We start from the raw sequence: 144,179 nt of genomic DNA, 5'->3' as shown, positions 1-144,179 counted from the left end.
ATGTCAAAGAAGGAGCTGGGGCACAAACAGTGTGCCAAAAAATGGGTCAAGCTTTTCCCACGACATTGTAAACGCAAAATCTTATAATAATGTTTTCTTTGTAATGAGTCTGTATTTTTCACTCTTCATCTCCTACCTGCAATCATTTGTTCTCTGGAAGTAGATGAAGCCCACAGTGACTAGGATAACCAAGAAAAGAGAGAATTTCACATAGAGAATGATCAGTAAGCCTGATGCCGGAAATCCCAGGGTTCTGATGCCTTTAAGCATAGGCAACACAGACAGGGGTGAAGAGCCATTTCAAAAATTCTCCTAATGAAAAAATTAGAGTCTATAGTTTAAAAGAGCCTTTTACAATATTCCTAAAAGTTCACAGACTATCATAGTCAAAACCCCTTCTAAATTACAATTTGAATTCTGCTAGTGTATAATTCTTTCAAGACAGAATTTAGGCATGGTGTCTTTGTTTTTGTACATGGTATTTTTTTTTTATAGTTTAGACTGTTATATTATTTATTACTTCTTGATATCATTCTTTATCAGATAATCTTTCCCAACTCCAGACATTTGAAGAATAGCATTTGTTTATAGCTTGATTGATTACAATGTCTTATAGGACAAAGAAGATGTTTTAAAATCACATTTCCATTTGCAATTTGAAACTCTTCTGCCAACTGGGTTTTTCCAAAGGACCTGCCTCTCTGAAATTCTGTTCCCTTTTCTATTAACTTCTGTAATAATCACATTGCAAAGAATTAATGAGATTAATTGAGGTATGTTTAAATAATCTTGTATAGTACCTCATTTGTTAATTTCCCTTCCTCTTGCTTTTCTTCAAAACCAAATTTAAGGCAATTTTAATTTAATAGCAAATCTAAGAGTTACCCTGAATCCATTTAAAATGCTAATTAGATGGGCTTCCCTGGTGGCGCAGTGGTTGGGAGTCCGCCTGCCGATGCAGGGGACGCGGGTTTGTGCCCCTGTCCGGGAGGATCCCACATGCCGCGGAGCGGCTGGGCCCGTGAGCCGTGGCCGCTGGGCCTGCGCGTCCAGAGCCTGTGCTCCGCAACGGGAGAGGCCACAGCAGTGGGAGGCCCGCGTACCGCAAAAAAAAAAATTTTTTTTTAAATGCTAATTAGATAACATTTTGTACACACAATTAGCATTATATTGATATTTTATTTTTATGGTATTAGAGTCATCATGAGTCATTAACATAGTATGTTTTTAGTAAATATTTTCTGAATTAATAAATGCGCAGTAAGCATTGTAAAAACTTCCCAGTTTTATATGAAAAAAGGAAATGTACTTTCTAACTTCCCATGTAAATGTTAGTCTTTTGGGGCATTATTCTTAAATATTTTGAGCACTATTTTATGGTACTTTCTACACAGTGAAGTGGTTTTGTTACTGAGTTGCTGTCACCCCTTTAGTAGGGTATTTTATGTCTTCCTACTTTCATTTATCCATCTGTGAAATGGCCCCAAGAACTGCTGAAAAGATAAAATGGGACTAATTAGGACCACCATTCTGAAGTCTTTACTCCTATGAAAATGGCGGCCAAAGAGTGTGTGAACTCTAAGTACTAGTCTGACTCTTCACTCACAAGGTCATGTCATCCTGTTAAATAATCTGCTCAAGGCCTAAACTAGAAGAGTATCTCCTAGGCACTGTCAGGGAAGAAGAAGAAGACACGTCACATCCCTCAAAAACCTCACAATCCAGTTGGAGAGTCAGACCCAGACAAATGAAAAGATAACTTACAAGACACTAAACAGCGCTAAGTGAGCATTAAGGATTGTAAATCATCTAAGGAATAAGAAAGCTTAATCAACTCTAACTGGGAGGTCAGGGTGAAGTGGAATTTGAACTGAGCCTTGCCGATAACAGGATTAAATAGCTTAAGAGATGAAAAAAGACTTTTCAGGGGAAAGAAACAATATGAGCAAAGTTTTGAAGATGAGTTAACTTTAACCATATTTGGAGCATAGAGTGGGATATATAGAGATGAACTCTGTGATGATCTGAACTTAAGTCTGCAGTTATTTGTGTCAGGCACTGTGCCAAACTCTGGGGATATAGAAATGAATGATATGGTTCCCATTCTCAAGGAGCTTACCCAATACTGGGAGTCAGAGAAGTGGGCAGTCAATTAAAGGGCTATAGAAGTACTCAGACAGAGGCATGCATGAGCCTTTATGTGAGCACAGAGAAAGAACAGCTAACCAAACTTCAGGGCAAGAGAAAATTATCCCAGAGGAATTATATCAAACTAAGTCTTAAAACTTCAATAGCAATTGATCAAATGGAATGGAAGAAGAGAGTTGGGGAAAGAAGTATACTATGAAGAAGTAGAAATTGCTTGTAAAAGAGAAAGAAGACTTAAAGAGGATAACACTTTTGAGGAGCCCAAAGAGGCCCATATACATGGGGTACAGGCTGGAGAATAGCAAGACACAAGGCAAGGAGAGCAGCAGGCCAAAGTGATTTACTTTTCCATGAGGTAAGGAGAAGTCACTGGGGGCACTTAAATAGGGGAGCAGCATGTATTTCAATTTGGAAGTCACTGGCCACAGTATAAGGGAATGGAGGGAGGTAAGCTGGGAGACAGAAGACCTGTTAAAAGGACACTGAAATAACCCTGGTGAGAGATGATCATGTGCTCAATTAGTGTAGTCAGGACAAAGAAAAATGTCTAGATTTAAGAAAGAATTTAAGGTAAAATCAGCAAAACATAGTAACTGATTTTCATTATGGGAAATAAGAAAAGGTGCTATTGTGGGATATTTTTAATTTTCTGGCTTGGGTCATTTATCAAGACATAAAATATAGATATGGAGTTACAGAATGGGTAGAGGAGAGGAATTATGTTTCAGGAATATGCACATTGGGGTGTCTCTGATGCATTCCAGTGAACCTTTTCAATTGGAAATTGATTTTGATCATGGGGTAGCCAAGGAGAGAAATCTGGGCTAAAAATATAGATTTAAGAGTCAAGAATTAGACAATGGTGGAAGTCATGGGTAAGGATGAGACCTCTCAAGGAACAGGGGTAAAGGTGAAAAGAGAGTCAGTGATGGAACTCATAGAAATGCCTTCCTTCATGGAATGAGTAGTTGAAAAGGTATCTATTAAAGAAGACTAAGAAGTTGGCTGAAAGTTAATAAGAGAACCAAGTGAATATGGGAGGAAAACAGATAAGGGAAGAGAAATTGCATCAAATATCACAAAGAAGCTAATTAATAACAAGGAATTTAAAATTTATATTTTATTTGGCATCTGGGAGAACTTCAATGCTTTTTATTAGAACATTTTATGTGCAGAGAGATGCATGTGAGTTAAGGAATAGATGTGAGGTGGCATAGAAAAGACAGTGAATATAGAATCCTTTTTTTTTTTAGATTTTTAAAATTGAAGTATGGTTGATTTACAATGTTGTGTTAGTTTCAGGTGTACAGCAAAGTGACTCAGTTTTAAATATATACTTTTTGAGATTCTTTTCCATTATAGGTTATTACAAAGTATTGAATATAGTTCCCTGTTGTATACAGTAGGTCCTTCTTGTTTATCTATTTTATATATAGTAGTCTGTATCTGTTAATCCTAAACTCCTAATTTATCCCTCCTCCTTGCTTTCCCCTTTGGTAACCATAAATTTGTTTTCTGTGTCTGTGAGTCTATTCCTGTTTCGTAAATAAGTTCATCTGTATCATTTTTTAAGATTCTACATACACGTGATATCATATGATATTTGTTTTTCTCTGTCTGACTTACTTCACTTAGTATGACAATCTCTAAGTCCATCCATGTTGCTACAAATAGCATTATTTCATTCTTTTTTGTGGCTGAATGATATTCCATTGTATAATGGACTAATATATGTATTAGGTTGCTTCCATGTCTTGACTATTGTAAATAGTGCTATGAACATTGGGATGCATGTAACTTTTCAAAGATAGAGTTTTCATCTTTTCCGGATATGTGTCCAGGAGTGGGTTTGTGTTTTTTTTAAGGAACCTCCATAATGTTCTCCATAGTGGCTGCACCAGTTTACATTCCCACCAACGGTGTAGGAGGGTTCCCTTTTCTTCACACACTCTCCAACATTTATTATTTGCAGATTTTTTGATAATGGCCATTCTGACTGGTGTGAGGTAATACCTCATTGTAGTTTTGATTTTCATTTCAATTTGCGATGCTAATTATTAGAGCTAAGAGCTTGAGGAAGTCATAGCATCTAGTTTTAAATATGGGAGGAAAACAGTCATGTTTATATAATCAGTCTTAGGGAAAGGATTTGTGAAACAGAAAAAACTGAACAAAACAGAGCAAGGATAATTAATGGAGCACAGCTTCTGAGGACATGAAAGAGGAAAATAGAGTATAAGTTGAATGTTTGGTCTACAGAAGAGAAGGTCAGGTGGAACTGGAGATAAATGCATGGGTCAGAGACAGGAAGTATAAAATAAGAGCCTGAAGTTAGTGGGAGATGGATACTAGAAAATAAAGATTAGAAGTGAATATACTGATACATGCTACAACATGGGTGATTCTTGAAAATATTATGCTAAATAAAAGAAGCCAGTCACAAAGGCCACATATTATATGGTTCCATTTATATGAAATGTCCAAAATAGGAAAATCTATTGTGAAAGAAAGTAGATTATTGATTGCCTAAAACTAGAGGAATGTTGGAGTTAGGGAGTGATAACTAAAGGGTAGAGGGTTTTGTTTTGGAGTGATGAATATGTTCTAAAACTGATTGTGGTGATAGTTGTACAACTATGTTCAAAGACCACTGAATAATGCACTTTAAATGGGCAAACTGTATGGTATATAAATAAGATCTCAATAAAACTGTTGCAAAAACACAAATAAATATGACAGATGTTATGATGAATAATTAATAGATATGATTATTTTAATAATGTTATAATAATGAGTATAATAGCTAATGTGTACAATATAATTAATATAATAATAGTTAATATTTAATATAATACATAAAATAGCTAATATTTATTAAGTACTGACTTTGTGCTAGGCACCATGTTAAGTATATTATTTTATTTAATAAACACAGTATCTCTGTGAGGTGGGTACTTTCATCCTATTTAACAGATAAACCACGAGACATTAACTAGATCTATTTTGGTGATCATTTCACAATGTATATAAGCATGAAATATTATGTTGTATACCTGAAACTAATATAATGTTATATATCAATTAAAAAAACAAAATCATGAGACAGAGAAATTAAATACTGTTCAAAGTCACATAGTTGGTAAATGAGAAGCCATGTATCACCAAAGGCATTGCCATTACCAAAGGCATTGCTCCTAATCAACAGATAATATTCCCTGGAACATTACGAAGGCATGGACTTTGTCTTTTCATCTTTGTATTGTCTTTTCATCTTTGTATCACCAGGCTTAAACACATAATAACATTCAAACAATGTCTGGCCAATGAATTGGTTTCAGATGACAAGGGAGAAAGAGAAGGAAAACTTGACTTTTACTCAGAGTAGCAAATAAAGTGGTGACTACTATAAGAAGCAAAAACATCAGGAGGGAAATAATTATTGTTCTTGACTATCTACTGAATAAGTATTGTTAAGTTATATAAAAGTACTGATATTTTATACCAATAATTAATCTCAAAGTAAAAGCCTGGATCACTAAATTAGCAAATAATATTTTTATGGCTGCCAGAATAAAAGGTATTTATAGAATATATTAGTAAGGAGTTATTGAGTTAATTCCTTCTCTTTGATAAAGGAATACAAACAATTTCTCTAGCATACTAATGCATTACCCAGTTAAATTTTAGAGAATATCTTCAAATTAGGAGCATAAGCTTTCTTATCTTCTGCTTGGTTGTTCACAGTCTTCTGGAAAAGGCTGAGCATCAAGTTCACTACTCTAAAGAAACAGGTGCTTACCTTGATCCAGCTCTATGGACAAACTCTTGTTGCCAGTCAAGTGGGAGACAGAGCAGGACACATTAGGTACATGGCAGCCCTCCCAGTGGCATGTACTCTGGACAGTCACTGTGCCATTGCCCCAATGACATTTTTGCTCAGTGACACAATCTCCCTCTGGGGTCCAGGAGATTTGTGCAGCTGGCTTCCCTGCAGCTGCCTTGCACACTGCAGTTCCATTCTCAGTTTGAACCAGGGTCACCTCAGGGGGCACTGCAGAAATGTAGGGGAAATGCTTCAGTCTTAACACACGGGCTCAATAGTCGTGGCCCACGAGCTCTAGAGCGCAGGCTCAGTAGTTGTGGCGCACGGGCTTAGTTGCTCTGCGGCATGTGGGATCTTCCCAGACCAGGGATCAAACCTGTATCCCCTGCCTTGGCAGGCAGATTCTTAACCACCAGGGAAGCCCTCTTTTTATATATTGTTGAATTCAGTTTGCTAATATTTTGTTGAAGATTTTTCAATCTATGTTCATTAAAGATATTGACCTGTAATTTTCCTTTTTTTGTAGTGTCTTTGGCTGGTTTTAATATCAGGGTAATGGTGACCTCTTAGAATGAATTTGGCAGTGTTCCCTCCTCTTCATGGTTTGAGAAGGATAAGTATTAACTCTTACTTATATGTTTGGTAGAATTTCCCTGTGAAGCCAACCAGTTGTGAACTTTTGTTTGCTGGGAGTTTTTTGATTACTGATTCAATTTCACTACTAGTGATCTGTCTGTTCAGATTATCTATTTCTTCCTGATTCAGTCTTGGCAGACTGTCTCTAGGAATTTAGTCATTTCTTCTAGTTTGTCCAATTTGCTAGCCTATAAATATTTATAGTATTCTCTTATGATTTTTTTGTATTTCTCTGTGATATCAGTTGTAAATTGTCCTCTTTTATTTCTTATTTTGTTTATTTGCATCCTTTCTCTTTTTTTTCTTAATGAGCCTGGTTAAAGTTTTGTCAATTTTGTTTATCTTTTTCAAAAAACAGCCTTGGTTTCATTGATCATTTCTATTGTTTTGTTTCTTTCTTTCTTTCTTGTCTCTATTTTATTTCCTCTCTGATCTTTATTATTATTCCTTCCTTCTGCTTTGCTTACTCTTCTCATTCTAATTCCTTTAAAGAAATTAGGTAGGTTAAGTTGTTCATTTGAGATTTTTCTGTTTCTTGAGGTAGACCTGGTCACTATAAACATCCCTCTTAGAAATGCTTTTGCTGCATCCCATAGATTTTTGAAAATTGTGCTTTTATTTTCATTTGTCTTGAGGTATTTTCTGATTTCTTCTTTGATTTCTTTATTGACCCATTGGTTTTTTAGTAGCATGTTGTTTAGCCTCCACATGTTTGTGGGGTTTTTTCCCATTTTCTTCCTGTAATTGATTTCTACTTTCATACTGTTGTGGTTGGAAAAAAAATGCTTGATATAACTTCTATCCTCTTAAAGTTATTGAGACTTGGTTTGTGGCCTAGTATATGATCTATCTGGAGAACGTTCCATGTGCATGTGAAAAGAATGTGTATTTTGCTGGTTTGGATGAAATGTCCTATAGATATCTATTAAGTCCAACTGGTCTAATGTGTCATCAAAGACCATTGTTTCCTTATTGATTTTCTGTCTAGAAGACCTGTCCATTGATGTAATTGTGGTATTAACATTCCTAATATTACTGTATTATTGTCAGTTTCTCCCTTTATGTCTGTTAATATTTGCTTTACTTTTTCAGGTGTTCCTATATTAGGTGCATGTATGTTAAAAAATGTTATATCCTATTCTTGTATTGAACCCTTTATTATATAATGCCTTTTTTTGTCTTTTGTTACAGACTCTGTTTTAAAGTCTACTTTGTCTGAGATGAGTGTTGCTACCCTTGCTTTCTAGTCATTTCCAGTGCATGAAAAAGCTTTTCCACCCCCTAATTTTCAGTCTGTGTCTTTTTTTTTAATTGAAATATAGTTGATGTACAATATTACATAAGTTACAGGTGTACAATATAGTGATTCACAACTTCCAAAAGTTATACCCCATTGATAGTTATTACAAAACACTGGCTATATTCCCTGTGTTATACAATATATCTCCATAGCTTATTTCATACATAATAGTTGTATCTCTTAATCCCCTACCCTTATTTTGTCTCTCCCCCTTCCTTCACCCCACTGGTAACCACTAGTTTGTTCTGTAAATCTGTGAGTCTGCTTCTTTTTTATTATATTCACTAGTTTGTTGTATTTTTAAGGTTCCACTTAAAAGTGATATCATACAGTATTTATCTTTCTCTATCTGACTTATTTCACTTAGCATAATACCCTCCAAGTCCATCCCTCTTGTTTCAAATGACAAAATTTCATTCTCCCCCATGTTTTCTGTTTTTGATGTCGTATTTTACGTCTTTTTTATCTATCCCCTATTTATTGTAATTATATTTGATTTTATAATTTTTGTCTTTTAACGTTCATACTCATTTAATTAAATGGTTGATACATAGCCTTTTTATATATTTGCCTTTACTAGTGAGAATTTTCTTTTTCTATCAATTCTTGGTTCTTGTAGCCTTTTCTTTTCTGCTTAAACAAGATCCTTTAACACTTCTTGTATGATCATTTTAGATGAACTCTTTTAGGTTTTTCTTCTGAAGCTCTTTATTTCTGCTTCAATTCTGAATGATAACTCTGTTGGGTAGAGTATCCAAAGTTGTAGATTTTTGCCTTTCAGCACTGTAAATATATCATGTCACTCCCTCTGGCTTGAAAAGTTTCTGCAGCAAAATCAGCTGATAGCCTTATGGGGACCCCCTTGTAAGTGACCCTTTGTTTGTCCCTTGCTTCCTTTAAAATTCTGTCTTTATCTTTAACTTTGTCATTTTAATATGATATGTTTTAAATCATACCAATGTTTTCTTAGGTCAGTTTCCAAGGCAATAGAAATAAAAACAAAAATAAACATATGGGATCTAATCAAACTTATAAGCTTTTGCACAGCAAAGGAAACCATAAACAAAATGAAATGACAACCTCTGGACTGGGAGAAAATATTTGCAAATGATGTGACTCATACGGGATTAATTTCCAAAATAAACAAACAGCTCATACAACTCAATAACCAAAAAAACCCCAAATAACCCAATCGAAAAATGGGCAGAAGACCTACACAGTAATTTCTCCAAAGATACACAGATGGCCAATAGGCACATGAAAAGATGTTTATCATCACTAATTATTAGAGAAAGGCAAATCAAAACTACAATGAGGTGCCACCTCACACTAGTCAGAATGGCCATCATTTAAAAGCCTACAAATAACAAATGCTGTAGAGGGTGTGGAGAAAAGGGGACCCTCCTACTCTGTTGGTGGGAATGTAAATTGCTCCTGCCACTATGGAAAACAGTATGGAGGTTCCTCAAAAAACTAAAAATTGAGTTGCCATATGATCCAGCAATCCCACTCCTAAGCATATATCTGGACAAAATTATAATATAATTTATCCAGATAAAATTATATGGCACTATTTACAATAGCCAAGGCATGGAAGCAACCTAAATGTCCATCAACAGATGAGTGGATAAAGAAGATGTGGTATACATATACAATGGAATACTACTCAGCCATAAAAAGAATGAAATAATGCCATTTGCAGCAACATGGATGGACCTAGAGATTATCATACTAAGTGAAGTAATCAGAAAGAAGAAAGAAAAATACCATATGATATCACTTATATGTGGAATCTAAAATATGACACAAATGAACATATCTATGAAACAGAAACAGATTCACAGATATAGAGAACAGACTTGTGGTTGCCAAGGAGGTTGGGAGTGAGAGAGGGATGGATTGGGAGTTTGGGATTAGCAGATGAAAACTATTACATGTAGAATCAATAAACAATAAAGTCCTATTGTAAAGCACAGGGAACTATATTCAATATCCTGTAATAAACCATAATGGAAAAAGATTTTTAAAATGCGATATGTCTTCATGTGGGTCTTCTTGGGTTCATTTTGTTTGGGAATTTCTTCAGGTTCAGGAAATTTTCAGCCATAATTTCACCAAATACATTTTCAACACTTGCCTCTCTCTTCTCCTTCTGGGACCCCTATAATGCAAATGTTAGTATGCTTGATGTTGTCTCAGAGGTCTCTTAAACTATCTTTATTTTTTTAATTTGTTTTTCCATTTGGTGCTCTGATTGGGTGATATTCATTTTTCTATCTTCCAGATTACTTATTCATTCTTCTCTATCACCTAGTCTGCTGTTAATTCCTTTTAGTGTATTTTTTATTTCAGTTATTGCATTCTTCAGCTCTGACTGGTTCTTTTTTTATATTTTCTAGTTCTTTGTTAAAAGTCTCACTGTGTTCATCTATTCTTTTCCCATGTTCTTTTAGCATTTTTATTACTATTGCTTCAACATTTTTATCTGGTAAATTATTTATCTCCATTTCATTGAGTTTTTTTCAGGATTTTTTTCTCGTTCTTTAGTTTGAAGCACAGTCCTCTGTCTTTTTATTTTGTTTAACTTTATCTGTCTCTATGAAGTTAGGTGAAACAGTTACCTATCCTGGTCTTAAAGGGATGTCCTTGGGTGGGAGCATTACTATACAGTCTGCTTGTGCCCAGTGGCTTTTGTGAGATAGTTGGATCTGAAGTGCGCATGGGTCACATCTACCCCCAGGGTATGCTGGCAACCACCACCTTGGTGGGAGGTAGGGCTGGAGGTGGAGGGGTAGAGCCAGAGCCAGATGTGAGCTGGGGTTTCTCCTGTGCCCAATGGCAGTCACCACCCTATCAGGGGCAGGGGCAGGGCCCAAGGGTTTGGAGCAGAAGCCCTGAGGGAGCTGGGTTTCTTCCCTTGTGTGATGGCAGTCTCTGCCTTGGTTGGGGTACTGGAAAGGGCCTGAGGGCTTGAGACTGCATATCAATGCCGGGTCACTTTTTCCCCATTGTGCACACTTTGGTTAGAGACTGGGTCAGGCCAGAGGGTTTGGTGCCTCACTACTGAGCTAATTTTGCTCCTGCTGGCAATGTCAGTCTCTACCCTGGAGCTAGTTTAGCTCCTCCTAAAGGTGGACCGGAACATGTTTGCTGGCAAAGGCTGCCTCCACCTTGGTCCGAGGCAGGGTTGGGTCCGAGCTGGTTCTGTTTCCTCTAAGTGTACATACTCTCCTTGGTAAAGGCAACCTTCACCCTAATGGAGAGCAGGACCAGAGCAGGAGGGGCTACAGCAGGCACCCAATGTGGCTAGGGTGCACACTGGGGCTGCCCTGGCAAGCTGGCCAGAGCCCCGGCAGTTTTCAATCTGCTTCTTCCATGCTGTGCCTGGGAGTAAGAAAGCATGTGCAGTGCTTTTCAAGAGTGTTATCTTGGTTTCTTTCAGCTCTCTAGTAAGTCCCATTGGTTTTCAAAGAGGATTCATCTTCTTGGTGTTGGACCCTTGTGCTGGGGTACCTCAAAATCCTTGCTCCTCAGGGAGGATCCCTCAGCCCATGATGTCCCCCTCCTCTTCTGTTTCCATGTTAAGGGTTGGGTCCTGACCTGATAGCTTCTCCTCCCTTCCTAACCAACTTCATGGGGATCTTTCTTTACAGTGTTGGTTGTAGAAGAGCCTTTCTACCGGTCTCCAAGTTGTTTGCAGTAAGAGTTGTTCCACGTGTAATTGTATTTCTGATGTGTTCATAGGGGAGGTGAATGCAGCATCCTCCTATTCCACCATCTTGATCTCCCTCTCTATGTTTAACTTATTGAAGACTCACCAAACTGCTGTTAACAATGACTGCACCATTATACATTTCTACCAGCAATATATAAGTGTTCCAATTCCTGGGACCTCCCTGGTGGTCGAGTGGGTAAGACTACATGCTCCCAATGCAAGGGGCCCAGGTTTGATCCCTGGTCAGGGAACTAGATCCCGCATGCATGTGACTACTAAGAAGCCCACATGCCGGAACTAAAGATCCAGCATGACGCAACAAAGATCCTGCATATCACAACTAAGACCCGGCGCAGCCAAAATAAATAAATAAATAATTTTTAAAAAGAGTTCCAGTTCCTCTACAACCTTGCCTACACCTGTTTTCCATTTCAGTAGTAGTAATAGTAGTAGCATCCTAGTGGGTGTTAAGTGGTATCTCATTGTGGTTTTGATTTGCATTTCCCTAGTGACTAGTGATATTGACCATCCTATCATGTGCTTGTGCCTACTTGTATATCTACCTTGGGAAAATGCCTATTCAAATCTTTTACCCATTTTTAAATTGGGTTGTTTGGTTTTGAGTAGTACAAATCTTCTGTATATTCTGAATACTTAAACCTTATCAGATATATGATTTGCAATTTTTTTCACATTCTGTGCATTGTTTTTCACTCTTTTGGTAGTGTATTTTGACATAAAACTTTGTGTACAAAGTTTTTAATTTTCGTAAACTCTGATTTCTCTATATTTTCTTTGGATGCTTGTGCTCCTGATGTCATATCTAAAAATTATTGCCAAATCTAAGGGGATTGAAGATGTTTTCTTCTAAGAGTTTTATAGCTTTAGTGCTCATACTTAGGTTTTTTAAATCTGCTTGGGGTTAATTTTTTAATATGATGTGAAATAGGGATCCAAGTGTATTCTTTTTCATGTGGGGATCCATTTGTCCCAGCACAACTTGTTGAAGAGACTTTTCTTACGTACAGTGAATGGTCTTTGCACTTTTGTTGAAAATCAATGGGCCGTGGGAAAATGGTTTTATTTCTGGACTCTCAATTCTTTTCCATTGGTCTACATGTGTATTCTTTGGCCAGTTCCAAACTGTTTCAATTACTGTAAACCTGTAGAAGTTTTAAAATTGGGAATGTCAGTTCTCCAACTTTATTCCTTTCTCTCAATATTGTTTCGATTATTTGAGGTCCCTTGCAATTCCATATGAATTTGAGGTTTTTACATTTCTGGGGAAAAAAAAGAGGCTACTGGAATATTGATAGAGATTACATTAAATATGCAGATGTCTTTGAAGAGTATTGTCATTTTAACAATTATTACGTCTCTTATACATGAATACAGAATGTCTTTCCATTTATTTAGATCTTCTTTAATTTCTTTGAACAGTTTTACAGTTTTCAGTGTACAAGTCTTGCAACTCCTTGATTAAGTTTATTCCTCAATATTCTTTTTGATGTTATTGTAAATAAAATTGTTTTCTTAGTTTTCCTTTAAGATTGTTCATTGCTAGTGCATAGAGATACAGTTCATTTTTCATGTTGATTTTGTATTGTGCAACTTTGCTGAATTTGTTTATTAGTCCTAATTGTACTGGTGGGGGAGTACTACGTTTAGGATTTTCTACGTATAAGAAGATCATGTCATATGTGAACAGAGATAGTTTTATATCTTCCTCTCCAATGTGGACATCTTTCATTTCTTTTACTTGTTTAATTGCCCTGGCTAGAACTTCTGGTATAATGTTGAAATTCCAAAAAATAGAAGTAGCAAAAGTGGACATTCTTGTCTTGTTCCTGATCTTAGGGATAAGGCTTCCAGTTTTCATCACTAAATATGATATTAGCTGTGGGGAGGGGTTATAAATTCCCTTTATTATGTTAAGGACTTTTCTTCCATTCCTAGGTTGTTGAGTGTTCTTATCATGAAAGAGTGTTGGATTTTGTCACATGCTTTTTCTATATCAATTCAGATGATCATGTAGGCTTTTTTTCCTTCAATCTACTCAAATGATGAATTACATTGATTGATTTTCATGTATTGAACTAACCTTGCATTCCTAGGATAAATCCCACTTGAACATGGTGTATCATTCTTTTAACATGCTACTGGATTCAATTTGATAGTATTTTGATGGGGATTTTTACATCTATATCCATAAAGAATATTGGTCTGTAGTTTTCTTTATTTGTGATGTCTATGTCTGGTTTTGATATCAGGGTAATGCTGTCCTCATAGAATGAGTTGGTAAGTGTTTCCTTCTTTTCTGTTTATTGAAAACAAAATTGAGAAACATTGGCATTAATTCTCCCTTAAATGTTTAGTAGAATTCACCAATGAAGGCATTTGGCCCTGGACTCTTACTTGTTGAAAGGTTTTATATTACTGATTCAGTCTTTTTACTTATTACAGATGCTCAGATCTTCTATTTCTTCTTGAGTCAGTTTTGGTAATGTGTGTGTTTCTAAGGGTTTATCAATTTCATGTATGTTATCCAATTTTTTGGTATACCATTGTTCATAGTATTCTATAAATAATAATACTTTTTATTTCTGTAAGTTTGGTAATACTGTCCCTTTCATTCCTGACTTTAGTAACTTGAGTTTTCTCTCTCTTATTTTTTAGTCAACTGGCTAATTTTATTGATCTTTTTAAAAAACTACCTTTTGGTTTTACTGGCTCTATTGTTTTCCTATTCTTTATTTTATCTCCACTCTAATCTTTATAATTTCCTTCTTCGGTTAGCTTTGGGTATAGTTTGCTCTTCTTGTCTTGTTCCTTAAGGTGTACATTTAGGTTATTGATCTGAGATTTTCTTCATTTTAAACATAGGGTTTCACAGCTATAAATTTGCCTCTGAGCACTGTTTTCATTTTCCGTAAGTTTTGGTATCTTACGTTTTTATTTTTATTCATCTCAATGTATTTTATAATTTCCCTTTTCTTTTCTGTCCCATTATTAGTTTTAAAAAATGATGTTTAATTTCCACATATCTTTGAATTCTCTAGTTTCATTCAGTGATGGTGGTCAGAGAAGATACTTCATGTGATTTCAATCTTTTTAAATATTGAGACTTGTTTTGTGGCCTAACACATAGTCTATCCTGGAGAATGTCCCATGTACACTCAACAAAAAATGTGTATTCTGCTTTTTGGGGGTGGAGTGTTCTGTATTTCTGCTAGGTCTGGTTGGTGTATAGTATTGTTCAAGTCTTCTATTTCCTTATTGGTTATCTGTCTAGTTGTTGTATTCATTATTGAAAGTGGGTTATTGAAGTGTCCAGCTATTATTGTAGAACTGCCTATTTCTCCTTTCAATTCTGTCAAATTGTGTATATGTTTATAATAATTATATCCTGCATATGTTATATCCTACATACTGACTTTGTTCTCAAAACTTAGACATTTTTATTTGCATTGGAGATAACCTATTTCCTATGTACCAAAATCTGTTTACTTTCAAGGTCACTTTTGGAGACTTTACAGTCTTTCATCAACATGGCTTAAGCTGCTTCTGCTTGGACCTATCTGGGGCTCCAGGTAGTCTGTCACCCTCCACAATCAGCTTGCCTCCCTGCACTTCTTCCCCAATTCTCTGGACAGCCTTTCTCATCTTTCTCTTCTACCTGCCTTTCTAAAGTGCATATTTAACACTGAAATAGTTACTTACATGAATTTCCTGTTCAGGTTGATTCTTATCACAGATATTTCCACCACTAATACAAACATTTTATCTAATATCTTTAAACACATGAATGGAAATATACCACATACACACAAACTAAATATTAGGTTTTCACAGTGTGGTCAATTGTGGTCATCATTAAACATCATGGCTCAGAAGAAATTGTTCTTTGCTTATTTCTCTTCTGAACCACAGGCAAGGTGGTTGGTTATGTTAATGCTATAATTGCTATAACTGTTGTAACATTTTAGCAATATATTATTTAATCAGTAGTCTCTAAATTGTTGTGACTATGAATAAGACTTTGTTAGTATGTTTTATTTTATTTTGATCCTGAGAGGGTTTTTTTTATCTCTTTTTCTCAGAATGAAAACTAGCTCTGCTAATAACTCTATGATTACACTGTCAGATATAATAGATCCTACCACACATTCAGTGAGTGGCATGACAGAGAGGTAGACATATTCTGGACTAGGGTGAGCTACAATGGGTTATTGTAGGTGGTGATATCCCACCAAAAAATAAATAAATAAAAATTTTAAATCATGATTGGTGATGAACAATAAATCCATTTAAATATATAGTTAAAACTAAATACTTGAGAGAATTACATATAAAGAACACAAGTGTTTTAAACCTTCAAAATGTAAAAATAATATATAACCAACAAATCAGAAAGTGGGAGGAAAGGCTGTTCGAAGAAGTGTAAAGTTGGTCTTTATCTTATCTCCCTGTTGGCAGGGAGTCAACAGAAACAGTGACAGTGAAAATACAGGTTTAACATGTACAGTTACATCATCCTCTTAATATTGTTCACAATCTTTTTTTAACTTACATAACTCCTTTAGAAATGAGTGTCTCATCTGGTAAGGATATTTTTTTTCAATATGTAGGGGGCAATAGTCCAAACTCATTGGAATAGACACTTTCTCTACTTGGCATGCTGTGCTTTTGTTTTGGTTTTTAGTTTATTGGCTGCCTTATACATCATTATGATACACCAGAAAATACTGCTTCTGAAAAGGAGCTTACTTTTTTATATTTAAGCTAAATTTTTTTAGAGCAGTTTGAGATTCACAGAAAAATTAAGCAGAAAGTACAAGGAGTTCCTGTTTGCCCTCTACCCCCACACGTGCATAGCCTCCCTGATTGCAAATATCCCCAGCAGAGTGGTACATTTGTTACAATCAGTGAACAAGTAATGATGCAGCATTATCACTCAAAGATCATAATTCACATTAATGTTCACTTTTGTATGTGGTAGAGACATTTTTATCTCACATTCAGTAATGACTTCTGCTTCTTTCGCTAGCTTAAAATAAAGTAACAATAAACATAATAATTTTTATTTAAAGTAATTTTTATTTAAACATGCTTATATGAAATAATTTTTATAAAATAATTTCTGTCTTTCCTTCTTTTTACATATAGTCATAGAAAAGTGTTCAGCTAATGTTAACACTGGTTGTTTTGAGTGGTGGAATTTGAAGAAATTACATTATTCTGTATTGCCTGAATGTCCTATAATAAATGTTTCATCTCACAAAAATAAAATGTCATTATTTTAAAAAAAAAAAACTAAAGAGAAAATTATACACCTTAGGGGCCACTGATAAATATTTCCACAGTAAGTGTTAATGCTGATTTATAACATATTTGGCAGAATTGACTTAGAAAGCTCTCCTGGAAAACAGCAGGAGACTTGGGAAAAAAAGAGAAAGATATAGTAAACAATTAGATTTGGTAAGATAAGAATAAGTGGGATAAATGGAATACTTCAAATGTTTATTTAGGCTAAAAATGGAAAGTATTTACATCAAACATAACCCATACTTAAGGCAGGTTAGACCAAGTCCCATGGTGTACTCTTCTGCTATGGCAGCAGTAACAAAATACCACAGACTGACTGTTTGGCTTAACCACATGGTGTTTGTCCAAACGGCAGGTTATTAAGGTTGGAAGGTGTGTTTGTTGGTAGTCAACAAAAACTGAGGTTATGCTTGTGTTAATTTTAAAGAAAGTGGCTAATAAAAATCTAAATGTTTATTTATAAAACATGACAAAAACAAAGAAAGAGAGGAAGCTCTGAAGCTAAGGAATGAGTTTTAGTCTTAACTATCAGAACCTGTTATAACTCTAAAAAAAAAAAAAGAGAGAGAGAGACTCACAGCCAGGAACTCAGTAATTTACAATCAATTCAGGTAAACCAAATGATACAGCTTATGCATTTTCATTATTTTTTCACACTTGATAACATTTTATAATTTTATATAATTTTCTAAAGTTATGTTTTCCAAACTTAAAACTAATTCAGTCATAAGTGATCCTAATATGTATTTCATATTGGCTAAAACAGCAATTCTCAGGCTTTTTGGTCTCAGGATTTCTTTATACCCTTAAAAATTGTTGAGAATCCCAAAGAATTTGCCTTAGAAAAATTTGGAGACACACCCACACAAATACACAAATACTCCATAAGCCATTAAGGCAATATTATCAACATATGCCATGTAGCATCTAGAAAACTAATGTGCACTAATGCAAGAGAATGTAAGTGCCAAAAGCAAATAACTTATTAGTATTATTATGAAAATATAAACAACCTTGAAAACCTCCTGCAAGTGTTCCTTGGACCACATTTCAACTAGAGCTAAGCTAAAACAAGCTTGAAAGCTCAAAGATTATTCTTCTTTTATCCATTTGTGCGCCAAAAAATGTTAGGGAGGAGGAAAATGTAGAAAAAAGAAAAATGTAATTTCATTTATTTAGTCCCATTATTTTTCATTTAACAATTCTAGTTGGCAAAGCAACTGTGAATAAAAAGCTATTTACACTTTGAAAGAGAAACCTGCTTTTTTTTATTATATGTTCTTTTCCCCCCACAAAGATCACTGCTGTACCTTGACATATCGAAAAATGCATGCATATAAGACATAAAAGCTTTTCACATAAATGGTCAGTTACCCCCAATATTTAGTTCCATCCCTGTCAATAAGAAAAAAATAGTTTAAGTGACATGTGAGGCATATGGTATAGTGCCTGGAAGAGTAGTAAACATTCAAATAATGACAGCTATTGCTGTTTGTTGTAAGTATTGAATACTAAGACTACAGGGGTAGCATAGCAGGATCACAAATTTTGTTGCCTATGAATTTCCCATTTCAATAAACGTACTTTGAATTCACAGTCCATTTTAATTAACTAATAGATAACTTGCATCCAGTAAACTTCCAGAAAGCAGTGGATCCCACAACAGGCAGAATGCCCAGAAGGAAAGAGGGACTTATGCAGAGTCCAGGGGGTGGAATAACCTGGAGGCTCAAGACCTTTAAATACAAGCACAAGTAATGCCTTAAAGGTACATTCCGTACTGACAAGTCAGGTTGATCTATAGTGTATCATTGATACTAATAATGCTTTTTGCTCAAAGTAGCAAAGGAATCTGGAAAAAGGTGTTTTGCTTTTCTCTTAAAAATTTAAGAATTTCTAGTGAAATTTTGCCTAATGTTCCACAAAAGTTCCTTGGAAAGGAGTCTGTAAATAAGACATCAAATGTTAGCATTCTGATCAAAATATTTTTGACCAATGTGCTATTTAAAATTATTTAAAGAGTTTTATTCCTAGAAAATGAATATTATGATATCATAAAAAAGAACATCAGTAAGGTATTTTGGGATATTTCCTGATATGATTCACAATATTTTTTTAAAAAATAATCAAAAGCTGACTGAAAAGCTAGCCCTTCCCATTCCTACACAGTTCCTCTGCTCTTTCCACCACCCCCCAAAACTGCTTTTATGACAGTCATCAGTGATCCACTGATTGATTCAAAGAACATTTAAAATTCCTATTCCACCTGACATCTTGAAGGAACGTGACATTTTTGCTTCTTCCTCCCTCAAACTCTTCTGTTGGTTTCCATAGATTTTCTTTCCCCATGGACTGCATTCTGCCTCTTTTATTAGATTCTCTTCTTTGGCCCACTCCTAAAAATGTGGTGTTCCCTAGATTCCATCTTGTGCTTGCTTCTCTATCCAACTCAACATCATTCCCTAGAAAAGTTTGATTCATTCCCATTGGCTTATCCATTGCTTGAAAGAAGATGACTCCCAAATCTGAATCCCACTTTAACTTCTTACGTTTCAAACCTGTGTTTCCAACTCATCTGTAAAACAGATTGAATCCAAACAAATCATCTTCACTTCCTTCTTTGCATTCCATATGTAAGCAATGGCATCATCATCTATATTTACTGACATAAAATACCCAGTCATGTAACTCCTACTTAAGTCCCATATTTAATTGATATAAAAATCCTATTGATCCTGCAACCAAAATACCTTCCAAATATTTTATATTACCATTATTTATGTCCAAGTCTAGCCCTTATTATCTATGTCCTAGACTATTAAAATAGACTGCAAACTGATCTCCTTGCCACTAACTTCTTTTAATCCTAGTCCATGAAAACCATATCATGTCATTCCCTTGAGACCCCCTATTGCCTTTCTATTGCTTATTGAATAACATATTAATTCCTTAGAATGGCATAGAAGGCTCTTCACAACTGGGCCTTAGTTTATTTTTCAAGACTTACATCTTAGTCGAGAGATTAGAAACACTGGTCAAATCTAAACTGCAGATACTTGAATTTGTTTTGAGCTGATACAACAACATTTTTCAAATAAGAAAATTTTACATAAAAATCTAGATGTCAAGCTCTTTTGAGAAATTTTAAGATGTGGCCATATTGAGCCCTCATTTTCTAATGGAAATCATCTGCTGGACCTGAAGTGTTAAATTATTCTTATACATTCTCACATGCTTTACGTGGAATATTGCTCTCCATTTTGCCACAGTTTACCATCTAGCTCACTTAGACTCCTCTATGTTAGCTGTCTGTCTCCTAAAACTCCTTAACACCACTGACCTAGTCACCATCCACTCTCCCCACACTGCATTTCTTTCAAGTGATTTCAAGTAAGTTGATGATTCTAAGTCTTTGTATATTCAGTCATATTTATTTAAAATGCCCTCAAACAGATGGAGAGATACACCATGTTCTTGGATTGGTAGAATCAGTATTGTAAAAATGCAATCTACAGATTCAATTCAATCTCTATCAAATTACCAATAGCATTTTTCACAAAAATAGAACAAAAAATTTTATAATTTGTATGGAAACACAAAAGATCCCAAATAGCCAAAGAAAACTTGAGAAAGAAAAAATGAGCTGAAAGAATCAGACTCTGTGACTTCAGACTATACTACAAAGCTACAGTAATCAAAACAGTATGGTACTGGCACAATAACAGATCAATGCAGCAGTATAGGAAGTCCAGAGATAAACCGACACACCTATGGTCACCTAATCTATGACAAAGGAGGGAAGAATATATAATGGAGAAAAGGCACTCTCTTCTATAAGTGGTGCTGGGAAAACTGGACAGCTACATGTAAAAGAGTGAAATTAAAACATTCTCTAACACCAAACACAAAAATAAACTCAGAATGGATTAAAGACCTAAATGTAAGATGGGATACTATAAAACTCTTAGAGGAAACATAGGCAGAACATTCTCTGACATAAATTGCAAGCAGGATCTTTTTTGATACATCTCCTAGAGTAATAAAAATAAAACCAAAAATAAACAAATGGGACCTAATTAAACTTAAAAACTTTTGCACAGCAAAGGAAACCGTAAACAAAATGAAAAGACAACCCTCAGAATGGGAGAAAATATTTGCAAACAAAATGACCGACAAGAGATTAATCTCCAAAATATACAAACAGCTCATGCAGCTCAAAAAACCAAACAACCCAATCAGAAAAATGGGTGGAAGACCTACATAGACATTTCTCCAAAGAAGACATACAGATGGCCAAGTGGCACATGAAAAGATGCTCAACATCACTAATTATCAGATAAATGAAAATCAAACCTACAATGAGGTATCACCTCACACTGGACAGAATGTCCATCATCAAAAAATCTACAAACGATAAATACTGGAGTGGGTGTGGAGAAAAGGGAACCCTCCTACACTGTTGGTAGGAACGTAAATTGGTAGAATCACTATGGAGAACAGTATGGAGGTTCCTTTAAAAACTAAAAATAGAGCTACCACATGATCCAGCAATCCCATTTCTGGGTATATATCTGAAGAAAAACATAATTCGAAAAGATATATATACCCCAATGTTCATTGCAGTACTGTTTACAATAACCAGGGCATGGAAGCAACCTAAGTGGCCATCGACAGAGGAATGGATAAACAAGATGTATATATATAATGGAATATTACTCAGCCATAAAAAAGAACAAAATAATGCCATTTTCAGTGACATGGTTGGACCTAGAGATTTTCATCCTGAGTGAAGTAAGTCAGACAAAGACAAATATCGTATGATATTGCTTATGTGTGGAATCTAAAAAAATGGTACAAATGAACTTATTTACAAAACAGAAATAGAGTCACAGGTGTAGAAAACAAACTTATGGTTACCAAGGGAAAAAGGGGTAAGGGAAGGGATAAGTTGGGAGATTGGGATTGACATATACACACTACTATATATAAAATACATAACTAATAATAACCTATATAGCCCAGGGAACTCTATTCAGTACTCTGTAATGACCTATATGGGAACAAAATCTAAAAAAGAGTGGATATGTGTATATGTATAACTGATTCGCTTTTCTGTACACCTGAAACTAATACAACATTGTAAATCAACTATACTCCAATAAAAATTAATTGAAAGTAAAATAAAATGCCCTCTTTTTACTTTGTCAGTCTAATTAACTTTTTAAACTCTTATCTATCCTCCAGGCCTCATTCAAATTTTATCCCTTGTATAAAGTACTCTCTAAATTCTCCCCACTCCCATTTACCATTTAAGGGTCACTGTTTCTTCTGTAATTCTGTAATTCTGTTACAGCAACCAACAGGAGAATTGGCAACACAATAACTAGAAATAATAGGATAGTACCAAAATCACCATAAAATAACATAAGGTTAACAAGGTTAAAAAGGGAAAAGAGGAAACAGAAAATAAAATGAAAGAACTGAACTTTTAAAATGAAAAATACAATTATTGGAATTAAATCTCAGGGGGTGGATTAAAAAGCAGATTAGACACAATTGAAAAGAAAAATTGTAAAGTGGTAACATAACCTGATAATTAAAATGCATTGTCAGAATGCACTAAGAATTGATAAACAGATAAAAAATTAAAGTGGAAATTTGTTCTGAGAAAATCAACCTCAGTCCAATAATAAGACATAAAGCAAAGTAAAACATGAAAGAGGGAATAAAGTAAATGGAAGATAGAATGAAAAAATTCAATGTAAGTCAATTAGAATTTCCTGAGGAGATAACCGAGTACATAAATAGGTGATGACTTGTTTGGTAAGAAGTTTTCATAATCAGATCAGTTGCTGCAAGCCTACTCACCTATGGTTAGACTCTTATTCCCATACAAATGTAAAACAAAGCAAGTCACATAAGATACATTGTTGCCTACCCAGTGGCATGTGCTCTGGACAGTCACTTTCCTGTGAATCTGAGATTCATACTCAGTGGTGCAATCTCCTTCTGGGGCTCAGAAGATCTGTGCTGCTGGCTTCCCTGCAAGTGCTTTGCACACTGAAGATTTATTCTTCCCCAGAAGAAGGGTCACCTCTGGAGCTGCTGTAGATGAGGACAGAAAAAAATTGTTCAAGTTTAATATTAAAAAAGCAACAAAATTTTATCCATGAATATTTATTAAGAATCTACTTATAGTGCCTGTTGGTTAAGGGCATGGGCTCTGGAGTTAGATTATCTGGGTCCAAATTCTGCCACAACTGTTTCCTAACTGTGTAATCTTGAACAAGTTTCTGTGCTTATCAAATAAAAGAATAATACTAATTTGTAATGTATTAATTATGTGACAGTAGGAAACAAAAATTCTGCCAATTACTCATGACATGTTCTCTACTGTAAGGTGCATCTTGTGCTGGAATATCCTCCATTTTCTTCTCCAGATCCATTCTCCAATCTCTTCTGCCATTCTCTGGGTCCTAAGAGGCTGACTTAGTGGAGGAATTGGCAGTAAATGTAGGTCAGAGGTGGGAAGAGAGTGAGGTCAGGGTATTATATCTTTCCTGTGGTGGTGTCAGGGTTTGTTTATATACCACTACAATAGCCATAGTCCTCTAGGCAGCCCTCTCAAAACCACTGCTTTCTTCAGCTTCCTTCATCGTGTAACTTCAGGCCAAGGAGTGGAATGTCTTCCAGAGGATGCAAGCCCCCAGGTCCTTCATTATCTCTTATTGGTTAGGGAAACCGCTTCTTTTTAAAGCATGCGTACTTTTATAAAACTCTCCTCAAGTTACTCAAAGTGTGCTGTTTGTTTATTGCTGCTGCTCTGACTGATACACATCCTACTTTGGAGATGTTAAAATGTGAAAAAAATATTGCAGCTAAGATATAGTGAAATATATCACTTAGCTTCTCTGTGCCTCAGTTTCATTTCTCTTAAATAGGAATAATATTCCTCTTAGAATTATTATGACTAAATGCACTAATGCATGTAGAGTACTTAGAAGAGCATGTAGCATGTAATAAGTTCTCAATAAATATCATCATTAGTATATTTAAAACATTGTGATAGGTGCCATGAATTATACAAAGATGGGTAAAAGACAAAGCATCCTGGTCATCTTAGTAAGTGACAGCTTTAAGTCAGTTATTTTGACCTAAAGCCCAGTATTCGTCTATCAAAACTTCCTTGATAATCCAAAATAACTGGAAAGAAGATCACTCTACCTTAGTGCAAAAGCACTTTTAACACTTTTTAGAATAAATGGTGTTATTAGTTTTAATTATGTACAGTAACACAATGTAATAATTAAAATGCATTGTCAGAATGCACTAAGAATTGATAAAAAGATAAGAAATTAAAATTATCTTGAATGTAAAAATGGTAGTTATTTATAAATAAATAGATTCTTCAAAAGATTAGATATAAAAGAGATTAGAACACTGATCTTCATTGAGCATCCAGTATGTGAGAGGCACTTCAAGACTGAGTACTCACAAACTGTCTAACAGGGAGAAACGGCTATCCCGGTTGTACACATGAGGAATCTACCTCTGAAGGGCAGAGCAGAGACTCAAACCCAAACCTTCCACAGACAGCAGGGGGGGGCACAGGGAACAACCATGACTTTTCTGTATCACACTGCCTCTGGAATGCTTTAAAAAAAAATCCCCTAACATGGCTTAAATAACACATACCCACTTATAAGGAGATTTATGTTTATGTGTGAGCTTGTTCTTAGACTCCTTTTGGGGGTTTCTGTTTGTTTCTTTGTTTTTGCAAATGGCACAAAGATGCAGTCCGAGAATTATCACAAGTGTCTTTTTTCAAAAAATAAGACTTCTTTAAAGCCTTGCTGCTGAGTATGATCTACAGACCAACAGCAGCAGTCTCACCTGGAAGCTTGTTAGAAATGCAGAGCATTAGGCACCTAGACAAGGACTGTTCTAAAATTGCTAGCCAAGGAAACTAGAAAGAGAAGAATAAAACTGAGCATTTTCAAAGACAGAAAAATTCTGGTGGAAAACAATCTAAAGTATCTTTCTCATGATGGTTTCCTCTGTTTCACTCCAATACCTTTCACCCTTCCCTCCACCACTCCGAACAGACTTACCAGCTGTGAAAGGGAGAAAAATTGTGAAAAGTATCCCAAAAGCTGAAGACATATTCTGAAGGGAGTTCCCGCCTTCTTCTTTTTTTTTTTTTTCCTCCTATCCCTACCTCTCTGTTTTCTTTCCACCATACCATATACCTAGCTGTGGTCTTTTTCTTCTCCTGATCTCTCCCATAAGCACTGATGAGAAATCCCCTACTGTCTTACTCCACTGTATTTCTGGCTAGTGAGCAATTTAAGAAGAAGCATTTCCTGTTTGGAGAGTTGAGGTGATAATGACTGAACTTCCTGGTTTGTGCTTTTATACATTTATTTCTCTCCAATGAAGCATATATATTTGACCCACTATTCAGATCCAATGGTAATCACTTGAGTTATAGCCCAGACAATGTTAAAATGATTCTTGGAGCTTCCCCGGTGTCACATTGGTTAAGAATCCGCCTGCCAATGCAGGAGACAGGGTTTGAGCCCTGGTCCAGGAAGTTCCCACATGCCGTGGAGCAACTAAGCCTGTGCACCACAAATACTGAGCCCGTGAGCCACAACTACTGAGCCCGTGTGCCACAACTACAGAAGCCCGCGTGCCTAGAGCCCGTGCTCCCAACAAGAGAAGCCACCACAACGAGAAGCCTGCGCACCACAACAAAGAGTAGCTGCAACCAGAGAAAAGCCCGCATGCAGCAACAAAGACCCAACACAGCCAAAAATAAAATAAATAAAATAGATAAATTTATTTTAAAAAATGATTCTTATGAGGCATGTATCAGTATATTCATTTTTATAAATAAAGAAGTAGAAAAGTTAAGTAACTTATCCTAACTTGATTAATGACAGAGCTATAGAACAGGATAGAAACCGTGATCTTTTCCTGGATAGTTCTTCTTCCCTTGCATTGTATTGTGTGTGTGTGAGTGTGTGCATGTGTCTGTGTGTGTCTATGTATATTTGGTAATTTGTTGTGTGGTTTATGAGAGATGACAAACATGATCTCTTCCTCTAGAAGTATGCACTTTAATACAAAAAACACTGAGGCAGAGAGTATTTAAAAGTAAAACACTCCAAAACGCCATAATACAAATAGTTCTCCACTCATATGACCCCCTTCCAAGTAGAAAGCTTAGGCTGGGGCTAGAGGTCAGTCTGCATTCAGGAATTAAAGCCCACCTGGGGGAATTTTACTTTGATCCATCCAAGAAATCCTATGCGCAAACCCTGGACTTCTGTCTTCCACAGGTGAGGAGGGGACCAGGTCCATGATAATGCTGCATGTGGCATTTCTGAGGCACCTGCAACCTGGCTCCAGCGCAGCTGCCCCCTTGCTGTTTCTGAACATGGCCCTAGTGGAATGTCATCCCTGCCACAAACTAACAGAGGACACCACTGCCCACTGCACAAGCTCAGACCTGTTGTGGGAGAGGCCAGGTCCTCCTTGCCTCCACCCGACCTGCCTAAACATTCACCCTTACACTTTCACACCCTGCTGATGATGTTACCCACTTCTACTTCATAATTTCCACTTTATTTCTTTTTTCTTCTTTATTCTGTTTATTTCTGGCTAAGGCATTTTAGGATATGCTGTCTTCTACCACAAAATAGAGGGTGGCGGGGTAGGGTAATCAATCTACAGATTCAATGCAATGTTAACCTGGGTTTTCTGTGTGGAAGGAGACAGTGAAGACTGAGGGGCTGGACTGGTGGGCAGAAGTTTCTGCTTATAAATTCTCCTTACATCTTCTTGAACAGATGATAATCCTTCCCTTTGGGTTTGTTCTATTAACAAATGTTTAACATAGGTTTCAGTTTGATTATCCAAAGGAATGATTAATGAAAGCTTCTTGTGAAAAACATCAGGATCAGCTTCTTGTCACCAGATAGATAATTCCTCTACACATTTGAAGATGAAAGTTGGGATTCTTTTAATTGGTGAATTTTATTACTGTCAATATCTTGGTTACTGTCAATATAGTATAATTTAGCAGAATGTTATCATTGAGGTAAACTGAGAATGGTGCACAGGGATCTCTTGTGTTATTTCTTACACTTAATGTGAATCTATAATTATTTAATTATTTCAATGAAAAAAATTGAAAGTCAGGTGTGGCTGAGGGAGGAGAATCTCCCTGAAGGTTATAGTCAAAGCGTTTATTAGGACTGACCTGTGAGACATGGACTGAAGAAAGATGGAGTGCTTCTCTTCCAGTGTGATTTTGATCATGGCTTTTTCCAGAGCATTTGAACTAGTTGCTCGATTGGGCCACCATGAACTTGCCCATCCATCACAGGGAGACCTGGCCTTTGGAGATGATGGCCTTCAGTCCTGGGAGGAGCCTGCAATTCATCATCAACCTTCCCAGTTTGTACCATCCATGGGAATCCAGGACAGTAAGGAGCTAAATAGCTCCTGTCTGTATGGGGAAACCTGCATCCTGGGGTCCCTTTTGCCTGCCCTCCCTCTTTCTATGGACGGAACTGTGAGCATGACTTGCACAAAGAGAACTGTGGACCTGTGCCCCATCACACCTGGTGGCCCAGGAAGTGTTCCATGTGTAAGTGCTGGCATGGCCAGCTTTGCTGCCTTCCTCAGTCATTCCTACCTGGTTGTGATGGATAACCACCTCACAGCTTCTGGGACTCCAGAATTAACACTGTCTGCATGTGCTCTTATGCTACCTGTCATCTGCCTTGCTATACAAAGTTATAATTAACCCATGTTTGCATGCAACATTTGTCATACAAATTTCATGACCTGTAAAGGCTGTCCTCCAATGTCCCACCTGAGAGATGATGATTTGTTAGTTGCCTTGAAATAGTGAATAGATTTCCCTAACACAGTGAAATAGTGAATAGATGGTCCCTAACATTCCTTAAAGTACCAACTACTTTCCTCTGCCCTGCCCTCTCCAAAAAACTACTTAAAAAAAAAAAAGTAACCCATATCTTGTGCCCAAGTCCTATGTTTCTTGATACATGTAACTCTAGCAAGGGCTTATTAATAGTTTCCTTTAAACAATTGAATTCTATCTTCAGATTATTAAAGGTTACACCCAGTGTGGAACTGAGTATAAAGCACTGAATAGAGTTGATCACAATCAATTAAGGTAATATGTTGAAAAGGAAAGGAAAGGAAGTATCTGTAAAGGGAGCAAAGGAGAAGAGAGGGGCAGATATTGGAGGTGAGAGACAGGGTGCTGGAGAAACGGAAGTGTGCGTGTGTCCCTAGGAGACTAGATATTAAAGTGGGAACAAATGAGAAAGAGTTGAGAAAATAAAATGGATTACTTGGTTGATCGGATGGGTATAGAGAAGCAAGTTAAAAAGCTAAGTTGAAGGACAAGTTTCTATCATCTGTAGGAAGCTGTATAAGACAAGGGCACCGGTTTTCTCAAGGATTTGAAAAGAGAATAAAGTCTCCTTGAAAAAAAAATTTCTATATAAAGTCCCCCAATGTATTAAGAGTGCTTAATACATTATGATTTCTCCATACTATGCAATTATTTTAACGGTGGTAGAAGATAAAATGTTCACAATATATTTAATTGTAAACGAGGTGATAAAACTATACATTGTAAAGCCTATTTTAAAAATATGTATCTGGTGTGTATCTGGTGTGTCTAGTAAAAGTGGGAAGTACGCTGAAAAAAAAAATTGAAACTGGGGTCTATATCTCGAATCTTGATGTTAGTAAATTTAGGATAATAGAAAGGAAGTTGGTTGCAAACTTACAGACCTTACTGGCCTAATTTCAGAAGCTGCAACACATGGATGGAATAAAATAATTTGAGGTGTTATTATATACATGATCCATCCATAAGGGATACCTCTAATGAATTAGGATATTCTGTAGTTCATCACTACACCTAAGTTTTAGAGGAATTCACACCCTTTCAAAATTGTTCTTTAGTATCTCTGACAGAGATTTAATATAGTATTTGGGAGTTGGTGGTTGTCATTTCTAACATCAGTCATAGGAAGTTTTTTAAAAGCAAACCCATCACCTCACATAGTACCTTTCTTTGTATACTTGAAATTAGCAAGTTTCGAGTATACAATACAGTATCATTAACTATAGTCACCACGCTGTACGTTAGATTCCCAGAACTTATTCATCTTATAATTGAAGGTGTGTACCCTTTGACCAGCATCTCCCCATTTCCCCAACATCCCAACCCCTGATAATCACCATTCTACTCTGTTTCTATGATTTTGACTTTTTTCCCCTTAGATTCCACATATAAGTGATACCATGCAACATTCGTCTTTCTCTCTCTGACCTATTTCACTTAGCATAATGCCTTGCAGCTTCATCCATATTGTCACAGATGATAGGATTTCCTTTCTTTTTAAAGGCTGAATAATAATCCATTACATGTATATACCACATTTTCTTGATTCATTCATCCGCCAACACACTCTTAGGTTATTTCCATACCTTGGCTATTATGAATAATGCTTCAGTGAAAATGAAAGTACAGATATCTCTTCAAAATAATAGTTTCATTTCCTTTGGATATATACTTAGAAGTAGGATTAGTGAATCATGTGGTAGTTCTAGTTTTAATTTCTTGAGGAATCTCCATACTGTTTTACATAGTGGTTTACCAGTTTACATTCCCACCAACAGTGCACAAGGGTTCCCTTTTCTTCACATCCTTGCCAGCATTTGTTACCTCTTTTCTTGTTGATGATAGCCATCCTAAAAGGTACAAGGTTATAGCTCATCATGACTTTGATTGTCATCTCCTTGATGACTAGTGGTGTTGAGCACATTTTGGTGTACTTGTTGGCCATTTATATGTCTTCTTTGGAAAAATGTCTACTCATGTCCTTTGTCCAGTTTTAAATTAGAGTATTTGGTTTTGTTTTGTTTTGTTTTGTTTTTGCTATTGGGTTTTATGAGTTCCTTACATATTTTGAATATTGACCTCCTATAGATATATGGTTTGCAAATATTTTGTTCCATTTTGTAGGTTGCCTTTTCATTTTTTATTGAGGCATAATTAACTCATATAACATTATATTAGTTTCAGGTGTACAACATAATGATTTGTTACTTGAATATATTATAAAATGATTATCACAATAAGTCCAGGTAACACATGTCACCACACATAGTTACAATTTTTTTCCTTATGATGAGAACTTTTAAGATTTACTCTATTGGCATCTTTCAAATGTGAAGCACAGGGTATCATTAACTGTAGTCACCATGCTGTACGTTATATCCCCATGACTTATTTATTTTATAACTGGAAGTTTATACCTTTTGACTCCCTTCACCCATTTCACCCACCCCCTGCCCCCCACCTCTGGCAACAACCAATCTATCCTCTGTATCTGTGAACTTGGTTTGGGTTTTTTTTGTTTTGTTTTGTTTTAGATTCTACATAAGTGAGTTCATATGGTATTTATCTTTCTTTGTCTGACTTATTCCACTCAGCATAATGCCCTCAAAGTCCACCCATGTTGTCACAAATAGCAAGATTTCATTCTTTTTCATGGCTGAATTATAGTACATTGTGGGTATTTACCACATTTTCTTTATCCATGCATCCACCAATGGACACTTAGATTGTTTCTATGTCTTAGCTATTGTAAATAATCGATCCAGCAAAGCAGAGTAAAAGAAAAAATAAAACAGAGCTGGGAGAGGAAACATAGTAAATGAGACATGTAAAATAAGATTATAGAAATATGGCCAAATATGTAAGTAATCACAACAAATATGAATGGTTTAAATTCTCTTATTAAAAGTTTAAATTCACCCTCACACTGGTCAGAATGTCCATCATCAAAAAATATACAAACAATAAATGCTGGAGAGGATGTGGAGAAAAGGGCACCCTCCTACACTGTTGGTAGGAATGTAAATTGGTACAGCCTCTATGGAGAACAGTACGGAGGTTCCTTAAAAAACTAAAAATAGAATTACCATATGACCCAGCAATCCCACTCCTAGGCACATACCCACAGAAAACCATAATTCCAAAAGATACATGCACCACAATGTTCATTGCAGCACCATTTACAATAGCCAGGACATGGAAGCAGCCTAAATGTCCATCAACAGAGGAACAGATAAAGAAGATGTGGTACGTATATACACAAAATATCATGTCAGGTGTTATCATTAGTTTTACATCCAAAATAGACTAAAAATTCTTTTAAGGATAAAGCCTAGAGGAACCAAAATGTCTTCAGGGAGACAAACATATTAACAAAACAAAATAGCTGTCTTAAACATTTCAAATGGCACAATTAAAGAATGAAATGGATTTTGTTTTAATTTCTACCATGTTGAAAATTTTTAATTTTCAGTATCATTTTTTCCTGCTATGGAGTAAATAGACATATTTTTCATAATTAAAACATATATTTAATAATATTAAAAATGATTAATATACACATTCCCAATATTTTATTCCATAGAAAAATGTAGAAAAGGGTCATGTCATCCCATGGCTATTCCCTTAGCACATAGATCATATTTTATAAATATCCCAAGTCCTCCATAATGCATATTTAGCTGGTTATAAAAATTTGTTATTTGATAAATGCATCACAGTAAAGTGCACACCATAAAAATACACATTTCCAATTTATCACATCTGCAAAACTATTAGGCATTAGATAGCAATACCTCTATAGAGATATAAGTTCAGAAGAAGCTAATGTCCTCACATGTCTGTCCTCCCTCTCTCCCTCCCTCCATCCCTCTCTCCCTCTCCCTCTCTCTCTCTCTCTCTCTCTCTCTTTCACACACACACACACACACAAGCATTAAAGGAAAATATAAATTCAGTTTTATTAAATAGTGAAATTCTTATTATAATCTTATATCATATTAGCTAACAGTAGGTTGGCATTTTACAGATATTAAAATAACAGAAAAGGCACATTCAAACAGCGTTAGAGGGAATGTAAATTGACACAGTTTGACATATTAGTCAATAAAAGAAATGCACAAACCCTTTGACCTGGCAGTTTCACTCAAGGAAATTATCTTACAAATATATTCAAATACATACAAAGAGATATAGTCACAAGAAACATTCTATGTAGTATTGTTTATAATAGCAAAACAAACAAAGCTTAATCTAAATGTCCACCACTAGAGTTGTGGTTAATTAAATTAAATTCCATTACATACAATGGAATTTTTTGTAACCATTAGGAAGAATGAGGTAGCTCTGCTTGTGTTGATATAAAAGATCTTCAGGATATATTACATTATTAGCTTTCTGTAAGTACAGAACAAAACTATGGTATGTCCCCATTTGTGTCTTGACAAGGATATGTGTATGTATATATAAATGGACATATAAGTGCACACATATACCATGCACATATAGATATGACATATGCACATAGAAATTTTCTAGAAGATTACATAAAAACTGTTGGTTAATTGTTCGTTCTGTGGAGTTACTTGAGGTAACTCAGTTTTCATCATCTACTGTATTGAACAATTTGAATATTTTATCATGAGCATGAGCTTTCTTTGTAATAATATCAGTTCTTCAAAGAACTACATAGTAACAGCTAAAATTCTAAAATTTCAAATGTATAAGGATATGAATGCAAATCCTCTAGAATGTCTCTGTCTTCTAAGAATCTTTGAAAAGCTAATTTCAAAATAAGCCTTCCATTCCAGAACTCCAAGAAAATCAAAACAGTATCTGTACTGTATCTTGATTCATTTGTCCTGGTGCTACACTTCAGGAACATATACAGTATGGAGACTCATCCCATCAACTTCACTTTGTAACACCTTAGACATCTTCACCCTGTTTGTAGTATCATAAAGTGGATTGTTCTTCTCTGTGTAGCTGGCATAGGGCTGCATTTCATCCTAAGAAATAACCCAAAGTTAAAATCAATTCAAAAAAGCCAGAAATCAGTAACCACCTATGTTTTTCTAACAAGGGCCCACAGCTTTAGTGTCTACCAATAGTAGTCTCTGGGCTTACATGAACATAAGAGCAAGACTTTTCTAATATTTTATCAAAAAATTATTGATTATTTAAGTCTCAGTGTGACATGATAACAGTTGTCTGAAAGTAGGAGTGGAGAAGAATGGAGTGATATGAGAAGTATTTCAGAGGAGAGTGTCAAAGACTTAGTAAGCTATTGGCTATAAGAGATTATAGAGCTGGATAGGTTTTAAGCTTGGGTAAGAGAGAAATGATGATGGTATTGAAAAAAGGAAGTCAAGAATTAGAGCTGGTTTAGTGGGAGAGGAAGTACCAATTCAACTTCTCCAAAGATTACAGCCCAAATGAGGCAAACATTATGTCTTTTGTAGGATGCAGTTCTTGAAATAAAAATATGGATTTGGAGTGTATATAAATAGTACTTGGTGGATAATTAACAGAATAAGTACACCTGACAGCACTGTAAAGTTAGAATTTTCGCTTTTCAACTAAAATACTAATAATGATGCAAATTACAAATTATGTGACTAGATTTTCAGACTACATAGCTTAAAAGTTTATAAATATTCTTTTTAATCTTATCTTACCTCCTCAAAAACTGAAGTATGTTCTGTTTTTTTCAATTTTCTGCAAAAATAAAAATTAGCTTGAGTGAATGTCAAAACATTATTATTCAGATTGAAAATGGAAAAACAAAACAGTATGCTATTGACAATTGTGGTTCATTTTGATAGAAGCCTTAATAAATCAGAAATGAACTACCAGAAATGAGTGAAGAATGCTGCTTGTAAGTTAATTCGTCCAAATAAGATAATTCTGGATTTTGGAAAAGGAAGTGAAATTATGCAAAGAAGTTTGATGTAATAGAATATATGTGACACCTCATATTTGGTGTATGAAATGAATCACTGTAATTCTTTTCTCAAATAGAAAATAGCATGCACTGTCTCTCCCAAGATCCTGCCCTAAGTGGGCTATGCTTGCATGTCTAATTCACTATGCTTGCATGTCTAAGTAACCTAGAAAAATCCCCCTCGTCATTAGTGTAGTCCAAGTCTGTTATTTTCAGGACACACTTATTGATTATGAGAGAACTGAGGTTAACATCTTTTTTAAAATTTTTATTTTATATTGGACTATAGTTGATTTACAATGTTGTGTTAGTTTAAGGTGTACAGCAAAGTGATTCAGTTATACATATACATATATCGATTCTTTTTTACATTCTTTTCCCATTTAGGTTATTACAGAATATTGAGCAGAGTTCCCTTTTTACCCAGTCAATTCCATTTTTTGACTCTTTTCTAATCCAATAAAGCAGGAGAAGAGAAAGCATCAGTCAGTACCTGCAGCCACTGATTTTCAAAAGCCAAATGGATCCAACGATGACCAAGATAATAAAAATAGGGGGAACGATACGTAAAACTCTTAAGGGTGCTGATGTTTTGGCATCTGTAAATGTAGACACAAAAATGTATGATTTACTATTATTCAGCAGTAGAAAGAAATGAGCTATCAAGCCATGAAATCATGGAGGAAAATTAAAAGCATATTACTAAGTGAAAGGAACCAATCTGAAAAGGCTAAATGCTGTATGATTCCAACCATATGACATTCTGGAAAATACAAAACTATGGAGTAAAAAGATCAGGGGTTGTTAGAAGTTAAGGTGGAAGGAGGGATAAATAGGTGGAACATAGAGGACTTTTATGGCAGTGAAACTACAGTATATGATAGTATAACGGTGAATACATGGCATTTATACATTTGTCAAAACTCATAGAATGTGCACCTAGAATGAACCCTAATGTAAACTATGGACTTTGAGTGATAATGATGTGTTAACGTAGGGTCATTCATTATAACAAAGGTACAACCGCGGAGCGGGGGATTTAGATAGACAGGGAGACCATGCATGTGTAGGGTCAAGGGTTATATGGGAGCTCTGTACTTTCCACTCAATACTCCGTTGTCATAAAACTGCTCTAAAAAATAAAGTCTGTTTAAAAACTATATATATAGCATGGTTCAAGAATGTCTCACAATACATGAAATTCATTTCTGTGATTTTATTTGAAAACTTTTGATCCATTTATAGTTCAAATAATTGTTATAATTAAATTGTTTTATCATTTCAGACTCTTAAGTTTTCAAGACATCATCTTGTATCAGTATTTTATTGCTTTAAGGATTCATGTGGTGAATTCCTGTAAGAGAGATGTGAAATTTAGACCTCTCTGTTATAGTAATAGAGTGTTTCTCATCTCCAATATTCAGAAATAAATAGAGTTGTAAGGAAACTATTTGGATAAATAACCCTAATTCTGAAGTCACCTTTCTTCCAGGGTATTGAAACTGAAATGAATGCATGGCAGCAACTTTAAACTATTCACTGACTGCTGGCAGCAATACAAAGTTCAATCTGATCGGAGGACAAGTCAACCAAGGAATTGCCAGCTCTGAGAGGTTTTGAGACTGTGCTCCTGGTGTTTCGTGAACGCGGCTGGGGCAGCAGAGGGAGGTAAGTGGAGGCCGCATCCAGTCCCTCCACCTTCCTTCAATACTTTGTTTTTAAACATTGGATTTTTATTTGAAAAAGAAGTTTGGTTTTGCATTTTAAAATGACCACATTGTTTTGAAACCCTCTCTTTCAAACTAATGGGCTCTTTTTTATTGGAAGTGCACTAGCACAGGTGAAGGTCCACCCTGCGAGGAAGACATATCTGCACTGGGTGGGAGTGGACTAGAGAGTCCCTCCAGTTCTGAGATTCTATAAATATGACATCATATTGTAATACTGGGTGGTCGGACTTTATACATAACCAGTGGCAATTACTCTTCTCAGTAAATACTGCTAAACTATTAATATGTATATAAAACCTTAAGAATAGATATTAGAAAATTGTGGTTTAAACCCATGTGTTTTCCTCTTCTCCTTTCTTAACACTTACTAAAACATCAGCAGAGAATTTTTTAAACTATAGACTTGCAAAGACAAAGAGAACATGGATGAAGACAAGAGCAGATGAAAGATTTCAGCTTGTTTTTAGGGTGAAAAATGAACAGAAGAATGGCCAATAATTCAGAGTGAAATAAGTATAAACCTTAGTGAACTCCAGGAAGACTCTAGAGTAGGAAAGACCAAATATAGAGAAGGGGGAATGTAGGGAGTGAAGCGTGGAGCTAAAGTTGGAAGCTTCCTTGAAAGTCTGTATTAAGAACAGATGGGCTGCCAAGTCTCCTCCCAGCCCGTGCAACCACGTTATCATACCTTCCCCGACCAGCAGAAAACAGGAAGTGTGACCCAAAGAAGATGAACTGGAGAAACTCCAGAGTGTCAAGGATCCAGACATAATGGAGGGTGAAGATGAAGTGTCATTAAAAGAAAGTTGAGTTCTCAACAGTCATACACACACACACACACACACACACACACTCCCCTCTCCTCCCTGCTCCCAGAACACTGATAGTCAGGATTATCCCTCCCAGGCAAGAGACTGGAGAGTTATTTTCTGCAGAGTCTGAATAGCCTCAGAGAAAAGACCTTCAGGTACCTAAGGAAATAAGGAATCCCCAATTTTAAAACAGTCACCTGTTTTCACCCTATAGAAACCTACTAGCTAACAAACCCACTCACAGATAATATAACTTCCAATCAGCTCCTTAGTGTTCACTTTTAAGTGAACGGATAGCCAAGGAGTTATGGAAAGCCTTGTATGTGGAAGATAGATTAAAACAAACAAATGTCAGGAAGGCAGAAGGAACTCAGATTACACAGACGTGGCATCAACCAGAGGACTGAGGGAAAGAGAACATCCAGGACAATAGCTGTGCAGCATGTCTCGTGACCAACCAGGCCAGATTAGAACAAGAGCATGTAAAAACTCAAGAAAGAATGTCTTCAAGGAAAAAAAAATGGAACTGAACTGACATTACCTAACAAATCTGACCATGTGGAAAGCAGTATTAAGAGGCGTTTTCTAGGGTTTTGTTTTGTTTTGTTTTTAGTGTTAGTGATAATTAATAATAGGTACATGCATTATTAAGGAAATGAAAAAGGAAAGCAATTAAGGCCAGGAAAAACAAAAAGTTATTCAAAAATGAAAGTATGAGTTTATTTCTTGATTCAGAGCTTAACAAAACATACATGTTCAAAATAATGTAAACACTGGCTATTTAATTTAACCAAAAATTGCTATTTTACTACATATGAATGGTGAGGGAAGAGAAGGTAAAGTTAAATCCTCATCTACCATAAGAGGAAGTGGGTACACTAGGTTTAAATTTGTTATATTAAGAAATAGCAGCACAACCATGTTGTTTATAAAAACTGAGTCAATTACTAGAAGAAACACTTGAAGATCTGAAAGTACTTGTCTCTAGAGAGTTGTGTAAGAATGGAGAGGTGGGGTTGGAGAGGCAGAGAGATGGCTAACGTTTTTCATGGTAGCCCTATAGAACAACATAGACTTTAAACTATATGAGTTATGTTGATTAGAATAATATTTTTTATAACAAGAAATAAGAGTAGATGGCAGCAGAGAGTAGAGAAACTAAACTGTAATGAACCGAATCATAGATACTATTATAAGACATTAAAGAAGTTTCACTGGAAGACCCTGGAGGAGAAAATTCTACCAGACTGAAAATTCATGAAGATAATTTATGAGCAACGTTATTCTTCTAATAAAATAATATTTATTTGTTTAAAATTACCCATTATCCTTCTATTAAAACCATAAATATTTACGTAAAAGTACACTACACAAGCCAATTTAGTAGTACAGAAGAGAACATTAAAAGAAGAATAAATTGGGAAGTTCACTAGTGGCCTAGTGGTTAGGATTCGGGCTTTCACTACCATGGCCCAGTTCGAATCCCTGGTCCCAGAACTGAGATCCTGGAAGCTGTGCAGCATGGCCGAAAAAAAAAAAAAAAGAAGTAGAATAAACTGCATTTGATAATATGGCTTTTTACAATAAATTTTTGTATTATTCTTCCAGGCAATCTTTTTACTTTGAGGAGGAAAGGGAGATAAAGTGGAGGGTGGAAAGGACATCCTTGAATGAAATTTCTCTGCACACTCCTTTTTTCTTCTTAAGGTAACTCTTCTGAAAGAATGGAAAAATCAAAAACAAAACTAGAAAAATTACTAACCTTGATCCAGCTCTATGGACAGACTCTTGTTGCCAGTCAAGTGGGAGACAGAGCAGGACACATTAGGTACATGGCGGCCCTCCCAGTAGCATGTACTCTGGACGGTCACTGTGTCGTTGCCCCAGTGACGTTTTTGCTCAGTGACACAATCTCCCTCTGGGGTCCAGGAGATCTGTGCAGCTGGCTTCCCTGCAACTGCCTTGCACACTGCAGTTCCATTCTCAGTTTGAACCAGGGTCACCTCAGGGGGCACTGCAGAAATGTAGGGGAAATGCTTCAGTCTTAACACATGGGACATGGAATTCGGAGATTTGTTTCAGCCCAAAATCTGGTTACCTGAAACACCACAATATATGACGTTCCTTACCTAACACTTGGAGGTGATATCCACGATGGAAATTCCCATTAGGTGTTACCATTTGACACCTGTAATACCCATCATGAGTGATGGCCACTGGATCAATCTGAAGGGCAGGATTCTCGTCAAGTCTGGAGGCCCAGGTTATTCTCTTGTCGGTGCAGTTTCCTCCCTTGGTCTCATTTGTATCAACCCTGAAGGCTCTGAAGCAGGGCAACTTGTCTCTGAGGACTATTTCCCATGTTGTTAGCAGTATACTTGTACACAGCTCAAGAGGGCAAAAGAGCACAGCCTTTGTACCCACTAGTACTGATAGTGAAGTGTTAACTGTACACACACACACACAGACACACATGCACAAATACAGAGAATAATAAGAGAAAAGCTTGATAAAGAATTTCAGTGTTAAAATTTATTCACAGCATATTACATGAAATTGTACTTGAACATTACTTAGCGAGGTCTTATTCCAGAAATATTAGACTTATGTAAGAAATTAACATTCATGAAGTATACATAAAGTATTAAACCCATCCAAAGATTAACCAACTTCCTCCAGTATTATGCATCATTAGGAAAACAACATGAATTATATATGTGACAAAATTGTTTAAAGTGTTATGAAATTAATTCAGGAGATTTGATCTATAAGACAAACAGATGAGAATGCAGAATCTAAGTTAAAAGACAAAGGCAGTTTTCTAAACCTAATCTTTTGGCTTCAGAGACTATTAGATTGATCATACAACTCATGCTCCTCAGGGGGAAAAAAATGGAATAATTAGTGATGTGGTTTTCTCCTCCTAAGTTTTGATGAAAGTGAAAAATCAGTAACATCAGAACTAAACACCTATCCTTAAGGGTGGCAATTCAGACAAACATAAATGTGGAAAGATATGGTACTTTCATTAAAAATAGCGAAGATGGCAATCAGGCTGAACAAGGTGGAAATTATTTTGTTTAATTTTTATTCAGTGAATCACAAAATCAGTTAAATCAACAGATTTTATTTATTTATTTATGTAAAGAATAAAAATTTCCTTTATTCTTCCTAACACCTCAGATGTACTTCCTAACTCTACAAAACAATGAGAAGCACTTGCTCTGTCTTTCAGATGTAAATATGCACATTTAAGTATGTATTTACATACAAACATGCATATTTTAATTTATATATATATATAAATTGAGATGTATATTGCATATCATACTGTGTATATTGTCCTAAGTCTTTTTCTTTTTTGTTGATATATAATAGACCTATCACCATATCAGTATATCTACATCGATCTCACTCTTTTTTTATTAATTAATTTGTATTGGAGTGTAGTTGCTTTACAATGCTGTGTTAGGAAAACTGGACAGCTACATGTACAAGAATGAAATTAGAACACTCCCTAACACCATACACAAAAATAAACTCAAAGTGGATTAAAGACCTAAATGTAAGGCCAGACACTATCAAACTCTTAGAGGAAAACATACGAAGAACACTCTTTGCATAAATCGCAGCAAGATCTTTTTTGATCCACCTTCTAGGGTAGTGGAAATAAAAACAAAAATAAACCAGTGAGACCTAATTAAACTTAAAAGCTTTTGCACCACAAAGGAAACCATAAACAAGACAAATAAACGACCCTCAGAATGGGAGAAAATATTTGCAAATGAAGCAACTGACAAAGGATTAATCTCCAAACATACAAGAAGCTCATGCAGCTCAACATCAAAAAAACAAACAACCCAATCCAAAAATGGGCGGAAGACCTGAACAGATATTTCTTCAAAGAAGACATACAGATGGCCGACAAACACATGAAAAGGTACTCAACATCACTAATTATTAGAGAAATGCAAATCAAAACTACAATGAGGTATCACTTCACACCGGTCAGAATGTCCATCATCAAAAAATCTACAAACAGTAAATGGTGGAGAGGGTGTGGAGACAAGAGAACCCTCTTACACTGTTGGTGGGAATGAAAACTGATACAGCCACTATGGAGAATAATATGGAGCTTCCTTAAAAAACTAAAAATAGGGCTCCCCTGGTGGCGCAGTGGTTGAGAGTCCGCCTGCCGATGCAGGGGACACGGGTTCGTGCCCCAGTCTGGGAGGATCCCATGTGCTGCAGAGCGGCTGGGCCCGTGAGCCATGGCCGCTGAGCCTGCGCGTCCGGAGCCTTTGCTCCGCAACGGGAGAGGCCACAGCAGTGAGATGCCCGCGTACCGCAAAAAAAAAAAAAAAAAAAAAACTAAAAATAGAGCTACCATATGACCCAGCAATCCCACTACTGAGCATATAGCCAGAGAAAACCATAATTCAAAAAGACACATGCACCCCAATGTTCATAGCAGCACTATTTACAATAGCCAGGACATGGAAGCAGCCTAAATGTCCATAAACAGAGGAATGGATAAAGAAGATGTGGTACATATATACAATTGATATTACTCAGCCATAAAAAGGAACAAAATTGGGTCATTTGTGGAGATGTGGGTGGACCTAGAGAGTGTCATACAGAGTGAAGTAAGTCAGAAAGAGAAAAATAAATATCATATATTAATGCATATATGTGGAATCTAGAAAAATGGTATAGATGACCTTATTTGCAAAGCAGAAATAGAGATACAGACATAGAGAACAAATGTATGGATACCAAGGGGGAAAGGGGTGGGGTGGGAGGAATTGGGAGATTGGGATTGACACATATATACTATCGATACCATGTATAAAATAGACAGCTGATGGGAACATATTGTAAAGCACAAGGAACTCTACTTAATGCACTGTGGTGTCCTAAATGGGAGGGAAATCCAAAAGGGAGGGGATATATGTATATGTATGGCTGATTCATTTTGATGTACAGTAGAAGCTAACACAACATTGTAAAGCAACTATACTCCAATAAAAATTAACCAATAAATAAACAAACAGATTTTTAAATAATCTGTAATTTCTTTAGTTCAACCACCTCACAAAAATGAAAAATGATGATGCCAAGTGGTAAGAGATGCTTAGAAGTATTCTTCTAGAAAAAAAGTACTATAGTATATAAATACAAATCAATGCAAAAACAAGGATTAGTTTCCTCTGTAAATTTTCTATAAAAAGGATTTTATTGCAAGCATGTAATAGTATCAAATATGGCCTTTCAATGAGTTCCCCTTCCTTCCTATTCATTCACACATATACTCCCTGACAGTTTGCTGTGAACCTTGCTCACAGATTTTGTTTCCATACATTCAATAACATTATCAGGATTAAATATAGCATTGACCTATTTTTCCATATTTTAAAGTACAAATTAAGACCGGCAAGCATCTCCTAATGTAGAAGCTCACGCTTTCCCATAAGCTGACATGTGTACCTGACAGAAAGGGGTTTGCTGACAGGTGATTAGGTGTATCTGTCACAAGTCACCTGTAACGAAGGAGAGCGTCATTGATTTCATCAGTTTAACATAAACAGAACCAGCTGTGGTATGGCAAAATTTTTACGTGGATGAAGCTTATTTTTTCTAAACTTTGCATTTAACATTTCTTCTATCCTCTTTTGGTGTCATCTGCCCCCTCTGTGATGTACTCAAGCCTTTGCATTTCATGGCCAAATAAAGATCATATTACTAGATGAAGAGGGAGGATTTTTTTTTTTTTTTTTTTTTTTTTTTTGCGGTACGTGGGCCTCTCACTGTTGTGGCCTCTCCCATTGCGGGGCACAGGCTCCGGACGCACAGGCTCAGCGGCCATGGCTCACGGGCCTAGCCGCTCCGCAGCATGTGGGATCTTCCCAGACCGGGGCACGAACCCGTGTCCCCTGCATCGGCAGGTGGACTCTCAACCACTGCGCCACCAGGGAAGCCCCAAGAGGGAGGATTTTAATGCAGATCTAAGAGGGCAGGTAAATCCATGCTCTTTCCATCACTCCAAGTGGCATCCCCTCATAGCAAGAAACTCCAATTTGGCAAAGGCTTGGAGAGAAGCAAGAACATGGCTTGTTAGAGAACTGCTAGAGGTTGGGTGTGGGAAGCATATATGTGCATAAGGGAATCGGGATTAAGATAAAACCAGAAAAATAAGAGACTGGCGAGATAGCAAGTTGTGAATGTCCTGTTGTTCTTGGGATTTGGAAGTTTAGCTTATAAGCAATATAAGGCTTTAATATTTAACCTCAATATCTGACTCATTTTTGTAAAAGAAAGTTCTTGCTAATCAAATAAACATGTATTTGAACAGGGGCACAGTATCCGAAGAAGTAACTCTAATGGTGAGGATTCCAAGCACTGCAGATATTCTCTGTTCTTTCACCTTCCTCCATTCTATAAACTTCAGTCAATCACCCTACACCTATAATGATAGTACTTATGTTAGTGTTATTTTTTCACCCTTTCTTCATCCTCTTCTTTCCTTTTTCATACCTGTTGTGATAAGTTACACAATGGCCGATACCTCTACAACACTCAGTGGGTTTGGCACCTGTCTGACAGATATATTCTCCATATGCTCCTGTGATCAGCTAGGGTGATTTCACTTCTTGCTTCACTGAGAAGATAGTAGATTCTCATCTCTGCTCCCAAACCAGCAGTCACATCCCATCTTTTCTGCATCCTTTGCCTACAAATATCTTCCAGTCTCATCTAGCCTTATGCACACTGACAAATCCTCATTGGCTTTGGGGCATTTCCTTTCTCTTCTCACAACCATAACCTAGATTAAGTCCTCGTTGCCATGTACCTGGATTGCTGCAAAGGCCTCCTAACTTCTGTCTCTGTCTCAAAACCCTTCTCCTTTCAGTTCATACCTTACACTGCAGCCAGTACATCATTCTGTAACACAGATGTGGTTCCCTCAACTCTAAAACCCTCCAGAGATCTCTCACTGCCTGAAGAATAAGTTCAAATGTCTTCGTATTGGCTTTGAAAGCCCTCTTTTTCACATTGACTCACTTTGCAATCTTATCACCCACTACATTCCCCCAAACTGCAGAAAAAAACACCAAGCACAATTCCATTTCTATGTCATTTCTCACATCGTTTTCACTCTCTAAGGTGCCCTACACGATGCTCTTTTTCTATTAAAGTACTCTACCTTTAAGACCTGATTCACATGCTACCTCATCTGTGAGGCCTTCTCTAAGCCTTGGTGCTTAATCACCCCCTCTGTACACTCCTGGTACACTCGATGTGAGTGCTTCCCTCCTCTGCCTGTGTGATAACTGTGCTCCTGTCAGGGTTCCCCCACAAAACTGAGCTCCCTGGGGGCTCTCTGATAGTCTTGCTCATCTTTATGTTCCCCACAAAGCCCAGCACAGTGCCTGATAGAGAAAGCTCCACAGTCTTCCAGTGGAATTGAGCTGTTTTAGGGGAAGATGGGTGAGGTCGTTCAGGTCCCTCATCCCACAGCATTCAGACCACCATATTCTTCAACTGGGCACAAGGCTGGACTTGGTCCAGACCATCGACTATGTTTCTAAGGAAGCTCAACATTCCACGCTTCAGTGCTGGCCTCAAAAACAAACAAACAAACAAACAAAAACCAAAAACAGCATACTACCTTCTGCAGGAGGTGTTACAGTGCTCTGCTTTCTGTCCATAGATGAAGTAATTGTTGAAGCTAGAAAATATTCAGAGGAAAGTAGGTGAAATCAATTTTAGATATTTAAATGGAGTGGAAACCATTATTTCTCCACAAGAGCTTGTATACAACATGATAGAAAATCAACGAACCATAACTAAAATTACACAAAAATCCTTGAAAAAGAGAATTAGAAGCTGTTCCATCACTATATGGAAACATTATATGTGAAACATTATATGTGAAACATTATATATGTGAACATTTGAAAATTACATTTATAAGCTGTTAATCAATGATTCCCCATTTATGTGACACCTCATTTTATACGTAAAACTATTCTGTACAAGGTAACGCAGCCTCCACCCATTCCGTAGTCATAATGGATTCGTCCATCATGGGCACCTCACATGAGTTGGGCTGATGATAGTCCTTCTTCCAGATGCCACACCCTGATTAAAATGGTCTGGTCCAGTGGTAGGCACCTCACCCAGCAGGACAAATCAGAGTACTTTCTCAAGAATTTTGAAACCAGAATTGAGAAGAATAGTTCATCCGTCTTTCTCCCCCATTTTTCTACTGTGACGGTTAATTTTATGTGACAACTTGGCTAGGACACAGTACCCAGGTACCTGGTCAAACATTATTTGAGATTTTTCTGTGAAGGTACTTTCTATCAGTAGACTTTGAGTAAAGTAAATTACCCTCCATAATGTAGATGGGCCTTATCCAATCAGTTGAAGGTTTTAATAGAAAAAGACTAACCTTCTGGGAAAGGGAATTCTGCCAGCAGTCTGCCTTCAGACTCAGACTGCAACTCTTCCCTGGGTCTCTAGCCTGCTGGCCTACCCTGCATATTTTGGACTTGCCAAACCTCTGCAATCGTGTGAGCCGATTCCTTAAAGTAACACAACCTCTCTCTCTCTCTCTCTCTCTCTCTCTCTCTCTATCTATCTATCTCTATGTCTATCTCTATTTATCTCTCTCTGAATCTCTCTCTACAGGATGTATGCCCAACACACATGTACATCCTGTTCTGTTTCTCTCAGGAACCCTGACTAATACACCTACCTTGGGGTTAAAAAGTAAAACTATACATAAAAACTATACAAGCATCAAGTATTCTTCTATTAGAATTATCATTAAAAGGTGAGCATTACCCCAACTGTAATTGTCCTTGACCATCTGCTGCATTAATGAGTTGTTTGATGTAACAAGATCTTCCATTACTGCGCTTATGCATTCTGAAAAGGCATATGAAGTAAAGAGAGGAATATGCATTAGTATTTCTGACTCCTACCTAAAATCACATTTTTTCACATCCTTTGGGCTATTTTAGGGTTGCAGTTGCCAATAAATACATCAATTATGACAGGCAAGCAAAAGTCTCATAAAAAATTTGTCTCAGTATGAACTTTTGAATTGATCTGCCTACCTGTTTGGCATACCCCTACTTTCAGTCCAGAGTGCCCCTTACCACCCTCCTGTCTTTATAGTCAAGTCAAAGTATTTCTTCTCCCAGGCTTATATGCATTTAATCTATCTCCAATTGTGAAAAAGTGTTTTACTATCTGGTACAGATTTTTCAGGCACCAGTGATGAGGTAGAAGAAGTTTAGAAGTGATGTGTTGGTTGGATGCTGGTATAGAGCAAAAAAAGGAGCTTCCTAAATGTTGTTGAGATAACATCGTATAGACAGCTGTCTATTAAGTTCAAATTTTATAAGGTGAGCTCTAAGTGAGAATAAGCATTTTTAGGGTATCAACTCCTGGCAAATACTCACTAGGCATAGAGACATCAGAATAAACAATAGCTTCTTCCCTCCATGAGCCTAAGGTCCAGGCGAGAAATTAGCTATGTAAACAATAATAACATAAAGTTGTTGGTATGATGATAGCAGTATACATAATGTCCAGAAGATAAAAAGAAGAGATGTTTCATTCTAAGAGTGCAGTAGTAAGAGATTAGGAAAGACTCTACAATAGATAATATTTGAGCTGGATCTTAGAAGGTCAGTTTTCCAGGAAGGTAGAAGGAAAAAGAAAATTGCACAAAGAATGACATTTAGAAGAAGGCATGAAGCCACGGGATTTTCAAAGAACTACACATTATGTATTATATTGCCATTATGTGAGAAAAACTGGATGTGTGATTAGAATTGAGGCTGGATATTGGCGGGCTCTAACTGTGGAAGACACAACACTCCTAAAAGTTTTCACAAGGAAATGATACACTTCTAATGCACGTACAATGGATATATCTGTCCAGCAAAGAGAAACATTTTACAGTAAAATTCAGTGCACAGTGTTTTTCTGGAGAAATTTTGAATGCACTACTTCTCTTAGCTACCATTTTCTTTTACAAAACATTGATAAATAATAATTTTTGAACGTTAGAAACAGATTTTTGGTAATTTGCACATGTTATTCATTTTAGTCTCTCCACATGGACAGGTGTTATCATCCTCATTTTAGAGATGAAGAAATATAGATACACAGTGATGAAGCAATTTGGCCAAGGCCACCCAACTTTTAAGCTGCTCCAATTGCCCAGTTATTTTCATGCAAGTAGTTCTTCCTGCAGTGAGTAGGAACGAAGGGTCAGATCCTAAGAAATACACCAGGATAAATACACTGCCCAAATTCACCCAAATTGAGGGAGTTGGAGAAGGTAGTCCAAGCCATGTTTCTGTAGAAATACTGATAGACAACCGTCTGGAAGAGCACATCAAAAGGCAAGTCCATAAAATCAGGATTATAATGGCACATGGATACAAGCATTATGAATGCTGGATATGAATGGGAATAGTTAAGCTAAGGAGGAAGATTTGAGACAATTGCCAAAATTCATGGGCCAAACCCACCACTCCCTCACAAGATTGTAAGCTCCAGGAGGGCAGGGATTTTCATCTATGTTGTTCATTCTTCATCCTCAGTGCTTAAAAGAGTGATTTGCGCAGCTCCCTGGCAGGTGGCTGGCTCAAGGTGGGTTAAAAATAAAGGTCAACAACCCTATAGCAAGCTGGACTAAAGATATGGACAGTTAGTTTACAGAAAAAGAAGTATACCTGTCTCTTAGTCATTTAGAAAGAAGCACAGCATCATTTATGGTAAAAGAAAGGCAAATTAAAACTATGCAGAAATGCCATTTCTCACCAGTAAGATAGTCAAAACCCAAAAGTTTGACAACATACTCTGTTTGCACAACTGTAGAGAGAGAGGCATGCCAATATACTGCTGGTGGGAATGTAAAATGTTACCGATTCGATAATGGAAAATATGACAGTAAACAGCAAAGTTACATATGCATTTTCCTTTTGACGCAGCCATATCACTTCTCAGAATCTATCCCAAAGATATGCAGGCAACAGTATGAAAAAATATATATACAGAAGACTCATCATTACAACATTGTAATAGCAAGACTTTTAGAAATAACCCAAATAGCCACCCGTAAGGAACTAGTTGTCTAAATTATGGGACATCCACAAAATGAAGTATAATGAAACTCCTAAAAAGGATGAGAGATATCTTTATATTACTATTATGGAGTGATCTCCAGGGCATATTGTTAATGAAAGAAGAGGGACAGATAAAAGTGTATGCAGTATCACATTTTGTGATATGCAGCTAAAGCAATGCTTACAGAAAAATTAATAGCTTTAAATATTAATTACAAAATAAGAAATATCTAAAATCCACTTAAAGAAGCTAAAAACAAGAGAGAAAGAAGAAAATAATAAAAGGAAGAGCAGAAATCAACAAAACAGAAAACAAGCAAAATCAAAAGCTGGTTCTTTGGGAGTTCCCTGGTGGTCCTGTGGTTAGGACTCGGTGCTTTCACAACCGGGGGCCGGATTCAGTCCGTGGTTGGGGAACTGAGATCCTGCAAGCCATGGTGTGACCAAAAAAAAAAAAAAAAAAGCTGGTTCTTTGAAAAGTTCTTCAATATTTATAAACCAATAGCCATATTTATCAAGAAAAAAACAGAACACAAATATCAGGAATGAAAGAAGGGATGTTAACATAGATACTACATTCATGAAAAGAATAACAAGCAAATATTAACTATGCTAATCAAATTCAGTAACAGATGAAATGGACAAGTTCATTGAAAGACACAGCTTTCAAACCTCATTTGGGATTAAACTGATAATCTGAAGAGCCTTATACTTATTAAAGAAATTAAATTTGTTGATAAAAATCTTCCCATCAGATTGGCTACACTGACAAATTTAAGCAAACATTTAATAAAGTAATACCAGTTCTACACACAAACCCCCTTCAGAAAACACACAAGGAGGGAACACTTCCCTCCTCATTTTATGAGTGTAGAATACACTGTTCACCAAAACCAGGCAAACACATTACAAATAAGAAGAACGATGGAGCAGTAACCCTTATAAACTTTAAGACAAAAAAATTTTTCACAAAGTATTAGCAAATCAAATCTAGCACTTGCAATACAACATGATCATATAAGGTTTCTCTCAAGAATGCATGTTGATTGAATACTCAAAAATCAATGAAATTGACCACATTAACATAATAAGGGAGAAAAAACATGATCATTTCAGCAGATGTAGAACAAGCGTTTGACAGAACTCACCACTCATTCATGATTTTTAAAACTCTAGGAATAGAAATAAACTTCCTCAAACAGTTAAAGAGCATCTATGAAAATCCTATAGCTAACATCATACTAATAATGAGATATTTCCCCTCTAAAATCAAGAACAAAGCAAGAATTTCTGCTCTTACTTCTTTTTAATTTTGTACTACAGGTTCTAGCGATTGCAATAAAGCAAGAGGAAAAAAAGGCATATAGATCAGAAACAGAAACGTAAAACTGTCTTTATTTGCAGATGACATGATTGTTAGAAATCTATAAAACAGCTCCTAGAATTAATTGAAATTAGCAAGGTCATAGTATTAAAATGCTAATAATGTTTTAAAACAATTATATTTTTGTATACTAGCAACACATAATTAGAAAATAAAATTTTTACATCAATTCTATTTATAGTAATGCAAAAGAAAAAACTTAGGAATAAATTTAACAAAAGATGCACAAGGCTTATACACTGAAAACTACAAAATATATTACTAAGATAAATTAAAGAATACCTGTATAGATGGAGATAAATACCTTGTTCTTGGATGGAAAGACTCAAGAGGTCAACTCAAATTGGTCTACAGATTCAACACAGTCTTAATTAAAATCTAGTAGCCTTTTCTGTGAAAATTAAGAAGCTGAAATATTTATGGGAGTGCAAACCTAGAATAGCCAAAGCAACAGTTAATAAATGAATAAGACTGGGAGACTCATATTACCTAATTTCAAGCTTTACTCTGAAGCTGCACTGATCAAGGCAGTCTGGCATTGGCTAAAGGATAGGCACATACTTCAATAGAGCGGAATAGAGAGTCTGGAAATAAACTCACACATTTGTGGTCTATTGATTATCACCAAAAATGTTAAGGCAATTTAAAAGGAAAAGAAAAGTCTTTTATACAACAGGTGGTGGAACAGCTAGATATCCGTATGTAAGACGAAAAAAAAACTTTAACCACTACTTAATAACATATACAAAAAATTACCTTAAATTTGATTATTGACTTAAATGTAAAAAGCTGAGACTGTAGTACTTCTAGAAGAAAACATAGGAGATAATCTCTGTGACTTTGGCATATACAAAGATTTCTTATAATACAAAATAACAAACCATGAAATAAAATTTGATAAACTGGACATTATCAAAATTTAAAACTTTTGGTCTTTGTAAAAGAACATTAAGAAAATGAAAAGGGAAACCACAGATTAGGAGAAAGTATTTATAATACAGGTATTTAACAAAAGACTGCTATGTAGAATATGTGAAGAACTTTTACAATTCAATAATTCTAAAATTCAATATTAAAAAACAGGCAAATGACTTGAACAGACACTTCACCAATAATATATTCAAATTGCCAATAAATACACAAAAAGATGTTCAACATTAGTAATCGTAGAGGAAATACAGACTTAAATCACAGTGAGATAATGATTACACACCTATAAGTATGGCTAAAGTTAAAGAGACTGATAATATATATTGGCAAGAATGTGAAGCAGTTGGAACACTCACACATTATAAATGGGAATGTAAAAAAGTATAACTGCACTAGAAAATTTCTGGCAGTTTTTTCAGAAGTCAAACATATGCCCATTTATAACCTCACCATTCCAATCCTAAGTATTTACCCAGGAGAAATAAAAACATATGTCCACACAAAGACTTGTGCATGAATGTTCATAGCAGCTTTATTCACAAATAACCAGAAGCTAGAAACAACCCAAATGCCAGTCAGCAAATAGATAAATTAGTTATCCATACAATGGGATACTATTCAGCAATGAAAAGGAATACACACAACATTGATGAATCTCAAAATCATTCCCTTGAGTGAAATAAGGCAGACACAAAAGAGTACACTACACACTACACAAAAGAGTACTACTAATGTAAAATGCTAACTAATGTATGGTGACAAACGGCAGATCAGTGGTTGCCTGAAGATATGGGAATGAAGACAAGGATGGACTACCAATATACATGGAGGAATATTTTGGGAATGATAGAAATGTTTTGTATCTTGTTTGCGATGATGATCACAGATATATACAACTGTCAAACCTCATCATAATGTACCTTTTAAACGGACACAGTTAATTGTACATAAATTATCCCTAGAGTTAATTTAAAATAATATCAGAAACATCAGGTTGTAACATACATAATATTAGAACATGCTTCTACACAAATAAACATAAAAGAAAATACAAATGAAAAACCTTGGCACTGAAAATACTGTTTAAAAAAAACCCTTTTCCATCTAAGTCAAAATCATCAGTAGAAGTAAGATGTTTTGTGATTTGACTACTAACGAAACCTCTTAGTCACTTTGAGCACTCACTTTGAGTTTTCTTTCCCAAATCGTCCTTGTCATATGCCTGAGCAAGCATATACCACCCACACAGTAGACACTGTATAGGCATTGACTGTGCAAACCCATACTCCAAAGGCTTCCTCCAGTGAGTGAAAAAGCCTCTCAGAAACAGCACGTGGTTTTTTTGTGCTACTTAACAGTTTTTATCTATTGTAAAATCCTGTGCTCTGCTGGGCTCTACTGACTAAAAAAGTTAGAGATAGGCATTTCTGATAATTTCACCATTCTCGATAAAAACCTCTGATTCAGTAACTGTTATTAACCAAAATAGAACATGGATTATGCCATACTTAAATAGTCAGTATAGTGCCTTAGATTATTATTTCTAATGTATGAAGATGGAAAACAAAAAATTAAAGATTTTTCTGCCCTTTCATTCATTGGCAAGGTTTTGGGAGAATACAAACAAGCAGTAAAGAGTCTGATCAAATGAATTTTAAGCTAAAAGAATTCTAAAATTGAAGCAAAACTGTAGCTTAAAGTATCTGGCTATGCTCTAATAAAATTACCATATAGCTGTAAAAGAGAATAATGTAGAATAGCTTTATTTTTACGTTTCTTCTGATATTTCTCTCCAAAACTTGAGGCTTCTATGCTAGTATTGAACTAATTAGAAGTCATTCTTATTGCTTATTATGGTCTTTGCATCTTGTCATCTTTATTGTTATTTAACATTTAATGAACTTACTATCAACTCTTTTAGAAAAGGAACATAGAATACAAATATATTGAATATATTTCAATACACTGAAATCTGTGAGAATATTCTGATATTTTACACAAGGAAAATATTTGGTGTTTCAAGCTCTCAGACTTCAAAACTCTGCAAGTTATCATAATAAATACAGAACTGGACGATTTTGGATTAAGCAGTGGCAGGAAAATATGAGGAATATGAGTTTTACTTCTTACTGTGCTTCTTCCCTGAATCATTATAAATAATTAAATGAATTTATTTACTCTAGTTCTCTCCTCTGCAAAACACAGACTGTCATCCTTACTTAATAAGTAAGGAATAACTAGTGAAAGGTATCCAATGAACATTACAAACTGAGGTTTTAAACCCAGTAAAAAGGAAACCGTACATCTCTCCTAAAGATTCAAGTTTCATTTAAAATAAATGCAACTCTGAGACTGAGATCTTAATCACACAAAGAAAATTAAAATTACATTGCCAGAAGAACTTTATTTAGCTATACTGAGCACATAACTTTTTCTAATCACCAGTATGGTGAAGTAAATACAGTATAGAAAACTTTACTATAACTTTTTGGCTCCAGAAAGCTTAAAATATCAAGCTTAACATTTTAGTTAGTATGTTTGTACTGTGTTATATAAAACTGCATATTGTGGATATAGGTTAGACATAAAAGTATTATTTCCCAACAGTTTTTAGAGTTATGAATGGATTCAAGCAAGAAGAGACATTGAATTGTTTTCTTCAGAGGTCCTGAAAATAAGATGAATTGTCATCCAAATAGTCTAATTCTATTTCTGCTTCTAATGCAATGATTTTCATGTTGGGAACTAGTGGAAGTCCATGATAATTGGCCAGAAAATCCATAAACTTTGTAACTTTGGGGGAAGGGATCCTAATTTACAATTTTTTTTTCTGATATATAATTTAAAAGTACTCCCACCCCTGTAAGAATAATTGAAAGCATAGCCAATTTCCCCCCAATTTTATTTTCTAAATAGCAAGCAGGAATGGTTGGAATAACAGACTCATGTGATCTTTTTCTCTACTAAAGCTACCTGAAAAGTAATGCACTAATTTTACAAGAAATTTTGGAAGAAAGGAAATAGGTTTCTTTCTGCCTTCTTTCACTAGTTTTCATTGAGATGGTATCTTAGTGACCACCTATCACATATATAAGAGCTTTTGGACTGGTGGAGGGAAACTGGAAGCTGCATTAATAATATTTATTTATTCAGTTACAATAGCTAGGCACTCAATAAATGCCCATTTATCATGGAGCTTTCAATCTAATGGGGACAATACACATTAACCAAATAATCAAATAATTATGTGAAATTGCAATAGCAATAAATGAAAAGTACATAAAATGTACCTTGAGTAACTTATCCTAGTACTGAGGCATGGTAGGCAGCCTCTAAGATGGCACCTACTGTTCCCTCTTCCTGGTATTCGTGTCTTTGTAAAATCCCCTTCTCTTGAGTGTGGGCTGGATTTACTAACTCACTTCTAACAAATAGAATACAGCAGAAGTGATAGAATGTCACTGCCAAGATTAAGTTATAAAAAGACTGTGGCTTCTGTCCTGGTGTTTTCTCTCTCACTCACTGCTGGCTCACTGTGAGAATATAAATATTTGTTAGGGGCTAATTTATTATGCAGTGATAGGTGATTAATACATGGCCCAATGAACAAGAAGCTGATAATAAGAAAGAGAATGAGAGGAGAATATTCCAAATAAAAGTAATTTTATGTGCAGAGAACATGTATCCGGAGGGAATATACTAGGATCTGAAGAAAAACCAGGGCTCAAAAAAAAGATAGTTTCAGCTTTTGCTATAAATCTAGTCTCCCATAATGATTTCAGGATTTTTTCCCTGAGACAAATGTATTTTCCTACGGAAACAGAAGAGAAAAAAAAAAATAAATGTTTGACATTTTGGCAATATAAAATGAAACATGCCTTTTAAAATTAAAACTATCTCCTTCATCTGTCTCATAGCTTAATATTTCAATTAACATGATCCTTGCCTCCAAAAAGGAAAGAAACTGAAATGTAAAATACGAAATTTTTTATTTTAAATCATATTTGTCATTTCTGCACCAGAATTTTTCCAGGGGAAAAAAAACTATTTTGCAAACATCTAAAACTTTATGATAAAAATTATTTATATTAATGAACAGCAGCTACATACTTAAATATAGTTAAATCTCAAACATAATATTGACTAAATAAATGTAGTTATAATATACATAGTATGATTCCATTTATGCACAATACCAAAAAAAAAGGCAAAATAAATTTTATTTTTAGGGACTACATATGTACATGGTAAAATGTAAAAAAAAACCAGGGAATGATTATACACCAAAGAGAATGATTATCCCAAAAGATAATGGCTACCTTTAGAGCAAAGTTTGGGAGCTATAATTGAGGAAGAATTGGCAACAGTCTATGTCTTAATTTACATAGATATTCACTGTATAATTGTTCTTTAAAATGCACATATATCATACTCTGCAATATATATTATATATGTCACTATACAAGAAAATTAAAATAAGTACAAAGAAACACAAGAATACTTACGTTTTTTAACATAATAATGTCAACAATTGATCCTGGTATCACAACATATATTTCGTGTTCTTACAGTGTGAAAATGATTTATGTTTTAAAATACATTAATTTAGTAGCAGACAACACCTAATTAGGTGTTCAGTAAACAAAATATCGGGTAAAAACCCAAAGTTTTAACAGAGACAAAAATAGAAAAAAAAAACACCAAAATTAGAGTAAGAAAATCAACTAACATTTTGGCTCTTCCATTTATTACCTCTGTAATTTTGCACAGATTACTCTCTGAACCTCAGCTGCTTTATCTACACATATGGGAATTTAGTATCTGATAACAGTGGTCATTTAAATTCGTAAGGGGAAGGATGATTATTTATATCACTGATAAATGATACTAGGAGAACTAATTAGCCATTTGGAAAAGAAACATGGATAGGATACAATGATAATAAAAACCATATTTCTGGGAATAATTTTTGTGTGTGTGACGATAGTCACAAAGTCTGCATCATTTTATTAGGACACAGTATTAATGAAAGCCATATTGTTGGGCTAATTTTTTTTGAGGCAGTTACCATCACATAGTCCAAAACTAGTTAATGAAGACAGATTTGTTCCCTAGCTCATGGAAGATGTTGTACAAATGTGTATCAGTGATCACAAGGGTCAGTGTGTTCAGTGGACAGATCATGAATATATGTGCATATCAAATATACAAAGATACAGACATATCTCCTTTTACTGTGCTTCACTTTACTAAGATTTTTACAAATTGAAGTTTTGTGGCAACCCTGTGTTGTCAGATGATGGTTAACATTTTTTAGTAATAACGTTTTTAAATTAAGGTATGTACATTGTTTTTTAGACATAATGTTATTGCACACTTAATAGACTACAGTATAGTGTAGACATAACTTTTATATGCACTGAGAAACCAAAAAGTTTGTATGACTCACTTTATTGCAATATTCACTTTATTGTGGTGGTCTGGAACTGAACCCACAATATCTCCAAGGTATGCCTTATGTTCTAGGATATTAATTCCAGCATAGTTTTTAATTCCAAGAAAAAAAAAACTAGAAACAACCAAAAAGTCTATCTGTAGGGGCCAATTAAATAAGTTATAAAATAATATCTATGAAAGAGCTTTGGAAACTGCAAAATAATTATTGATACGATTTTTTTTAATGTTTGTAAAATTCAGACACATTATTAAGTGTTTTATATATATCATTTAGCTTAATCCTCACAGCAACCCCAGACATTATCTCAGGGTTTTGGGGTAAAATCTCCCAATTTAAAAATATTGGCAACAAATTCAAATTTTTAAAAATATTACATGAACCAGTCAAAAGTCTCTTCAAGCCAGATCCAGCCCATGGGCTGCCAAATTGCTGTCTCTGTTGTGGAAATTAGAGAAGAGGCCACAACCAGAGTCTTGAAAACATTTAAAATTAGGGATCTGTTGGAGGAAGTGAAGTTAGCAGAAATGATGAGGAAAAGTAAAAAGTAAATGCAGTGTCTTGAAGCCAGGGAAAGAGATTTCAAGACAGAAATACTCAAGGTCAAATCGTGTATGAAAAGTCTTAAAGTAAGGACTAAGAGGCTTTATGGTTTGCTAACAAGGTCATCAGAGACATTTAGGAGCTGTAAGAAAGTAGTGTTATAGTACAGAGGGAGGGGTAGAACAGATTGCAAGGGGCCAAGCAGAAGCAATTGTCAACAAATGTAGACTTGCTCTTTCAAGAAGTTTGACCTTGAAGGTATGGGAGATATGGGAGAATGGGACAGTGGCTTTATCCTTTCATGTCAAACCTGAAAGAGAGATATGGGGCAATATCTGGAACTATGAGGACTGAGAGGGTATTTAAGAAGAGAGGAGAACATAGCATATTTGTAGACAGAAGGAGGGAGCGCTAGAAGTTACAAGAATGAAGGAGGCTAACTGGTAAAGCAGGATCCTAAAGGTAGTGGGAGGAGATGAGACAAACGCAAAGTAGAGGCTTGCTTTTGAAGACTGACACTTGGTTTCTGAGAGAGAAGCATAAAGGGCAAGAGTGGTTACAGATACAAGAGACATTTTGAGGAAATTTAGGTTGATAGACGTTTTCTGAGTATACGTACTCAGCTTCAGGTAGCTGTGCAGAGCTCTGGGGATGGTAGAATGAATAAGGCAAGGCGTTGGCCCTCAGAAACCTTATCATTTGGGGAAGTTAAAGTCCACATTGGATGATGGGTAAATCTGAAGGTGAACAGAATCTGATCTATAGCAGCCTGTAGATCTGGGACAACAGGGATAGTTTGGGTAATGAAGAAAGACCTAAAACAGTGTTCTTAATCCTAGCTCCCATCAGAATAACCTGCAAAGATTTGTGAAAGTCCAGATGCCCTGAAAGGTCTGATTAAGTAGGCTTAAGATGCCACCCACCGCTGTATCTTTAATACTTTAGGCCCTGAGGGTGACTGTCCGGCAACTAGCTTAAAATTACTGGCTTAGAACAACCTCTGGGTAACATGTAGGAGAGAGCCAATAAAAGGCAGATAGAATGATATTTTGGAGAATAAAAACAACTAGATTTAATAATTTTGAATCTACCACTATTTACTACTTGAACATTTTTTCAAAAATTGTCAATACCACAAAAATAAATCCTATAACCAGATACTCCCATATTACGTAATAGATAAATTGTAGGGAAAGATGTCATAGTATTTCATGGTAAAGTAACAAAATGGCAAGGACAAAGAAAAGAAATCACTAAACAATTTAAAACTGCATATGCGAACACCCTGTTTGGGAAAATATCTTTACCGAATCACTGACTGTTCTCCAATGACACAGTTTGAACACACTCAGGCTCCCCCTATGTTGATAGAAAATTAACATAGAATTAGTGGTCTAAGCCCACAGTCTCAGTTTCCCCCCCACCCACTCCATCCTCTATGTCAGCAATTTGTGGCTCTTATACCCTTCCATTCAAACCACAATTTTGAAGGTTACCAGGCCCTTTACAGTCAAACTTTAGACCTTTCTTCAGTGCTTATGTTCCTGAGTTGCTTGGCATACTTTGATGCTATTATTTTCCTCTCCCTCTAAAACCCCTTCCTTCACCTCTACCAGTACCCTGTGCTTCTCTCTGTCTCATTTGCAAGCCTGCCTGTCTCCTCAGGCACCTTAATAAAGGTATTGCCCCAAGTCTCGCCTGCTCCTCTCTCCCTTTACACCTTCTCTCACCATCCTTTCCCACCTCCAGAATTTGAATTGGGCCTCGACACAGTTGCTTTCTCCTTGTTTTACCACTTCAGTCACAGTTTAGCTCCCTCTGCCCTCGTACAGGCTGTTTGACTCTCTGGAATGTTCATCCCCTCAACCCTCCTTGCCTAGCTATTTTCTGCTCATCTTCATCTTAAACCTCACTTCCACAGGGCAGTCTTCCCTGACCCTCAGACCAGATCAGACTTACCAATTACACATTTCCATGCCACCCTATACTTCTCTTTACACATTTCATATTGTTTAATTATTTGCGATGATTTAGTTAATATCTACCTTTCTTACCAGATTCTAAGGTCCATGAGAGCAGGATCAATGTCTGTCTTATTCAGGTATCTGCAGCATGAAGCATAGTGTCTGACACATGGCAGACACCCACTTACTTATTGACTGACAGAAAAACTAGCCCACATGCTAGCCTTGACTTATTTTTCCTAAACAAAAATCTCAACCCTTAAGCTGCTATTTCTCTTCACTTGAATGCTTGCTGTTACTTCAAGTACATCACATCTAAAAAACCGTAGATTCTCCCACATATACTTGCCACATCCATTTTCCCCTCTATTTTTTGGTGCTATGGAGGATTTCCAAGCTCAGCTCATCCACTAAAAAGTTGGGTAATGTCTTTAGTAACTCCTTAAACATTTCTGAGCTTTATTTGCCCATGTATAAAATGAAAGAATTTAATTTGAAAGTTTCTAAAATCCTTCCTGTCTGAAAACTCAATACTTCTCAATAGTGTCATGCATCTCCTTTATTTCACAAATGAGGAAATTACAGTTTAAAGGGGGGACAAGTAATTTCTGAAAGATGACATAGCTAGCGGTTAGAATTATATCTCATGACGGATCTTTAAGTCCAATACAGAGATATATAAGAATCTAGAAAACGAGGGAAAGGGGAGTGAGATTTTCTTGAGAAAAATGAAAAGCACCAAAATAGTCAAGGCATGGATGAAATTTAGAAAACAAAAAGGCATTTAATAATATAATACATTCGATCTAAATAGTGAAACAACATTTTTAAAGTGCTGAAAGAAAAAAAGGTCAACCAGAATTCTACATCCAGCAAAAATATGCAAGAATAAATATGCAAGAATGAAGCATATTCAGATAAAATGAAACTAAGAGAACTCCTCACCAGCAGAACTACACTACTAGTGATGATAATAGAAATTATTTAGGTTGAAGGGAAATAACACCAGACAGAAACTCAGAAATTCAGGAAGGAATGAAGAGCCCTGGAAATGGCAGCTATGATGGAGATAGTATGTGTACCCGAATCCTATTAGAGGAATGAGTTTCTGCTCCTGCTGCTATAGGAGCACTGTCAGCAGCCAGCCTTCAGTTCTCAGCATCTTCGGAGATCACCTCAGTTATCTCACGCACAGTCAGACTTTTCCCAGGGCAGCCCACATCTGTTGACTAATTTGGAGGTATAAAGCCCCAGCCATTTTGATTCAATGCAGAGTCTCTCTGGAGCCACTCTAACTCTAGAGACCCCCATGAGGGGTCAGATGAGGGTCATGGTTAAGATTGCTGATGGACTTCTCCCTCTGCTCCCTTGTCCTACTTTCCAGCTGTTTCTTCCAAGGGTCCTCGCTAATAAACATTCTCTGCTCAAAACTCAACTTTTAATGTTTATAACTATAAAAAAAAGTAATGGCTTGATTCTTAGGAGCAATTAGCATCACACAGTCCAAAGTCATTTCATAACCACAGATCTGCTCCCTAATCCCATTTAGGAATTATCAAATGTGTGTTGATGACAACAAGGGGGAAGAGGCAAAAGTATATATTAAAAGTTACTATATTTTAATTCCTATTCAGATACAACATAAAACCAAATGAAAACTGAATTATCTTATTAACTAGCACCATTAACTGAAATACTCATGACTTTATTGGGAGGGAATTTATCTACTGTGGAACTCTCATTTGTTCCCATTTCCTTATTTCTATCCTCAACCTATTAGTGTCCTTACATCCAACTTCTCGTCTTACTCTGAAATTTCAGAAGAGTGTCCGTCCTCTTATTTAGAGTGAAGCATTCCATTTATACGGCAGATTGTCTCCCTTCCCATCTCTTCTCAGATCTTACTCTCTGTTATAGAGAGGAAGAAATAATTATCACTCCTAGGACCCAAATCCAAAAATCTCTAGAGTTTATTCTATTATTTTTATCTCTTCATGTGTACTCTCTTTGTGGGATCCTCCATCCACAAATTCTGGATGTGCTATACTTCCAAGTACTCGTAGGGATTTTCATCCTATGTGTTTGCCCTCTCTATACTGAATTTAACATCTTCCTCCGCAAAGAAACTTCCCTTCTCAGCTGCCAATGCCTCTCAGTAATGTCATGGGCCTTCCTAAAATGTAAACTCAAGGGTAGGAGCTCTTGCCTCTGCTTCACAATAAAGCTTTACCAAGTGCCACTCCCACTCAGTGAGATACCGATGCCACATTTTTCTCCAAAATATTGTTTTATTATATTATTTTCCTGACTAGTGTACAGTATCCAAGTTTCTTTGTTTAGAGATCAAGGACCCCTGAAATTCAGCCTTATTTCCTGCAGTCATATAACAAACAATCTCTGATCCATCAAGCTAAGAGTTCTTTTTCTCCCTGAACAACTTTGCCTTTGACCATGCTACACGTCTCCTCCTCCCACTTTCTATCTCTGCCTTTCCGCATCTATCCAAACCTATCATTCAAGACCCATCTCTTCCATAAAGGCTTCAGTAAGTCCAACCCACCATAATTTCTCCTATCTTTGGATTTTTACTAGATTCATACACAGTTTCAAGACTGAATGATTGAAAATGTTCTCCGTTTGTTTCATCTTAGCTTGATCTCTCTAATTTAGATTGCTAACAATTTTTAGGCCCTATTCACACACACACACACACACACACACACACACACTCTATATACAAGACTCTATATAAAGACTTTTGGTTCATTTATCAATTGTTTAAGCATGGATGTTTAGAGGAAACCACACCTAAAAATTACCATAATGTGTAAATTCACAGCTATCACAAATTAGAAAAGGAAGAGAAGACTGAAATTAATGAGGACAAACACCTTCTTTTTCTCAATTGCTTTTAATCTCTTTTTCGGTTTTTTGCAAACCTGCGGAAGCTACCAAACAGCCCTGCCTTGATTTTTATCTCCTCTTCTTGTTACTGCCTGCCCCCTACTGGGAGATCATAACAAATGGTCAAAATTAGCCCAAAGAAGAAAAAAGGTGGAGGATTCCTTTTCAGTAACCTCATGATCTCAATATCTGTGAGATTATATATCGTTATAAAAGGTAGAATCTTTTATAAAAGATTTTGATGGGGACGTCAAAATATAATTTGAACACAAGAAAAAAATCTAGAAGACAATAGAATAAAGTAAAAAAGAAGTGGTGTGGGGTAAAGGGAGTTTGAGGGAAGGGGACTAGACACAGGGTTGGAGAGCTTTACTCTGCAGTGGAGGATTAGCATTGTTTTTATTTTTCCCTCTCAGGTATTTTCGTAATAAATCTTGCCTATCAACTTTGTCTATCAACTACCACACTGCTTGAATTTATAAGCAAATAAGTAAAAATAAAGTAAGTGGATTTTTTAAAATAGTATGTTGTTTACAGTGAAGTCATTAGCTCTCTTTCTCCTTTGTGAGTTTGTCTTGTATAATAAAGTGAGTTATTTCTGTTTGGCAGCATTAATAACAAAATATTAGTGATAAAGTTATAAACTCATGCCCCAAGTGCTTTGCGTATCATTATTCTGAATTATTTCATGGTGAATTTATCATGCGAAATCACTGCACATAAAGTAATTTGCTTTTCCATATCTTTCCTAAACATTCTGATAACATTATAATTATAGAAGCACAGACTTCAGAGATTTGATATTTGTAGTATCGCCTAGTTGTGGTTAGAAATAGTTTTTAAATCCAAACCTTTAAAGCATTAAATTCAAAATTATTGATTATGTTTTAATCTTGATCTTTTTTCTTTTACCCAAAAGTCATACTGCAACTTGACATAAATAGCTCATTGCCTAGCTGACACTCCCTGCCAAGTTGGGTCCTGCACAGGTTTCTTTAAGAACTTTCTACAACAAGACCTCAACTATTGAAAGATTCAGATCAATTGGTTTTTTTTTTAAGTGAGTAAATACTGCATTCAGTTTATAACTAAGTATTGACTTAGTGGCAGTTGTTAGTGAAAAGCATAATGACTAAGTATTGAGGAAAATTGCCTATTCAAATGTTTAGTGATGCTTACAGATGTATATTATTACTGGGTATGACTGTCATATACTAGTAGTGTAACCTTGGACAAAATCATTTCGCCTCTCTATGCCTCAGTTTCTACCTTTGTAAGATGGAGAAATGTCTTCTATGCCTGCTTCCCTGGGTTGCTGTGCAGAGCAGAGGAAAATGCTCCATAGAAAAGTACAGTAATACAGTATAGTTACTTCACGTGTGCTCACCAGTAAGATTAACATGCAGAAAAACAGATGTTTTGCTGGAAGATAGTATTTTAAAGTCATTTATATGAGAAAAAATACTTTTCTTCCTTCAATTACCAAACTATAAAATTTAAAACCAAATGTTTCCTTGCAGCTGCTTCCACCTACTACAAGTGAAACCTGAAAACTCCCTCCCACTCCTACCAACCCTCTATAGTGAAACCCGGACAGCCCCGCAATAGCCCCAAGTTCTCCACAACTCCTGCAGGAACCTAGATGTTGAAGAACGTGTCTTCTAACCCAGAAACTGTCTCTGACAGCCCACACATGTTAAAGATAAATACAGACCTACATCACAGACGCACCACCAAACTTCGGAACGTGTTATATTTTTAAAAGTGCCTGGTCATCGAAAGTGACAAGAAAGCAATAAATTTTACTAATTTATACTGTTAACAATATGAGCATAAATAGGTTGGGATTATTATTTAAGTTTTTTAAGAGGGGGAGACGAAAATAGCGCCACTTTTTTCAGGTGACTTGAATTGCTACTAGAAATTAATTTATTCTATCTCGCTCAAAAAAGGGGGAGGGGGAATAAGGAAATGGGCAGTGGGGCAAATTATAGAGATATGTAGAGTGTAGTAGGACACAAAATAAAATAAGTAAGACAAAGAGGAAAATAAGAATAATAAAGTGAAGTAAATTTAGATGGAAACCCCATCCCCCATATCTCAGATGGCATTTATCATGCTCTGCTTCACAAAAAAGGCAAAGAAAGTTCAGGAAAAGCTTAGCCCGGGTTTCTCACCAGTCATTCTCCTGTCACCCTCCCAAAGAGAATTCAAACCCACCTGCAACTAAGTAGAGAGTCAAAATCAGTAGTAGCTGAAGATCAGAAGTTATCCAAGTGCAGGGCATTTCTGTTTTCTTATTTTCTGCCCTTCACTCAGCACTGTTCCTCCACACAGGTGTAAAAGGAGCTATGGACATGGTGAGGCTCTCTCTCGTCCACTTCTCCGTGCTGGATCCTCTTAGCCCATTAGCAGCACGACGACACTTCTTTCCTCATAGCCCCTTCCGTCAATACTATGTGTTTCAGCCTGATTAGTAACTTGGAACAGAAGAAACTTCTCTGGAACTTGACACAGCAATAGATTTCCTGTATGAAGCACTGAAGCAAAGACGGAGGAAGTGGATTGATTGAATTATCTTTCAGCTCATTGGTTCTCTTCTCACTTCTGCTGTACACAGATAAACTTTACAGTAAGGCATTGAACGTGCCCAAGATAAACTGATTTGTCTAAATTTGGTTTACAAAGCAAAACAGGATATTTCTCTATATTTGACCCATCCTGTAAATTTCCCAGTCATCATAACTTTTAGCGGTTATCTCCAGTTTGAAGAGGTGTACAGCCTCAGTAATCAAGTTTAGAATAAAAGATTTTTCCCTTGAAAATTCTTATGTGATTACTGTCTATAATGGGAGTCACATACAACTCTAGAAGCATCATGAGTGTATTACTACTGTAATAAATTACCACAAACTGAGTGGCTTAAAACAACACAAACTAATTATCTTACAATTCTAGAGGTCTGAAGTCCAAAATAGATCTTATAGAGCTAATATCAAGGTGTTGGCAGGGCTGTGTTCTTTCTGGACACATGGAGAGAATCTGTTTTTTGCCTTTTCCAGCTTCTAGGGGTCACTTGAATTCTGTGTCTCATGGCTGCATCATTCCCACCCCTGTTCCTTTGTTATATCTTCTCTGGTGGTAAGTCTCCTGCCTCCCTCTTATAGAGACCTTTGTGATTATATTGGACCACCCAGGTAATCCAGGATCATAGCCCCATTTCAAAATCCTTAACTTAATCACATCTGCAAAGTCTCTTTTCCTGTGTAAGGCTACACATATACAAGGGGTTAGGACACGGACATCTTTGGGGGGAGCATAATACTGTCTATCACAATTCAGTACTTATTCCCATTCACTTTCATGTTTGAAGAGCTAGAATGATCATTTGAACCAAATTAACAAATAAATACTCATCTTTAGTTGCCACACGTCTGGAATTTAGAGTTACCAAAAAACAAAAACAAAAAACACCTGCCTTAATGTGACTATTCATAGGTATTTAGATTATGTTTGGGAGGAATAAACTCCTGTATGTGCTAAGAGTTTCCTACCCCAAGGCAAAACTCCCCAGGAAGGGGAAGAAAACATTGCAAACAGGAAAAAAATTAAATAACATGCATTTTTTTTCTTTAAGCTAGCAGTTCCATCTTGCCTCTTGCCAAAGAGTAAACTATATATATTTCCCCTCTTCCCCTTCTCGAGCTTTCCTTCCACTGAGTCAATTTAAGACAGTGAAATCAGGTGCTTGAGGGCATGGAATACTTAAGAAGACCATGGATTGAGTTTCTGCTGGACAATTACTAATCTGATGATACTAGGCAAGTTTCTTAATTGAGTCTATGACCTATTTTTTCCACTTAATATTATATTGATATGAGCATTTTCTCATGTCATCAAAAATTCTTGATGATCATTTATGTTAATGCCTGTTCAATGACACAGCCAAAACTAAAGCACAGAAGGGTTACATGATCTGCCTGAGGTCCCAGTGACTTGGTGACAAAGCTGGGAGTAAAACTCACATTTCAAGTTCACTAGCCCTCTGTTCTTTCCAGTTAACTCCTCTGGCTTGAAATTTCAGGCAACAGCTTTAAATAGACACACTCCTATGCCCTCATCTCAGTCCAACCACAATGTACAATCAGCATGTTAAGAGTCAAGCGCGTGGTGTGAAAAACCATAGAATTCTCAAAGTAGATTTGGCGGGATGAGACCTTCTCTTCACACTCTTACATCCCCTCCATCCCAAAACCCCATCCCCCCAACCTCCCAACTCCCACCTTGACCTCTTATGCAGAGCAAGTATTTGGAAGAACAATAAAGAGACCAAGGTTTGTTAGCATAACCATCCACCAAACATAAGCCGTGAAAGTCAACAGAATGAGAGAAAAATGTGATTGTCTTGTATATGCAGGTCTCTGAAAAATCTCAAAGAGTCTCCTTAGGTGTGCCCCTTGGGTCCCAAAAAGCAGAGCAAAAGATGGAAACAAGATCAAGAGGAAGGTACCCCTCAAACCAGAAACTCAAACCTTTTACTCCACCAGTCTTCCAACTCCTCTTCAGTACTGCCAGTTATGAATCAGTGCCCACAGAGACAAACAGAACAATGTTATGCAGGTTAATGTTGTAGTAGCCAAGACAAAAAGGCCTAGTAAGCTTTAGTAAGTTAGAGCTGCTTTAAGACATAATGCCCCCAATTTGCACTGTTGATTTACTAAAAAAAAAAAAAAAAAAAAAAAAATTCATCTGCCTATAAATGCTTTTGAAGTAAACTTCTTCCAGTCAGGTGTATCTCTTTGTCTTGTGTCACAGTCGTGCTTAGCCACAACTGAAACCAGTCAAGAAGATGTTGTCATCTTGCCCTTGGGACCCCTTCCCATTATATAAAGGCTTTGCATGGACCTTGAATATTTACTGCACAGACTCTAACGGCCTTTTATTTCTGACCCCTTGTTCTCCATTGCCTGCTCTTTCACCTCTTGGATTTGAGTCTTGACTGCCTATAACTGAAGTACCTGCCTGCTCCTCCTTCCTTAGCTGAATCTTCTGGATGTGTATCCTTGCAGTAATGGGCCAATGCCTACTTGTCATTTTTGCTCTCTGTGAACATTCTGGCTTAGATATGTGGCCTGACTTACCCTTCCATTTGCATGTGCGTACACACGCGCACACACAAACTCACATGCACACTACTAAACGCTTAATCCCAAGTCCCTCAGTTTACCCTGTCCTACTGCCACCCAGTTGCTAATGTAACTATTTCATGGAGGTGAAAGAACAATGCCCAACAAAGAGAAGAATTTCAAAGAATTCAAACTCTACAATGCTCCACTCTTTATTTTATTTCCTCCCTGCCCTCATGGTACAATGGTTAGAGATCTGAGGCTAATGAATTACCACAGAGCCACTATAATTCAATCTATGATTGCCTAAAATGGCTGGTCTCCTAGCCATTTCCTATTTCCCTATTCTCTAATTCACTTTTCTGCAATCCTCCCTGATCCAAGCTCTGAAGACCCATCTGAAGTCCTGGATCTTCTTCCATGCACAGTCATTAAATGTACTGATGAGTAACTTAAGAAAGCCTCACAAAATGTATATTTCTATTTTTTACATTCTACTATGTCATTGATATTTACCTTGAAATTTTTCACTTTCAATATACAGTTGATGCTATACCTCCATAATTCTCCTTTAAAAGTTAGAAGATAGATAAGAGCTAATCATTGTTTTCCAATATAAGTTCATAAATTGTACAAAAAGAAAATTTAGAAGTAAATATTTGAAAATAAAATGTATGCAATATCAAGTAAACAAGTAAAACCAGAACAGAGAAATTAGTAAACACATTTTATATATTTATATCTTGTTAAAATATCAATTCTAGACCTCACTGGTTCTGTCCATAGTAAATAGTTAAGATCCTGTTCTAAGCATTTTATAAATATGGCCTCATTTAACCCTCTCAACCCTATGAAGTAAAAACATTATCCCCATTTTACAGTTTACTAAAGTCAGTAAATTGTCCAGTCACACAGCTAATAAGTGATGGAGATAGGATTCAAGCCTAAGAAATCTCACTCCAAGTCTGTCTCTTAATTATGTGGCAAATTACTTTACTACCTATTTTTTAACTCTGTCTTGACTCTAATGCATCTCCCACACTTATCACCCTTCCTTAATCTGTTCTACTCACTCATTCTTTCTTCCATTTGGGCACTCTCACAACTTAATAGTTTGTTTTAAAGAGACAGAGAGAGAGATACGTGGATGTATGGATGGAGGGAGAGAGGGAGAGACAGAGACGGAGAGACAGAGACAGAGAGACAGAGACAGAGGGAGAAACTCTGTGCTCTGCCTCTAATCACTATTTGCAGTAAGATCACTCTCTGCTGCCCCCTGGGGATAATTTGGTGAAACCAAAGCTAATATTTTTACAAATCAATTTATTAGCAAATTCAGTAACAGCTACACTGAGATTTTGATTACAAAGTATGTTAACATTCTAACATGTTACTCCACTTCCCAAAGAGAACTTGGATATGGGGGAGGGGGAGGAGTGCTGACCAGAGAAACATCCCTTTTCTGTGGCATTAGAAAGGGGAGGGACAGCTGGGGACCTCCCCAACCCATTTCCCCCTCCTTCCAAACTCCTGACCAGCCCCTCAATCAGTGTTTGAGCCTCCTAATTCCCCTTACACACCGCTTGGTGAATCTTGGTGATGATTTTGGCAACTTCGGGTAAAACTGGCAATTCTCAGAGAAGAAGAAAAAAAAAAACTTCAGAGGAAGTTATGTTATTTTCATCTATGAGTGACAACTGGGACGGGGAAGTCCAGAAGAATACAGAAATGAATTGAAAAGAATGAAAAGCCAAGTCATATACCTTGGCTAAAAACCAATATCCAGGCAAAGTATTCTGAAAAGAGACACATATTATCTAATCTCCAAAACGCCTTAATTACTAGAGTCAAGAAGGAACAGGAACTTTTAAAAATAAATTTTCCAGACTGAGCTCAATGGGATCACCTTAAAAGTTTTAGACAGTATTAAATTAATAAATTATTTCTGTGCAACTTTCTGGTAAAAGAATATGAAACATGAAAATTATATCATTCATAGAAGCTGGTATCTCTCTACAATTTCATTCAATTTTCAATGAAACTTTTTCAGGGAAATGACAAATGTTCTGTTGACCATGGTTTTATTATATCAGTGGCTTAAAATTTGTATTCCCAAACTACATATTTGACCATACTACATATTTGTCTATTTTTTATGACATTCCATAATGTTTTCAATGATTAACCAGAATGTAGTTTAAGTTGGTTAAACTCTCATTAAATTTGGAAGTTTAAGAATGTTAACAATTTTTTTCCTAGTTTTCAGAGTAGCTGTTAAGACCATGGTCCCTAAAGTTGAACTTCCTGGGTTCAAACTTCAGTTTTGCTGCTTAGTTTTTGATTACTGCATTTTTTTTTTCTGTTCTAGAATGTCTATTTGATTCTTTTTTTCAAATCTGCTGTCATTTTTTAATTTCTCATTTTCCGCCAAAATTTTGACTTTGTCTTTTGTCTCCTTGAACACAAAAAGAATATTTTAAAGTATCTGAGAATTCCAGTGTTAGAGTGGCTGTGAGTAAATCTCTATTATCTATTGTTTCTATTGTTTCTTTCTGTGATGTCAGGTTTCCTCATGTGCCAAGCATTGTGTGTTGTTTTCCAAAGTGTAGAAAAAATTTGAGGCCCTGTATGATTTTATCTGTCTCCAGAGAAGATTTTCATTTACTTCTGCCCAGAATCTGAACATTAGCAATCTGGCATCATCTTAATCCAACGTTAAGGACAGATTCTCTAGGCCACCAGGGGCCTGAAAGCTGGATTGTAGTCTACGTGAGGAATGGTTTTACTTTCTCCTTGCCTCCCCACCTCTCCTGCCCCAAGAAACTGTAAAGCACTACTTAACTTTTCAGCCAGCTCATCTAGATCAACAAATATCCCCAAGGTAAAAGTAGTTACAGGTGCTAGCCTCACCAATCTGTATTTCTTTCTTTTTCTGGATATTGACCAGGTAATTCTTCATCACCTTGTGAGTTCTCTGATACCTTCCAACAGATTGATTATTATTATTATTACTATTTCTAGCTTTTCTACTTGTCTTCAGTGGGAAGGTTGGTCTAAATTTCTATCTGGCATTACCTGATACAGAAGTCCCATCCTTTGATTCTTTACTCTTCCTTATCTCCCACAATCCATCAGCAAGTCTTTTTGTTTCCTCCTTTAAAATATTTCCAAGTGGTGGGGGAGGGGGTGTGTGATGAATTGGGAGATTGGGATTGACATATATACACTAATATGTATAAAATAGATAACTAATAAGAACCTGCTGTATAACAAGATTAATTAATTAAATTAACTTTAAAAATATTTCCTAACTTGGCCATTCTACCAATCTCCACTGTATTGGATCAGAAAAAAAAAAAGAGAGAGAGACTAAAGTTCTTAATTCAAAAGCACTTTTTTTAAAATTTAACTTGTGGGCAGTAGCAAAAAGATAAACAGATACCAGAAGCTGAAGAACCCTTGCATTTGGTAGCTGCTCCGTTTTATCCCACCTTTCTGCAATCTGCTCTACTAAAATCTTTGTTTATTTTGGTCACTTGTAGACTTGACTATGTTAATGAAACATAAAAGCTCAGATATTCCATACATCAAATTTAAGAATTTTAAAAGTCAGAAGTCCTACATTATTTTTCCTTGAAATCATTTATGCTGTATTAACATCTGTCTAAATTATGTTTCTGTGACTATTTTCCTACTAGTGACGTTTCTTTCTTGTATGCTTTAATTCATCTTATTTAATATACTGCCAATAATTTCGGAGTGGTTTACTATGACTTGAAAGTGTGTCTAGGGGAATTTTCTAATGAATATTTTTACGATCCTCTCACATTTGTCGGTGGGGGGGAAGGTTATGAGACTGTTTAGATGTTGAACGCTCTGTATCAAAAAAAGGAAGTAGATAAGATCTATCTGGTTTAGTGTTTCTACATTTTCCTTAGGTGAACATGATAAAGCAGTCATACCGATAAGAAGTGGTGCCCTGGTTCTAACAAATTTGTCCTAGGCCAATTATGACTGAGCTCCTGCTGGAGATGCACCAACCTTGGGGAGAATGAATCAGAGATGAGCTTCATCACCTAATGATGAAGCTAATAGGTGATATATGAAGCATTAGGTGATATATCATCACCTAATGATATATAAACCCTAATTTTTCAAAACGAAAACCCCAGAACCAACGGCAGTGGGAACACAGCAGCCACACTTCCATCTTCCAAAGCAAATCATCACCACAGTATCTATCATGAGGCATCTCCATCCAGAGGGAGGAAACCCGGACCATTAGAATGTCTTGGGAGAAACTTTTGGGAGAAGAGATGTGGGCAGTGATGTGAAAGGTAGGCTGCTTTTATCTTTGTCCATTGTGCATGTATTAAATAATCTCTCTTCTAAGGTAATGCATTTTATGACTGCTTAAATCTGGTTTGCTGACGTGAGAGGATCAAGAAAAAAGAGAAATAAACTATTACTACCGCTAAAAGAGTTAAGCTTTCCCAGGAATATGTCATCAGGTATTTAACTTAAATTTTAACTTGGGCCCATTTGGAAGCAAATAACAACTCCTTGAGCCCTGGGGTATCAGTATTATTCAGAATCAGACTCAGATTGGAACTAGTTTTGGAGAAGTGCCATGCTGAAAGGAATCTTTTTAAAAATCTTACTTATAGTCTCTTATTCCACTGTTATTCTTCTTCCAAAAGATTGTCCCTTTATTCAAGTATAAATATTAGGTAACTCAGGGCTTCCCTGGTGGCGCAGTGATTGAGAGTCCGCCTGCCGATGCAGGAGACACGGGTTCGTGCCCCGGTCCGGGAAGATCCCACATGCCGCGGAGCGGCTGGGCCCGTGAGCCATGGCCACTGAGCCTGCGCATCCGGAGCCTGTGCTCCGCAACGGGAGAGGCCACAACGGTGAGATGCCTGCGTACCGCAGAAAATACATATATATATTAGGTAACTCAGTTATGCTCTATATACACCAATTTGTATCTCTATTAAATGGGATTAAACACAATGACTTTAAGAGGCCATTTGAAATAATTCTCCTGCAAGGCAAAGAGATGCATGATATAAAATATACTTTCTATAAAAAGAAACAAAAAATGGAGAGGGATCAAAATATATTTTTAATGTTATTATTATAAAAGTAGTATCTTCTTTGCGAAAGCAATTGAAACAGTAGCACAAAGTTATATAAAGTAAAAAATGAAACTGTTCCTCCAAATGCTCCAATTTCTACCTGCCTTCTCATTTCCACTCTCCATTTGTGGTAGACAGAACAATGTTTCCCCCAAACATGTCCATCCTAATCCTCAGAACCTGTGAATAGGTTTCTTATGGCAAAAAGGACATTGCTAACGTGATTAAGTTAAGGAGTTTAAAGGGGGGAAATTATTTTGGATTATCTAGTTGGGTCCAATATAATCACAAGGACCCTTATAGGGGAAAGAGGGAGGGAAGCAACTCAGAGTCAGAGGGATGAAAGGCGCTACATTGCTGGCTTTGAAGATGGAGAAAGGAGACAAGAGCCAAGGAATGCAGGCTGCCTCTAGAAACTGGAAAAGGCAAAGAGGCAGATTCTCCTCTAGAACATCTAGAAGGAACACAGCCTTGCTGATACCTTGATTTTAGCCCAGTTAAAGCCATTTCAGATTTCTGACCTCCAGAACTGTAAGACAATAAATTTGTAAGACAAGAGTTGTTTTAAGCCATTAAACTGCTGTATTTTGTTAGAGCAGCAACAGAAAATCAATACACTGTTTAACCACTGTTATGCTTGTATAGTCTTCCACAATAGGTACAAAGGCCTGCTATGATTTTTTTTATTATTCTTTCTCCTTTATCAGTCCACTCCTAATATTTGTTGGGCCCATGTGAGAGTACAGATGGAGGCCCACATAGCACATGTCTAAATATTTTAAAGTTATAAATCAAGCTAACAAATTGTTAAATAAAGTGTGTTTTATCCTCCTACCTTAACAAATAGAACTTCAAAACAAAAAAGTTTTAAAATGTAAACCTATGATTTGTATAAGGCCAAATGTTGGCAAAATATCAGAGATGGTCAAATTCAATTACTATTATGTAACTCTGAGTCTTCTCTTGATTGTCTATCTATGTTCGAAAGAGTCATAAAACGTATATAATTCATAAGCCACTGTGTAATTATGTCATAAATCCTTTTCTTGTTTCTATACAATTCAGTTTTCCTCCTCAGTAAACTGACCATTAATATGCTTTGCCTAGCCTTTTCTCCTTCTACTTGAGTTAAACTATAATCTTTGTTGATATATTGAAGTTCCTTATATTCAAGATATTAATCACCTCAGCTACCTCCTGGCTTGGGCCCACCCCATCTGTCTGCTTCCAATAGTTTAAAAGAAGTTAAAAGGCTACATATTTTATTTTAAACTTTGTCTCAAAGACAGCATATAGAATTACCTAATGAATTTGAATGTTGCATTTTCATTGTGTTTGTTTATGTTGTTTACCAATGTGAGAATCGTATCATTTTATGGGTTAGTTTAAACTATTTATATTTATTATATTGCTGTGATATTAGATCATATTTCAGCCATCTTATTTCCAGTTATCTATTTACCATACTTTTAAAATTTACTTATCTTTTTCTAATACTCCCGTTAGAAGAATTCCATTTTCTCATTCTATTTTAAAAGATCTACATCCTATTTTTATTCTTACGGTGGATAGCCCAACTTAATAAGATTCATATTTATGCTTATTTTTTCTATAAAGTTTTAAAGTTTATCAATATCTAAAACTTCTTTCCACCACGAAGCCAAGACAAATACCCAAGCTCATGTTCATTTTCCTATGGTCTTGTGCACCTCCAGTCCACACCCACCTCATAATGATATCCTCTGTAAACAGGTTACTCAAAATATGGTCCCTGAACCAGCACTAGTCTACAAACTGTTTGATATCAGTTTTGATATTTTTAGAAAAAAGAACTTTGTGCCAGAGTCTAAATCATCTGTATTTCTAAGCACACAGTTTAGTCCAGCTTACTTTTTTTTTTCCCTAACAAGATATTATCAAAAAAAAAAAAAAGGAAACGGTGTATTCATTTATCTTCCTGCATATGCTTCTTGTTTCATCCAGATGGATAACAGACACTTCTTGGACTTGCACTTAGAGTAGCAGTGGTTTAGACTAGAGTTTTAGTTCTGGGTTGTTAGAATATGCTTTTGTGTGTCATTGCTTATTTAGTCAACAGTAAAATATACTGAGCTTGATGTTCATTTTCTCCAGTGCTTTAGTAATGCTACTTTATTATTTTCCCACATTCAGTGCTGCTACCCAGAAGATTTAATCTGACTCCTATTGCTTGGTAGTTGACTTGCATTTATCCTCTGGAAATTTTTAACATTTGCTTTTTGTACTTGGTGCTCTAAAATGTTAATTTACCATGACTAGGCATAAAGTTTCTTTCATCTATTCTGTTGTATAAGCCCTTTCAAACTGAGGTTTCTCATCTCCCATTCTGGAAATTTTTTCAATAATTATTTTTTAAAATACTAACTTTCCTCCATTTATTTTACAGTGACTCCAATAATACTGATACTAACATTTCTTCTTCTACTCCCCACAGCTCTTAATTTTTTTATGTTTCATTTTATTACCCCTTCCCAGCGCTTTCCTAGACTGTTCTTTAACTTGATCATCCAGCTCACCATTTTTTTTGGCTGTATTCATTCTGCTATTCAATTATCAAGTCCATCCACTGAGATCTTTACTTCAACAATAATACATTCATATCCAGTATCTCCAATTGGTTCTTCTTTGAAGCTTCCTGTTTCATGTTTTTCATGTTCCCCATTATCTCTCTGTGAATATTCACTGGTTTTATTTTAAATTCTTTGTCTACCAGATCTGTTCACTCTGATTACCTCTAGAATGGTTTTTTTTACTTTTATCTTTTTTTTTTTTTTTTTTTTTTGGCTTGTGGGTTTGTAATGTAAGTTTGTGAGCTCATATTATCATGGTAAAATCAGTTAGTTACATTGGCAAATAACAGATACAGGTACAGGGTGAGAAGAGTGAATTAAGCCCTAGCTTGTAGTAGTTGGGCAGTAGAGGGGTACCCCACAGCATGAAGACCATCTTGTATTACATTCTGGGCTCAGCCACTCCTTCTATGCCCTCCACTCATGAGATCTGCCTATCAGGTAACTGCCTTGTACTTCTATCCAAGCATCCTTTCTAAAAGTAATCACAAAACATTCTTTGAAATGTATTGTCCAGCTCATGACGGAGGGTGAGTAAGGAGGTTGGAGGGAATATTCCAGAACCTAACTGCACTCAGCTGCAGCTAAATACCCCAGGATTCACTTAGTCACCCTAGGCTCTGCTGTTCCTACCAATTCAACCATCAATGTTAACTGCACTGCTCTTAGGGTCTCCATACTTCATGACACGTAGATGGCACAGCAATGTTGATTATAACCTCCCTCAGCATAAAGAGTTCTAGTTTTGCCATGTTTCACTCAAATGACTAGAGCAGGTTTGTCCCACCTTTCTCAAAAATCTCTAGAAAAATCATTTGTATTTAGAGCAAAACCTGAAATATAGCTTTTCTACGAGCATATGCTCTCACAACAAGTGCAGATAAGAAACTCCTCATTAAAAAAAAAATTTTAACCTTTTAATCTATGTGCAGAAAAGAGTTAACATAGTAGGCCTGTGACTGCTATCCTTAAAAAGTCTTGCTTGCAAGATTGGCCTCTGAGAACTTGATTAGGAAACGTCCCCTAAATGATAACAGTGGCTCAGTGGACCTAAACTGTTTGTACAAACAATGTGGTTTAGGCTGAACATCTGCTTTCCTTCTGTGAGTCTGGAATTTCAGTGACCACAGTCAGCCACACAAGCGCTATGTGCTATATGACCAGCCCACGATAAAACACTGGAGTCCTAGGCTCAGGTGAATGTTCCTAGTGGACATTTCACACGTGTCGTTATAGTTCACTGCTGGCAGAATTGAGTGTATCCTGTGCAACTCCCCTGGGAGAGGACTCGTAGAAGCTTGTGACTGGTTTCCTCCAGACTTCACCTTGAGTGCCCTTCCCTTTACCAATTTTGCTTCATATCCCTTCACTTGGATAAATCATAGCCATGAGTACACCCATATATTGAGTTCCGTGAGCCCACCTAGTGAATCACCAAATTTGAGGAGTCGTCTTGGGGACCACTGACACAATCTACCTGTGATTGAGTTAAAGAACCTGAATATATCTCAACATCTCTGCCTCTGGAATGTCATCTCGTCTATTCAGGGTGCCAGAGAACACACCATTCACTTCCAGTCAGGCAGTGAAGATATAAATTAGAGGCATACTATTGATACAGTGTAAACTTGCCCATCAAAATGAGCTTGCCTAATAGGTAATAAGAATTTAAATGTTAATGAATTATCTGTGAGAACAGCAAAATGCTTTTTTCCAACAACAGCAAAAATAAAAACGGAATAATATAAAAACACACGTTGAAGAGAGTTCTAAATATTTTAATAGCACTAGTATGGCAGAGAGAGCAAATACACAGTTACAAGTGAGAACAACTGACTACGTGAAACAAGTGTTTTTCTCTTTATTGAGAAAAACAACCTTGAAGGAAGTGAAGCTCTACACTCCTCCTCCTCCAAACCCAAATCATTCTAAGAGCTCACCTCCTACACGTGATCAAGGTCTGACATTTAATCTCCAGATCTTTCTAGAAATCTGTTAGTACAGGAGGCATAGCCTTAAAAGAAAGCTCAAAAAGCTTATCTGAAGGGAAAAAAAATACCTGTTAGAGATATTCTCTAAAGATACATTAATGAAATATAAACTGAAACTAAGTGATTGATGAGCTCCCAAGGAAGAGAATTATAAGAATTATGTCTCTGTTGTTTCTTGAATGATGGTCAAATAATAAATTTCAAGAATAACAATTTATAACCTAATTAGGAAATTAGGTGGACAAATCATACATCATGTTACATATGTGTGCTGTAAATTTGTGTCAACATGTTAGGTGATATGTAATTTAATTTTTTAATCAGCTGTTGCACAGAAAAATTTAAAAAGTATAATTAAATGCATTTTTAGTTTATAGTATTCACTCAGATAGTAGTTATTACAATTCAAGCAATTTAAGTTACACGTGGAAAGCTCTTCCATGTTACTCTCATTCATACAATGTGTCTTCCTAATACAAGACTTTGAGATCCAAATTAGATTATAACCACGTTTTTCTGATTCCTGGCACCCAGGTCAATTCCTGGCATGGCACGCAATCAATAAACATTAATTACTGTTGTTTAAAACAAGGGGGAAAGTATGGTAGGAAAAGGTCTTGTGTAAATTGGACACTGAGACCTAATCCATTACCTCTCTCTACGTTTTCCTAGAATCTCTGCCCTTGCTTCTGTTAGAGCTTTCAAACCATTTCTAGCCTAGGATGAGAGTTAATCTATGTGTATTCTATGCTTGCTAACTCTCTGATGTTACCGATTCTGCCTACAATGTTTTCCTTCTTCATGTCTTGATGGATTCCCTAAACTTAACACTTACAGAACTTGGACATAAATTGAGATCACTCTGAATTCTATGGCAATTCGTTATAGAGACAGACATCACTGAAGGAATAATTGAGATGATCCTGTCCTAATGGTAAGATCCCACCCCTGTTCTACCTATGTTCCTTGCATTCTTATTAGATAAACATGACAGTATAACTATAGCATTTAGGTCAGATAGGTTTTAGCAATGAAAGCTGGTTCTAAGGAGTGTATATAAAGTATGTAATGCCCTCCCAAATCATATTAAATAGCAAAATCTTGTTAACTTTGTGGTGAACTACCTCCTAAGCTGTCAAACAGAAGGTACTTTTTCTCAGAAGGATGACTATAAACACATCCTGAACTCTGCTGATTTTCACAACATAACCAGATTACTGACCTTTACCAAAGATCATGAATATCCACTGGATGAGGAAATATCCTGAGTGGAAGGAAAATTCTTAAGCCTCCTAAAGTCCAGCTGTTACATTAAGGGAGGGTAATAGTTTGGCTCTGCTTAACCTGCAGCCACAGGCAATCTAAGCCCTAACGCTTTACCGTGACTCCTCTATAATAGGGTTGAAATTTACATAGGACATTCCAGCTATCCTGCATGGTAGTCTGAGGGCTCTGAATTTACACAGGGAACCACACATCATCTTAAAATGCTCTATTAAACAGGACTCTTGGCTGCCATCAAATCCAAGTCAAATCAGTTTCAGTAAACAAGGAGAGGAGCATACTGACTTGTGTGATTGGACAGCAGAGGGACAGAGAACATGATTCAACATAGGTCATCAGGAGTCACGCCACCTCCCATCCCCACCTGTCAATACTGTTTTTCTTTCTGTGTTAGCTTCATTCCCTCTTAAATCCCCATAGGTATCCTTCATGTAGCAGTGAAGACTAGCCATCAGCCATCATGAGTGTAGGCCTCACATTCCAACATCATGACACAAGGTTTAATGGTAGAGCCAGCTGCCTGTCCAACTTTAACATCATGACTGGCTTGGTTGCGATCACCTGCACATTACCCAAGTAATCGTTATTGTCATAACACACACAATGTATAACCAAATCCCACCTCCTGTGACCAGAAGAGTGGAGTTCTTTAATTGATAGGCCTATTAGAACCACATAGAGTGGATGTAGGAGGTTCCTCCCTACACAAGGGATGCCAACCAGCTAAAAATAACTTATGCATACATTCACTTCAAATGTCTATATCGAAGCCAAAGCTGGCTAGAGTCACTGCCAGAATCCATCCTTTTTTTACTCCATCCTGGCCACATTGGCCTCCTTGCTATTCTTCAAACAAACCATACACACTCCTGTCTCTGAGCCTTCACACTTCCACCTGGAATACTTCCCCCAGATAATCACATGGTTATTCCCTCACTCCCTTAACATCTGCGCTCAAAAGTCACCTTATCAGTGAAAATCACACTAAAATGGCAACATTCCTGCGTCTCTACACACATACACATCTAACCTCCCTACCCAGCTTTAGCTTTTTCCTAAGCATTTTTCATTATCTAATATACCCTTATTTTACTTACTGTCTCAAGACCATAACATATGAGAACAGAAACTTTTTTGTTTCATTTACTGTCTTACACCTCCAGCTCTTAGTACAGTGCCTAGCACGGATATTTGATGAATGAACAAATGGTGGAATTGACCAGGGGTGCCTAATCACTCTCAGTATTAGATAATGTACACTACAGTATTATACAGGCAGGAGTACAAAACAGTACAGTCCATGAATACAGTCCTCATTTATCAGCCTCCCTGGGGTACCACAGCTTAGTGAGTATGTCTTGACCTCAGTGCTGTGGAACTAAACCAAGTGTGGGTTTTCCACAGTTCTCTGGGAGGAGTGCTAAGATGCCCTTAGATCAATTCAAGCCCTATCTCACATCCTTGTTTTGTCTATGGAATCTGCATGACTAAGTAGCTGCTTGGTTTCCTAATTCACACTCCTTTTTCCCACTAGGACTTAAATCCTATTCTGAATGGTATCCCTGACACCCTGCCTATCCAGGAGGATCCTGACTCCTAATCCAAAACCGTTAGCTAGGGTACTACTTTATGCAGACAGACCACCTGGAACAAAGATGCTGCCTACAGTCAGAGGCAGAATATTGCCAGAAAACAGATAATACTATTACAACATTCATCCACCAGACTGGATTCCCTTCAATACTGATTTGGCCTGATTTTCCTGGACTTTGACAATTCCCTGGGTACCCGATGATTTCCTTTGCAGTTCCACAACAGAGTTATTTCCCCTACACTAATTCCTCCAGTTTCTAGCTTTTTCCCTCTGACTAGCAGGCCTCACAGCTATGAATGCCTCATGCAGGATTACAAAACGAGTACTGTGATGTCTATTAATCCCTGAACACCTCTCAAACCCTTGTAAGAACTGGCAAAAGTCCTTCATGCTCGGGTTTATCTCCACACCTGGGACCCCAAAGTTAGAAATGAAATAGCACATATGAAAGCACTTTCAAAGTTCAGAGTTGTCTGCAAATGTACCCACATACACATTCAGTGAAGAAAAGATAGACTGTTTAAAAAATATCGTTGAGACAAATGGCTAACCATTTGGAAAAGAGTAAAGCTGAGGGCTTCCCTCGTGGCGCAGTGGTTGAGAGTCCGTCTGCCGATGCTAGGGGAAACGGGTTCGTGCCCCGGTCCGGGAAGATCCCACATGCCGCGGAGCGGCTGCGCCTGTGAGCCATGGCCGCTGAGTCTGCGCGTCCGGAGCCCGCATACCGCAAAAAAAAAGAAAAAAAAAAAAAAAAAGTACCATTAGAAAGTCAAAAGTAAACAAGTTGGGAAAAATATTTTTAAAACATGACAGACAAGAGATCAACATTCTCAATAACGAAACAGTTATTACAAATCAATTTTCTAAGTGAATAACCTAATAGAAAACGTGATTACAAAAATAAATATAAATGACCAAACAAAATCTCAAAATATGTTTATCTTCTTTAATAATCAGGAAAATATTACCTAAAACAAAAAAGTTTTTTTTATTTTTTCATCTATGTATGGCAATATTATATAACATTATAATACCCTACTTTTATAATGCCTGTTTTGATGCTATAGGGAGTAATTTGTTGCAATTTCTTTAGAAGATGATTTTTCTACAGAAATATGAAAAATAAAAGTGCACACACCTGGGCTTCCCTGGTGGCGCAGTGGTTGAGAATCTGCTTGCCAATGCAGGGGACACGGGTTCGAGCCCTGGTCTGGGAGGATCCCACATGCCGCGGAGCAACTAGGCCTGTGAGCCACAACTACTGAGCCTGCGCGTCTGGAACCTGTGCTCCGCAACAAGAAAGGCTTGTTAGTGAGAGGCCCGTGCACCGCGATGAAGAGTGGCCCCCGCTTGCCACAACTAGAGAAAACCCTCGCACAGAAACGAAGACACAACACAGCAAAAATTAATTAATTAATTAATAAACTCCTACCCCCAACATCTTCTTTAAAAACAAAAAAAGTGCACACACCTTATGCACCTATCAAGTCCTCTTCTAGGAATTTATCCTACTTCCACAAGTGTGCAAAGATATCTATTCATGAGTGCTCACTGTAGCATTGTTGTAATAACAAAACCTAATTAGTGATCAATAAGACACTGGAGATATAAACGGAATAATATGCCTCCATTAAAAACAATCATGTAGGAAAATGTTACTATGACAATGTGAAAACCACATGGGAACAATGATAACAAGAGAAGAGGCCACCCTCTCATATCTAACTAGTGCTTGGAGTGAATGAGGACTTTGTGTTTTTATGGTAGTTTAGGGTTTGTTTGTTTGTTTGTTTTTTTAAATCATGTAGGTCGGTACGTATTGATATAAAAAGACTTCCAAATATATTGTTTAAAAAATTTTAAAGGCTTTAGAACAGTATTTTGAGTTAAAATACATACATGGTAATATATATATCCAGAATGTCTGGATGTTTACAATGAAGTGTTTTCTTTGGAGGAGAGAGACTAGGGGAAGGAGGAAAGCCTCAAAGCCCAATGCAAAGATCAACAAAAAATTAGCCGGCCGGCAGTAGGTCAGGCTACTCTCCAAGTCGTTGGTCCTGTTCATTAACTTTTCTGTAACATTAATTCAAGAATTGCCCTTATCAGTCACTGAACAACCTGGGGAATCGCTCAAAAGACCGTGCGTTAACATTGGTATGCTGTTTGCTGCTAAGGTTTTAGAAGACCATCGTCTTTTAAGCAGGAATATCTTACAGATACTCATTTTGTCATGATACCTGTATCTCCCATTCCAGCAGTGATCGGTTTGAATTGCTCTGAAAAGAAACTTTTGAAATAAGATGTCATTACATAACTTCAATGAAACAACTCGAACACTTGTGCAAACTGTTTTTTTTATTTTATTCTGTAAGAAATCTCTAAAATTTAATGACATTTCCTGCAACTGTAGAGAAGGCTGAATGAAATATGAACAGGCGCTTTTTCAACTACATTTCTCACCAGCCCTTTTCATTGTTGAGAAAGTGTTTTTCCTAGTGATTTGTACAACGTTAACGTCCGTGAGACAACCAGAAACTGTGAAGAGCAAACTGGCCTGAAACCCACCAGAGCTGCACAGGTTTTCTTCTTCATTTGAGCCTCAAGGCTCACACAGCCAGATATGTCTCTTCACCTCTGAAAATCGTTAAACAGCCTCCCCACAGCGACATACAAGTCAAAGGCACAGGTGTCAGGGCTAGAGTGTGAAAGGCACCCAGCGAACTTTTTTCCCCCTGCGAAGTAACACCTGCCCCCGACTCTCTGTACGCGAAGAGCTTAAGCAGGAACCAGCGAGGCCAGCGGAGACTACAATTCCCAGCAGGCGTAACGGGAGCGGGGTCACGCACGCGCAGTTCAGACCTTCGGAACGAAGGCCCGAGGCGGGGCTTCTAGGAGAGGAAAATGGCAGCACGCCGGCTGTGGTTTGACGTGGGCTGGCTGTTTGCGATGGGGGCAGAGCTGGGGAGCGGAAGACGAGCTTACTGCACGTCCCAGGCCTTCACGGAGGTTCTACGGCTGCCAAGCAAGCAGCTGACGAAGCTCGTGTTCCCACTGCAAGAACTCGAGCGGCATTTCGTCCCGGGCTCGAGGCCCGACCTTCACCTGAAGATCTTCAACCCAAGCCTGGATGACATCGCGAGGGCGGAGAGCGTCTTCACGGCTTCCTCGCGGAACCGCATCGAGTACCTCAGCTCCGCCGTGCGTCTCGACCACGCCCCGGACCTCCGCCGCCCGGAGGTGAGAACGGCAGCCGGATGTGGGTGCTGAGGACTTGGGCTGGGGTTTTGCTGTCGTCTCTTTCTTGTCAGCAGACCGGCGAGATTTACTAGCTTTCTGTGGACGCATATCATTATTATAACAAAGTAAGCAGATATAGTTTTAATTATTTTGGTAGTGAATATAAAAGACTTTAAAAGGCGTTTAAAAACTTAACCATTTATCTTTATTTCTAATTAATTGCAGTAGAGAATACATGCCGAGGCAAATTAGACAAAGTGAAGAATATGAAAAGTATAGGAGTTTCACAAATGAAGTGATTCTTATCAGTACGTAATTTTCACCCAATCTAAATTTCCTATCGTGGCAAAAAAAATTTATATATAGATGGCAATAATGTATAAGATTTTTTAAAACAACTTAAGTGAAATTCAGTGAGTGTGCATTTTATTCATGTCCTGCAGTTTACTATTTTGTTCTGTCTGTTAAATGAAGGCTCTGACCTCCTTACATACTTGTGAAACGGTACCACTGCACTGAAACTTTTCTGCTAATATATTTAGAACTGCTGTAATAATTTAAGAGTACATAAATCACTTAATGATTTTGAGATAGCATCGATTTTCAATTTTCTAAATTACTGGACTTTTTGTGTAATTGGCTTTTCAATTCAGTTTTATTATCTGTATATTATCATTGGATTTAATCTGGGAGAGCATTTGAAATTTTTGCAGGACCCAAATCAATTCATTCTGAAGGACTGACCCCAGTTTTGCAAAATGTGTAGCATTGCTGGCCCCTGCCCACTAAATGCCACCCAATCCTATTGATAACCAAAAATGCCCTTACAAATTTCTAAAACACCCCAGGGGGCGGTACTGCCCTCATTTAGAAGCACTGATTGGAAATGTACCCTCTTCAATACTGTATTAAAAAGACGAGCCATGTGTATTAATCGTTAATATTAGAAATATTTTGTTGCTTTCTACATTCAGACTAAAGGAGAAAAGCTTAATTGGAACAAGAAAGGTCAAGAGAAAGGAGTAATTATAATGGTGCTATGGTGTACTTTGAGAGTTTGTGAGGAAATGGAGTTCCAAACACAGAGCCAGTTCTGTTGAAACACGTCTAGTTTGTAACTTCAAAAAAGCTTTGTAGGGTCTTCCCTGGTGGCGCAGTGGTTGAGAGTCCGCCTGCCGATGCAGGGGACATGGGTTCGTGCCCCGGTCCGGGAAGATCCCACATGCCGCGGAGTGGCTGGGCCCGTGAGCCATGGCCGCTGAGCCTGCGCGTCCGGAGCCTGTGCTCCGCAACGGGAGAGGCCACAACAGTGAGAGGCCCAAGTACCGCAAAAAAAAAAAAAAAAAAAGCTTTATAAATATGGAATTCTTAATAAATGTTGCAGATATTCTTGAGTGCCATAGTGTAATTAAAAGCACAGGTTCTGGATGTAGATGCCCTGAGTTCAGATTCCAGTTTCTTCACTTTCTGGCTGTATAATTTTGGGCCAGTTATTTAACCTCTCTCTACCTCTAGTTTTATCACCTGTAAAATGGGGATACGAATATTATCAGTCTCATGGAGATATTGTAAAAAGTAAATAAGAAAATATGTTAAGTGCTTTTAAAACAGTACCTGCCACATTGAAATCATTTAGTAGATAGTAGCTGTCTATTAGAATTTGAGGTTTGACTAACTATAAGCCACTTTTTATGGTTAGGCAAGACTGAGTAGTATTCACAGATTTTTGCAGCTAATACATTATATAGTGATATATATATAAACTAGTACTCAATTATCTTCTTTTTGCTTGTATAAGGTGTGTTTTATAGGCAGAAGCAATGTTGGAAAATCCTCTCTAATAAAGGCTTTATTTTCACTTGCCCCAGAGGTTGAAGTTAGAGTCTCCAAAAAACCGGTATGTTAAAATTTAAAATATATCTAACTATCTCTGAATTGACTAAGATGAATAATAAATGTTGAGGGGGTAGAAGAAACCATCATTGCTAAGTTCCTAGAAAAGTGATTTCTTTCACACAAGCACTAATGTAAGACATTTCATTAATGCCTGTGTATTTCTCTGAAGAAAAGGAAGTGTATCTGGAGTTATTTTAGTAGTCTTGCCAGTATCTTGGGGAAATCTTCCTTGGTCCAGTCTTTTCCAAAGAGTTGTTCTAGTGTCATTCTATATTTGCTTCTTTGAGAATGATCATCTGCTTCTCCTTTGATTTTAAAGAAAACAGCTTTAAAGTGTATTATTTTTTCCTCCTCTAATCTTTTATACCTTGCTAACTCAAATATATACACCCATCAGGCAATTCCCAGTTTACCCAGGGCCAAATTATGTGCCTAATATCCCAGCCAGCCTGCTGTAATAGCTTTCTGTCATTTTCTCATTTCCTCTGCTTCCTTCTCAATAATGCAGACTCTACCAATATTTAAGATATCCTCTCCTCAAAACTCACCTCAGTTTTCCTCACCTTATTATCTATCCTTGGCAAAATGTTCACACCAACCCAGTGCTCACTGCCCCTGTTGCCTTGCACTGGAACCCTTCCCTGAGGCTTCACTGGTCTTCTCTTGCTCCGCAGTTTTTCCTATGGTTGATTCCCTGATACCATCCCTGACAATTGTAGTCATTTGTTAACCCTCCTAGCTTTACTCCCTCCTGCCCTGCCTTACCAAATACCCCAGCTAAACTCTCACTTCTTGGTAGGGTTGTTCCCTTTCTGCTGGGAGAGGACAATGGAAGAAATGTATTCTTGACATTCCTAATCTGTAATTCTAAAATTATTTTCCTATAGGTAGACACTTAAGCTGCCCGGGAACCTAAGCATCATTTATAAAATCTTCCCTCTGAAAATAATTCTTCTAAGTTCTAAACAATTGACTTTTAAAGTTATTTGTGTTAATCTTTCCTTTTCTGATTAATAATGTCTGTGGACACGAAACCACATGAATAAACCACTTTTTATCATCTTTACATCAGTTTTAGTTGCACATTTTACAGTTGTACATACTTTTTAAAAAATGCTTAATGAAAGCACTAAACCCACCTAATAAAACATGCAAAACATCTTGATTTTAGGAAAGTTATAGTCTAGGCATAATAAACTATCAGGCTTTGCATCTAGGTGTTACGCAAACTTGTATGACTGATAGTAAGCATTTAATTTAACCTATCTGTGCCATAATTCATTCTTCTTTAAAGTGGAGTTATATTGTTCATCAGAGAATATTGACTAATGCAGTCGTACTATTTAGAACAGTATAACTTTTTCACAGAGAGGGAGCTAATGAAGTAGGAAAGACTCGAAAATATTTTGCCTACGTTATTTCTAATATGGAATCTAAAGTTCTTAAATCATATAGATTCTCTTTAAAAAATGAATTGGAGGGAAGTAGTAGTATCATCTAAGCTTATCTCCAGCCACTTGTCTTCTGTCTTCTTTTCCTGTATCATCAGCATAGGGTTATATACAGAATACTTTTATGCTTTTAATAAGTAATTGTTAATTGAACAGAAAATATTTTGAGTCATGAAATATATAAAGGACATATTTTAAGAAAGCTTTTATTTTTCCATTTACTTTATCAGGGCCACACAAAGAAAATGAATTTTTTCAAAGTTGGAAAATATTTTACATTGGTGGACATGCCAGGTTATGGCTATAGAGCACCTGAAGATTTTGTTGACATGGTAGAAACCTATCTAAAAGAACGAAAGAAGTAAGAAAAACATTTTTCTTATAATTGTTATGTTGAACCCCCCAAAGTTCTCATGACTAGGACATTCTACACATGATGAACACTTCAGTTTTATCAAATGACTTTTTTAGAAAGTCCACTTTATTCCCTTAATATTCTACAATACAGTATTTAGGAGCAAGGTATATACTGCCTGCTTAGTTTTTTCCTGTAAGTTAGCTTAAACTTAATTTCAATTGTTTTCCTAAATTGAGACTATCAATAGTAACTCAGCAGACTTTATTAATTTTTTTATACCAAACTCTAAGCTGGCTGTTTTTAAAAATGAAAAATGTTGGTTAATGTGGTATTTACCAGATTTAAATAAACTTCAGTAAATTCTGATTATCCTTAAAATACTTCTGACATCATAGCCTCTGTAAATACTACCTTTTTTTATTTCCATAGGTAGTCAAGTAGCAGGTCTATGTTTCAAGCATTGCACAATATATAGAAAAATTAATGTTAACCTTTTGAAGAATAAAAAAGTGTTTACAAGTATCTTGCTTGTTGTAGCTTTACATAGAAACTAAGATAAAATACTTGCAAAAGAAAATGAAAAATATAACGTTTGGTTTCTGTTATCTGTTAGTCTTAAAGTAATATTTGAAAATTTAGACATTTTTATGGTAACTTATAGTTAATTGGGTTCCTGTTTCTTTCTCCCACTGGAGTTCAAGCTCTTAGAGGAAGGGGCTCATTCATCTTTGTATCCAGTTCTAGGCAGATTATCTTATGTTCAATATATGCTATTGAAATAAATTAATATTAATGAATTTAGTTACTGAATGTAAATATTGAGACCTGTTGGACTGTAGGATGGACTTCATAGTGAATTGAGAATTCCATTTGCTTAAAGAAATTTTAAAATTTTGAATTGATAATTATTCAAAGTAAAATTTCTTAGTGTAGTGAAGGTTGGGGGGAAGAAATGAATGAGTATATTTTATATTGCCATTAATCTTCTTTTCTGCATTCTTATAGTTTGATGAGAACATTTTTGTTAGTGGATAGTGTTGTTGGAATTCAAAAAACAGACAACATTGCCATAGAAATGTGTGAAGAATTTGCATTACCTTATGTGGTAAGTATTTCTTTTGAATCATAGTTGCAATTAGAAATACAAGTTCCCTGTGTGTCTATGTGTGTGTGTGCATGTGCACATGTGTACATCTTTTTAATGAAAGAGTAGGTCTTGCCTCCTCAAAAGATAAAGGAGTACCTTTTAAACAATCTTTTCAGTTATCAGCCATTAATATTAAAATAAGTTCTGTGGTACTTTTATTCCCTTTTCCTTCTCCTGGCTTTTAAGTTTTCAAAATTATAGTCAAAGTAAAAGTTTTCTAAACTGTTCATTTAGTGTTCCTAAGTGCATTTCTTTGTTTTTTGGGTTTTTTTAAAATGACAATATAAATATTTGCTAAGACTCATTTGTAGCTCCTTATCAGCAGGTTGGCAGATACTACTTATCAGAATGTAAACAAAACTGCAACTGAAAAATTTGCTAAACTAATCTGGAATTTAAGAACATCACAAGAATATAGTAGGCTCCAGCACACATAAGTAGGATGTTTATATTCTTAAGGAAAACAAAATTTCTTATGAGAATATCTTACCAGTTCTTACTGTTGTTTACCCTAGAATAGAATACAGATTGGTAGGTTGGTATCCATATTTATTTTGCTTTGTAGGTTTTACAGATAAAATGGCAGTCTTAAAGTTCCTCTCTAAGGAAAAGAGCCCACTGACTATAATTTGGTTTCAAAAAAATGTCAGAAAACCACTAAAATGTAGTGGTTTTGGAGTTTAGTGCAAATCAAACCATGTTACCAGTCAGAAACTTTTCTGTATTCTTGGGGTTATGGAATTCTTGGGGTTTGCAAAAGCCCTGTGAAACATTAGAGATAATTTATGGTTATGAGGAGCCAAAGGATTGATAAACATAGTCTACGTAGTGAAAAAAAAAAAAAAAAGAAGAAGCCCAAATATCGTGCAACCGGTTATATTAAGTGACAGTGATAGTACTCCTAATTTGATATCATAGATACCATTTTGTGGAATCATATATTTTTCTCAGTTTTAACTTTAAGGAAATATTAACCTTTCTTCTTTGGAAAAGAAGTTGTGATAGAGAAATTATGTCTCCTTTTAAATATTTGCCTTTATGAAAAAAGACTTTCACTTTCTGCTTCTCACTCCTTTTACCATTAATATTTTTTTAATTGAAGTATAGTTGATTTACAATCATTAATTTTTTTTATAACTGAAAAGCATAAATGATTAGTCAGGAAATTTAATTTTATAGAAATTCCCTAGGAAAACCTCTGACAGATACATCAAGCTTTTACTTTTTTTTTTTTTTGCGGTACGTGGGCCTCTCACTGTTGTGGCCTCTCCCATTGCGGAGCACAGGCTCTGGACACACAGGCTCAGTGGCCATGGCTCACGGGCCTAGCCGCTCCGCGGCATGTGAGATCTTCCCAGACCGGGGCACAAACCCATGTCCCCTGCATTGGCAGGCGGACTCTCAACCACTGCACCACCAGGGAAGCCCTCAAGCTTTTACTTTTTAATTGATTTTGTAATTATCCATGCATTGACCTTCCTCTAGTATGTATTGATAATTGTCATTGAGTAAGTAAATTATTCAAAGTATTTACTGTTGAACCTAGTAGAATCTAGGCTTACTTGGAATATAACTATATATCGGTATAGCTTGGAATATAACTCTAGTGGCTACAACCTACAACTAGCCTGATTTCTAATTTTTCCTTTAAATTTTACATATAAGGCAGAACAATTATGTAGTTCAAAAATGATTATAAGTTGGCAGTTTTATATGGATCAACCTAATAATATTCACTTCTGTATCTTAGACCATAAGATATATAGTGATCGTATGAAACATTTGGCATATGGCAATTGCAAACATGGCACCAGGGTGCTTTTCACTGGTCTTGAATCAAAGATATTATGGCCCTATGTAGTTAAAGCATCAGAAACAGCAAACATATATAGTGTATGCTTTATATATTGCATACATTAACTCATTTAATCTTCTCAGCATCTCCTTTAGGAGGTATTGCTTTTATTTTATAGATGAGGAAACAAGTACAGAGAGATTAAGAAACTTGCATAGGTCACCTAGTTGTTACTGAAATTTGTAACTAAAATGTATAAAACTGTAGAGTAAGAAATAACAGCTGACCCTTGAACAGTGTGGGAGTTAGGGGCACCAACCCTCCTTGCAGTCACAAATCCAAGTGTAACTTACAGTCACCCCTCCCTATTGGGGGTTCCTCCATATTGGCAGTTCCACATCTGTGGATTTAATCAACCACAGATCGTGTAACATTGTAGTATTTACTATTGAAAAAATATGCATATAAGTGGACCTTCGCAATTCAAGCCCATGTTGTTCAAGGGTCACCTGTACTTTATTTCTAATGCTTAAATATTTGTTTTCCTACAGATGGTATTGACAAAAATTGACAAATCTTCCAAGGGACATCTTTTAAAACAAGTCCTTCAGATCCAGAAATTTGTTGACACTAAAACACAAGGATGTTTTCCTCAGTTGTTTCCTGTAAGGTAAGAGTTGAATTGTCTTTATGTACTAACATATAACTTTATGTACTAACAACCTTTAGTATTAAATCAGTGTATCTGAGGTATCACTTAAAATTACAGGAGTTTGGAAGACTGTGCACTTAGCCATAATTTATTGGTACAGCCCATCAACACTTTTATTTTTTCTTCCCTCTATTCTTTCTTTTTTCTGCAGATTCTTGCTAAATCTTCCCTGTAGTATCTTCATGATCTTTCTACCTCAGCCTATTTCAACCCTAGACCACAGTAGAAGTGAAAACTTTTTACTTTTTAAATCACCTAAACAACAGCCATAATAAAGATACTACCATCTCTTTCTCAATTCTAAAGAAAAACAACTCATCTTTATGGTAGAAAGCTCATTCAGGCTGTGAAGGATAAGAATTTTCCTTTTAAAGGATGATGTGCAAAGAAGAAATTCTTCGTATAAGTTAGAATTAAGCATCAGTAGCTGACAGGATGGTTATTTCCTGAGCAGCAATTTTTGAGATATTAGATGTGGTTTAGCAATGAAACATGAGTTTGTCTTTTCAGTGTACAGTTTGGGTACAGTAAGTAACCTATATACTAGCAGAAATGCAGTGCCACTTCCCTGTGATTTTCTGACTCTAACTTCTTTGACACTATTATAGTTTCTATGAGAAAATAATGAAACCAAGTAACACTTAGTTGTATATAAAACTGTCCTCTAAACAGTCATTCTACTTTCTACAAATCCAGATCACAATTAAATTGTTGGTAATTATGAACATGCCAGTCTAAATCCATCTTCATTCTTTCCTACAAAATGTTTTCCCCCCTTGTCTTACATTCAAGTATTTATCCTGTTCATTTGTCTGTGTCCCATATATACAGTGGAAACTCCTAGGGGCAGGAATGAAATCCTAATTCTTCTTAGAGCCCTGAGCATTGGCATAGAAATATATCTGTTTCTTTTAAACATTTAATAAGAAGGAAGTGAGACTTCCTCTAAAAAGGCAAAACAAACATAAGCTGGGCAAATTATGGCCTAACAGAAGGATTTATTGAAAAAAAATGTTTTAGTTGACTGTAAGCTGAGTTAAATAGTATAGTGGGACTGGGGAAAAACTGACAATGTTTTCTTGAGCTACATTATTAGAATTATAGTGTTCAAAACAAGGGAATGATCAAACAGTAGTCTCACACTGCTATAAGCTGTATGCTACCAGATCAGTTGAGCTAGATTGTGGCTTGACATTAAGAACAACTAGAGCTATCTGAAAACAGATGGTCTTGGGGGAGGTTATGTCACTAGATCATTCAAAACACTTAATTGATCCACAAAGTAAGCATCCCTGTTTCACAGATACGATTACAAGTCGGAGAAGTGAAGTGAGTTATAGAGAGGTATTTGCTGAAATAGAAAGAGCATAAAAAAAAAAAAAAGCATGGACCTCAGGGTCAGACAGCCATGGTTTTGCATAGTTCCCCTACTTCTTGGCAGTAGCTTTTAAAAAAGCAACTTATTTCATTTTCTGAGTAAAAAAATATGACAGAAGGATTAAATAAAATGCATTGTGACTGATATACACACATTAGCCACATAATAAATGTTAGTTTCTTTCCTTCCCAAAGGTCAGTCAGTGAATGGCAGGGTTAGGCCAACAACCCAAACTATCAGATTCTCAGTACTTTTTAGAGGCGTAGCCTTCTTTAGATGTGCCAGCATTTTCTGCTGCATGACCTTGGAATCACTGCCACTGTATCACTAAGTGACTAAGGCACTGCAGAAGCCACACAGCACTCAAGGTCTTAAGAATTGAGACACACGCAGGAGGCTGCTGGCTTTCAAGAACTTCAATGTTCACCATACCACAGTGACAACATACAGGAAGTTGTCAGGTTGTACTCAGTAGTTCTCAAAACCCAATTCAGAAAATAGAGTTATTTATACTGCTTGCTTTTATTTGCTTGACCAAGTCCCAGTACATCCCTCCAAAAGAGGATTTGGCCTACTCACAGAATAATTATTATAAAGTAAGTCAGGTTTTATTTCCTTATCTTCCTGTATGATCTTGGTAGGAGAAAGATGTAAGTGTGGGTAGACATGTAGTCCAACAGGGTTTGGCCTTTAAGCCTGCTGGCAAAAGTTAAGTGCTAACCTTCATGTCTGAACTCTGCCCCAGCTGAGTAGAGAAATAAAATTGGTGAAAGACCCCTAAAGATTGATTCTGGGATCAGTCTGTTTTTATAAATGGTATGGAAGAAATATATAAGTAGGCACAATATAATTGTTTCTGTGGTTTTCAAGCAAATGAGAACTGAGTCTTAAGGACAAAGAAAATCATATGAGTTGACAGAAATGTTGCAAATCAGTTCACGGTGCCATAGTGTGTGGACTATCCAACTTGTATCGCTCCTGTAAACTGTACATGTGTAACTTCAGTTATAACTGAGAATCATTATGCACTGTTCTCAAGTAGGCAGCTTTGGTCAAAAAGTCTAAAATGCTGTACTTTATCAAAAAGAGAATTAGCCATACAGCAGAAAATATTTTACCTGTGTTATATACAGGTATACACCATACATGTATCCATAAACGTCATAGTGTCTCCGTAAAAGTCCACGTATCCCAAGAAACTATGTGTTCATTTCCATGCTGATAAATGGATGAAAGGATATGGATGGATACAGTAAGATAGATCGAATAATAGACACAATAATGGTGATGATTTTTTTTTTAAATCATGATAAAAGGTCTACATTATCATGGTAATTGAATCTTTGAGACAAAAAGAACAAATTAAAGAAATCAGAATTTTAGTCTGGGAAATAAAAAGCAAAACAGAAGATATTCCAATGGCATTTCTCACAGAAATAGAACTAACAGCCCTAAAAGCTGTGTGGAACCACAGAAGACTGCAAATAGCCAAAGCAACCTTAAGAAAGAACAAAGCTGGAGGCATCACACTTCCTGATTTCAAACTGTGTTACAAAGCTATAGTAATGAAACAGTACGGTATTGGCATAAAAACAGACACATAGGTCAGTGGAACAGAATAGAGAGCCCAGAAATAAACCCATGCATATATGAGCAATTAATTTACAAAGGAGCCAAGAATATACAATGGGGAAAGGACAGTCTCTTCAATAAATGGTGCTGGGAAAATTGGACAGCCACATGCAGAAGAATATGTTAAGACCTGAAACCATAAAACTCCTAGAAGAAAACAGGCCCTAAGTTCCTTGACATCAGTGTAGGTGATCAGTTTTTGGATCTGACTCCAAAAGCAAAGGCAACAAAAGCAAAGATGAGTAAATAGGACTACATTAAACTAAAAGCTTCTGCACAGCAAAGGAAATTATCAACAAAATGAAAAGTCAGCCTACTGAATGGGAGAAAATATTTGCAAGTCATATATCTGATAAGGGGTTAATATCCAAAATATATAAAGAACTCATACAACTCAATAGCAAAAAAAAAAAAAAATCGGATTAAAAAATGGGCAGAGGATCTGAATAGACATATTTCCAAAGAGGACATACAGATGGCTAACAGGTATATGAAAAGATCCTCTAATCATCCTCACTAAAGATCCTCACTAATCATTATGGAAATGCAAATCAAAACCACAGTGAGATATTACCTCACATCTGTTAGAATGGCTATTATCAAAAAGACAAGAAATAACAAGTATTGGCAAGGATGTGGAGAAAAGGGAATCCTTGTGCACTATTGGTGGGAATGTAAATTGGTGCAACCACTAAGGAAAACAGTATTAAGATTCCTCAAAAAACTGAAAATAGCACTACCATGTGATCCAGGAATACACTCCTGGATATATAGCTGAAGAAAATGAAAACATTAATTCGAAAAGATATATGCACTCCCATGTTTGTTACAGCATTATTTTCAATAGCCAAGATATGGAAACAACCTAAGTGCCCCTCAGTGAATGAATGGATAAAGAAAATGTGGTATTATACAGTTGACCCTTGAATAGTGTTAGCGGTTAGGGGCTCTGACCCTTGGCCCAGTCGAAAATCCAAGTATAACTTATAGTCGACCCACTATATCCACATTTTCTCTGAATCCCTGGATTCAGCCAACCAGGTGTAATGCTGTAGTATTTACCATAGAAAAAATCCACATATAAATGGATAAATGGAATTCAAACCCATGTTGTTCAAGGGTCATTGTGTATACACAACTGGAATACTATTCATTCACAAAAAAGAAGGAAACCTTGCCGTTTGCGACAACATGGACGGGAGAGCATTATGCTAAGTGAAATGAGTCAGAGAAAGACAAATACTGTGTGATCTCACTTACATGTGGAATTTAAAACAACAACAAAACAAGCTCATAGATGCAGAGGAGAGATTGGTGGTTGCCAGAGGTAGAGGTTGGGGGTAAGAGAAATGGGTGAAGGTCAGAAGGTACAAACTTCTAGTTCTAAAATAAGCCATGGGGATGATGTATTGTACAGTATGGTGACTACAGTAATACTATATTGCATATTTGAAAGTTGCTAAGAGAGAAGATCTTAAAAGTCCTCATCACAAGAAAAGAAAATATTTTTTAACTATAAATGGTGATGGATATAACTAGACTTATTGTGGTGATCATTTTGCAATATATACAAATATTGAATTGTTGTACCCCTGAAACTAATATAGTGTTATGTGTCAATTATACTGCAATAAAAAACAAAACAAACAGAAAAACACTTTTAGTCTGGAAAATAAAAGGCAAAACAGTAGATGTGAAATTTTTAGAATCATGAAGGACATAGATCCGATAATGTGGATCTCCAGATTTAGGATACTTCAAGAGGCTGGGGGAAGAGAGGAAAAGTAGGACAGATTAAGACATTCTGTTTCATACATGGAACTCACAAGAGTTTGTAAACAGATTTTTTTTTTTTTTTTTTTTTTTTTAAGAGACGGGGTCTCACTATGTTGCCCAGGCTGGAGTGCAATGGCTATTCACAGGCACGCTCCCACTACTGATCAGCACGGGTGTTTTGACCTGCTCCGTTTCCGACCTGGGCCAGTTCACCCCTCCTTAGGCAACCTGGTGGTCCCCCACTCCCGGGAGGTCACCATATTGATGCCGAACTTAGTGCGGACAACTGATTGGCATAGCGCACTACAGCCCAGAACTCCTGGGCTCAGGCAATCCTCCTGCCTCAGCCTCCCGAGTAGCTGGGCCTACAGGCGCATGCCACCGCACCTGGCTGTAAACAGATTTTGAGTTAGATGAATTCAGATCTGTTACTACCTCTGAAGTAAGGAAGAAAATGATTTTGCTTTTTTTCTTTTTTTTCCACAGTGCTGTGACCTATTCTGGAATCCATCTCTTGAGATGCTTTATAGCAAATATAACAGGAAATCTGGAGACTAATGGCTTCCAGTTTAGCTGAAGATTCAAAATTGTCTATGCCAACTGAAGTTAAAGACTTAGAATTTCAACATTGTTTTAAATGTTGTGTATCTGTAACTTGCAGGATCACTTCAGCTTTAAAACCTGCATATTCCCAAAGCAGGAATGAATTTGTGCCTGCAGCGGGGGAAAGGTTTATACATGATTGAATTATGCTGTTCATTAGAAGAGATACCAGCCATTTTTCCTGTTTTAACAAACTGACAAACAAGAGCATATAGAGGTCCATAAAATGCAAGTCTATTTCCTACTGTGTAGACAAGGTTTGCCATATTATTTATTGGGTTTTTGTCTTTTAAAGGAATGTCTATTATGTATATTTTATTAAAATATTACAATGGACTAGGTAAAAAAGGGGCTACTTTTCTGCTAAGCACTAATAGATAGGTTGAAGATAAATTCTTACATGTATAGCTATAACTTATCTTTTTTTAGAGACCTTATTTGAATATAAAAAAAATTATTCTTCATAAAATTTGAGTCAGTCCATACTGGAAGTACCAGTTATTTCAGGCTGGGGTCAGTCACCTTCACAGGGTTCAGAATCAGAAGACCAGAATTCAAGTTCCAGTTCTAATAGTTATTACATGTTGGACGTTGGGCAAATTACTTGAGTTCTCTGAACTTCTTTTGTAACTCTTACCTCAAAAGCGATGAAGATTAAAATGTGAAAAGGACATCTGCATATTCTAAGTATTTGTAAAGCAAAACTAACTCAAGTATATAGCAAAATTCACAGGTAGATTTATCACAGAAAACATCCTGTCATAGAGGAAGTAACATTTTATCTAATGAAAGACCAAAAAGAAGTTTTAGGTGAGAAGGTTGTTTGGAAAGGACAAAAGAAAAAAGTTGATTGGACAGTTTATAATTGGTTCATTAAGATTCACAATGGAGGAAGGGAGGAAGATGGCGGAAGAGTAAGATGCGGAGATCACCTTCCTCCCCACAGATACATCAGAAATACGTCTACACGTGGAACTGCTCCTACAGAACACCCACTGAATGCTGGCAGAAGACCTCAGACCTCCCAAAAGGCAAGAGACTCGCCATGTACCTGGGTAGGGCAAAAGAAAAAACAGAAACAAAAGAATAGGGACGGGACCTGCACCAGTGGGAGGGAGCTGTGAAGCAGGAAAGGTTTCCACACACTAGGAAGCCCCTTCATGGGGGGAGACTGCGGGTGGCGGAGGGGGGAAGCTTCGGAGCCGCAGAGGAGAGCGCAGCAACAGGGGTGTGGAGGGCAAAGCGCAGAGATTCCCGCACAGAGGATCGGTGCTGACCGGCACTCACCAGCCCAAGAGGCTTGTCTGCTCACCCACCGGGGCAGGCGGGGGCTGGGAGCTGGGGCTTGGGCTTCAGTTGGATCGCAGGGAGAGGACTGGGGTTGGCGGCCTGAACACAGCCTGAAAGGGGCTAGTGCACCACAGCTAGCCAGGAGGGAGTCCGGGAAAGAGTCTGGACCTGCCAAAGAGGCAAGAGACTTTTTCTTCCCTCTTTGTTTCCTGGTGCGCGAGGAGAGGGGATTAAGAGCGCTGCTTGAAGGAGCTCCAGAGACGGGCGCAAGCTGCAGCTATCCGCGTGGACCCCAGAGACAGGCATGAGACGCTAAGGCTGCTGCTGCAGCCACCAAAAAGCCTGTGTGCAAGTACAGGTCACTATCCACACCTCCCCTCCCGGGAGCCTGTGCAGCCCACCACTGCCAGAGTCCCGTGATCCAGGGACAGCTTCCCCGGGAGAACACACGGGGCGCATCAGGCTGGTGCAACGTCACACTGGCCTCTGCCGCCACAGGCTCACCCCGCATCCATACCCCTTCCTCCCCCCTGTCCTGAGTGAGCTGGAGCTGCCAATTCAGCTGCTCCTTTAACCCCATCCTGTCTGAGCGAAGAACAGACGCCCTCAGGTGACCTACATGCAGAGGTGGGTCCAAATCCAACGCTGAGCCCCAGGAGCTGTGCGAACAAAGAAGAGAAAGGGAAATTTCTCCCGGCAGCCTTAGAAGCAGCGGATTAAAGCTCCACAATCAACTTGATGTACCCTGCATCTGTGGAATGCCTGAACAGACAACGAATCATCCCAAATTGAGGAGGTGGACTTCGGGAGCAAGATATATTATTTTTTCCCCTTTTCTTCTTTTTGTGAGTGTGTATGTGTATGCTTCTGTGTGAGACTTAGTCTGTATAGCTTTGCTTTCACCATTTGTCCTAGGGTCCTGTCTGTCCGTAGTTTTTTGTTTCTTACTTTAAAAATATTTTTTATTAATAATTATTTTTTATTTTATTTTTTCTTACTTTTATTTTATCCTCTCCCTCTCTCCCTCCCTCCCTCCCTCCCTCCCTCCCTCCCTCCCTCTCTCCCTCCTTCCCTTCCTTCCTTCCTTCCTTCCTTCCTTTTTTCTCCCTTTTATTCTGAGCTGTGTGGATGAAAGGCTCTTGGTGCTCCAGCCAGGCATCAGGGTGGGACAGCCAACTTCAGGATACTGGTCCACAAGAGACCTCCCAGCTTCACGTAATACCAAATGGTGAAAATCTCCCAGAGATTTCCATCTCAACACCAACAACCAGCTTCACTCAACAACCAGCAAGCTACAGTGCTGGACACCCTATGCCAAACAACTAGCAAAATAGGAACACAGGCCCATCCATTAGCAGAGAGGCTGTCTAAAATCACAATAAGGCCACAGACGCCCAAAAACACACCACCAGACGTGGACCTGCCCACCAGAAAGACAAGATCCAGCCTCATTCACCAGAACACAGGCACTAGTCCCCTCCACCAGGAAGCCTACACAACCCACTGAACCAACCATAGCCACTGGGGACCGACACCAAAAACAACGGGAACTACGAACCTACAGCCAGTGAAAAAGAGACCCCAAACACAGTAAGATAAGCAAAATGAGAAGACAGAAAAACACACAGCAGATAAAGGAGCAAGATAAAAATGCACCAGACCTAACAAATGAAGAGGAAATAGGCAGTCTACCTGAAAAAGAATTCACAATAATGATAGTAAAGATGATCCAAAATCTTGGAAATAGAATAGAGAAAACACAAGAAACATTTAACAAGAACCTAGAATAACTAAAGAGGAAACAAGCAAGGATGAACAACACAATAAGTGAAATTAAAAATACTCTAGAAGGGATCAATAGCAGAATAACTGAGGCAGAAGAACGGATAAGTGTCCTGGAAGATAAAATAGTGGAAATGACTACTGCAGAGCAGAATAAAGAAAAAAGAATGAAAACAACTGCGGACAGTCTCAGAGACCTCTGGGCCAATATTAAATGCACCAACATTTGAATTATATGGGTCCCAGAAAAAGAAGAGAAAAAGAAAGGGACTGAGAAAACATTTGAACAGACTATAGTTGAAAACTTCTCTAATATGGGAAAGGAAATAGTTAATCAAGTCCTGGAAGCACAGAGAGTCCCATACAGGATAAATCCAAGGATAAAGACACCAAGACACATATTAGTCAAACTATCAAAAATTAAATATAAAGAAAACATATTAAAATCAGCAAGGGAAAAACAACAAATAACACACAAGGGAATCCCCATAAGGTTAACAGCTGATCTTTCAGCAGAAACTCTGCAAGCCAGAAGGGACTGGCAGGACATATTTAAAGTGATGAAGGAGAAGAACCTACAACCAAGATTACCCAGCAAGGATCTCATTCAGATTTGATGGAGAAATTAAAACCTTTACAGACAAGCAAAAGCTGAGAGAGTTCAGCACCACCAAACCAGCTTTACAACAAATGCTAAAGGAACTTCTCTAGGCAACAAACACAAGAGAAGGAAAACACCTATAATGACAAACCCAAAACATTTAAGAAAATGGGAATAGGAACATACATATCGATAATTACCTTAAATGTAAATGGATTAAGTGCTCCCACCAAAAGACACAGACTGGCTGAATGGATACAAAAACAAGACCCATATATATGCTGTCTATAAGAGACCCACTTCAGACCTAGGGACACATACAGACTGAAAGTAAGGGAATGGAAAAAGATACTCCATGCAAATGGAAACCAAAAGAAAGCTGGAGTAGTAATTCTCATATCAGACAAAATAGACTTTAAAATAAAGACTATTAGAAGAGACAAAGAAGGACACTACATAATGATCAAGGGATCGATCCAACAAGAAGATATAACGATTGTAAATATTTATGCACCCAACATAGGAGCACCTCAATACATAAGGGAAATACTAACAGCCATAGAAGGGGAAATCGACAGTAACACAGTCATAGTAGGGGACTTTAACACCCCACTTTCACCAATGGACAGATCATCCAAAATGCAAATAAATAAGGAAACACAAGCTTTAAATGATACATTAAACAAGATGGGGGACTTCCCTGGTGGCGCAGTGCTTGGGAGTCCGCCTGCTGATGCAGGGGACATGAGTTCATGCCCCGGTCCAGGAAGATCCCCCATGCCGCGGAGCGGCTGGGCCTGTGAGCCATGGCCGCTGAGCCTGCGCATCCAGAGCCTGTGCTCTGCAACGGGAGAGGCCACCACAGTGAGAGGCCTGTGTACAGCAAAAAACAAAAAACAAAAAACAAAAACAAAAAAAAAACAGGATGGACTTAATTGATATTTATAGGACATTCCACCCAAAAACAACAGAATACACATTTTTCTCAAGTGCTCATGGAACATTCTCCAGGATAGATCATATCTTAGGGCACAAATCAAGCTTTGGTAAATTTAAGAAAATTGAAATCGTATCAAGTATCTTTTCCAACCACAATGCTATGAGACTAGATATCAATTACAGGAAAAGAGCTGTAAAAAATACAAACACATGGAGGCTAAACAATACACTACTTAATAACCAAGTGATCACTGAAGAAATCAAAGGGGAAATAAAAAATACCTAGAAACAAATGACAATGGAGACACGACGACCCAAAACCTATGAGATGCAGCAAAAGCAGTGCTAAGAAGGAAGTTTATAGCAATAGAATCCTACCTTAAGAAACAGGAAACATCTCAAATAAACAACCTAACCTTGCACCTAAAGCAATTAGAGAAAGAAGAACAAAAAAACCCCAAAGTTAGTAGAAGGAAAGAAATCATAAAGATCAGATCAGAAATAAATGATAAAGAAATGAAGGAAACGATAGCAAAGATCAATAAAACTAAAAGCTGGTTCTTTGAGAAGATAAAGAAAATGGATAAACCATTAGCCAGACTCATCAAGAAAAAAAGGGAGAAGACTCAAATCAATAGAATTAGAAATGAAAAAGACACTGCAGAAATACAAAGGATCTGACACTGCAGAAATACAAAGGATCATCAGAGATTACTACAAGCAACTCTATGCCAATAAAATGGATCATGAGAGATTACTACATGAGAGATTACTACAAGCAACTCTATGCCAATAAAATGGACAACCTGGAAGAAATGGACATATTCTTAGAAATGCACAACCTGCTGAGACTGAACCAGGAAGAAATAGAAAATATGAACAGACCAATCACAGGCACTGAATTGAAACTGTGATTAAAAATCTTGCAACAAACAAAAGCCCAGGACCAGATGGCTTCACAGGCGAATTCTATCAAACATTTAGAGATGAGCTAACACCTATCCTTCTCAAACTCTTCCAAAATACAGCAGAGGGAGGAACACTCCCAAACTCATTCTATGAGGCCACCATCACCCTGATACCGAAACCAGACAAAGATGTCACAAAGAAAGAAAACTATAGGCCAATATCCCTGATGAACATAGATGCAAAAATCCTCAAGAAAATACTAGCAAACAGAATCCAACAGCACATTAAAAGGATCATACACCATGATCAAGTGGGGTTTGTTCCAGGAGTGCAAGGATTCTTCAATAAACGCAAATCAGTCAATGTGATACACCATATTAACAAATTGAAGGAGAAAAACCATATGATCATCTCAATAGATGCTGAGAAAGCTTTCAGCAAAATTCAACACCCATTTATGATTAAAACCCTGCAGAAAGTAGGCATAGAGGGAACTTTCCTCAACACAATAAAGGCCATATATGACAAACCCACAGCCAACATCGTCCTCAATGGTGAAAAACAAACCATTTCCACTAAGATCAGGAACAAGACAAGGCTGTCCACTCTCACCACTCTTATTCAACATAGTTTTGGAAGTTTTAGCCACAGCAATCAGAGAAAAAAAAGAAATGAATCCAAATCAGAAAAGCAGAAGTAAAGCTGTCACTGTTTGCAGATGACATGATACTATACCTAGAGAATCGTAAAGATGCTACCAGAAAGCTACTAGAGCTAATCAATGAATTTGGTAAAGTAGTAGGATACAAAATTAATGCACAGAAATCTCTTGCATTCCCATACACTAATGATGAGAAATCTGAAAGTGAAGTTAAGAAAATGCTCTCATTTACCATTGCAACAAAAAGAATAAAATATCTAGGAATAAACCTACCTAAGGGACAAAAGACCTGTATGCAGAAAATTATAAGACACTGATGAAAGAAATTAAAGACTATACAAACAGGTGGAGAGATATACCATGTTCTTGGATTGGAAGAATCAACATTGTAAAAATGACTCTACTACCCAAAGCAATCTACAGATTCAATGCAATCCCTATCAAACTACCACTGGCATTTTTCTCAGAACGAGAACAAAAAATTTCACAATTTGTATGGAAACACAAAAGACCCCGAATAGCCAAAGCAATCTTGAGAACAAAAAACGGAGCTGGAGGAATCAGGCTCCCTGACTTCAGACTATACTACAAAGCTACAGTAATCAAGACAGTTTAGTATTGGCAGAAAAACAGAAATATAGATCAATGGAACAGGATAGAAAGCCGAGAGATAAACCCACGCACATATAGTCACCTTATCTTTGATAAAGGAGGCAAGAATATACAGTGGAGAAAGGACCCATTAAGTGGTGCTGGGAAAACTGGACAGGTACATGTAAAAGTATGAAATTAGAACACTCCCTGACACCATACACAGAAGTAAACTCAAAATAGATTATACACCTAAATGTAAGGGCAGACAGTATGAAACTCTTAGAGGAAAACATAGGCAGAACACTCTATGACATAATTCACAGCAAGATCCTTTTTGACCCACCTCCTAGAGAAATGGAAATAAAAATAAACAAATGGGACCTAATGAAACTTCAAAGCTTTTGCACAGCAAGGGAAACCATAAACAAGACGAAAAGACAACCCTCAGAATGGGAGAAGATATTTGCAAATGAAGCAACTGACAAAAGATTAATCTCCAAAATTTACAAGCAGCTCATGCTGCTTAACAACAACAAAAAAAAACAACCCAAACCAAAAATGGGCAGAAGACCTAAATAGACATTTCTCCAAAGAAGATATACAGATTGCCAAGAAACACATGAAAGAATGCTCAACATCGTTAATCATTAGAGAAATGAAAATCAAAACTACAATGAGATATCATCTCACACCCATCAGAATGGCCATCATCAAAAAATCTAGAAACAATAAATGCTGGAGAGAGTGTGGAGAAAATGGAACACTCTTGCACTGTTGGTGGGAATGTAAATTGATATAGCCACTGTGGAGAACAGTATGGAGGTTCCTTAAAAAACTAAAAATAGAACTACCATACGACCCAGCAACCCAACTACTGGGCATGTGCCCTGAAAAAACCATAATTCAAAAAGAGTCATGTACCAAAATGTTCATTGCAGCTCTATTTACAATAGCCAGGACATGGAAGCAACCTGTCTCCATCATCGGATGAATGGATAAAGAAGATGTGGCACATATATACAATGGAATATTACTCAGCCATAAAAAGAAACAAAATTGAGTTATTTGTAGTGAGGTGGATGGACCTAGAGTCGGTCACACAGAGTGAAGTAAGAAAGAGAAAGACAAATACCGTACGCTAACACATATATATGGAATCTAAAAAAAAAAAAAAAAGGTCATGAAGAACCTAGGTGCAAGATGGGAATAAAGACACAGACCTACTAGAGAATGGACTTGAGGATACAGGGAGGGGGAAGGGTAATCTGGCACAGAGTGAGAGAGTTGCATGGACATATATACACTACCAAACAGAAAATAGCTAGCTAGTGGGAAGCAGCCGCATAGCACAGGGAGATCAGCTCGGTGCTTTCTGACCACCTAGAGGGGTGGGATAGGGAGGGTGGGATGGAGGGAGATGCAAGAGGGAAGAGATATGGGAACATATGTATATGTATAACTGATTCACTTTGTTATAAAAAAGAAACTAACACAGCATTGTAAAGCAATTATACTCCAATAAAGATGTTAAAAAAAAGATTCAGAATGGAAAGACAAAGCCTTACTTTGAACTAATGTTAATGGAAAATATTTTTATGAAGATGCTACTGACCTATTCATATAAGTGGCTTAGCTTTTCAAAGTGAAGCTGAATATTATAATGTTACAGCAATAGCACTGGATAAAAAATTAACTGTAAAACAGCTTTGTGACTTCTTTTAGAAAATTCAATTCTGGATACGTTTTCAGTTTTATAGTTAGTTGTGGTGGTTTATTCTAATTAGCAGTGATTTAAGCTTAAAAAAAAAAAAAAAAACTTTTAAGGGCTTCCCTGGTGGTGCAGTGGTTAAGAATCTGCCTGCCAATGCAGGGCACACGGGTTTGAGCCCTGGTCCGGGAAGATCCCACCTGCCGCGGAGCAGCGAAACCCGTGCACCACTACTACTGAAGCCCATGTGCCTAGAGCCCGTGCTCCACAACTAGAGAAAGCCTGCAAGCAACAACGAAGACCCAATTCAGCCAAAAATAAATAAATAAAATAAATTTTTAAAATAACTTTTAATATAGGCATTCACTGAGTAAAATATGTAACAACAGAATTTGTTAAAAGTCATCTTTCTACCTGCCAGTGTTTTTTTTACTGCTTGTCTTAGCCTTGGTTCTGGTTCTCCTAAAAGCACGGCCCAAGACAAAAGCTTGCATCCAGTAGTTTACTGGGGATGTGATCCCAGCGAACAGGAGTGAAGGGGAAATGAAACAGATGGCAGGAAAGCCAATCAAGGACACATTGAGTTGGAAACAACATAGTAGTAGGGCTTGATCTTGAGCAGCCTTATTAAATGTGCCTCTGAATTGTCTTTGAAGGGCGGTTAGAGGACAGTGCCACACCTCTCCTAAGTTGTATATGTCCAGATGCCAAGCAGTTCCTGTAGCTTGTCAGAAGCCAGGAGGCAAGGTGCAGTTGCCCAGTCCTGCTTGAAACTGGTTGCCATACTAGTGGTCAGGTAAGAGGCCAAGAGGATTTGAAGTGACATATGGGAGGTCTACCACACTGCTCTTAAAATGACCAGTGTTTTAATGCCACCCAAAGTGATTAAATTGGTATTCACTATGATGACGCTAACAGTATTCTCTAATCTAATTTACTGGATAAGTTATGGGTTTGTATATTTAAGATTTCACTTTTAAAAATTTAAAACATTTGAATTTAAGTTGTTTGGAAAAATAACATAGAATACTATGTTCCTTATATATAAATTATCATTTTATGGACACATGAAACTCTTTACATTTTTCCCAGAATTTTAAGGGTCAGATGGGAGGAGGAGATAAAGAAACATACTCCAAAGGAACATTAATGAAGTAGAAAAAAAATGCTAGGCTTATAGTCTAATCCAGTTTTACCTTAGACAATTCACTGAACTACTCTGTTTTTTTCCAGCGAAGGATGACCTCCAAAGTCTCTTCCGGCTGTAAAAGTTTATGATTCTTAGACAATAATGCCACTAAAGGGAGGGACCTAAGCCCAGGGAAACCTACTAGCTCCACACGACTAGTGGAGGCATGTGCGAATAAAAATAGACGCAAGACCTGACCTTAAATCTTAGAAGCTGGTGGCTATTTCTAGACTTGTCATGAATAAGACTTCCTTGGTATTGTCCATGTTTTAAAGCACTAAGTAGCTCTACCACCTTGTAGGAAACCAGGAGAAATATAAACAATAAAAAGTGACTAGAGATTGATTAAGAACTCTGAATTAAATAGGATATTTAGCAAGGCTTCAGAAAAGGAAGCTAAACCAGCATTTATCTAACTTTGCATTTTGGGCTACTTGCATCAAAATCACCTGAGCCCCTTAATAAAAATGCAGGCTTCTGGTCCTCTCCCCTAACCATATTTATCGATCTCTTTGGAAGGGACTCAAAACCTGCATTTTTAAATAACCCACCAAGTGATTCTCAAAACATCCTACAGTTTGAGAACCTCTGATACAGTATTGTAGGTAAGTGGGAAAATATACAGAAAGCAGATGAGGAAAGAACAAGGCCAGATAAAGAAAAAAAAGGATGCTAAAAAATGATAGGATGGCTGAGGAAAGGAAGGATGCAGTATATACTAGGGCACTGTTTCATTTTTCTATAAATTACTGTATATAAACAGAAAACTTAAGCCTATAACCTGCTGAACAAATAGCTTATTAACCTAATTCTAGAAAACTAGAACATTTGAAAGATACCTCAAACTTCACATCATTATTTGAAAATATGTAAGATTTACCTTCTCAGAGCAATTGTATGAGCAACGTACAAATAATCAGATGACAACATCAGCACCAAATTATGAATTTATTTTTAGCCTCATTGGGTTGGTTGATTTTGTGTCTCCTTAGCTTTATCTTTTCATCTAACTTTCTCGCCTCCTTCTACTTTGTGTATAACCACAAGTCACTTTACATCCTTTTTGAAAAAAATTTTATTTGGACTCAGTCACTAGCACCCAAATAAATAAACAAAAGCCCCCACAAACTTTGTGGAACTCCAAAAGCATTTTAATATGCCCTCCTGTGTGGTAAGGTTAACAAATGAAGTGAAATAATGGTTGTGACCACTCCCTGGTAATAGTGGCAAAACTTCTATGATAATTCTAACAGACAGAAGAGGGCACAACTGTTAAAAGCTACAAACCTTGGTGTTCAGAAGAGCACTTAGCTACAATGGAGCCATTAAGGCTAAAGTGACCTTTTTGGTGATTCCTTGCTACTAAGGCACAGTGTAGGTTTTGCAAACCTAATTATTCAGATCCTAATTAAGTCAAAAATTGACTGTTAGTCAAATACTTGTCAGTTAAATGACACAAAGCTATGACAAGCGTTTACTGAACTAAAATGAACTGCTCTACAATGTTGCACTTAAGCAGCTCCTCTGAGTCCAAATGGTACTTTCAGATCTTTCCAGATCTCAGCTGTTCTACTTAAAACAGAACATTGGAGCAGTTGGTTAACCAGTTAAAAGTCTCACATATGAGCATCTAAACTCCCATTAAAGCAAAAATATCATCAATGTCGTCTGTCTCCTTAGTGATTCCTGATGTATTATGTTTATTTATTTGCATCGTTGTCCAAGAATCAGTTTCATTTTCATTGCTTTCTATAAGAGTTTCATGAATTTGTTTCTCCTTAGTTTGTATGACAGGACTTGAAACTCTTCTACTCAACACTTGCTTATTGTTAGGGTAGAGATCAGTTGTACAAACTGTAGGGTGTGAGAGTCTCCCTTTAATGATATCGGTAGCGCTCTGAGTCCCTTGAGGGGGCTGCTGGGTTTCCTTTAAAAGAGTCGACTGCAACTTTCTCTGTGGTTTCCTTCGTTTCAATGAAAATTTATTCTGTGATCTTCGTCTCAGATGATTCTTCAAAGTTTTGCTACCTGAGCCTTGAAGAAGGCAGTTGCAAATTGATGTTTTTATGCACTCTAGTTTCTTTGGCAAACTTTAAGACAGAGAGAGGAAAAATTGGAGATTGTTAAGATGCAGAAAAACATTCTCAGAAACTTTTGTCTCCCTTTTACCAACTTCCAATTGAAAAATATTTATAAGTCCTATGCCTGTGTACAACTCCAGAATCATAAGGAAAAATAAGGAAATAGGAGCTTCAACCCAAGTCTGTGTTTTCAGAGCACAACTTCCCTCTGATTTAGATTGTGAGCAAATGTGTCCCCATTATGTTTCCAAAGTAAAGTAGCTCCTACAAGTAGCAAGGTAACTGAATGGTGAGATATCTCCATATTTTAGTGCCAGAGCTCTTCCCCGATAATTGCTAATCTGTTCATAATATAATAGGAATGGAACTGGGGAAAAGATGAATCACAAATAGAAAAATTGCTAGGATGCATCAACCCATTTCTGGATTAACAGATTCATATTACGGCAGGAAATGAACAAAGAAAAAGGAATAAAAGTGAAGAGGGAGTTTATGTAGAATGAGAAAACAGGGCTCCTGGCATAGACATAATGACAGCCTTGAGCTACCCTAACTGTGATTCATATATCATCTTCAAATTTGGGAATTTGGAACTCAAATGGCCAGTTACTTTAGGTGTTTTGCTTCTGAATAGGGTACACTGCCACAAGGTACATCGGTACCCTGCTAACTGCCTGTTTGTGATAGACTGCAAAAGATTAGCATGAGTCTGTATCTCCTACATTACCCTCTTCCTTTTTAAACAAATATAGAACTTTGAGGAAGCCCATTTTAATGTAGTAATTCATGATCTCTGTTTCCAAACCATTTTGTCTTACCATAAGCAGTAATCTTTAATTGAGGAGAGGGTAGGTGTACTTCCCAATTGAAATGGAAATAGGAAGAATGAAAACAGAAGGATCAGAGGATCTGCACTGAGTTCTAGATCTCCAGCTCTAATACCCTGAGTAAAATCCTGTATTTCCTCATCTATATAATATGAATAATACTACCTACCTCACAGAGTTATTGTGGACATTAAATAAAATTCAAATGTACTACAAATATATTACTGAAACAGCAAACCAGGGCAGAATAAATGGACACTATATTTTTGTGGGGTGCAAAATAATGGTCTAATCAAATAACTACTAGTTTCTTACCCTCTGCATTAACTTTTAATTATCATCTCTGCCTCATCTACCTCTGACTTTACATGCAGTCTTGAACAGAACACCTCCATCTTAGGCTGAGTTTCTACTCTAGAATTTAATGTAAAAACCCTTAACTTCCCCAACAGCTTTTAATGAAAACTTGCTATAAAACCATCAATATATATATTTTTTACTAAAATAGGAATATCTTTTCCATAAATTTTTAAAGAAAATTTAACAAATTTTAGACTGTGATTCACCCACGGGAACCATTATAAAGCCCTGAATAGATAGAGTAAGTCCCCTACATACAAACGAGTTCCATTCCGAGAGCATGTTCTTAAGTCCAATTTGTTCGTCAGTCCAACAAAGTTAGCCTAGGTACCCAACTAACACAATCGACTATATAGTACTGTACTGTAATAGGTTTAACAAAACTGTACTTTAAGTAGGTCTCAACTTTAGACTACTGGACATTAAAAAGGCTAACTTGAATATATATACTTTTGCCCTAAATGATAATAGAAAAAGTAAAGAAATACAATTTTTGTGATGTACCTACCTATAGCCTTGAGCTTCCACATGTTTAAGCCGGTTGCTTTTAAGAAGTTTATTACCCAGAAAGGTGGTCTGAGCCTTGAGTTTTTTGCTCCTACACCACAGAATTGCCATTTGGATCTCTTCAGAAAGTTGTACGAAAGTGTCAGTTTCTCGGAATCTTTGCACAAGACTTTTTACACAGGGAGTTCCTATTGCTTTCCAAGAAGAACGTTTGGTTGCCTTTAGTTTGGATTGAGAACATTTAAACTCAAAACTGTTCGCCTGAAATATGGAACGATGAGAAAAATATATTGATTTGTTACTGACTTACATAACAACAGAGAGAAGCTGACTCACAGACTATAAAAATTTGAAAATATGTCTTTTTAAAAGAAGGAAAAAAAGTTTTTTCAGCCCACTATGCTTTCCTTTCTTTTTTTTTTTGCCGCTCGGCTTGTGGGATCTTAGTTCCCCAACCAGGGATTGAACTCGTGCCCCCTGCGGTGGAAGCGCAGAGTCCTAACCACTGGATGGCCAGGGAATTCCCTTCCTTTTTCTTAAAAATGTTTTTATTCACTGCTCCTAACACAAGATTTTTTCCCCTCTGTGCTACAGCAGATCCCATCTATAGCTAAATTCAGCTGTGTACAGGTGACAATATAAATATTTGCATACATATCTATTTATTTAACCTATACCTACGAATAAAACTCCACGTGATTAAGTATTGGTCAAAGCCTATCTAGTGGGAAAAAAATCACTGAAGAGCCCTCTTCCTCTAATACTGGACTACCACAACTTGTTTTTCATTTATTTCTATATCCTGAGTCGCCCTCCTCAATGATGGGTCATAAATGTTATTGAAAACGTGAGAATGGGGATGATTGCTGAATGTATGTTAAAAATGCTTAACTGAGCAACATTTCCAACTCCAATCCAACCATCTTTTGATGTGGCACCTTTGGTCTCTTCAACCTCATCTTTCTATATCAAGTCAAGTTTGAATTTTATCAACTTTTACTGTTTATTGAAATATGCCACCTAGTAGGTCTGCTTCCATCCTCTGTTCAAAACTTACCTTCTTCCAAATTTCTCACTCTCAGGAACATAAAGTAGTAGAAAATATGAAAGCAGAGACCTATCAACACTTTGTGTTGGTGATCCATAAAAGTTTGACCTAAAAGTAAGATAAGCATATTGGTGCTAAATGCTAAAAATATGGTAGTCATTGGTCATGCTGGAAACAGCTCACCTAGGAACAGGTGGACGGACTGCAGAAAGTTTCAAGAGTCACAGAGAGCCGTAGTTATTAAGAGAGAGAGCTGACGAAACTATTTGGAGGACTGGTGTAAAGATAAAGGACAAAGACTATGAAACCAAACTGCCTGCATTCAAATCCCAGTTCTGCCCCATATCTGCTGTGTGGCCTGTGCAAATTTCTTGTCCTTTCTGTGCCTTAATTTTCTCATCTGAAATATGGCAACAGTAATAATAGCACCTACCTCACAGGGCTTTTGCAAGGATTATATGAGTTAACACATATAAAGTGTTTTGAACAATGCCTGGCAAAGAGTAAATGCAACGTAAGTGTGATGATGATCATATCTTCCTCTGGAACTTGTGAATCGGACAAAATATAAATGCAAACTGGAATCCTTGTAAGCCTTCAAGAAAGCACTGACTCATTAGAAATGATTAAGAATTCTTGAATGGAAAAAATAACCCATGAAGGAAACCAGAAGAAAACAGTTTTGAAAAGAGAAAGGGTAAAAGAAGTCAAGAAGTTACTGATGAAAGAGGATGACATTGATGTACTTATCCATGTCAGGTCCAGAACAAACAGAATTTGCAGACACTGGCCAAGGAGAGGAATCAGGTTAAAGCTTGAATGCTGACAGGAAGAAAGAAATAGAAGCCTCATGACAAAGGATGAGGATGACGATAATGACGATGAAAGTCGGTAACAATATCTAACACCAATTAAATGCTTACCACACTTTAGACTCTGTGCTGAACACTTTACATGAACTAAAACTGGCACAACCCTATGAGGTACATACTGTTATTAGAAACAGAGGTATGGACAGGCCAAGAAACTTACATAAGTCACAGAGTAGTACAAACCAAAGCCAGGACTCAAACCACTTCTGTCTGATTGTAAAGCCCATACTCTTAAGCTGCAGTACAATCCACTCCTATGATGGATCCTAGGATCACTTTAAAATTCTAGCAAAACTCTTAGTAAAATGTTTCTGAAGGCACCGTATTAACTGAATTAACTACATGCACTCAAATCCCTTGGGAATGCCTCTATTCATTCAGAAACACACACTGAGAACTAAGATGGCACTACTCTTAGAGTTGGGGATAAAAACAGAAGATTCAGTCCCTGCCATTGGTAAGTGGCATCTACTCTACAAATCAGCAGAAATCATAAGCTATATTAAAATAAGCCAGACAAACCTGAATAGCTCTGTGTTTCAGCTGTTTGCAGAAAGCCCTTACGTCAAATTCTGATGACTTTTCTGTGAAGATGGAAAGATCACAGATACAAAAACTTAGGCATACTATTTTTAAATCAACAAATTCTTATGTGCATGACTACATTTCTTGCCAAATTACTACAAGAGAAACAAAGGGAATTAAGCAAGCAAAGAACTATGAAGCAACAACAGAAACAACTTTATATGCTCAAGCTGAGAAAACACAGGTATTAACATACCTCTCTAAGAATAATCAGAGTTAAAATTAAGAAGATGCTGAATTTCTTCCTACACAATGCATGACTACATTGTAATTTCAAAAGTTTTTTTGTTTGTTTTTTTTAGAGTATGTGCCATATCAAAGCAAATTACCTTTTAAGATTTTCTTATTCTTTACTGGCTGTCCAAGATCCACATTATTCTGAGTATTGATCTTCATTTGTTTAGCTTTTTTGGAAATTCTAAGTAATGTTTCTTCACTGGACCTCTGTGATTGCTCTTTTGTTAAAAATAGTTTATTTAGCAGTTTAGTTACTCCTTTAGCTGCAAAAGCTGTAGGCATTTTTTTCTTAAAGATTTCAAAGTAGGGCTCTCCTAAAAATTCAGCAATATCAGAAGGAAAGGTAAAACCTTTGAAGTAAGGCAATGGTTGAATCCTGGAGACCTCTTGAAGTAATCCAAACAATGGCTCATATAAAGAAACCAGCCTTTTTAAAACATCTTTATAGAGAACCCTAGAGAAAGAAGAAGGATCTCATGAATTAGCTAGTAATTATCATTTGCAGATTACATAATAATAAGAGAGTCAGGGCTTCCCTGGTGGCGCAGTGGTTGAGAGTCCGCCTGCCGATGCAGGGGACATGGGTTCGTGCCCCGGTCCGGAGATCCCGCATGCCGCGGAGCGGCTGGGCCCGTGAGCCACGGCCGCTGAGCCTGTGCGTCTGGAGCCTGTGCTCCGCAACGGGAGAGGCCACAACAGTGAGAGACCCGCGTACCACAAAAAAAAGTAAAAAAAGTAAAAAAAAAATAATAAGAGAGTCAAAGCTGAAAATAATGCCTGTGAATCTGCCACTATAGATTAAAAAAACGCTCAAGCGGACACTTGCAAAGAGCTAGATTAGTCCAGCCTAAACAGAAAAATGCAAGTACAAAATGCTATATAAAACCAAATAAAGTACTACATGGAGAGATATCTCAAAAGATGTGCCTCAAAATCTTAAGTGTGGTTTTATCTAGATGATGAGATTTTAGGCAAATTTCAGGTTCTTTGCATTTTTTCTATTTTTAAAAGTTTCTTAAAATAACCATGTATTATTATTATAATCAGCAAAAATCAAAGCTATTTTCATTATAGGAATAATGAAGGTTTGATATTTTAAAATAATACAATTAGTAATTCTAACACTGTTAGTACTAAAAACAAGCAGAATAAAAAATAAGATGATTGGAAATAGTACTTGAGATATCCAGGTTAAGATATCAAAGCAAGGTTTAGAGAGAATTTTCTCTCTTTTTTTTGGCTTTCATTCAAATTAGAGCTTATCAAACCAATTGTTTAAAATGGCCCAAAACAGTTCTCCTTATAAATATGGGCAGATTTTGAATCCAATTATCCATCAAATAAGTTTCATAATATATATTGTGAGATGCAAGGGAAGGGCTCTTTGGTTTGCAACTAGTATTATCAGTGTTCTTTACATCAACTAACTATGGCTCAAAAAGCAGTGGTGGTTCAGGTGGAAGAAAGGAATCTAGAAAACATAAGGAAGGTAATTGCCATTAAAAGTTAGAAACCTAATGGCAGAAACAAATGATACAGACTGCTCAGGAACACCTTCATTTTAAATGGCCCAGCTGCTGAATGATTAGAGGAACCCTTTTTTTTTTTAAATTCCAGCTGCTAATCCTAGGAATTCATTTGCTTAGTTGTTTAGTGTTGAGGTGATCTCATGGATTCAGATTCAAAGCCTAATCCTTTGACATAACCATCAAAACTTAGCTTCCCAATCTACCCCAAATAAACTCTGATCAAATGAAGAAACAGAATTCCTGCACCTTCAGCATCCCATGGGAAAGCAAATATGAAAACTACTAATAAGAAACTAGTCTGAGTTAGAGAAATGAAGGATTTCAAAGGTACATACATACATACCATAACCTGCTCACCAGCCCAACCATCACAAGGTTTAAAATAATGAATTCTTGCAAACCTAGATGTTTCACAGTCAAGCTGGAGAATCAAGTTAAAATTGGAAAACAGAATCAAAGGAATTTAGGTTTCTTTAAGTTACATTTATGAAAAAAACAGACTGGAAGTAGAAAGAATTTTCTTGAAGGAACTAAAACCTTAAAACATGTTCTATTTAAGTCACGGAAGCTTAAAAATAAAGTAATATACACTCTGCTAGAGGAAAAATAAAGTAGTACACACTCTGCTAGAGGTCTCATATAAATTTAGTTTCTAAGATTAAGAATTTCTAACAGTCAGTGCCCTTAGGATAATACATACTAGGTAGAGACAGAAGTCTCTGGCAATGGCTATATCAGGCAAATCCCAGGAAAAGGAAGCCAAAGAGCAAAATTTTAAGAATTCCCATAAGTTATAACTCCTACAGACTCCCTAGCTTTCAAATAGAAATACTATTAAATATATCCCAACAATTCCAATTCAGAAGAAGGTACTTTAGTTGATTCAAGGATACAGAAATGTCTTGCAGCAACAGTCCAACAAGCGAAGTAGCAACTTGCAGGCTCCCAAAATCTTCATCAACACCAGTTCCACCACTGGTTGGCTAGGGATGACACATGCTTTGGTATTTACAGGCTGATTTTCACTTGGCAAAAATAGAAAAGTACATTACTTTCATTCTTAAATATAAAGCACTTATATAGCAGTTTTCAAGTGCAGACTTGCTTTAAGCTCAATTTGAGGTAGTTATGTTTAATAATGACTCACTGAAGTTGACTGACACTTATGTTTCAAAATAATCTACCATGACCCAGATTTCAATGTCACATCATTTCCTCCCACTGGCCGAGAGAGGGAGATTACCACAGAATACCAGGGGCCTTTTACTGAAACAAAATTTGTACAGCTAAGGTATAATTGTTTATATTCTAACAATAAGTGAAGCAAGTCTAAAGCGAGATCACAGCAAGACACTGGGTTTCCAGCCCACCAAAAAGCCCATTACAAAGCAGCTGGACCACTTACTTAGAAGAAAATGACTCAGAGAGATCTTGAATTGAACCTTCCAAATTCATGTTTTTCAAGCGTTTTAAACATTGTTCAACCTGAAAGGGGAAGAGCAGCTCATGTGTGACACAGACAAAGCCACTGATGTGACCAGGAAAACAAAGAAATACAAAATTTCAAAGTATGGAAATACACTCAATGCCAACGAATGCCTTTTTTTAAGGGTAAAGAAACCCATAGCCCAAAGCAATTGCTTCTGGTTAAAAATCTGAAATTTATCCAGCCAAATAAATTCTTCAAATCAGGTTATGACTAAGAATTTATTGTACTACATGCCAGGATGTGCTTGATGCTATAAAGGGGACCAAGGTAAGTATAAGATTATTCTCAAGATTTTATTTTTTCTGAAGCAACATGATTTCTAATAGTGAAACTATTAAAACAAGACAGTAAATTATTAAGTACTAAATTTCAACAGTCTGTAAGTGCCACAGACATAAGGGATCAAGTGATAGAGGGATTGGGCATTGTAAACATACAGGACCAGGTGAGCAAAGGCTCAGAGGAGGGAACGAATGTGGTGAGTAGGAGGACTCACGAAGAGTTCAGGCCGTCTGAAATACAAAATATATGAAGATGAAGACCAGAGAGAAGCCTGAGCTAAGGAAAACTGAAGAGGCCAGATCACGGGGGATCTTGTAAGTTAACCTAAGAGGCTTCCTCTTTATTCAGGAGACAGTGGAGAAATATTAAAACTTAAAGCTGTGTTTTAGGATGATTAACCTGGCTTTGGTACACATGAATATGCCAGAGTGGAGGAAAGACTGGAAGATGAAAGATCAGTCAGAATTGCAAGACGACTAACAACTGACAAGGTCAGAAAAAAGAAATGGCAGCCAGAACTAAAAAGGGACTAGATGCAGAGAAAGTTTTGACTGATCAGTTGGCCGGATAGGAGAGCTACGTAAAAGAAAGAAGCAGAGAAAACAGAACACCAAATTTTTCTGACCGGATAATTATTCGCAACTTGGAAGCCGGGAGGAGAAATACGTATGTTAGATCTGAGATGGTAAGTTTGGTTTTGGCATTAAAGACTCAGAAGGAGATAAAAGCTGCCCCAGAGAAGAAAACTTAAGAAAGACCATGATCCCAAATCTTCCTTTGATGAAAAAATCTTCATCTTTTTTGCCTTAAGTAATGGGAGTGGAAAACTAACCAGAGAGCATGAATCTGTAAGGTTAGAGACTATGTCTTTTTCATCCTGTACACCTAGCACGAAGCACAGTGCCTGGCACATAGAAAGTTTCAAAAATACTTGGAGAATTAATAAAATGAATGAATGAATGGACACGTAAGGAACTCAGGTTAGGAGGCTCTACTCTGTGGTGTAGTCCCTGAGCTGGAGGGCCCAATTTTGTCTTTAACTCCAAAAGTTACACAAAACCACTTTACACAACTTGTTATATACTCATTCAATATATTACCGATTAGATTACATACCCCACAATATATAGACTGCAACTTTGTTCTTTTTATGATTTTGGGATTTTGATTATGGTCAGGAAAATTGTTTCTTAATCCAAAACTCTGTCTTGATCAAAGTACTCAATCTTTAAACTAGGCAGAGGCATGGTACTTTATTATAGATTGCATATAATGAAGAAAATTTTTCATAATAATTACCTATAATAAGATAAATAAATAAAAAGTAAACATAAAAACAAAAAATTACCTACCTACTAGAAACAAGACTGGGAAAGAATGCAACATAGTTCCTTTTTAAATTGTTTTTTGAAATGCTTTCAGGGGAAGAAAAAAAAAAAAAGCCCACATGCAATTGCAAGATGACCTATAAATCACAAGTAAGTTACTGCGATTAAGTTACAAAATATTAAATGGCAGTGTGATCTCCATCTTCATCAACTCAAACATGTTGAGTATTAAACACAGGGCTCCCACCTTACCTGTTTGAGGGCCAAATGGGGCTTGTGGCGGCCCATTCTGTTGTGATTGCTGTAAAGGACTGCACATAATACATCTGTTTCTGCATCTAAGATTTGGCTCTTCAGTGACAATGTAACGAGACAGCATTCTTTAATTACAGCTGCAATGCAAAGGTCTAAAGCAGAGATGTTTCGTAAGACTTAATATGCATTTCTACATTAAGTATTTTCTATAAAAAATACAATGAAAGAAGCATATTTCCTTATGTTTTAAAGAAATCAAGAACAAATTAACATAATCAGCCTCACCTGTAAGAACATAATTAATGTTTCCAAGTATGTGAGAAGTGACATAGGAAGGAAGTGATCGTACAGTGACAGATGATATCAAGTCCAGGAAATCATTAAGAGAACATGTGTTAAAGTAGAATGTACATCTTTACACCACATTTTATCATGATCTTAATAATCTTTCATACGAATACTCTGCAGTCATTTGGTGTACACTTAACACTTCGAGTACCTTAAAGGTGGGACGTGTTGTATACTTCTCTACCACTTTAAGAATATAGTCAGAAGAGAAATCACTATAACAGCTGGAAATTATATTACATAATGAATGTCTGACTGAACACGGGGTGCTTATTTAGTAAGATGAGGTAATAGCCTCCTAGTCTGAAAAAGCTGTGAACAGAAGATGGGAGTAAATATGTTCTCTATGGCTCTAAGGGTAGCAGTAGCATCCTAAGTGGCAGTAACGCAAAGGAAGACTTACACACTATGTGGAGAACTTTCTTACTATACGAACTATTTGAGGCCAGAATGGGCTGCCTTTGGGGTGGGGGGAGACTTGGTGAATTTCCACGCCTAACAGAATCCTGTTAAAGAATCTTTGAATAGAGGAAGGGGTAAGATTAATCTGTAAACTGAGCAGGATGGATGGATGGGGAGGGGGATGTGATGATTAGATAAGTTACAAGTATTTAATAATAACAGCTGTCATTTGAGTGTTTATTTACTGTATCAGGCATTGTTCCAAATGCTTTACCTATAATGTTAATTCTTTCATCAGAACAGCTCTATGAGGCAAGTACTATTTTTATCCCCATTTGAAAATGCGCTTAAGCCCAGAAAGGTTAAATAATGACATTTCCCACTCCTCACCCCAGCTCCAGCAGAGAGAAGAGCCAGGATTCAAACCCAGGCAATTTGGCTCCTGAGCCCAGCGTGTACTGCCCTACTGCCTAATAACGGCAATGCCACCATACCTTGATAGAACACTTTAGACCACGCTCTCCTAAATGACATCATTAGATCCTCCGAACAACCCGGAGATAGGGAAAACTAACCCCATTTTACAGATAAGAAACGAGGGATCCAGAAAGATTGCGGTTTAACTGCAGAGTGCTTGAGTGACGACCCGCAGCCTCTCAGAGGCAGAGGTCGAGAAAGACTGAGGGGGAACCACAGCACTTGGTGGCCTGAGTGAACGCAGGGTCCCCAAGCAGCAATTTTTCCTGACGCTAGCTGCGTCCGTCCTCTTTCCCATTTCGGTGCGGGGCTGGATCTTGGGCCCCAGCCAGGCCCTGCGGTAGACTCGATGGGTCCAGCGAGGAACGGCGATGCCTGCAAAATTCCTCAGCAAGCTCTAGGACCCAGGCCTCTATCGGTCGCGGCCCTGCGCAGCGTCCCGCGGGTTCCGGAAGTCCCGCCCCCACCCCGCGCACGTGCGCCTGCCAGACGCCTCCTCCGGAAAAGCCTGCACCCCTCGCCGGGCGCCTCACTCACCCAGCGCCGCGCCGGGGTCTTGTACGGTCACTGTGCTGCGGCTCCCCGCCTTAGGGAGCCTCACGCGGTTCCATGGCTGCGGGCCCGGCAGCAGCGCAGCCATCTTGGGAGGCAGGAGAGGGACTGGGAAAGGTGGACCTGGGCGAGACCCAGTGGAGCGACCGAAGGAGGGGCGATGAGCCGACGTCAGGGGAAGGTAGAGGGCAAGGGGTGGGGCGGGGGCGGGGCCCGGGAGGGGAAAGGGGCGGGTCCTTCACGAAATAGTGGCCCAAGTACGGTGAACCTGAAGAACCCAGAGAGTCATCCAGCCCCTGGTCACTAATACCTGGCCGCGTATCAGAATTACTTGGGAGAATTTGGGGGAACCGCATCCCTGTACTACTCAATCAGAATCTCGGAATGGGGCGAGGAATCCGCCTTGTGTTTATGCTTCCCCACGGAAGCACAACCAGTTTCGGTGCTACTTCACGGTATTTTACAGATGTGGAAAGTGAGGTCCGCAGTTGAGTTGGTGCATACGCCCCCATCTCCACCTCAACCATTAGCGGAAAAGGAAGAAATGAAATAAAGAGGCTTATGCAAAGTGTGCATTTGTAACGCAGAAGTAATTTAAGTTAGTCAAGGAGGGCTCTACCTGGAGCAGCAGCAAAACCACGATCATAGAAACTTGGAGGCCGTCTGACTCTCCATCAACCCCATCTTCTGTCAGTGTCCAAAACAAGACGATATACCAAGCTTTCCTGATCCTCACCTCATTTATATCTTTCTAATAGTTCATTTATCTTCAGCTACCCTGATACCAGCTTACTTAAGGACCCCCGCGAATGTATTAGAGAGGCAGTTGGTGGGTTTTGAAGACGGACCAGCAAGGTTTTGATTCTAGATCTGCCCTTTACTAGCTCTATGATCTCAGGAAGGTTACCTAACTCCTCCAAATCTTAGTGTTCCTACAGGTAAAATGAAGATAATAATACAAACTTATAAAGTGCTCACAGTTAAAAAGTGCTTTAGAATAGTGTCTGGCATACAAACAGTGTTTACTGTTAGCAGAATTCGTATTGTTGATATTTTTACTGTTTAATACAAATAGCCACGCCACACTGAAACACTTTGCATGCTCTCTGTGTGTGCCTTTGTACATATTAATTTCTCTATCTGGGCCATTTCCCTGAAACACAATCTCCCTCAGCTCTGGTGTCATCACCTCTAGGTAATTCTTCCTGAGCATCCCATTCCCACTCCATAGCTTGATGTAGAGACGACTTTATGTACACCCGTAGTGCCCTGTGCTGGCCTCTGTGTTAGCCTCCTATTGCTGCTGTAACAAATTACTACAAACATAGTCACTTAAAACAACACAGTTATTATATTACATTTTTGGAGGTTAGAAGTCCAAAATGGATCTCACTGGACTAAAGTTGTCAGGGCTGGATCCTTCTGGAGGCTCTAGTGGAGAATTCATTTTCTTGCTTTTTTCAGCTTCTAGAGGCCACCTGCATTCCTTGGCTCATGTCTCCATCCTCCATTTGCAAAGTCAGTAGCACAGCATCTTCCAATCTCCCTCCAGCCTCTCTTTCTCTCTCACCCTCCTGCCTGCCTTCATCTTAAAAGGACCCTAGTGATTACACTGAGCCCACCAGAATAACCCAGGATACTCTCCTCATTTCAGAGTCTTTAACTTAATCATATCTACACAATCTGTTTTGCAATGTAAGTAAACATATTCATAGATTTGGGTGATTAGGATGTGGCTGTCTTGTGGGGGGGGCATTATTCAGGCTACCACAGACTCACAGAATTTACCTCACTGTACTGTATTCATTTGTATATTTGTATGTCTCTTTCTCCAATGACATGTGAGCTGACTGAAGGCAGTACTACCAGTGTAGCTTACTGATCTCTATATCACAATGCTTAGCTCATAGCCTGGTGTGTAGTAAGACCTCAATAAGGCTTTAACAGCTTTGTTGAGGTACAATTGATATACAGAGAACTGCACATAGTTAATGTGTACAATTTTACTAGTTTGTCAATATTTACTGGCTAAATAAGAGACTAGATGATGCTTGAATAGAGTTTTTGAAGGACGAGTAGGAATTTCCCAGGCAGATAAGGGAAGAAGACATTCCTGACAGAGAGGTGGTAAACAACATGAGTTGGAAGAATCATTAGTCCTGGCTGAGTCAGTATTGCTGGAGCATGATGTGTTCTGAGGGATGATGCTGGGAGTAGTGGTGTCAGATCAGGGACAGAATTTGGATTTACCCTGAAGGCTGGTGATTCCCAGACCTGGCTGATCACAATTACCTGGATAGTCTTTTTTAAATATTTAGAAAATTTTCAGGCCCCACTTCGCACATTCTTATTCATTAGGTCTGAGTAGGGCTCTAATCTGGGTTTTTTAAAAGCTCCTTGTGATGGTGGTCTGCTTTAGGGATCCCTTTCTGGAGGTGACAAAGGAGTCACTGAGATTTAGGCTGGGCAATTTGGGCACCTTGCATCAGAGGACGAGCACTCTGGAGAACAGGTTTGAAGGAGATGAGACTGGAGGAAGGGACCTAAGGGAATCTGTTACAAAAGCTGAGGCAGGAGATAATGAAGGCCTGAATTCCAACACTGGCACTGAAGATGAACAGTATGACTTATTTAGATGTCTGGTACTTAGGTATTTAAATGTCTAGTATGACTTCCAGACTTTTGCCTTGAGTGTGACATGTGGCATCCAAAAGAAGAACCAATTTAGATACATCTAAATAATAGGAATAATGAGATAACTTTTGATGTACTGAGTTTGAGATTGCCCATGGGCTGCCCACAAGAGTATGTCCAATTCGCCAGTTGAATAAATGGGACTGTAGCTCAAAGGGTAATTGCAAAGGGAGGGAGTAGAGATGATGAATATAGGATAACATTTTTAGCGGCTTAGATGAGAAGGGAAGGCCGAGTTTATGTGATAACAGAGAGATGTAGGATCAAGCAGGGTATAGTTTTGTTCTAATTTTAAGGATAGTGCATCAGTTAGGGTTCCACCAGTCAAACAGAACCAGTAGGCGAGATATATATATATATATATATATATATATATATATATATATATATATATATATATATACACTTTTGAAAAGAAATTGGCTCGCATGCCTGTAGGGGTTGAATAGTCAAGTCTGAAGTCCATAAGGCAGGCTGTTGTAAATGGCAGTCTGGAAACTCAGGCAGGAGCTGAAGCTGCAGTCTACAGATGGAATTTCTTCTCCTTCATGTCCTCAGGGAAACCACAGTTCTGTTCTCAAGGTCTTTTAAACTGATTGGATTAGGCTCATCCAGATAACCCAGGATAATCTCCTTTACATACAGTCAGCTGGTTGTAGTTGATAATCACATCTACAGAATGCCTTCACAACAACACCTAGACTCATGTTTGATTGAATAACTGGGTGCCCCAGCCTAGTCAAGTTGACACATAAAACTGACCATCACAGACAGAAAGTGGTTTCATCACCTGAACAGGGTAAGAGAAATGGGGCCAAAAGAGTGAGAGAAGCTGGACCTACTAAAGAGATAAAGGTGAGAGAATTGATGAAGAAAGATCCATTCATTCAACCAAGTTTGTGAGCATCATCCCAGAGGAGACAAGCAAAGGTGGGATCAAGAGCTCAGGTAGAGGGGTTGTCTTAAAGATCAACAAGCCTTTATCTTCTGAGCCAGGAAGAAAAATCAAGATAGCTTTAGACATGGCTATGTTTGGGGTACGATAACAGAAAGATGAGGGAGCTCCTATGTTGTCAGTGAAGGAAGATCATTACCAAGAGGGGAGGGCGGGGAGATGGGTTCTGGGCGAGCAGTGGATATTTAAAATCAGAGTTTCCTTGAATTGGGGGATATGGAAGAGGCGTGTGTTCTGTATATTAGGGAGAAAGTAAGGATTTACAGCTATGTTTTTAAAATTTCAAATTTGCAAAGAAAGACTGCCACAGACACAAATGACCATGAAATAGACAGAACCTTGTCCATCTCATTAGCACTTCAAAAAATACAGATTAAAATAATTTCACGGTATTGTCATATAGACACAGTAAAAGCATGGTGTCTCATGTTACTAGGACTTTGGACAAAAATTCAGATACAAAGTGATCCTTTGTTGTTGTAATCATGAAAATGGAAAATGATATATTCACACAATGAGTCAGTGGTTTTCTAATATTTTGGCAGTGGAATTCTTTTTCCCTCACAAAATCTTAACACAGAAATCAAATATATAAAACAGTAAAAGCAGAATTGTAGTGGTTAAGGGTACAAAGGAGAACGCAGGGCGCTCCCATAAAGGCCTCCTTCCCAGGCTCCTAGAAGTACCTCATAAGACACTTCCTAGGGACAGTTTGGAATCCACTGTTGTAAACAAATAAATATGTGTTGATGTGTGCAATTGTTTACCATACATTAAGGTGTTTTCTAAAGCAGTTTAGAAAACGCTATGTACAATGTGATTACATGCAAAAATATACCTCCACACGTAGAGAAAAAGGTCTGGAAGGATCTAAATGAAGGTGTTAACAAAGATTATCTTTTCAGCAGTAGGATGGATCTTTTTTTCTTCTATGAGCTTATTTGTACTTTCTGAAGGAAAGAAATACATGTTGCTATTGTAATGAGAAAAAATTATTTTTAACGTTAAGTGTGTATCAAACTCTTAGGATGTGTGTGTGTGTGTGTGTGCATACACCAGCATATTCGGAGACATACATTTTTTGGCCCATCCAGCTATCGTCTTTCAGCTCTAATCTCATGCGTCTATACTTTGCTCTGTGATGCGGGGCTGGGATTCTGCAAAACCACATGGTCTTTGCCGGCTGGTGGTTATACCCATATGGACCACTAGAAGGAGATTGGAAGGCAGGAGGAGGAAAGTTCCTGTTTGTTTTCTTATTCCTGGGAGTGTTGCCAAACAGCTCTTCATCCTAGGTAATGACATCCTAGGTAATTGAAGGTAAAAAACTTGAACTCAACTATAGCCTATACTCATTGAAGGTAAGATTTTTCCTGGCACAATGTGGAAGGAGGAGTCAAAGACTCAGAGAGATTGGAATGATGGGGTGCATATATAATCTGACTTGCACACCCACCCACCCCCAACTGTGTCCTTTGAGAGGTCACTCACCCCACTGAGGCATTGAGAAAGGCATTAATGATGGACTACTTTTGTGTCCTCACAAATTTCTATGATGGCTGTCTTCTGTAGGCTATGGTGATGGTAGAAGATACTGCCATTGAAATCGGCTCCATGATTTCAGTGAAAACGATGGGATCCCAGAATGACAAAGGCCAAGTGGCAACAATTAACTACAAGAGATGAGGTTAGTGCATTTACTATAATGGGCAATAGAGACAAAATGTTAACCAAATATTTTGACTAGCAGGAATCTTTAGTAGTAGCTAATTGATCGTGGTGCCTGTAGGAATTGAATAGATAGCAGCCTATTAAAATATTACTTCATTTATATAGCAGGGACCAGAAACCTAATCTGAGCACCAAAATGGAGAGGAGACATGACTCCTTACTCAATTTCCAGACTTAAACAAGTTCAGCAGCACAAAATCTCTTGATGACCAAGGAAGCTGGTACAAAGATGCTTATCAGTGTCATTTACAGGAACAAAACTTTAGAAACATATAAGTATCCATGTTATTTATTGCTGGTTAGTCAACATATTCACGACTTAATCATTTTATTACTTTTATTACTTACAGTTCTGTGGGTCAGGAGTTTGGACAGAGCTCAGAAGGGGTGGCTTGTCTCTCTTCCACATAGTGTTGGCTGGGAGGGCTCTACTGGGTCTAGAGGACCTACAATGGCCTCACTCACAAGTCTGGCACTCCCATTGGGATGGCTCAAATGACTGAGGGTGAACTGGGATGGCTGGGTCTCTCTTTTTCCGTGGCATTACCCTGGCTCACACATATGTGTGGGGCCTTGATTCTCCTCTGTGTGGTTTCTCTCTCCACATGGCATCTATCCTCTAGGACCCATCTCCCCACGTAGACTCCCTCTCCAATAGGATAACCTGGACTTCTTTATGCAGCAGATGGATCCACCCTGAGCAAAAGCAGATGCTGTACGGCCTCTTAGAGTCTGAACTCAGAAGTCCCCAAATGCCACTTCCATCACACTTCATTGGTCAAAACAAGTCAGAAAGGCAGAATAGATTCAAAAAATGGGGAAACAAACACGAGCTCTTGTTGGAAAAAGCAGTAAAGACGTATTGCAAAGAGGTGTGGACACAGAGAGACCCAATTCAGTCACTGGGTCCATTTTCAATAATCTATTACAGGCTAACAAGAAACATATCTCTTAAAAAATTAAGGTACATCCATACAATGAAAAACAGAGTAGGCAAAATTGCTGTAACAAACAGACCCCCTAATATATAATGGTTCAAGCACAATAGATGTTTATTCTCACCCACATTGTGTTCAATACATGATTATTCAAAAATTCAGGCTCCTTCCATCCTTTGACTTTGAATTCCCCTAGGGCCTTGTCATCATCTACATCTAGCTGTAAGAAAAGATAACATAAAGGATACACACCTGCCTCTTAAAAGCATTGGCCCAGGAATAGCACACATCACATGCATTCCTATTCTTTTGGCTACACATAACTGCAAAGGATCCTGGAAATGTAGTCTAGCTGCATGCCCAAAGAGAAGAAAATGGATTTTGATGAACAGCTAGAAGACTCTGCCACCATCATTTTTTAAAGATAGGCAATGGCACAGGGAAATGCTCACATTATATTAAATGAATGGAAGGCATTACAAAACTTTGTATGACTCCAAGTTGGGGAAGGGGCAAAGAGAAATGTATATCTGGAGTGAAAATGGTACCAAGATTTTTATTTCTGGTTGGTGAGAGTACAAAATTTTATCTTCTGTTCTTTTCATTTTCAGAATTGTATTCAGTGAACACAAATGACCTCCATAACATGATAAATAATTTTTTTAATGTTAAAATATCTAAGTTATAAACTCAAAGCACTCTTTTAGCATTGTTGCTGATGATCAATCTGTCAACTCCTAGAAGCTCATAGAAATGTAAAGAAAAAATGCCCATTGATGATAGCATTATTTTTGCCACTCTGTTTTCTGAAGTATTTAGGGACCAGCATACAATTTTAATACAGAAAATTCCTAATTTAGAAAAGCCATGTCTAAGTGCATTGTTGAAACTGAACATCTTCGCCCATAAAGTGAACGTAAAACATGATGATGAGGAACCAGAGCCAGCCCCCCAAAGCCACTTTCCTCCAATCACTCACGTGATTGGTTCCGGCCAATGGTGTCCCGGCCGTTGGTTCTCTAGAGGACAACTATGGATTCCAGGATTGTTACAGAAAAGTGCTTTCCACCATCAAGATTAAAACAGCAGGAGCACATCTTCCCTCAGCTTGGGTCACCCTCACCCCTAACAAGCTCTGGCACTCAGAGTGGGAGCTTACATCCTGCCATGTTCCCAGAACCAGTTTCTCTACCAGGTGGGAAGTGGGAGCTGAGATCTCTCAGCAGTGAGCCCCTGGCATGGTGGGAGCAAGAAGGTGGAGGGGAGAGCTGGGTTCTAGGCCTGGGCAGGGGTCCCCATGCGGCATGATCACATTAAGACCCAGGATTCTGAGGGAGATATAGTGGTGGGGTGTCAGATTAGGATGATGGGAGAAATGCTAGGGACTCCTAAGATGGGGAAGAGATGTTTTTCCCATTCACTTTCCCCTTCATAGACGTAGTGATCTTGAATACTTTAGTTCCTCTCCATCCCAAGTCCTCTGTCATCCCAGTTCCTTCACTGTCCTCAGCTCCAGTAACCTTCACATTCACTTCACTTCAGTCACATGCTCTCAAATCATATCCCAAATCTTGCCATCATCCAGAATTACTCCATATCTGATATCATAAATTCAGACATTTTTCTTTCTGATGATAGCGTCCTATCTTTTCAACTTTCTTACTCAAGTTATTTCTTATAAATCTGATCTTGAACCTTACTGGATCACCAGTCCTTAACCTCTTACTGTCTTCACATCAGTACCCTTCTTTGTATACAGCTTAGATTCTCCCAGTCCATTGCACGCCAACGTTATCAATCCCCTCTCCCTGTTACTTCCATCACTCTTGCCTAGCCAAAGTCCAACCCTTTATTAATTCCACTCTCTGAATTTTCTGTAATTATGGGGGAAAAAACTGAAGTCCTCAGACAAGAACTCTCTCAACTTACTAATGCCAAACCTACAAATTTACCTGTGCCTCCACCATCCTATCTTCCATTCCTCCAGTTACAATGCGTAAGGCGATCCTCCCCTCACCTGAGGTGAATCCCTTCACTGCCTGTCTCCATCCAGTAAAAGCTTTTGCAGAAAAAGGGTCATGTATGCTTGTTAACTGCTGCCTCCAGGACCTAGCAGAGTATCTGGCACATAACAAGTGCACAGTATTTATCAAATGAATAGCTTTGGTGAGTTAAGGAAAAGATAGGGACAGAGAAAGGGAATAAAAGAGTTATTCTTCCTATCCTATTTTACTGTTTTGGTCAGAAGAGAGAAGAATATTTTGAGGAGGAGAGCAGAATTTTTCTCATACATAAAGGACAGAGGTTGATCAAGAATTGACAGTATTTGAACTGTTAATAATTCTTACATTTCAGAAGTCACCTGAGTGGGTGAAAGTCATTTCATGCACGTATTAGCTGTGTATAATTTATTTTCCTGAGAAAAATTCTTCCTTTAGAATAAATTTCCAAATAAATTCCTTTAGAATAAATTTCTGTCATCTAGAATAATTTTATGTACAAATCCCCTTCATCCTTTAATTCCTAGTTCCACTGCCCCTTGTTCACCTCCCCCAAAATCTGGAACTTATCTCTTCCATCTCTGAACTCCCATCTCACTTTCTCTCTACCTCTTTTATGATACTGACTGCCCACAGTCTGCCTTGTTCTTGAGACATTTGTACCGAATTCTGTAAGCACTTTCATGCAGGGATGTATATCCTCCCTCCTGCTGGCACATGGGTGCTCAGTAAATACTTGTTGAATAAATACTGGATGAATTAAGTAATGAATAAAAAAAGTCTTTCAATAAGAACCAAATACTAGCCTGGCATCAAGAATTTCTTAATTCAAGAAACACAGTCGTTCTAGAAGTCACAGGAACACATTTGAAAGGCTAGGCATACATAGGCATAATGTGTTGATAGCCCACACGATAGTCTCCAAAAATTTTCCTTGATTCTAAAAGGCATCCTGTCACAGGTTTTAATTTAAAAAGCATGCTTCTACCTGACTATACTTTTTGAAAATGTTGGCATTTTTAGGGCTGTTACAAAAACAAACATTTTCTTTCAAAATGTAATTTGCACGCAAAAGCCTTAAGGAGACAGCCTCTGACTTGTACTCCGGAACTTTCAGAAGATATAAGACTAACATGTTTCATTTGAATTCCTGAAGTGAATTTTGGTTTGGATTTTGATCTGAATGTATAGGTATAAATCCCAGTTTAAGATCTGGAGTATATAAGAATTATAATTTTCTTGGGTCAAATGCTGAATTTCACTTGATGGAAATGTGTAAAGATAACCCCTTACAAGAATCTTATAATTATCTAAAGATACATGAAGTGATGATTGAAGAAAATGAAGAGTTTAGAGAAAAAAAGATAAGAAATGAGTTCCCAAAAAACAGAAGTAAAAAGAGAGTGGAATTAAAGCACCCATTATTGAGAAATCAGACTCTTATAGAGCAACCTTTCAAACTCCATTCAATATATATTTTATTATAACATTTAGCTTCACAATAGAGTATAACTTAATAGCTTTAAGTGTAATTATTCCCCACGGACCTTTACACAGACACCTTAACAGCATTTGCTGAGGAAATCCACAGTCCGCAGTTATGGCTTGCTCAATACCCACCTCTCCACCAGGGGGCAGCAAGAGGCTGTACCCAGATTACTCTCTAATGGCTCCTGGTTTAGTTAGAAGCCAAGCAGAGCCTAATCTACATTCCAGCTCGCCAGTGGAATCCCAGCTTCACAACCTCAGACAGAATGGAGACAAATCGACTTATCCCTGGCAGAAGAGATGCAAATTATCAAAGAAACGTCTTACAGCAAAGTAGATGCACATGATTTCAAGGCTTTGCCCCTAACTTGGAAGCAAGTCATGTGACCTGAAGGCATAGTTTTGGCCAGGAGTGGCTTAACCTAAATTTATTTTCAAGGCGCAGAGTCACTTGAACCTGGGAATGGCAAGACTTAAAAAAAAAAAAAAAAAGTTGATAATCAGATAATTGGATATATTTTTTTCTACATTAAAGACTCAATGCCCAAGAACTGACCTTGGAGAAAGTGAAATCATTATTCCTGCTCTTTGACAGCCTTGAGGCAAAATTTCCAAGTCAAATTTATAAGGTGTATAGGGATTTGTTTGCTTGTTTTGCTTTCTTCTCTCTTGCCAGTTACCTCCTGAGATCCGGGCATGGATCAGTAAAATCCCTCTGCCGTGGCTGCCAGCAAGTCTGTGCCTGACTCGGCGCCTTGCTGAAAAGGTACCAGGGCCTCTAGTGGAACATAACACCCTAGTACCAAGCCAGGGGACAGAGCCAAGCCACATTTCAGTGTCTGCCGCTGAACAAGCTCTGAACAGGGGCCATCTTTTCTGCCCAAGAAGTTGTTACTGGACTCTTTCAAGTGTTTGCTTTTGCGACTAAACTGGTCAAGAAAATGTTTTTGAAAATTAGGGTTCACTCAGAAAGGAGATAGTCTGTCTACACCTGACATTTTCAAGAGACACATCATCTGTGCACCCAGATACACTCACAAAAACACACATACAGAGATGCACACTTGCCAAGAAACAAAAAGTTCTCAGGAGAATCATGGTCCTGAAAGCTTTCTCTCTTTTACACCAGTATTTACTGCTATCTCTTCTCATAAAATCTACTATAAGAGATGCTGGCATAGCAAGAATTTTACCTCAGGAATATATAAGAAAACATGATCAGGGCAGTAAGCAGATGTATTCAAATAGTGACAAGGTACTCAAGTGTGATAAAGCCAGTACATGGAGTCACATCTAACTCAGGTCAACTCTAGAATAAAAACGAAGGATATTAAAATTGGCATGGAAAATGTCCCCCCATGAGCATGTAGGCATCACAAGAACAGGAATGTTTAGTTCCTTGTTCTAACAAGAAGCTATTCAGTTCCTCTTTCTGAGCTAAATGCCTAGAACAGTTCAGATGCTCAGTTAATATATCAAATGAAAAAAGTGCTTAAGAAAGTTACCGCATCAGAGACCAACATCTCTTAGTAAGTCCATTTCAGATAATCTTTCACCCCCTCCAGCATGAAAGCAGATCATGATTTCTTCAGTTGAACACTAGCTGATGTAGTTGTCTTGAGTCAAGGGACCATGTTGTATGCATCTTTAACAACAGTCATATCCAGAGAGGCAAGCTGTTTACCCCATCGGCACAGATGCTGACTGAATAAGTGAAGATTCCCATCTCACACTCTCTCTGGGGTAGTGTTGCCAGATTGAGCAAATAAAAATAGAGGATGCACAGTTAAATTTAAATTTCAGATAAGTGAATTTAGCATAGGACAAAGACTTATACTAAAAAAAATTCACTAACTAAAATTCAAAGTTAACTGGGTGTCCTGTATTTTATCTGGTAATCCTAATCTGCAGCATATACTACAGCATTTTGCTCTTCCTGAGCAAAATAGTGGGAGAATTGTCTAACTTTTTAATTGTTGGACTTCCCTGGTGGTGCAGTGGTTAAGCATCCGCCTGCCAATGCAGGGGACACGGGTTCGAGCCCTGGTCCGGGAAGATCCCATATGCCCGTGTGGTTCCCACATGCGGAGCAACCAAGCCCGTGTGCCACGACTACTGAGCCTGTGCTCTGAAGCCTGCAAGCCACAACTGCTGAGCCCATGTGCCACAACTACTAAAGCCCATGCGCCTAGAGCCCATGCTCTGCAACAAGAGAAGCCACTGCACTGAGAAGCCCACACAACGCAACAAAGAGTAGCCTGCACTCGCCACAACTAGAGAAAGCCCTCATGCAGCAACAAAGACCCAACGTGGCCAAAAATAAATAAATAAATTAATTAAATTCTATTAAATTAATTAATTAAGTAATTGTGACCTTTCTCTCGGGTGACACAGATTGTATCTTTTTTTTAACACATTTATTAGAGTATAATTGCTTTACAATGGTGTGTTAGTTTCTGCTTTATAACAAAGTGAATCAGCTATACATACACATATATCCCCATATCTCCTCCCTTTTGCATCTCCCTCCCACCCTCCCTATCCCACCCCTCTAGGTGGTCACAAAGCACCAAGCTGATCTCCCTGTGCTATGCGGCTGCTTCCCACTAGCTATCTATTTTACATTTGGTAGTGTATATATGTCAACGCTACTCTCTCACTTCGTCCCAGCTTGCCCTTCCCCCTCCCTGTGTCCTCAAGTCCATTCTCTACATCTGCATCTTTATTCCAGTCCTGCCTGTAGGTTCTTCAGAACCTTTTTTTTTTTTTTAATTTTATTGTGACCATCAGTTGAAGGTCAATTGGAGGCTCCTCTCATTTAAATCTTTATTTGCTCTTGCTAAAATAAATATTTTTATGGGGGAAAGAAGTCCTTTAAGAAGACCTTCTGGGGACTTCTCTGGTGGCACAGTGGACAGGACTCTGCACTGCCAATGCAGGGGTTCGGGGTTCAATCCCTGGTCAGGGAACTAGATCCCACATGCATGCCTCAACTAAGAGTTCTCATGCCACAACTAAGGAGCCCTGGAGCCGCAACTAAGGAGCCTACATGCTGCAGCTAAGGACCTGGCGAGCCACGACTAAGGAGCCCACCTGCTGCAACCAAGACCCAGCACAACCAAAATAAATAAATTAATTAATTTTTTAAAAAGACGACTTTCTGTCTTCAATCATAAAATCAGATTTAGGAATAAAGAAAAAAATAAGATGCAAATATAATTCTGACAGAATAACAGTTATTCTCCAAAATAAACCCCCAAACTGAAATTAAGATGCCTAGGATACATTTATAGTTAGCACAAATACTAAAGGAATAAACAATAATTTTCAATTGATCAGCTAGCATTTTGTGAACGCTTGTGGCTTTAAGAATGAATAAATAGAAATGTTAACAGGAGGTGGGAAAACATCACAGAAGCACTGACTTTTTAAAAAAAGGAGCAGTCACATGTAGAGAAGCAGTCACAAGAGCCTCTACAACTAAAGGAAATGAGAGTTGCGCGGAGGGCAGAGTTAGTAATACACAGCAAAACAGGGCTAAAATATTTCCTCTTTTTATTTTTGAATCTTATTTTATTTATTTTTTTATACAGCAGGTTCTTATTAGTTATCCATTTTATACATATTAGTGTATATATGTATACACTATATACACGTATAGATTCCATATATATGTGTTAGCATACAGTATTTATTTTTCTCTTTCTGACTTACTTCACTCTGTATGACAGTCTCTACGTCCATCCACCTCACTACAATTAACTCAATTTTGTTTCTTGTTATGGCTGAGTAATATTCCATTGTATATATGTGCCACATCTTTATCCATTCCTCTGTCGATGGACACTTAGGTTGCTTCCACATCCTGGCTATTGTAAATAGAGTTGCAATAAGCATTGTGGTACATGACTCTTTTTTCTTTTTTTAACTTCTTTATTGGAGTATAATTGCTTTACAATGGTGTGTTAGTTTCTGCTTTATAACAAAGTGAATCACCTATACATATACATTATCACCATATCTCCTCCCTCTTGCATCTCCCTCCCACCCGCCCTATCACACCCCTCTAGGTGGTCACAAAGCACTGAGTTGATCTCCCTGTGCTATGCGGCTGCTTCCCACTAGCTATTTATTTTACATTTGGTGGTATATATAAGTCCATGCCACTCTCTCACTTCGTCCCCGCCCATGTCCTCAAGTCCATTCTCTGTGTCTGCATCTTTATTCTTGTCCTGCCCCTAGGTTCCTCAGAACCACTTTCTTTAAAAATTTTTTTAGATTCCATATATATGTATTAGCATACGGTCTTTGTTTTTCTCTTTCTGACTTACTTCACTCTGTATGACAGACTCTAGGTTCATCCACCTCACTACAAATAACTCAATTTCGTTTCTTTTTATGGCTGAGTAATATTCCATTGTATATATGTGCCACATCTTCTTTATCCATTCCTCTGTCAATGGACACTTAGGTTGCTTGCATGTCCTGGCTATTGTAAATAGAGCTGCAATGAACATTGTGGTACATGACTCTTTTTGAATTATGGTTTTCTCAGGGTATATGCCCAGTAGTGGGATTGCTGTGTCGTATGGTAGTTCTATTTTTAGTTTTATAAGGAACCTCCATAGTGGCTGTATCAATTTACATTCCCACCAACAGTGCAAGATGGTTCCATTTTCTCCACACCCTCTCCAGCATTTATTGTTTGTAGATTTTTTGATGATGGCCATTCTGACCAGTGTGAGGTGATACCTCATTGTAGTTTTGATTTGCATTTCTCTAATGATTAGTGATGTTGAGCATCTTTTCATGTGCCTCTTGGCCATCTGCATGTCTTCTTTGGAGAAATGTCTATTTAGGTCTTCCACCCATTTTTCAGTTGGATTTTTTGTTTTCTTGATATTGAGCTGCATGAGCTGCTTGTAAATTTTGGAGATTAATCCTTTGTCAGTTGCTTCATTTGCAAATATTTTCTCCCATTCTGAGGGTTGTCTTTTCGTCTTATTTATGGTTTCCTTTGCTGTGCAAAAGGTTTTAAGTTTCATTAGGTCCTATTTGTTTATTTTTGTTTTTATTTCCATTTCTCTAGGAGGTGGGTCAAAAAAGATCTTGCTTTATGTCATAGAATGTTCTGCCTATGTTTTCCTCTAAGAGTTTGATAGTGTCTGGCCTTACAGTTAGGTCTTTAATCAATTTTGAGTTTATTTTTGTGCATGGTGTTAGGGAGTGTTCTAATTTCATTCTTTTACATGTAGCTGTCCAGTTTTCCCAGCACCACTTATTGAAGAGGCTGTCTTTTTTCCATTGTATATTCTTTCCTCCTTTATCAACAATAAAGTGACCATATGTGCGTGACTTTATCTCTGGGCTTTCTATCCTGTTCCATTGATCTATATTTCTGTTTTTGTGCGAGTACTATACTGTCTTGATTACTGCAGCTTTGTAATATAGTCTGAAGTCAGGGAGCCTGATCCCTCCAGCTCCATTTTTCTTTCTCAAGATTGCTTTAGCTATGTGGGGTCTTTTGTGTTTCCATACAAATTGTGAAATTTTTTGTTCTAGTTCTCTGAAAAATGCCATTGGTAGTTTGATAGGGATTGCACTGAATCTGTAGATGGCTTTGGGTAGTAGAGTCATTTTCACAATGTTGATTCTTACAATCCAAGAACATGGTAAATCTCTCCATCTGTTTGTATCATCTTTAATTTCTTTCATGAGTGTCTTATAGTTTTCTGTTTACAGGTCTTTTGTCTCCTTAGGTAGGTTTATTCCTAGGTATTTTATTCTTTTTGTTGCAGTGGTAAATGGGAGTGTTTCCTTAATTTCCCTTGCAGATTTTTCATCATTAGTGTATAGGAATGCAAGAGATTTCTGTGCATTAATTTTGTATCCTGCTACTTTACCAAGTTCATTGATTAGCTCTAGTAGTTTTCTGGTAGCACCTTTAGGATTCTCTATGTGTAGTATCATGTCATCTGCAAACAGTGACAGCTTTACTTCTTCTTTTCTGATTTGGATTCCTTTTATTTCTTTTACTTCTCTGATTGTTGTGGCTAAAACTTCCAAAACTATGTTGAATAATAGTGGTGAGAGTGGACAACCTTGTCTTGTTCCTGATCTTAGAGGAAATGGTTTCAGTTTTTCACCATTGAGAGTGATGTTGGCTGTGGTTTGTCATATATGGCCTTTATCATGTTGAGGTTAGTTTCCTCTATGCCTACTTTCTGGAGGGTTTTTATCATAAATGGGTGTTGAATTTTGTCGAAAGCTTTTTCTGCATCTATTGAGATGATCATATGGTGTTTTTCCTTCAGTTTGTTAATATGGTGTATCACATTGATTGATTTGTGTATATTGAAGAATCCTTGCATTTCTGGGATAAACCCCACCTGACCAGGGTATATGATTCTTTTAATGTGCTGTTGTATTCTGTTTGCTAGTATTTTGTTGAGGATTTTTGCATCTATATTCATCAGAGATGTTGGTCTGTAGTTTTCTTTTTTGTGACATCTTTGTCTGGTTTTGGTATCAGGGTGATGGTGGCCTCGTAGAATGAGTTTGGAAATGTCCTCCCTCTGCTATATTTTGGAAGAGTTTGAGAAGGATAGGTGTTAGCTCTTCTCTAAGTGTTTGATGGAATTTGCCTGTGAAGCCATCTGGTCCTGGGCTTTTGTTTGTTGGAAGATTTTTAATCACAGTTTCAATTTCAGTGCTTGTGATTGGTCTGTTTATATTTTCTGTTTCTTCCTGGTTCAGTCTCAGAAGGTTGTGCTTTTCTAAGAATTTGTCCATTTCTCCATGTTGTCCATTTTATTGGCATAGAGTTGCTTGTAGTAATCTCTCATGATCCTTTGTATTTCTGCAGTGTCAGTTGTTACTTCTCCTTTTTCATTTCTATTGATTTGAGTCTTCTCCCTTTTTTCTTGATGAGTCAGGCTAATGGTTTATCAATTTTGTTTATCTTCTCAAAGAACCAGCTTTTAGTTTTATTGATCTTTGCTATCATTTCCTTCATTTCTTTTTCATTTATTTCTGGTCTGATCTTTATGATTTCTTTCCTTCTGAAAACTTTGGGGTTTTTTTGTTCTTCTTTCTCTAATTGCTTTAAGTGTAAGGTTAGGTTATTTATTTGAGCTATTTCTTGTTTCTTGAGGTAGGATTGTATTGCTATAAACTTCCCTCTTAGAACAGCTTTTGCTGCATCCCACAGGTTTTAGGTCGTCGTGTTTTCATTGTCATTTGTTTCTAGGTATTTTTTGATTTCCTCTTTGATTTCTTCATTGATCTCTTGATTATTAAGTAGTGTATTGTTTAGCCTTCATGTGTTTGCATTTTTTACAGTTTTTTTCCTGTAATTGATATCTAGTCTCATAGCATTGTGGTCAGAAAAGATACTTGATATGATTTCAATTTTCTTAAGTTTATCATAGCTTGATTTGTGACCCAAGATATGATCTATCCTGGAGAATGTTCCATGAGCACTTGAGAATAAAGTGTATTCTGTTGTTTTTGGATGGAATATCCTATAAATCAAGTCCATTTTGTTTAATGTATCATTTAAAGCTTGTGTTTCCTTATTTATTTTCATTTTGATGATCTGTCCATTGGTGAAAGTGGGGTGTTAAAGTCCACTGGTATGATTGTGTTACTGTCAATTTCCCCTTTTATGGCTGTTAGCATTTTCCTTATGTATTGAGGTACTCCTATGTTGGGTGCATAAATATTTACAATTGTTATATCTTCTTCTTGTACTGATCCTTTGATCATTATGTAGTGTTCTTTGTCTCTTGTAATAGTCTTTATTCTAAAGTCTGTTTTGTCTGATATGAGAATTGCTACTCCAGCTTTCTTTTTATTTCCATTTGCATGGAATATCTTTTTGCATCCCCTCACTATCAGTCTGTATGTGTCCCTATGTCTGAAGCGTGTCTCTTGTAGACAGCATTTATGCAGGTCTTGTTTTTGTATCCATTCAACCAGTCTTTGTCGTTTGGTGGGAGCATTTAATACATTTACATTTAAGGTAATTATCAATATGTATGTTCCTATTACCATTTTCTTAATTGTTTTGTGTTCGTTATTGTAGGTCTTTTCCTTCTCTTGTGTTTCCTATGCAGAGAAGTTCCTTTAGCATTTGTTATAAAGCTGGTTTGGTGGTGCTGAATTCTCTTAGCTTTTGCTTGTCTGTAAAAGATTTAATTTCTCCATCGAATCTGAATGAGATCCTTGCTGGGTAGAGTAATCTTGGTTGTAGATTTTTCCCTTTCATCAGTTTAAATATGTCCTGCCAGTCCCTTCTGGCTTGCAGAGTTTCTGCTGAAAGATCAGCTCTTAACTTTATGGGGATTCCCTTGCATGTTATTTGTTGCTTTTCCGTTGCTGCTTTTAATATTTGTTCTTTGTATTTAATTTTTGATAGTTTGATTAATATGTGTCTTGGCATGTTTCTCCTTGGATTTATCCTGTATGGGACTCTCTGTGCTTCCTAGACTTGATTGACTATTTCCTTTCCCATATTAGGGAAGTTTTTAACTATAATCTGTTCAAATGTTTTCTCAGTCCCTTTCTTTTCCTCTTCTTCTTCTGGGACCCCTATAATTCAAATGTTGGTGCATTTAATGTTGTCCCAGAGGTCTCTAAGACTGTCCTCAATTCTTTTCATTCTTTTTTCTTTGTTCTGCTCTGCTGTAGTTATTTCCACTATTTTGTCTTCCAGGTCACTTATCCGTTTTTCTCCCTCAGTTATTCTGCTATTGATTCCTTCTAGAGAATTTTTAATTTCATTTATTGTGTTGTTCCTCATTGTTTATTTGCTCTTTAGTTCTTCTAGGTCCTTGTTAAATGTTTCTTATATTTTCTCCATTCTATTTACAAGTTTTTGGATCATATTTACTATCATTACTCTGAATTCTTTTTCAGGTAGACTGCCAGTTTCCTCTTCATTTGTTTGGTCTGGTGGGTTTTTACCTTGCTCCTTCATCTGCTGTGATTTTCTCTGTCTTCTCATTTTGCTTTACTTACTGTGTTTGGGGTCTCCTTTTCACAGGTTCATAGTTCCTGTTGTTTTTGGTGTCTACCCCCAGAGGCTAAGGTTGGTTCAGTGGGTTATGTAGACTTCCTGGTGGAGGGGCCTAGTGCCTGTGTTCTGGTGGATGAGGCTGGATCTTGTCTTTCTGGTACACAGGACTGCATCCAGTGGTGTGTTTGGGAGTGTCTGTGACCTTATTATGATTTTAGGCAGCCTCTCTGCTAATGGGTGGGGTTGTGTTCCTGTCTTGCTAGTTGTTTGGCATAGGGTGTCCAGCACTGTAGCTTGCTGGTTGTTGAGTGGAGCTGGGTCTTAGCAGTGTGATGGAGATCTCTGCGAGAGCTTTTGCCGTTTGATATTACGTGGAGCTGGGCGGTCTCTGGTGGACCAATGTCCTGAACTCTGCTCTCCCACCTCAGAAGCACAGGCCTGACACCCAGCTGGAGCACTAAGACCATGTCAGCCACACGGCCAGGTATATGGGGAGTTTCTTGCCTTTGGGGAAGTCTGCGGTCTTCTGCCAGCGTTCAGTAGGTGTTCTGTAAGAGTTGTTCCACATGTAGATGTATTTCTGGTGTATTTGTGGGAGGAAGGTGATCTCCACATCTTACTCCTGTGCCATCTTGAAGGTCTCCCCAGATTGTATCTTTTTTATTTTGATGTACAAATGCCACTGTAGTATGATGATGACAATGGGTTCCATTTAATTCCTTTAGGTGTGCCATCGAAAATTCCAGTATTTGGAAATGTCCTCTGAACTCAGAGTTTTGAACACCACTAGTATAGAGTCTCTGGTATCAGCCTTGCTTTATCTGAATGAAGGGTCTGCCCTATAATATTCTTTATCCCCTATACTTTGGAAGATAATTTCTGGGCAGATACCTTAGTTGAGAAGGTTGAAACTAGGCTTAGGAGGTCCTGTGTTTCCTGAGTTATTTCCAGCGAATTATCAACCTCCTGATCACGAAGTGGTGATAAAACCCAATTCTGGGAGTTGGGCAGGAATTCATAATGCAAGAGTGTGGGGGGAAAGTATTGAATTAAGTAATGCTAATATGTACTCATTTTTTCCAACATGAATATGGCTTAGAAAAAGTGATCCCCTGACTTCTGTCCACAAACATCATGTATTAGTCCTGGACCAGAGCCAGTCTTTCCTGAGAACCCATACCTAGCTGTAAGCTAAACAAGTGATCAGTTCCTGGTTATAGTCTCTGAGGGACCTGGTCCACCTTTACCCAGAGCTCAGCCCTTGTACTTCATGGCTCAGCTCAGCCAGAAAGCTCAGTGGATAACCCTGGGTGACTTGGGTGGCAGTGGGGGTGGAGGTGGAGGAGTTGCAGGGGGCAGAGGAATTTAGCTGGTAATCAAGGAAGGAATACATAGGAATAAACTCTTTTCCATAAGAAAATTTTTGTTCAGCTAACCTCAAAGCTTAGTTTTAGAATTTCATAAAGAAAATGTTCCTTTGTCACTTGTAAGCATTATTTTTATTGAACTATACTATAAATGAGTACCATTGAATAAAAGAAGACCAATTAAATGAATAAAAATAAAACTCTTATCTTCCTAGAAACCTCCATTATATTATATGGCATTTAAGACTTTTCACAAATTAACACCAATCTATCTTTCCAACCTCATTTCTTGCCACTTCTTTCTAGAACTGTCATACTCTACCCCAGGGTTGGGTCTTTGTTGCTGAGCTCGGGCTTTCTCTATTTGCGGCAAGCAGGGGCTGCTCTTAGTTGCAGTGCATGGGCTTCTCATGGCGGTGGCTTCTCTTGTTGTGGAGCACGGGCTTTAGGTGCATGGGCTTCAGTAGTTGTGGCGCATGGGCTCAGTAGTTGTGGCGCATGGGCTCAGTAGTTGTGGCTCACGGTCTCTAGAGCACAGGCTCAGTAGTTGTGGCACACGGGCTTAGTTGCTCTGCAGTATGTGGGATCTTCCCAGACCAGGGCTCGAACCCATGTCCCCTGCATCGGCAGGCAGATTCTTAACCACTGTGCCACCAGGGAAGCCCTCTACTTATTATTGAAAGCCTGAATCAAATGCTATCTATCTGTATAGTTTTCCTTACAATCTATGCCAGCATAATTTCCTTCCCTGCCTCTGGCTGCCAGAGGCACTGCACACATCTTTACTACCAGTACTAATGGTGTTTACCACACAGAGCTGCAATTATCCCCTCCTCTCAAGAGAGTGAGTTTCTCGAGAGCAAGGTCTCTATATCCACACTACCCAACACAGTGTGTGTGTGTGTGTGTGTGTGTGTGTGTGTGTGTGTGTCTCACCAAATATACACAGCACTCAAATAGATGTTTATGTAAGCACAAGCCAAAGTCCTGAGTTATAACATTTACTCTATATTTCCTAAAGGAATACATGGATTTCCATATTTATCAAGTAGATAAAATTAGACTAGACCCCACTAGACTTCTATGCTTCAGCAAATCTGGTTTACTCACCATTTTCCAAACACGCATGGTAATTTCCCATCTTTACACCACAGTTGAAATTTTCTTCCCCTGAAAGCATCTATTCTCATTTCTCCCAATTAAAATCTTCCTAAACACCACCTCTAGTTTTCACAACTCTAGACACACACTTACTCACATGCACACACACTATGATCTCTTCCTTCTGAAAGCATCTTTGCTTTTTTTCTCTTCTTTTCTAGTTCTCCTCATTCTCCATCTTATTCCCAATGGTCTTCTCTTAAAGTTGGATTCTGCTTCTTGAAGGCAGAGACTCTATCTTCCTCTTTCTGCAGCTCCTCACCAAGGGACTTGCACATACTAGGCACTAATCAAGAATTTGTTGAATAGAAAAAATCAGAGGTTATTTAAAAAATACTCAGTTCCCACCAACAGTGCAGGAGGGTTCCCTTTTCTCCACACTGTCTCCAGCATTTGTTGCTTGTAGATTTTTTTGATGATGGCCATTCTGACCAGTGTGAGGTGATAATTCATTGTAGTTTTGATTTGCATTTCTCTAATAATTAGTGATGTTGAGCATCTTTTCATGTGCCTCTTGGCCATCTGTATGTCTTCTTTGGAGAAATGTCTATTTAGGTCTTCCACCCATTTTTTGATTGGGTTATTTGTTTTTTTGATATTGAGCTGCATGAGCTGCTTGTATATTTTTGAGATTAATCCCTTGTCAGTTGCTTTGTTTGCAGATATTTTCTCCCATTCTCAGGGCTGTCTTTTTTCTTGTTTATGGTTTCCTTTGCTGTGCAAAAGCTTTTAAGTTTAATTAGGTCCCATTTGTTTATTTTTGTTTTTATTTTCATTACTCTAGGAGGTGGGTCAAAAAAGATCTTGCTGCAGTTTATGTCAAAGACTGTTCTGCCTATACAGTGGAATGTTACTCAGCCATAAGAAGGAACGAAATTGTGCCATTTGCAGAGACGTGGATGGACCTAGAGACTGTCATACAGAGTGAAGTAAGTCAGAGAGAAAAAACAAATGTCGTATATTAACACACATATATGGAATCTAGGAAAATGGTACAGATGAACCTATTTGAAAAGCAGAAATAGAGACACAGACATAGAGTGGGATGAATTGGGAGATTGGAATTGACATATATACACTATTATGTACAAAATAGGTAACTAATGAGAACGTACTGTATAGCACAAGAAACTCTACTCAATGCTCTGTGGTGACCTAAATGGGAGGGAAATCCAAAATGGAGGGCATATATGTGTACGTATAGCTGATTCACTTTGCTGTACAGCAGAAACTAACACAACATTGTAAAGCAACTATACTCCAATAAGAAAAAAATAGTTCATATCCAGAGACAGATGTAAGTGTATACAGAAAGGAAGGGGATTGCAACCCATCATGGGGAAGCTTCAGAAAGATTAGTTCACCTGGGTCAGGAAAGAATGGAGGTGCATTATCAGGTAACCACAGTAGTCCAAGGGTGAGGTAAAGCCATCGCTTTGATAATAACAAAGATGTCAGGAACGATTTTCAAAGGATGGGGTACAGGATTTGGTACCTAACTCGAAATGAGACAAGGGAGAGAGAGGAGTAAGAATAAATCATATTCAGATCCTGACTCTGGGTGCTGGGATGATGACAGCATCACTTACCGAAATACAGAGTTTTGGGGGAAAGGATAATGAGTGCAGCAGTTGAGTGTCCATGAGCCGCCTCAACAGAAATATAACAGAGACAGTTGGAAAGATGAGCATGAGGCTTAGACAAGCAGGGGAGCCCAGTGACGGAGTTTGGGAGTCAGTCATATAGCTGAGGCCAAGGGGCAATACAGGGTGATGGAGGGGTGGGGTCTGTGACAAGAGGAGAGGAGAGGGGCTGGTGAGGGAGGCGGGCGGGAGAAGGGGAAGGGGGGCACAATTCCATGGAGTAGCATTTCAAGGGCTTCAACACTGCAGGAATGGTAAGAATGAGGGCTGGAGATAGGCCAGTGGGTATATTGATGTGGTGGTCTGCTGCCTTTTGAGGATGAGACTCGTGGGGTAGAGGGCCTGAAAGCCAGACTGCTAGGAGGTATGGGGTGAAGGAGCAGTGAGAATGTAATGGCTAAGATAGAAGAAACCGATTTCCTCAACAAGTGTGTCAGTGAGAGGAAGGCTGTCAGTACCACAGTAGCTTGAGGGCATAGCAGGGTTCAGAAAGGTTGTGTTTGTTTTTAGGTTGTGCCTGAGACTGGAACTTGTTTGTTGACAGAGGGAAAGGAGCTCGAAAGTAGGAGATTTGGAAGCTATGAGAGAGAAAATGTAATAAGCAAAGTCTTAGAGGAGGTGGGATAGGATTGGAGTCTCGGCGGAAGGGCTGGCTTTGGAAGGAGAAAGGACCTCTTCCTCCAAGAGAGAAGGAAAGAAAGCGGGAGGAGTGAGGAATCACATGACTAAGGCAAAGAGGAGGGTGGAGGGGCCTCACCTCCACACTTTCTTATCCACCAGAGCAGGAGGGGAAACCCTGTGCCCAGGTGTGCCCAGTTTGTGAAGCTGGAGTTACATGAGGACAATCCTGAAACAAATGTATCAGGGAGATGACAAGAGACAAGTGAAGGGGTGGCAAAGCAGCAGTGAGGCCCCACGATTCCTTTCAGATGGGCACATCTTTTCCTGGGAAGCTCCTTACCCTTCAAGACCCAGCTCAAATGTTTCCTTCTCTGGCTCACCCAGGTGAAAACTGAACTCATGGGGGTCCTACTCCCCCACCCTGCCCCGCCCAGGCCCTGCAACCTTTATAAAAGTATTTACCTTGTATTTCAAGTTTCACTCATTTGTCTCTCCCATCAGTTTTTAAGCTTCTCAAAGGTCGTAATTTATCAGTAAGTGCTCAAAAATAATGAGTGAGTGAATGAACCAAGGGATGGATGTGTGAATGAATGATATTTCCTCCCCCGGTGGAAGCTGACTTCTGCTTCCAGTATATTAACGCAGAGAGAGACCTCAGGAGGGAGATTAGGGGAAAACTGCACGTGTGGATACATGTGAAGTAAAAACAAATGAGAACAAGAATAGCCGTGAAACAAATGTGAAACTCAAATGGTTTTCTTAAAAGCCATATGCAGTCCTGAATAGTAGGGGAAATGAGTGGAAGGATGGGAGCTAAGTGAAAAAAGTAACAGGCCCAAGAGATAATTTACAGTTGGGAATGGAATGACTTCCTAAATCGTAGAGTGTGTGGTCCAGGAGCAGAACACCACAGATGCAGTTACTGTAAAAAAAAACCACTCGTGACTTTGTTTTGGCAAAAAGAAAGTCTGTTTTGAATCTGACAGTCTCTCTAGCAGCACATGACCTTGCCTTAAAAAACAACAGCTTCATGAAACCCTCGTTCAGATGGAATTCAGTTTAATGTGCATAATGGTACCTTCAAACACTGGTGATGCTGTTTACTGAATCCCAGCACGTGCTCACAATCTTCCTGCTGAGTGGGTGTGATGCATCTGTTTTACACACAAGGAAATTGAGGCAAGGGGCAATTAGGTGAGGAACCCTAGGTCACACACTAGTATATAGGGCCAAGATTAAAGACCAAGTCTTTCTTTTTTTTTTTTTAATTGAAGTATAGTTGATTTTCAATGTTGTGTTAGTTTCTGGTAAAGACCAAGTCTTTCTAACTGCAAAGCCCATATTTTTCTCACGATATTAAGCAGATGCTCCATCATATGTGATCAACAAAGGGTAGTGAGGGGCCACCTGTAGAATCAAGGACGGCTTACTGAGCGAGCTGTCTGGTCAGGCATGCAGGGCCCCGTGCTTAAAAGGGCCCTGTGCTTGGCTTCGTGTTATGCTGTTGCTGTCTTGAAATTCTTAATACGTTTCAGCAAGAGGCCCTGCATTTTCATTTTGCACTGGGCCCCGCAAATTTTGTAGACAGTCCTGTGTAGAATCATAGAATGTTTGAGCTGGAAGGGCTTTGAGAGGTCATCAGTTCCTTACCACCACCCATTTTAGAGGTGAGGAAACTGAGGCACAGCGAGGCGAACTGGCCGGCCTTCGGTCACACAGCTCATTGGTGGCAGAGCAGCAGGAGAAGCCAGGTGTCCAGTGTTCTTCCTCTTTTACCACACCAAACCCTCGAGAGCCTTTAAAGTTAGAGAAGGGAGGTTTTTCCCCTTCCCTACAAGAGCTTATCTCTAGCCAAAATATCATTTGTGGCTGAGCTGGGTCAACTCATTTCACTTCTGGGCAAATGGCCCTGGGTTTTTCATAAAACCAAATGCACATTAAGCTGGATGTGATTCCAACAAAACCACAATGTCTACACTGTGGTAAAGAAGCCTTTAGCTGAGTCTCTCACCCAGCACCCGTCTCCCCTGCTGCAATCTCCCTAACTTGCATTTCTCATGCAGAGGAAGGCTGGCTAAACCAGTGGCAGGCTGGGTCAGGGGGAGGCCAGGCTCAAGGGCAAGGCCCAAGCTCCTACCAAAGCTGACCCTGAGAAGAAGCAGCATTCTGGCACTGCCAATCTCTGTCCAGGGCCCAAGGCATAGATGTGCTCCTTCTCCTTACTTGGCAGCACATTAAGCCCCAGTAGCAGGACCTGTCAGAGCCACCCTCAGGTCAAGACAGAAGTGACCAAGCACTTGTAAAGGTTTGTGCTCATCTCTCCTGTGCCCATGTATTTGGAAGTTACAACGAGGAAGCCATAGTGTTCTGATTTTCAGCCCAGAAAACGTGTATTTGCCTCAGACACAACAGAGCATGTGGCTCTGCTCAGGGGACAGCTGGTGCTGAGAAGCATCTGACTGTTTTGAAGGTCATGTGCGTTCCCCCAGTGTGAAAGAGAAGAGGTGCAGCCCATGCAGGTCACCAAGAAAACTTGGTTATGTTACAAAAGAGTTTCTTGAGGTTTCCTGGTTTGATGCAAATGTTTTGCCTGTACCACAGTATGAACAGTTTTCCCTTTCATTCAGAATGAACACAGTCTGTCTCAACACCGTTGTGGCATGGTCTCAACTGAGTGACCTGGTACCAACCAGAAGACCATTGTCCTTATGTCACATACATCACCACCTAACGAAGAAGCACCGCAAGAGCAGAGGATCTTACCTCTTGTTCACTGATGTGCCCAAGAACCCGAGCAGAGGCTGGCACATGGTAAGTGCTCCTTGAATACTTGCTGTGTGAATCAGTGCTCTTCGTGGCTTTGAGTGATCGTTGAGATGTTGAGATAAATGAAAGACTAGAGTAGTGTCATAGCTTTTCATTCTAACATGACAACCAAAGAGGGGTATTTCAGGGACTCTGAGGAGGTAGAATGGATCCATGAAGTTTTGTGAGCATGTGATCCAAATGACAACAAGTAAAGATGGGGAAAATATTAGAAGTTACCAATTCATTTCGTGATTATTCCCCTAAGGGCTCTATTATTTAGGCTAATATTAGGAACTCTAGCACACATACGTATCTATGTATATGTGTACATATGTGTATATTTATAAATATATTTATTGAGAAATATATATAATTTTTATTTGCTTATATGTGTATATATGCCTGTGTGCAAATATATGTGTGTAAGTGTGTATATATACATACATATATATATGAGA

At 37.7% G+C, this 144,179-nt stretch overlaps 3 protein-coding genes and 1 pseudogene across 6 annotated transcripts; 2 read left to right on the top strand and 2 right to left on the bottom strand.

Moving 5' to 3' along the window:
* Window positions 1-27,238: 27,238 nt before the first annotated feature.
* LOC309823160 (protein Cripto-like) lies at window positions 27,239-27,763 on the top strand (annotated as a pseudogene). The gene has a single exon. The product of its transcript is annotated as a protein Cripto-like (transcript).
* A 4,782-nt stretch (window positions 27,764-32,545) lies between these two features.
* On the bottom strand, window positions 32,546-63,096 carry CD200R1 (CD200 receptor 1). Its single transcript, XM_082654974.1, has 8 exons — window positions 62,935-63,096; window positions 45,235-45,318; window positions 44,054-44,113; window positions 38,514-38,831; window positions 38,147-38,398; window positions 34,336-34,441; window positions 33,577-33,616; window positions 32,546-32,907 (listed from the first exon to the last, which is right to left on the bottom strand). Exons 1-8 carry the CDS (start codon window positions 62,999-63,001, stop codon window positions 32,767-32,769), a joined length of 1,068 nt encoding a protein of 355 aa, XP_082511100.1. The 5' UTR covers window positions 63,002-63,096; the 3' UTR covers window positions 32,546-32,766.
* Window positions 63,097-81,086: 17,990 nt separating this feature from the next.
* On the top strand, window positions 81,087-96,455 carry GTPBP8 (GTP binding protein 8). The gene is given in 7 exon segments (XM_082655274.1): window positions 81,087-81,696; window positions 83,495-83,593; window positions 85,274-85,404; window positions 86,407-86,506; window positions 88,895-89,013; window positions 94,328-94,394; window positions 94,396-96,455. Coding segments are annotated over 7 exon segments (1,044 nt in total). The 5' UTR covers window positions 81,087-81,360; the 3' UTR covers window positions 94,588-96,455.
* Window positions 96,456-105,065: 8,610 nt separating this feature from the next.
* RMP64 (ribonuclease MRP subunit p64) lies at window positions 105,066-117,433 on the bottom strand. Of its 3 annotated transcripts, none has more exons than XM_082655271.1 (9): window positions 117,282-117,433; window positions 115,515-115,669; window positions 113,569-113,648; window positions 113,057-113,188; window positions 112,507-112,584; window positions 110,727-111,088; window positions 110,335-110,396; window positions 107,894-108,153; window positions 105,066-106,207 (listed from the first exon to the last, which is right to left on the bottom strand). In XM_082655271.1, exons 1-9 carry the CDS (start codon window positions 117,382-117,384, stop codon window positions 105,748-105,750), a joined length of 1,692 nt encoding a protein of 563 aa, XP_082511397.1. In that variant the 5' UTR covers window positions 117,385-117,433; the 3' UTR covers window positions 105,066-105,747. The 3 variants fall into 3 exon arrangements, with proteins under 3 accessions (XP_082511397.1, XP_082511398.1, XP_082511399.1); XM_082655272.1 differs by lacking the exon at window positions 117,282-117,433 and adding an exon at window positions 116,762-117,182; XM_082655273.1 differs by lacking the exons at window positions 115,515-115,669; window positions 117,282-117,433 and adding an exon at window positions 115,051-115,172.
* Window positions 117,434-144,179: the final 26,746 nt, after the last annotated feature.

This window comes from Grampus griseus (assembly GCF_964374135.1).
Source record: "Grampus griseus genome assembly, chromosome: 5".
Taxonomy (NCBI): domain Eukaryota; kingdom Metazoa; phylum Chordata; class Mammalia; order Artiodactyla; family Delphinidae; genus Grampus; species Grampus griseus.
The sequence above is the reverse complement of the archived record's forward strand: the minus strand, read 5'-3'. Positions and strand labels throughout refer to the sequence as shown.

Excerpts from the sequence above, each read along its gene's own strand:
- CD200R1 (XM_082654974.1), bottom strand. The coding sequence starts at position 63,001 with ATGCCCTGCACTTGGATAACTTCTGATCTTCAGCTACTACTGATTTTG. Across the intron at positions 45,319-62,934 it reads GACTCTCTACTTAGTTGCAG|AATGCATAAGCGCAGTAATG; the intron begins GTGGGTTTGAAT and ends ATGCCTTTTCAG. Across the intron at positions 38,399-38,513 it reads ATATCACCTCCAAGTGTTAG|TGCCCCCTGAGGTGACCCTG; the intron begins GTAAGGAACGTC and ends ACATTTCTGCAG.
- RMP64 (XM_082655271.1), bottom strand. The coding sequence starts at position 117,384 with ATGGCTGCGCTGCTGCCGGGCCCGCAGCCATGGAACCGCGTGAGGCTC. Across the intron at positions 115,670-117,281 it reads AGACCCCGGCGCGGCGCTGG|ACCTTTGCATTGCAGCTGTA; the intron begins GTGAGTGAGGCG and ends TCTCTGCTTTAG. Across the intron at positions 111,089-112,506 it reads GGGCTGGTGAGCAGGTTATG|GGTTCTCTATAAAGATGTTT; the intron begins GTATGTATGTAT and ends TTCTTTCTCTAG.